The sequence below is a fragment of the Osmerus mordax genome, chromosome 20 (assembly GCF_038355195.1).
Source record: "Osmerus mordax isolate fOsmMor3 chromosome 20, fOsmMor3.pri, whole genome shotgun sequence".
Classification (NCBI taxonomy): domain Eukaryota; kingdom Metazoa; phylum Chordata; class Actinopteri; order Osmeriformes; family Osmeridae; genus Osmerus; species Osmerus mordax.
In genome coordinates this window covers 7,853,374-7,997,552 of record NC_090069.1, presented here as the reverse complement: position 1 = coordinate 7,997,552, position 144,179 = coordinate 7,853,374, and the positions used below count along the sequence as shown (strand labels likewise).

Sequence of the window (144,179 nt, the reverse complement as noted above, 5' to 3'; positions counted from 1 at the left end):
AAGGTCTAAAAGTGCTAAAACCTTCACCATAATTCAAGAGTAGTGTACTTTCACAAACCCAATCATTGATTCTAGCTTAAAATGTGTAAAAATAGGACTTACCGAACGTGGCTGCCTCCAACACATCAAGCGATTCCAGTTGAAAACAACAAGGGGTGACCAACTGTCCCGCTTTGCGCTGTATCGCACAGCATTTTCAATATGGGACGTGCAGGACAAGGGGTGAAAATGCTGTGCGACACAACGCAAGGCGCGACAGGTGGTCACCCTAGTGTCAAGGGGTAGGATGAGTCTGAGAATTTGGAGCACGCGTGCTGTGGAGCCATTCAATTGAATTCAATCATATATTGACATATCAAGGTGAAATTGCGTATGGTACTTCAGAATGATGTCAACTTGAAGGCACTAACGTTTGAAAAACCATCAGTCAAAATTATATTTGATTTATTAACACAAATATATTGTGGCAATGTGGACATTTACATAAATACACTTCTTTCAGCCATTTTGTATTGCATTACTTATTCAATTTCACCCTATAGAAAGACATGTATTCTACAAATCTGTAACAAATTTCAAGTCGATTGGATCTATGGTTCATGAGGAGAAGGGTTTTGAAGGTTGTACCAAATTTGGACAGTACAGCAAAATATATCATGGCGGACCTTATGGGTTCTTGAGGCTTTTTTGTTCCCCATGAGAAATAAGGCATGTGTACCAATTTTCAGGCATTTTGGAATAATGGAGCGCTGGAGAAATCACGTAGTCTTTGGGTGTGGCTTATAGCGCCACCTATGGGCGTACATGGGCCATTAACGGTCTGGGAGTAGTGAGTGACCTGTTGTATCATTGGGCCAAATCGGAAAAAATCGGGTCAAGGACTTTTAGAGCTATTGATCCATTTAGCGGAGAAGAAGAAAAATAATAATAATAACTAGAGAGGATACAATTTCTGGGGAAATTGTAGGGTGTGCTTGCTTGCGTCGGTTGCACAGGGGTCTGTATATTTTATATAAAAATGCATCGGGCCTACTTATTATTTATAAAGATTACATAGATTTAAAAGCATCTTTTTTTTTGCTGCTCATTTACAACTCAAAATATGAGTGAAGTGTAGAATGAAATATGATGTCTTCTCATTTCCCCTGCAAGAGGCAGCTGACAGGCTGAATCAAAACGAATACATTTGGCAGACCGGTGTACAAATGGACCTAATCTCTATGACTTAAACGTCCTTTTAAGTTGTCCCTTCTCGTGATATTTTCAGGCATTTAGACTACTCATATTGCATTCATTCATTAATAAAGAACCCCCTTTTAAGATTATTCTACGACTTTACCGGCAGAAGATAGAATCGCGATTCAAACAGTACCATCTGCTAACTGAAAATATGCCCCCAAAAACGTAAATAAGCTTGACATTTATTTAGTGGAAAATAGCTCATTCATAAAAAGCTCACTGGTAGCGATCATTGTCAGTAACAACTCAAAATGCGATATAGCCCTGTGTGGAGAAGCTGCCCCGGTAAATTCTACTACTACAGTACAGTACTAGACTACTGCTGTGTTCGTCTTGATAGCGATTGCGTTGGTTGAATTCGATTAAACGTTCCGTTGTACGGTTTAGGCTGAAATTAATTATTTTCATGAACAGATTGACAAAGTTTAGGCTGTGGCAATGAAGTTCAGGCTAGTAGTCAGATAGTTTCCCTACTGAAAGACTTTTGAGTAAGGGGAGTGCCGAACATGTTCTGTTGCCGTTTGACTTAAACAGCTGAGGAGTTGTTGTTAGCTACTCACACTAGTGTCTCGGGTACAGTAGGCTACAGCGTTGCAGTGAGCTACACTGGTTTGAAACCACAGGTAATGGTAATTTCACCAACAAATCGTTTACTAATGTCAGAATAAATCCTACAACGAAAATGTATATGTGAGGAATGTTTATTTTAACGATTGAAAACAGATACATCATAGACCACTGTAGTATGTGTTGCCCGGGCAACACAGGCTAATGTCATGATGCTAATATGTCAGTGAAATAGTAGACTACTGTTTCCGAAAGTAGATGTACTTCCTTAATAATATCAGCTTATATTGTACATTACACATCACAATTGTGTGTCATATCACAAAGTAAAATGAGTAAATATTTATCACCCTGGCCTCTTTGCTTGTGGCGTTTCTGCAGCTGCCTTGCAGTAAAGCTATAGTTAGCCTAGCTATCCCCCAAGTTAACAGATGCGAAACGAATGTTCTGCCAAAGGTAGTCACGCGTGTTTTCGTGACATTATTGCAGACCGGTGTAAAAATTGACCTAATCTCTATGATTTAAACGTCATTTTAAGTTTTTCTCTTCTCATGATATTTTCAGGCATTTAGCCTACTCATATTGCAATCATTCATGAATAAACAACCCCTTTGAAGATTATTCTACGACGTTACCCGGCAGTAGAAGATGGAATCGCAATTCAAACGGTACCATCTGCTAACTGAAAATATGCCCCCCAAAACGTAAATAAGCTTGACATTTATTTAGTGGAAAATTGCTCATTCATAAAAAGCTCACTGGTAGCGATCATTGTCAGTAACAACGCAAAATGCGATATAGCCCTGTGTTGAGAAGCTGCCCCAGTAAATTGTACTACTACGGTACAGTACTAGACTACTGCTGTGTTCGTCTTGGTAGCGATTGCGTTGGTTGAATTGGATTTAACGTTCCGTTGTACGGTTTAGGCTGAAATTAATTATTTTCATGAACAGATTGACAACGTTTAGGCTGTGGCAATGAAGTTCAGGTTAGTAGTTAGATAGACTTTTGATTTAAGTAAGGGGAGTGCCGAACATTTTCTGTCGCCGTTTGACTTCCTAAACAGCTGTGTACTGTAGCTAGATGTTTTTGTAGTGTGTCTCGCGTAAGCTACAGCGTTGCAGTGAGCTACACTGGTTTGAAACCACAGGTAATGGTAATTTCACCAACAAATCGTTTTCTAATGTCAGAATAAATCCTACAACGAAAATGTATATGTGAGGAATGTTTATTTTAACGATTGAAAACAGATAACGCTACATCATAGACCACTGTAGTATGTGTTGCCCGGGAAACACAGGCTAATGTCATGATGCTAATACTTCAGTGAAATAGTAGACTACTGTTTCCGAAAGTAGATGTACTTCCTTAATAATATCAGCTTATATTGTACATTACACATCACAATTGTGTGTCATATCACAAAGTAAAATGAGTAAATAGTTATCACCCTGGCCTCTTTTCTTGTGGCGTTTCTGCAGCTGCCTTGAAGTAAAGCTATAGTTAGCCTAGCTATCCCCCAAGTTAACAGATGTGAAACGAATGTTCTGGCAAAGGTAGTCACGCGTGTTTTCGTGACGTTAGTGACGCAGTGACGTTAGTAACGTCAGTGACTGTGGCTAGCAAATTAGCCACCGTTAGCTTCACTTTTCGCCACAAAAACTTAACTTACGCTTAAACCATGCAACGGAACATAAATTCCAATAGAAGCAACTCAATCGCTACCAAGACGAAACTTTTGACACCTACGTTGTCTATGTAGGCCAAGTATTTACTGAGTTTTAGGGGGGCAAAAAGAAGAAAAAAAAAAAAATAATAATAATAATATATATGTGAGAGAACAAAGGTTGTGCTCTCGCCGAAGGCTTGAGCACACCCAATAAGAAGAAGAATACTAACAAAAACAATAGGTTCCCTCCTACCGGAGGAACCCTAATAAGAATACTAACAAAAACAATAGGTTTCCTCCTACCGGAGGAACCCTAATAATAAGAGCCAGGGCTCTACAGTGCAACTATTTCACTCGCCTATGCCCCTAATATGTGATGCGTGCGCGAACCAGATTTTTTTTTTACGAGCAGTCAGTGTGTGAGTAAAGACTAGCCTCCCCCGCCCCGCTGCTGATCATTCAAAACATAATCACCGGGAGCATGGCTCTGTGGGCTGTTTAAGCGTCTTGTTAAACAATAACAGAGACAGAACAAAATAGGGATGAGATAAGGAAGGTTTGGGTTTGGTTAGCTGGTCATTTAGCTAGATCAGGTGCCTTTTGTTGAAACGTGTTAAACTTTTCATAAAGTCTTGAACAATGACGGCTTGTGAATGTCACTTTTTGTCAACCAACCAATCACAGTAATTTATATTATTTACTCATCCAGGTTTTGGATAGTACATCTGTAGTGGACAATTGTAGATTTAGGCAGAGCCAGGATCCATTGTGCAAATATGTACCTCCTTTTATCCAGCCTCCACCTGAGAGCAACACATTCCCCTTGTTCTATTTGACATCTGTTTTACTTAAGTTATAGTATGACTGGTTGGGCCCTATACTTTCCTCTGCCCGCCCTTGATGCGCCTGACTCGGAGTCCCGAGTTTTCACATACCACATAAATGCAGGGCTCCTCAGACAAAGAACCATCAGGAAGCAGCTCGAAACCTTCGTCCAGATCCCCAAAACACACACGCCGTCCGGGTCCGAAGAGACGGACAGGGAAACACGAACGACAGATAGGCTGACACAAGACATAGAACGGTAAGCGACCAGCAATGGCAGCAGCGCAGAACACAAGGTAATGGAGGATGCGTGTGCGTGCGACTTTATAGCGCCGCCTATCGAGCTAAGCCTATGGGCTAAGAACACGGCGATGGGTGATATGACGTGCGCTGCCAGAGTGCCATGCCTGAACTTGCTTCGCTCATGAAGCGCAGTATTCACATACCCCTAGGTTTCAAGTAAGCTCCCAAAAAACGTGGTTTTAAGGGGTGTATACCCCTTCGTCTTAGACCTACCCCTCGGACAAAAAGAGTATTGGGACACCACTTACTCTCACGGGAACGCGCAAAACTAAGGGCTAGGGATAAGGGGTAGGGATAAGACAGAGTATTGGGATTTGGTCTCTGTTTTTCAGGGTTAGGGTTAGTAGCTGAAGTTCGTCCATTTTGTTGCACAGTGAACGTACGTTGGAGAGGAAAAAAATTGGTATCAGTGTTCGGATCCCACGCCTGCGTAGCCAAACTAGCGCTCCCGCTCGCTTTCCCCTTCTAGGGCGTTTCACTGCTTGAGCAAAGCCTAGCGTGGCTTTGACTAAAATGTCCACTGATTCTGTCGCTGGGAGCAGAAAAGTGGGAAATAAATCCACAGGAGTTGTTTCCCTGATGTTTAGGAGTTCGTCTCTTGTTAGAAAACTCAAAAAATCGTAATTTGAGTTGAATGCCAGTTTCATTTTATTGTCAAAATAAGTCTTCTGCATAACAGTACCAAAATAAAAGTACTTGTCAACTTAGAATTTGTTACACATAGAATAAAACATATTCAGGGCAGACCAATCTTAAGCCACTTAAGATTTAACTGTCCTTACTTGATGTTAGACCTTCTTTTGGCAAGAGAAAGATGATATTCGAAATAGGCCTTAAGAATGTCTTGACTTTGTCTTGTGAAGTCATCCTAACCTCAATTTTGAAGACATTCCCATCACTGCTTGGAAAGGTGGAAGTGACCAGACCAATTGGCCAGTCATTGCGACGTGCTTGGCTTTGTTTTAGCAACACAATGTGCCAACTTGCAGATTTCGACATGAAGTGTCCCACTTGCCACCTTGGTTGAAGAGTGTGGAGATATTCATTCCTCCATCGGTCCAAAACTCATTTACCAGCCCTTGCACCCATGTCCACTGACTCTTGAAAAGATCCTTCCCATTAAAATTGCCAACTGGAACAGGCACACCTGGTTTCTGAGTTAAAAGCATGGCAGGAGTCAGCAGCATCGGTGAAGAACGATCAGAAAAAACATGAACTAAGGGCCTCGCATTAATTATAGCAGACACCTCTGCCATCAGAGTACAGAGCACTTCCTAAGTCAGTTGAGCTTGTTGCTTTGGTTGCCGTGGTTGTGCCTCAGCAAGGCGTTGATGCAATCGACAGTATACACGGACACTATAATACTCATGCATGTGAAGAATATAGCCCACTGCTTGCTCTGAGCTGCGCCACTTCTAGTTCTTCTAACCACATTCCAGGGGCCAAAAACGTCCAGACCCACGTATATAAATGGCGGGGAAGAGCTTAGACATTCCGGAGGGAGGTCAGCCATTGTTTGACATCAAGTTTCCCTCTCAACTTGCGGCAGGTGACACAGTGATGAAGAACTGAACCTATCAGCCTCTTGCCAGCAACAATTCACAGGCCAGCGGCCCTGACTGCTCCCTCTGTAAATTGTCTTGGTATTTTACTTTTGTGTGGTAATGTACCAGTACTTTTGTAACATTACTTTGTTTTGGGAGAATTACTGGATTTCTTACCTTCGGCTGATAGATGCAAGCATGTTTCAGACGTCCTTCAATCCACAAGAGACCGTCACACATTAAAGGATCAAGATCTAGGATTGCTTTGTTGGTCTCTAGTGCAGCATACTATTCCCAATATTGAGGAAAGGAAAACGGAACAGATTTGTTTTCTGTACTTGAAATCCATGGAGCCAGGTATGTCTGCACTTTCACATTACACATACTACCTCTAATGTGACCAAGGAACTCTCTCATCAGCCAAGTTTTTGAAGCTGCAAAGTTGTCCCGTAAACCAGTCTTATTAAATTCAGCTTACCTAAGTCACTTACTATTACGGGAGCAACAATAGAGGACCCAAGCGCACAACACAAAGACACAGGACTGGGAGGTAAGATCCAGATGGTTTATGTCATTAGTGTAATGGCAGGGTTGGCAGAGCATTAGCCAGGCAGATTGGGCCTGGCAGGTTAGGCCCAATCTGGTGGCAAGGCTGGTATTGGTACCGACTACTGACGACAGAATTTTATCACGGGCACTGTGTACTATCTATACAGTGTTTCCCCTAAGTTTACAGCTTTGGGGGGGGGGGGGGGGGGGGGGGGGCGGCGGTGGGCGGGGGGGGGGGGGGGGAGGCGGTGGTGACCATGTAGAGACATGGTCGCCCGACCATGTAGAGACAGAAATGACATGCCGTCGTGTAAATAAGATAAATAACATACGGCCATTTAGTTTGTTCAATAAAAGAGCAAGCTATAAACCTGTTGTATCGGAAAGGTAACCTTAACCCTTGTGTTATCTTCGGGTCATTTTGACCCATCAGTCATTGTGACCCACCGTCGTATTGCGACAACTTTACTGCATACAAAACCAAAGTGAAGCATTTTCTTTGGGCTGTCTCAGACCCCCCACATTGCAAAGGTTAAAAGAAAATAATTTTTATTTGTTTTTGTATTGGGTAAAATTGGGTAAACAAGGTTCGTTATGAACCTTTGGGTCATGTGACCCGAAGGCAGCACAAGGGCTAAATTACTTATTTTGTGATCTGGCGCTATATATATAAAAATATATATATTAACTTGACCTTCCAGGAGGGGCGGGGGGGGGTGCCGTTGGGGGGGGCGGGGCGGGGCGCCCCCCTAAAATAATGGTAGGGGAAACACTGCTATAGTTCAAGTAATTTGTGTGTGTTTCACTGGCATCTTAATCACAGTCTGCATCATGGGCACCGTGCACTAGTTAATTAGAATTTCAAATGAGACTCTTGACCTTTGGTAGTGGGATATTGACTGTGTAGAGCCTGTTTGTAACATCTATTCACCTTTTTGGTGTAAAAAAACCCCTTCCTTACACTCCTGAAAGGTCAAATAGTTGTACCTGATATTCATGTACACAGCAGAGTGCAATTGATTGATTCGAATCAAATCGTGAGGTACCAAAAGATTCCCACCCCTAGAAAAAATTATTTGATCCCCTGCTGATTTAGTATGTTTGCCCAAAAATAAAAAAAATCCCTCACTGTATGATATGACAAAGTCGAACACTCTTGACCCATGGAAGGTATCTTTTCACAACATAAACACTAAACAGTCAACTACTGTGTGTGTGTGTGTGTGTGTGTGTGTGTGTGTGTGTGTGTGTGTGTGTGTGTGTGTGTGTGTGTGTGCGTGCACATGACATTTTCATCAGTCACTGTGTCTATTTTAAACAGGAACAAAAAGAGTGTATTTGAATCAAAGGAAAGCCCAAATAGTTTTAGAAAGCGCTTCAATGTGATAGCTTTCGCCACTCCTCCATCTCCCTCTCGCTCAAGAGGCAAGAAGCTGATCAAAGATTAATAAGCAGGTCATGTGACTGATTGCCGCCCACTCTCCTGCTGAGAAACTGACACGGACAGAGTTATGCATACTAAAACCCTGAGAACAAAAAGAATACTAAAACACTCATTAATGTACTCTCCAATAGAATGTGCTAGCAAGGTCAGACAGAGAGGGGAAAAAATATATAAGACAAAAGACAGACTTCTCTTTTTTAGTGGAACATTTATATTTTAAAAACTGAATTAATCCTAAAGTTGTGTATCCCATAATCAATTAAGGCTTCTGGAAAGATTACTAATATGTTAGTTGCTGACTGATTTGTTAGTCTATTATTATTAAAATCCAATATTATTGGATTGTACATTTGGGTCAGATGGCTGAGCGGTTAGGGAATCGGGTTACCAATCAGAAGGTGGCAGTTCGATTCCCAGCAGTGCCAAATGATGTTGTGTCCCTAGGCAAGGCTGGATACGAGCGTCTGCTAAATGACTAAGGGCCCTATCTTGCGCCCAGCGCAATTGACTTTGTCAACGACGCAATTATCATTCCTAGTTTGCACTCGACGCAAAGCAGACTTTTCCCTCCACAGACGCACGTCGGTAAATTAGGGAATGACTTGATTGGGGGCTATGACAGATCGTCTATCTCGCTCTTACACACAGGACAAAAATGTTGGTTTGACAATCAACAATCAGGATTTTTTTTTTTTTATGTTTACATTTTCAGAATTGATCGGATATCGGTCATAGCCCCCAATCAAGCAGAAGATAAATTTGTGAAGATTGACAACACAAAGTTAATCATCGAAGATTAAATGTAGCTTAGTCCTACATGGAGTTGTGTATTTTACAAAGACTACGGCAACAAAAGCCAAACGTTGCCACGTTATGTTGGGAATGGGATGCTGTTGCGACGGTTGTTGGAGCAACAAGTTGCCTAATTAGCCTGTAGCCTATGCCAAGTTTATGTATCTCATGATGTATCTCGAGGATAAAAACACTTGCACGGTCGTAGCTCAGTTTCTTATGGGCGGGCCAGATTCTCTGGGCGGGCAAAGCAGAGAGAGGGGAGGTAACCTTCCTCCTTGTGACGTAACAAAGAGGAGATTTTCAAACAGAGCAATTGAGCTTTCATTTTCTGAAAGGCGGAGAAGAACACCCAGGGCTTGTTTTACACCAATCGAAAATTCTAGCCACTGGGGGACCGAAGGCAGGCTAGGGGAACTCATATTAATGTTAAATAACCTCCTAAAGTGAAGTGTTCATGTCATGTCACCTTTAAGCCATACCCTCGCAGTGTGTAGGAAAGTGAGGAAACAAGGAAAGTGAATTCATCCCAAATTGTATCAATTCATATTGAAATGAAAAAAGAGACAAATGTAAACAGAACCTTTTAGAAGCATGTATAGATATTATATGCCAATTTGGCAAAATACGTCTTTATATTACATGCTGTTCTACTCTAGACGAGAGGCATGTGTCTACGTCCATGCCTCTCTGTTACCTTCGTTGCCATTCATCTCAGTAATAATGCCAGTAATCTGTGTGTGTCTGTGCAAATTAGAATGGGTTTAGTTTCCCACAATCAACTCAAGAACCCAGCACTGCAAAGTTCATATTTTGCAGGTGTCCTTTTTATAATCCAACAGGGTGTAGTGCTGCCATTGACATTGTTTGGATAAGCATTCCCACAGATAATAATTGTAAAATAATTTGCTTCCAGTTGGCTTGCTCTCTTCGCTCTAGACTACAGTGGCCCTGAAGAGCGAATAGCGTCCTGCTGAGGTGAACATCGAGACCGCCGCATTGACTGCGAGTGATCAAGGCTGTTGTTTAATATTGAGTTTAGCTAAACCCTAGTCTCATCGGAAGAGCTTAAGGGACAGCAGTTAGATAACTAGTTTACACTGGTCAAAGAGTAGCTAGCCAGTGAGTCAGTTTCGGTTTCAGGGTACTCGAGCTGCCTTTTGTTTGATAGTAATTGGGGGCGTGGTATCTGCACATTAGCATATTTAGGCGGTTAGCACTTCAGAGGCAGCCTCGTCTGGCAGCCTCTGCGCACGAAGACTCGGTCGAACAAAGACAAGGGAGTCTACCTGTGGGAGTCCACCGAGGATGGTCGACGGGGCCGGATCACATCTTCTGATAAGCATCACCCTATTTGTATTCTATTCTACCTATAACATATTCATAGCTAGCATGTGTTTCTCCAGCATTCCTGTTCATTACACTACTCGTAGACGGAGATATATCACAAAGTATATACGGTCAACTTCTAACCTTCACTACCTACCCAGATCTTCTCCACCTGCCCTCTCTCTTTCTATAGGGCTCTGGAACTGCCAGTCTGCTGTGAACAAGGCAGACTTCATCCCAGCGTTTGCATCTCATGCTTCTCTTCATGCCCTTGCGCTGACAGAGACATGGATCCGCCCAGATAACACTGCAACTCCAGCTGCTCTCTCCGTCAACCACTCCTTTACTCACTCACCGCGCACAACCGGGCGGGGTGGTGGGACAGGGTTGCTTCTTTCCCCACATATTAAATACACATCCACACCACTCCCTGTTACTGCCAAATCATTTGAACACCATTATGTGATGCTAACTGATCCTATCAAAGCATGCTTAATTGTTCTTTATCGCCCACCAGGACCGCTAGCCGACTTTGTGGAGGAGCTGGACATGCTCCTCAGCGTCTTCCCGGATGATGGAACACCCCTGATAGTCCTTGGGGACTTCAACATCCACCTCCAAGGAACGCAGGCCGTCGACTTCTTGTCTCTCCTGACCTCCTTCGACCTGACGCTGCTGAGCACACCGGCGACCCACAAGGCAGGCAAACAGCTAGACCTCATCCTGACACGTAACTGTATCACTGACTTAACCTCTGTAACCCCACTGCATATTTCTGATCACTACTTTATCCAATTCTCTGTCTCTCTCCCTCCAACTCCTCCTACATCCCCTCCCCTTGTAACTTTCCGGCGCAACCTCCGCTCCCTATCCTCCTCCCATTTCTCCTCTATTGTAACATCCTCCCTCCCTCCCATTGACGAGTTCTCGTCCCACCCCACTAACACTGCCACCGACGACTTGTTAACCACTTTAACTGCATCACTTGACTCTCTCTGTCCCCTGTCAACCAGGCCTGCACGATCTTCTCCCTCCTGCCCGTGGCTTACGGATGTTATTCGTGAAGAACGGTCCACCCTTCGGGCAGCTGAGAGGAGATGGCGCAAGTCCAAAGGCGGTCTGGAACTTGATAAGTATCACTCCCTCCTTAAATCCTTCTCTTCTCACATAACTGGTGCTAAAACCCTCTACTTTCTGAACAAAATTAATTCCGCTTCAAACCCCCACAAACTTTTTTTCTACCTTCTCCACCCTTCTTAACACACCTCCCCCACCCCCTCCCTCCACCCTGACAGCAGACGACTTCTCCTCCTTCTTTGAGAAAAAAGTCGCCGACATTAGCAGTCGGTTCCCTAAACCCACCTTTCCTACCCTCTCACCCTCCATGACTGACCCAACTAAATGTCTAAACTCTTTCTCTCCCCTGTCTGAGGCAGAGATCTCTGACCTCATTCTCTCTCATCGCCCCACCTCCTGTCCCCTTGATCCTATCCCCTCCCCTCTCTTTCAAACCATCTCCCCCTCCATCATAACTTTTCTTCTCCATGTCCTAAACTCCTCTCTTACCTCCGGCACCTTTCCCTCTGCCTTCAAACAGGCCAGAGTTACCCCTCTATTAAAAAAAACCCTCCCTTAACCCTGCCGTCCTCCAGAACTACAGACCAGTATCACTTGTTACCCTTCTTTTCAAAAACAATTGAACGTGCTGTATCTAACCAACTGTCAAACTTTCTCTCTCAGAACAAACTGCTTGACCCCAACCAATCGGGCTTCAAGACTGGCCACTCCACAGAGAATGCCCTCCTTTCAGTCACAACTCCAGTCTGCCAGAGCGGCTTCCAGGTCATCCGTCATCATTCTGCTGGACCTTTCTGCAGCGTTTGATACGGTTAACCACCAGATCCTGCTCTCAAGACTTTCTGAGATGGGCATCACTGGCACTGCACTCCAGTGGATCTCATCCTACCTGTCGGGAAGATCCTACCAGGTCTCCTGGGGAGGCAAACTGTCAGGCCCTCGCCAGCTCTCCACTGGTGTCCCACAGGGCTCCGTCCTTGGACCCCTCCTCTTCTCTCTGTACACCACCTCACTTGGACCAATCATCACCTCCCATGGCTTCTCCTATCACTGCTACGCTGACGATACGCAGCTGTACTTGTCGTTCCCCCCAACTGATCCGGGGATCTCAGCTAGGATTGAGGCCTGCCTCACAGACATCTCCGCCTGGATGACCGAGCACCACCTCCCGCTAAACCTCGCCAAAACCGAACTTCTCATCATCCCGGCTAAACCCTCCATCTCCCACAATCTCTCAATCACCCTGGGATCTGCGACGGTGAGCCCTTCATCCTCTGCCAGGAACCTTGGGGTTACCATGGACGACAAGCTCTTCCTCACGGCCCACATTGCTGCAGTCTCCCGGTCGTGTAGATTCACCCTCTACAACATCCGGAAGATCAGGAGATACCTGTCTGAGCACTCAATCCAGCTGCTAGTCCAAGCACTTATCCTCTCCAAGTTGGACTACTGCAACTCGCTGCTCGCTGGTCTCCCAGCATGTGCAACCCGCCCTCTTCAGAGGATTCAGAACGCAGCGGCCCGCCTGGTCTACAATCTACCTAGACGCTCCCATGTTACCCCGCTCCTCATCTCTCTCCACTGGCTACCTATCACGGCCCGTATCAGATTCAAGACCCTGGTACTGACCTTCCGAGCAGTGAACGGGACTGCACCCGACTACATCAAGTCTCTCCTGAAGCCTTACACCCCCACCCGTCACCTACGGTTTTCTTCAGACAACCGCCTGGTGGTCCCACCGCTCAAGACCGCCCGGTCCCAACACAAGCTCTTCTCCTGTCCGGCCCCCCAGTGGTGGAATCAACTCCCCACCTCCATCAGAGACACTGACTGTCTCTCCACCTTCAAGAAAAGGCTCAAGACGCACTTGTTCCGGGAGTACAACGGTACTTAGGAATGGTTCGCTTGACCCGATGTTAGTTTCCTCAAGGATCACAATGACTCTTGCTTAGAGACCTGTTGCTCTTGTGGTTAGTGGTAACTGATTTAAATTTTTGTACTCGCTGTGATATACTGTTTTTATTATTATTGCTTGTTTTTTCTACAGGTACACTTGCACTTATAGCGGTTCATGTTGTTTAATTGTAACTTGTTTAACTACATGCTCTTATGGTTCTTCCCTTTGGCACTTACTTTGGTTGTTCACAATGTGTGCTTCATGTTTTGGCTACTCGCGATGTTTTTTGGCTATCTTGTTGTTATGATCAGTGACCTATGCACTTTGTAAAGCTCTCTCTTGGAAGTCGCTTTGGATAAAAGCGTCTGCTAAATGAATAAATGTAAATGTAATTCCCCTCTGCTGAGAATCTATATCTTTCATTAAGATACTCATGAGGGAATGCGAAAGGTTTTGTCGGTCTCTAAATGTTCTGGCTCTTCTGAGCGCACCTCTCACTATCCGCGCACCAAGCTCCACAGGATATTCTATAAACTGTGATGGCATTATCTTCAAGAATATGGAGGACCAAACCTGCCAAAATTAAAAATAAATGAATAAATAAATTTATCAATAAATGTACTTATACCTTAAAAATATAAAAATAAATGTATGAAAAAATATTAATTACGTATTTATTTATTTATTTACATGGCTATTTATTTCTGTATTTATTTATTTTTGCATTCATTTATTTCTTTCCTCATTTATTTCTGTATTTATTTATTTATGTGCTCATTTATTTCTGTATTTCCTTGTCCTTAAGCTAATGAGGTAAGCTGTCAATCAATGTATGTCATGGTGTCACCTTAACCCCATTGGTTGATCGGTATCAGAGTGCGAATATGGACTTTCCATGCCTGGGGTTGCTATGACTACCTTAGTAAACAAATGACTGCACACACGCAACAGATAGCCAGAGATTTGGGAGTTTTGGCCATAGATATATATAAACACTAGATGTCTCGTCCGCGTTGCCGGACAACGTTTTAAATGACCATAACTTGCTCAATTTTCAACCGATTTTGAAACGGTTTGGTTTGTTATCAACGTCGGAGATGTCGGTATGCCACTGCATACTTATTAATAATTATGTTATAAAAATATAAAAAATAGAATAGAAGTATGCAAGAATTTGGGGGAAATTCACAAGGAGTGGACTGAGGCTGGAGTCAGTGCATCAAAAGCCACCACGCACAGATGTATCCAGGACATGGGCTACAACTGTCGCATTCCTCGTGTCAAGCCACTCCTGAACCAGAGACAACGTCAGAAGCGTCTTACCCAGGCGAAGGAGAAAAGGGAAAGGACTTGCTCAGTGGTCCAAGATCCTCTTTTCAGATTAAAGTAAATATTAGTCATTTAGCAGACGCTCTTATCCAGAGCTAAATGTTGCATTTCACTTGGAAATAAAAGTCCCAGAGTCTGGAGGAAAAGTGGAGAGGCACAGAATCCAAGTTGCTTGAAGTCCAGTTTGAAGTTTCCAAGTGATGATTTGCAGAGCCATGTAATCTGCTGGTGTAGGTCCACTGTTTTATTACACTACATTTAGTCATTTAGCAGACGCTCTTATCCAGAGCGACTTACAGTAAGTACAGGGACATTCCCCCCAAGGCAAGTAGGGTGAAGTGCCTTGCCCAAGGACACAATGTCATTTGACACGGCCAGGAATCGAACTGGCAACCTTCAGATTACTAGCCCGATTCCCTAACCGCTCAGCCACCTGACTCCCTTTATCAAGTCCAAAGTCAATGCAGCCATCTACCAGGACATTTTAGAGCACTTCATGCTTCCTTCCATTGACAAGCTTTAGGGAGATGCTGATTTCATTTTCCAGCAGGACTTGGCACCTGCCCACAGTGCCAGAAGTACCAGAACCTGGTTTAATGACCATGGTATCACTGTGCTTGATTGGTCAGCAAACTCGCCTGACCTGAACCCATAGAGAATCTATGGGTATTGTCAAGAGGAAGATGAGAGACACCAGACCCAACAGTGCAGACGAGCTGAAGGCTGCTATCAAAGCAACCTGGGCTTCCATAACACATCAGCAGTGCCACAGGCTGATCGCCTCCATTCCATATTGATGCAGTAATTCATGCAAAAGGGACCCAAACCAAGTATTGAGTGCATATATGAACATACTTTCCTGTAGGCTGACATTTCTGTATAAAAAATCCTTTGTTTTATTGGTCTTGTGTAATATTCAAATTTTCTGAGATACTGAATTTTGGGATTTCATTAGATGAAAGTCAGAATCATCAAAATTAAAATGTACGCTTGAAGTATTTCACTGTGTGTGTAATGCATCTGTATAATATATGAGTTTCAACTTTTGAATTTACTAATCAAAATAAACTTTTCCACGATATTCAAATTTACTGAGGTACACCGGGTCTCATAGTTCAAGCAGTGCATTTGTAAGGGAGCGTGCTGCACATGTCATTATCAACAATCTCTGGAAAATCAACCTGAACATAGATGCAACAGGAGATGTACTCCAATTTAAGAATCTCTTTATACCCTTCATGTGTTCTCATTAAATGTAACTTGCAAACAAGTAGTTTGTTCTGCATCTTTATTTAATCTTGCCCTATACTATATAGTATGATTTTTGACAGCACACAAGGTGATTATGATCATGTAATGATAGAAACAGAAAACAGTTTAATAACATTTTATGCATGTGTACTGCACAATGATTAACCCTCAAGGACTTGGGTTTGCGAAAGGCTACAGTACTGCACAAAGTCAATATGACTTGATATATGTACACGTTATTTTAGTCTGCTATGAAAAGAGTGTAAAGGGTGACACAATAAAGGTAACGCTTTTGTCTACACTGCACTGTATTGGGCTTGCACTTAGCATCTTGGATTTCATAATGGTTGGGTGTGATGCAAGGGGATGTATTGCATGCTCCAAATAGGGAGTTGTGATGTAGACTACAGCTTCCCAGCTGATAGTGAGAGGAGAAAGAGGTGGTTTGCTAAAGTCAACAGGAGCAACCTCAATACAACAAACTAACACAATTAAAAGCATGTAGTAATGACAAAAATACTGTGGTTTAAATTTAAGACAGCCCTCTCCATCACATTTTCCCTCATCCAGCTCTCTCTCATCCAGTGGTCTCCCTTCCACCGCTTCTTCATCCAGTGTTGTCCCATCCAGCGCTCCTTCATCCAGTGGTCTGACATCCACCTCCAAGGCACTGGGCCTCTGTTCAGCTCACGTCAACCTCAGTAGCAATGCCAGACTGCAAGGGCCATAGACGCACACACACCACATAAACAGACAGTAAGCTGTAATGATCATCACATGATGGACTGAATGTTACAATGGACTCTAACTCATAGTTTGCTTAGTAAACATTCACTTTATGAATAGATTAACCATGTTGTACTCTGTTCTTTGATGGTTCCTTGATACTGTGTATAATCTCATCCAATTTCGTACTGTAACAACTCCCATATTATTGGTGCAAAGCGACCAGTTATGGACTAATAATTAAATACAGCTTTCCTCTCACACAAACATGTTTCATCGGAATGGTAAAGCTCTGAAATTTGCTGTAGTACAAAGCATACCTATGGAAAGAAGAAAGTCAAGCAAATACTAATACTTGCATATTTACTCGTTGAGCATACAGTTTAGAAATATGTACTGTGTTTTCTGTATATTTTGAATAGATGATACCTAATGAAAACCTGTAATTATAGTGATTTTAGATGCCGATATTTCTTTATAGATTATTGACAGGCTGTTTGATACAATGAATGGACGCAATCCTCCTGCCAAAGGATTCAAAGCTCCCTTGGGTGCTTTGAATTGGTTGGAGAGGTAAGCATTTTTGTCAACAGCCAGGGACTACTTGCTCACTTTGCTGACAGCTGGAACACCCCTTCACCGATCTAAGAGGTCTATTAAAATAGTGCTTGTTAAGTTCATGACATGAGTTCAACAACACTCTGTTCCCTTATGCACCGCGTTCCTATGATACTCCGTTAGCTTTAAACGTTAGCCACTGGAGCTGAAAACGACTGAGAAAAACTGCGTGTGTGGCTTTGTTTGTGAGAGTGTAAAGTGGGTTAACGTGTGACTGGTGTGTGTGCGTATTTGTTTGTATGAGAGAGTGCAAAGTGGGTTCTTAGTTCCTACCTGACTGACTGCATGTGTACTAAGCATCCCCTTGTTGGCCAAATACTGTAGTTAGTTTTGTCATTCACATAGCAATCACACAACTTAATTTGGCATCAACAACATGACTTTGAATACCTTATTCTAGACCAATACATACATTTAATGTATGTATTAAATGTCATCAGTTTTCGTCGACTAAAATGTAATCAGTTTTCGTCGACTACACGAAAATAGTCATGAATAAGTCTGACTAAAATAAGACTAAATTGCTCAGACTTTTAGTCAACTGAAACTTGAGTAGACTAAAAAGAGTATGAACGTGACTAAAACTAATAAAAACTAAAATGACAGCTTGACACAAAGACTAGACTACAAACTAAAATTAAAACAAGCAGCCAAAAACAACACTACATAGAAGTCCAGGGGCCTGTACTAGGAATCAAGATTTGGCGTTAGCGAGGTAACTTCAGATTCAACCCAGGGTTTTCTGTATCACGACGGTGGATCACTTGTTACCGGGGAAGATCGACATGGTAACACATGCTGAACGCCTAACCTGGTCGGGAGCAGGTTAAGTTGGAGATCAGAGATCAACCGGTATAAAAGCCCCGCCCACGAACTCATTCTTGTATGGAGGACCAAACCTGCCAAAATTAAAAATAAATGAATAAATAAATAAATGTATCAATAAATGTATTTATACCTTTAAAAAAATAAATATATAAAAATAAAAGTATGAACAAATATTAATTATTTATTTATTTACATGGCCATTTATTTATTTTTGTATTCATTTATTTCTTTCCTCATTTATTTCTGTATTTATTTATTTACTTATGTGTTCATTTATTTCTGTATTTCCTTGTCCTTAAGCTAATGAGGTAAGCTGTCAATCAATGTATGTCACGGTGTCACCATAACCCCATTGGTTGATCGGTATCAGAGTGCGAAGATAGACTTTCCATGCCTGGGGTTGCTATGACTACCTTAGTAAACAAATGACTGCACACACGCAACAGATAGCGAGAGATTAGAGAGTTTTGGCTAGCTAACCTTCCTGAAAAAGTGCTAGTCAAGATGTTTTACTTTTTCGCGTTGAGGCTCTGGATACCAATTTGTATCATTTGGCTGAATCCAGAGTCATAAAGAGAAAGAGTTGCGTCAATTGATTGCCTTCTATTATCACCGTTATTTTTACGTTCATGGTACTGTACTGTAGGTTGGTAGAACTAGAGCGAGCTAGCAGCATCGTTGTTGAGGAACAGTTGTACTGTACTGTATGATGGAGCTGTGCCAAGGTAAGAAGGTAAATTCTTGGCCCATTTTCTGGCATCTAGTACATTTAACATTTTAGTATCTTAAAGTGCCGAGATTTTTTGATGCTAGCTAGACATGTAGAAGCCAGAACGTAGCAAAAACAATGTGCTACGAAGTGAGTGATGACCTGTTTATGTAATGTTAAGTGTAGCTAGCTAATTTAGTGCACTATTTATATTTATTGAGAAACTAATGGTTACAAACACAGGGCTCAACATTAACATTTTTTGGCACTGGCCCCACCGGGCCAGTGGTTTTGAAACTTACTGGCCCCAAGACAATTTTTACTGCCCCCCCCCCCCCCCCCCCCCCTTCCAAAAGTTGTAATTTATCATTGTTACAACAAAACAAAAGACTTCTAAGTTGTGTTATTCTGTTAACATGTTTAACCATTTATTAAACACATCCTGGATATAAAAAGAACAAAAATGAAATCACATTTCTAGTGATAAAAAATACAAAGGTAATAGTCAGCAAAACAATTGACTTTTAACCTCAAACATGACGTCTCTTCCCCGCTGACAGCCATCTCTGCACAACTCTGTCAGGCTGAAACTGAAACCTCTGGTCTCTCAATACTAATATATAAAAGCTTCCATAGCATTTCATCAGTATGATACTAAATACCCAAGTCGACACCATTCTTCTGCTGCAGTTCAATAGCCTGGGGGAACGAGGTGAACGGCTGGCCCGTCTTAATTACGTGATATGCCGTTGTTATAAGTCGTGCAATAACACGATGGGCATCTACATTTAAATTCCTGACCAGCATGGTCAACGGCCTGGAAGATGGATTGTCAACCATCCGCTTAGCTGTCACGCAAACCAGGTGCTGTCTGCTAGCATGGCTGGTCAGGGATTGTTTTCGAAAATTGTCGGTGCCTGTGTAAAAAGATCCACTTTTGTCTGCTTTAGACGGGAACATAAGACAGACGACACAGTGCATCTTCGTTCCATAAATAAAAATGCTTCCGTTTGAGCTCGTAGCTCTACTTTGCTGCCATCGTCACTTTATTGTCTCGCGCCAGTTGTTAAAAATGTAAGCGAGGTGAAGTTAGTTTCATATTCGACATTCGACATTCGTCTCACATTCGGAAAACACTACTTTGCAGCGTCGAGTTAGGGACCGGGTGAAAATTACCCAGGCAATTTTGAAAAATGAATACTTTTATAATATTTTTATGGATATTTAAAACAAACTGTCACCAGATTATTCTAATAATGTCTGGCCTACTTCCACACCCTTTATTTTTTCAATTAAGTTTTGAATAAAATTCCAATTAATCGTTAATCTATGAAAATAGCATGAAATCCTTGCTAATCTCAATATCTTCTTCAAATTTGTGTCAAAAAATCTCAAATATACACCAGATTATTCTAATAATGTCTGGCCTACTTCCAAACCCTTTACTTTTTCAATAAAACTTTTAAAAAAATGATAGAAAATTGCTAATCTCTGAAAATAGCATGAAATCTTTGCTAATCTCAATATCTTTTTCACACTTGTTTAAAAGAATCTCAAATACACACCAGATTATTCTAATAATGTCTGGCCTACTTCCACAACCTTTACTTTTCCAATAAAGGTTTGAATAAAATTCCAATTAATCGCTAATCTCTGAAAATAGCATGATATCCTCGCTAATCTCAATATCTTTTTCAAACTTGTTTCAAAAAATCTCAAATACACACCAGATTATTCTAATAATGTCTGGCCTACTTCCACACCCTTTACTTTTTCAATTATGTTTTTAAAAGAATGATAGAAAATCGCTAATCTCTGAAAATAGCATGAAATCTTCACTAATCTCTAACTTTTCCAGACTTGTGTCTAACAATCTCAAATATACACCAGATTATTCTAATAATGTCTGGCCTACTTCCACACCCTTTACTTTTTAAATTATGTTTTTAAAAGAATGATAGAAAATCGCTAATCTCTGAAAATAGCATGAAATCTTCACTAATCTCAATAATTTTTTCAGACTTGTGTCTAAAAATCTCAAATATTCACCAGATTATTTTAATAATGTCTGGCCTACTTCCACACCCTTTACTTTTTCAATAAAACCTTTTTTTAAATGATAGAAAATCTCTAATCTGAAAATAGTATGAAATCCTTGCTAATCTCTCTTTTTCAAATTTGTGTCAAAAAATCTCAAATATACACCAGATTATTCTAATAATGCCTGGCCTACTTCCACACCCTTTACTTTTTCAATAATAAAATAATAAAATTCCAATTAATCGCTAATCTATGAAAATAGCATGAAATCCTCGCTAATTTTATAGAAGACGAGTAATCATTTCATACAAGAAGACAGGATCACATCCACCACAACGGTTCCATTGACAGTCTCAGCTGTCAAGTCTTAGGTAAAACACTTTATATGTAAGGAATATTTTTAATTCAGTCAATACTGAGACAGAGAGAGAGAGAGGTGTATGTGTAAGATTGCTCTGATGTGACCCCTCGACACACCCCATCACATGGAGTGTCTGAAAAATTGAAGATGTAACTTTTTTATTCTGTATAAAATGATACTGTGTTCAGCATTCCTTGTGTGCAAAGAGAGGCCTACCCCCAAATCTGAACTCTGGGTACACACACAAGACCCTTATCTTGGGGCTGAGGACTAAGGGGGGGTTTGTTTGTTTGTTTTAAAGAGATACTGTTTGACAAGGGCTAGATGGAGACGCAAACTCTGGTGACCATTTGCTTGACACCTATATGGTTGAGTTTTTACGACACCTGAACCAGAGATTCAACTAGGGTTGATGACGCCAACACACACGCGCGCGCCAGGTCTATGCAAGGGAGCCAATGAAAGAAGAGTGTGGAAGAAATTGTCAAGGGAGTCAAGTGGCTGAGCGGTTAGGGAATCGGGCTAGTAATCAGAATGTTGCTGGTTCGATTCCCGGCTGTGCCAAATGACGTTGTGTCCTTGGGCAAGGCACTTCACCCTACTTGCCTCGGGGGAATGTCCCTGTACTCACTGTAAGTCGCTCTGGATAAGAGCGTCTGCTAAATGACTAAATGTATGTCTCCACTGGAACTGCATGACTATCAGTTTAGTCTAGAAATGTGTAACTACAAAGCAACCAGACGATTGGAGTCTCTACATACTTTAGAAACAATAAAGACCAGGCTAAACATACAGTGATAATGGCAACATATCTCCCTCTGGCATGAAGGTCAGACTACAGTATTACAAATTGCATAGTCCCTTGCATAGCTTGTAGTGAGAAAGTATAACTAGTCTTTTGAAATTGGATGATGTTAATCCCATAGTAATGAACAGTTTTGCTATGTCTTAAACACAGTTTTTATTCAGTGAATAGTGTTTGGAATAATCCTTTGACGTCTGAATGAACAACAATTGCTACTCTCATTAATACTCTTCTACTTGACATTATATGACCCACAGAGTTCAACGCCGCAAGAAAAGAAACAGACGGGAAATGCCTTGCCTGCAACAGACGGAGAGTCTGAAAATGTCCTGCACTAAAAATAATGTCTTTGTTTTAATAAATGACTAATACCACAGTAATAAAGACTTGAGTTATGATGTTTAGCATGGATTTCATGCTATTTTCAGAGATTAGCGATTTTCTATCATTCTTTTAAAAACATAATTGAAAAAGTAAAGGGTGTGGAACTAGGCCAGACATTATTAGAATAATCTGGTGTGTATTTGAGATTTTTTGAAACAAGTTTGAAAAAGATATTGAGATTAGCAAGGATTTCATGCTATTTTCAGAGATTAGCGATTTTCTATCATTTAAAAAAAAGTTTTATTGAAAAAGTAAAAGGTGTGGAAGTAGGCCAGACATTAGAATAATCTGGTGTGTATTTGAGAACGAACTTCAGAACATTTCTACACTACACTCCCAGACGCACACACTCGCAAACGCTCACTCCCAGATGCACACACTCAAACTCTCACACTCACAGATGCACACACTCAAACACTCACTCACAAACTCTTACACTCAGACACACTCTTTCTCACTCCCTTTGTTCAGACACTTTGCATTGCAATGCAAAAATGTGTTAACGTGTTTGCATCAGTAATTTCCCAAAATTCAACCGGACAACATTAAGCCTACCTTTGTAATGTATGTGGATGTGGGAGGGGAAAATGTTGAGTCTCTCTGAGGTTTTTGTATGCCTTTGGACCATGTAGATGGAGTGTGAGTGTTACCGGCCTCAGGTCTAGGGGTGCCTGAGCCGATACATAGATCTGTGGTAGAAGAAAAGAGAATAGAAAAGATATGTCGTGTGAAGACAGTTAGCAAACTGTGCATACTTTGGTTTCCATTTTATTCTGCTGGTCACAAATACCATTACATACATTTAAACGATTCTTTATGCATAGTCCTATTATTCAATTGTACAACAATGTAGCAACTAGGCACACTTATGCATATACACACATTTCAAATTACAATTATCATTATTCAGAAATACTGCGTTATAACTAATAAGATATTGGAAAAGCCATCAAACACACAAAAGACACACGTAGCAAGTAGCCGTTGACTCTCGTGAAGTCGAAATCTAGCAAGGACGCTAGGCTAACCTGCCAAAACTACCACCCGCACTGTCCTTTCAACTTCCATATACAGATTATTAAATTTTACAACTTTTAAAATCATCCCATTTTTACATTGATCATACTTCCTCTATATGTACTGTGAATCCTACTATTAATTAACCAACATTTGTGAATTTCTGAACACTCGCGTTGAAACGGCCGGCGCACTGCTTCGAAGTTTGCAGTAAATCACCGATCCTAACTAAACAACAAAATACTCCTCCGTTAAATCTATTCACTATACACACATTGCTAACACCCCACACTATCATTTCACCAAAACATTCAATGAGTATTTAGCTGGTTGACCAACCTGTGGTAGAAGAAAAGAGAATAGAAAAGATATGTCGTGTGAAGACAGTTAGCAAACTGTGCATACTTTGGTTTCCATTTTATTCTGGCGCATATTTGCTGGTCACCAAAGCTTCTAGCTTCACACTTCACTCTACACTCTAGCGCCATCTAATGCACTGGTGGAGGCTGACAATTGCAGTTGACAATTTGTAAACGTATGTTTAAAAAAAATAAAGGGGTGCCAAGATTTCATTTATTAAACACTAAATATTCAACCCGCTACACTCTCCCCTACTTTTATGATATGTCTCCTGACATCTACGCTTACTAGTCAAGTCTGCTGTCAAATCGTCAGTGTCTAATAAGTCCACACTACTGGTCTGGAATAGTAACTGATTCCTGGGTGAATTTGACATGCCAGTACATTACTAGGCATTAAACAGGTTGGCGTTTGAATCACAGAATTAGCACCATACTTCCATGGCTGATAAGATGGGTCCCCAACGCTATTATAAGTGAACAGTTCTCTAGGTACTGTAGCTCGGGATGACCTCCTCACGGTCTCTTCCAGAATTTCATTTTGCTGTACCGCCTCTGGTTCACCTTCTGCTCTCTGTGCCATTTCAGGCCCACAGTCATGTACTTCTTGTTGGGCTTGAGGCTCCACCGCTGCCTCCACCTCAGGTCCTGGTTCCGGTGTCCGCTCTGGTTCGTCCTGTTCTTGCCTTTGAGGTTGGAACTCCCGTGCCAAAACTCTTAACTTGCTACTCTGTTTGGGTTGGGTATTGGGTATCGACGTACGTATGTGAATTCCTCCTCGTCTGAATTTTCAGTGTCCGTTTCATTTGTTTCGTGGTTGGTCTTTTGCTTTTCCTTTGTATTTCTTTTCACAGGTTTGATGGGATGATCTACGTTGAGAGGTAAGTCATTCACAGGTAAAAGAAGATTCCGGTGTAGGACACGGGTTTTGTCTCCCATTTCAGCTTGGATCTTGTACACAGGTCCATCGCCGACCCTGTCTATGACTCGGGGCACCTTTTGCTCCCAGTATGATCGCAGTTTGCCGGGGCCGCCTCTCTCTGAGAGGTTCCTAACAAGCACTCTGTCACCTGGCTTAATAGTAGCACCTTTGATACCTTTGTCATAGTACTTCTTCCCTTTTGCTGATGACTTTTGACTATTCTCGGCTGCAATTTTGTATGCTTCCTGCATCCTTGTGGCCCACTTTTGTGCAAATGTCTCTTGAGTTTGTTTCTCACTTTCTGGTTTAAAATCAAATAGAAGGTCTATGCTTCATGTCTTGTGCAGTTGTATGCGTGGACTATATGTGAAAGGTGTTCTTTCCACTCCGACTTCTTTTCCTCCTGCAGTGTCCGAAGCATCTGTAGCAGCGTTCGGTTCAGTCTCTCCACTGGGTTCCCCTGTGGATGGTAGGGAGTTGTACAAGAGTGGGAAATTCCAGCCAGTTGTTGAAGTCTCTGGAAAAGATGGTTTTCAAACTCACGTCCCTGGTCGTGATGTAGTTTCTCCGGGAATCCGTAACGAGGAATGAAATCTTGAAAGATTTTCTCAGCTGCTGCTTTACCCGATTTATTCTTTGTTGGGTATGCCTGTGCGAAACGTGTGAAGTGATCAACCAAAACAAGAATATATTCATAACCCCCTTTACTTGGTTCAAGATGGAGATAATCTACAGAGAGTAATTCAAAAGGTGCATTTGTGGTAATAGAACCCATAGAAGCTTTCTCTGGAATGCAAGGGCGTTTCTGTTTGATACATGAACACTTCCTGATCACATAATCTTCTATCTCACGCTGTATAAAGGGACAATAAAATCGCTCTCTCGCTAAATGTATCACCTTGTCTGCTCCTATGTGCCCCATATCATCATGTAGGTTACGTAGTACCATTGGTCTTAGTTTGTTTGCTAGTACCAGCTGCTTGCGGCGTCCTGTCTGTCTGTGCAGGATTCCATTATGCAGTACAAGCTTGTTTCATTCATGGATTAGCCTCCTGGTTTCGTGTCCCATTAGTTGTTGTTTTTTACAGTTTGGGTTCCATCCCTTTTCTTTTAAAGTTATCACTTCTTTAATTGCAGCATCATCTTGCTGTGCAGCTCTGATACCCTCAGGTGTCACAACTGATACATTTCCTGGTAATGCACTTTCATCTGCAGATTGAAGTTGTAGTGCAGCTACCCAGGGCACATCTTCATCTCTGACTGCTGTACTTCCTTGCCAGACAGCAGAGACAACATCCGGTGGCAACATTTCGGTGTACTCACTGATTCTCTCATTAAAGTTAAGAGGGTGACGAGACAATGTGTCCGCATCCACATTCATCTTCCCCGGCCTGTATTTTAAGTCAAAATGAAAGTCAGCTAACTCTCCCACCCAGCGATGACCTACTGCATTAAGTCTGGCAGTGCTTAGAACATACGTCAACGGGTTGTTATCCGTGTACACAGTAAATGTGGGATAGTAGAGATAGTCCCGGAATTGATCACATACTGCCCATTTGAGAGCGAGGAACTCAAGTTTGCCTGAGTGTAGATGATAATTTCTCTATGCTGGTGTCAGTGTTCTGGACCCATAGCCTATAACCCGTAATATACCTTCCTGTTGTTGATAGAGTACAGCCCCTAACCCTTCATTCGATGCATCCGTATGTAGTATAAATGGTAGGTCAAAGTCTGGGTATGCCGGGATAGGTGGATTAGTTAGCATGCTCACAAACATGGATACCACAGAGCTGTGTCCTTGTGTCCACTGTATTGGTGTTTTTGAAGGCAACTGTCCATGGGTTCTCTTTTATCCTTTCCCTTTTGCAGGTCTATCAGTGATCTGATCTGTGCTTTGAAGCAAAGTAAAAAGAGGTTTTGCTAGCCTGGAGAAATCTTGGATAAATGAACGGTAATAACTAAGAAAACCTAGCAATGCTCTGACCTCTCCTACTGTCTGTGGTTCTTTCTCTTTTAAACACAGTACCGCCTCTATGTCTTTGGGATCTATTTGAACCCCCTCGGCCGACACTAAACAACCTATATACCTTACTTGGTGCTTAAATATCTCACATTTCTTTGGACGTAGTTTGATTCCGTGCTCTCTCATTCGACACAGCACTCGCCTCAGGTCTTCTACGTGTTCATTGAAAGTCTTTGAGTAACATAGTACATCATCCAAGTAAGGGGAGCAACAGTCATCTCTCACTCCTTCCAGAACTCCCTCCATGCATCTTTGAAAGGCAGCTGGGGCGTTGGTGAGACCGAATGGGATTCGCACCCACTCGTACAGCCCCCAAGTAGTGCTGAAAGCAGTGGCCTGTCTTGAGTCTTCATGCACAAACCCTTGATGATAGGCACTGCCTTGATCAAGGATCGAAAACCAAGTGTATCCCCCTAAGTTATCCAACAGGTCTTGTATTCGTGGCAGTGGGTGCCTGTCAGGGACTGTTTTACTGTTAAGTCCTCTGAAATACACACACAGTCTTAGGCTGCTGTCTTTTTTTCGTACACACACTACCGGAGATGAGTAGTGGACTTTCTTATTGACACCCTGTGTCAACAAGTTCTGAACATATTCTTTAACCTCTTTGTATAGGGGTTTAGGAATTGAGTTATAGCATTTCTGTACAGGTGTATCATCCTTCAAATTGATTTTCAGTGACAGGCTTGGAATACATCATCTTCATGTGCAAGCACATCCGATTCTTCATAGAGCATATTTCGAACCGTTTCCTGTTCATCTTCCTGGAGATGTGATATGTCTACTGGTGGGTGCCAATTTCCCTTGACCCTGTTCTTTTGTTGCTCAGCTCTTGATTTGTTGGGTTTTTCGGTGTTTGTCTGGGCCGAACATAGTACTGAAGTATTAGACTGGGTTGCAGGCAGTTGACTCTCAGGATTGATCACAGGGTTCAACTGAGCTAGCTGTTCTAACTGACCTAACACAGTTCTCTGTGGGAGATAGATGTCATGTTGCGTAGGATTCTGGATAGGGATTCTGACTAGCTTAGAGAAACCACTCGGAACATCGACAATAGCCGGGAAAAGTTCTAACCCGTCTGGACATTTCCCCTCCATCTCTGGCTCAAATATCATTGTCCCTCCTTCTGGCCAAGATCTAATTCTGCATTTTATGTCACTTATCTGACCTGCTTGGATGGTAAAGCCTTTCTTCCCCACATTCACAATGCAGTTTGAAAGCATGTCTTTAGGGGTTATCACAATGACTGATGAAACCATTGCTTGTGTCGTACTCTCTGTGAGCTTCATTGCTTCGCTTAACAGTGCATTAAGATTTAGACCACCTGTCTTCTCACTATTCTCTTTGATAAACTCGACAATCACGTTGAAACCAACCTGCACAGCTCGAACTAACTAACATGGGTACACGTATTCCTATTCTCCCATGTACATTACTCAGTATTTCCAGGAGTACATCAATCCATCCGTCAAACGGTATACTAGTGCCATTGGCTGCAGTGACATGGAGATGGTTATCATTAGGTAGACTCTCTAGGGGTTGAATTTGGACATGTGGCAATTTACTTTCTACCCAAGACCTACTAACGACACTAACCTGGGCCCCAGTGTCTAGCAGCAAATCGACACCAACACCATTGATAGTACATGAGACCATGCATTTTCGACCAATCAACTGAGCGGCATGTTTCATTATTTTTGGTTTGGCATGTGAGATTGGTGTTTGGTTCGTTTCGACGTTGTCATTGCAAAGGTGGGACTGTTTCTGGACACTGATCACTGGCTGTCCCTCCCCGGTGATCTCACCCCGTTTCCCGAACTCTGTTTTTTTAACCCTTGTGCTGCCTTCGGGTCACATGACCCAAAGGTTCATAACGAACCATCGTTGTGTTTACACAATTTTACCCAATACAAAAACATATACAAATAATTTTATTTTAACCTTCGCAATGTGGGGGCCTTGAGACAGCCCAACGGTTAAAAGAAAATGATTCACTTTGTTTTTGTATGCTGTAAAGTTGTCGCAATACGACGGTGGGTCACAATGACTGATGGGTCAGAATGACCCGAAGATAACACAAGGGTTAAACAGCCAATTGCTCTGTGGCCTGCCTGGCCACAACGAAAACAGTGAGGGCAGTTTTCGTTTCCTTTCTGGACACATTCCTGACATTTACCTCTGGTGTCAGTTCTCCGAGATGAAGTGCTGGTGGGGGGTGGACAAGCTACTTTTGAAGTTTTGCTGTCAGTGGGTTTAACCATCTTCTGAAAGTTCTTGGTCAGCGCTGACACTTGTGCTGTAAGTTGCATTATAGCCGTACGATTGGCTTGGACTTCACTGTCAACATGGGTTGGTTGTAAGTGCTCACTATGTTCACTTGTTTTGCGTTACTCAGCTCCTGAAAGAGCTCTGTGCTACTTTTATCTTGCAGATGAGACCGAAGGAAGCGTTTTAACTCTGCGACTGTGAGGTCGACTTTGTTTGTTAACATTTCCTTAAAAGTACCTGGTTTGATTACCTTTAGTACCGTTCGAATAATCTCTGATTCTGTAAACCCCTCTTTGATACCCTCATCAATTTGTTTACAGACACTGTTGTATGTTATGTCAGAACTAGAATCTGAAATCTGACCTCCATGTACCTTAAACTCTCTTCGGGGCAGATCAGCTGCAACATCGGTAAACCTTACTACCTGCTCAGAAACACTTGAACGAATACTCTCTCTGTCTCTGGTAGCGGGGTCTCTTGTGAGGTTGGCCCGATGCCCGTTGTTGGCCAGTGGGTTGTCGGCTGGAGCAGTCTCATGGTGATCCGCAATGTGAGGCGGGGTGGTCGTTGCATCACCACCTGCTGATTGAGAATCATCCTTGCCAGTCAACAGTCTATCAATGATGTCATTTAAGTACAGCAGGCGTGACAGAGCCTCATCCTAAAGTCCCTTGAGTTGGTCACTTTTAACAAAGTCTGTAATGAAGTAGAATAGTTCAGGTTCACTTAGTACTGTTAGATCTTGGTCTTGTTGTCCTTCTCCATCATCTACGGCAATTGCCAGTTCGAGTAACTGGCTGGCACTCAATGACGGTAGTTTCTTATGGATGTCCCAGACCAGCAGCGCCCAACGTGGTTCTGAAGCTGCCATCTCTACTGGACACCTATGTTTAAAAAAAATAAATGGGTGCCAAGATTTCATTTATTAAACACTAAATATTCAACCCGCTACATGAGCGCAAACTCTCTGTAGCCTTTTGTGTACTCATGGCCCTGCTTTGCCATGAGGTCTATCTTAAGATCTGAAATGTTATGATTTAAAATGAATAAGTCCTCTTCAGATAAAGAGAGTAAGAATAACATGTACATTAATTTCAAAGTGCTCATTTTGTCTTACCGGAGTAGAATTCAAGCTTCTCTTTGAGCTCTTCATTAATGAGGTTCTTTTCCCTCAAATCCCCCACAAGACTCTTCACTATGGTCTTTGCCCTCTTTTCTCTGGCCATGGCATTCTTCTCTCGCTCCAGACTTTCCACTCTTGCCAAGGCTTCATCGAGTCTGGTCTTAAGAGCGGTAGGAGAAGCAGGCAAGACATAGCCATGATCCTAGTAGAAAGAGGGTTGAACATGGTTTGAGTGATGTTTCACTTCACAAACATCACTTTGACACCACTAGTTTATGGCCCACATTCTTTCTTATAGTCATCACCTGTCAAAGCCACTGCCAGCACTGTGTGTGTGCGTCAGGAATGCATGTTCAACGTGTCTTCAATTGTGTGTATGGGTTTATTTGTGTGTGTTTAATATGAGTGGCAGCAAACACGTGAGATTTTAATATGTCCAGGAACATTATGATATGATTTTTAAAGTAAAAATATTCACATCATTAGGTTGAGGTTGTGGGTGTGAGGTTGCTGTTTCTTGGGAATCCTGAGAGGCCACGGACAGGCTTTCTTCACCTCTTCTGGAGGTAGACGTAGGCTTGCCCTTTTCCAACTAAAATGAAAAAGCATAATACAATATATATAAAGGGATACGTATCTCACCCTGCCCGGTGATTGATAATAGAATATTTACATTTATGAATGGTAATAGCCTTATGATGATACGCCTACTCTTTGGAGGTGAACCGGGAAGCTGAAGACGGATGGAATAACATCTCGGAGTCGGACAATCTGACCCGTCCTATTTAAATCGCCCTGCTTAAAATGTTGATTGCAAAGCACTGATGAAACTCTTGCAGTGAATCCTTCTCTCCTCAAAGCCACTTCCCACTTCTTCCTCACATCTGTGTCCTTGGGAAACCTTCAAAATAAAAACGGAAGATTTTGGAGAATACAAGCAGTGTTGCCACAGTTACTTTGAAAAAGTAATCTGATTACTGATTACTCCTGTAAAAAGTAACTTTACAGTTACTTTACAGATCACTTGATTTTAAAAGTAACTAAGTTAAATTACAAGTTACTTTATTAGTTACATTCAGCAGCTGCCGACAACAGCCCCGCCGCCTCAACATAAAAATGACAACCGGTTTTGCCAACACTCACAGTGCATTTTTAACAGTAATGTACACAACAACAGTGTACAATGTATGACATTTAAGTTGAACTTAACTATTTCCTGAAAAAGTACAGGTTGGTTTTGCACCGAAGTCCAGCTTTTTTGTTTTGGTGGCGGGAGACCTCCTGCTTTCTTCTTCGTACCACCTTGGGATTTGCTCTGTAAATTTGACTGTGCAGTGCTGCGACTCCAAATGGTTCTTCAAATTTGAAGTCATGTTTTTGTAGCTTGATAGCACTTTGTCGCCACCAGTACAGAGTGTACAACTAACCTTGATATTTCCATCTTTAGCTGACAAATACTCAAAATAGTGATTGTATTTACAACTCGAAAATGCACATCTATCTCTCCTCCCCCATTGTTGTTTATGTCGCTGCGTGGTAGGTCTATACACGTGACGTGACCCTCATGCTGAAAACGAGACTTCATTTTCGCATAAGCTACATGACTTCACTCCCAGAGACTGAAGGATTCAAAATCTATGTGTCTATTCCAATATGTAATGATGGTATTCAATGACACAAATCTGTGTTCTAGAAAGAGTGGTCTGGAGTCGCAGAGGTCCGATAATATCAGCTTTAATGCAGCAGTTGGAAATCAACAAGTACAGAGCTCTGGGTTTGTCTAAGTTTCCCTACCCGCAACAGAGTTTTGGGCTGGTTCACGAAGTCCAACTGGCTATCTGTCCCTCCCCAGCATATATTTATACAGTGCAATTGAAACACAAGTATTAAAAAAGGGTTGAGCTTGTTCTCTCGTGCATCAGGGAGTTGTTCTTGCCTACGCGTCCCACCTACTCGGGTGCCGTCTCCACCCGGTTTCAAGGTTGTTTCTGAAAAGGAAGAGATAGAGACACAAATAACAGCCTGCTTCCCACACCCAGTGTGAGACCCAATGTTTAAGCCTGAGCACACTTCTAAGTTCATAACTTTAATAAGCACAATGCATAACTTTAGTAAGCACAATATATTCTTTAAGACGCAAGAAGAAATCAAATATATATATATATATATTACTATTAATGACAAAATAGTAACGCACAGTGACTTGGACAAGTAACTTTAATCTGATTACTGGTTTGGAAATTGTAACGCGTTAGATTACTCGTTACTGAAAAAAGTGGTCAGATTAGAGTAACGCGTTACCGGCATCACGGAATACAAGTAGCGACTGCTGTAATGGCATTTTTTGACAGTTACAATATCTATGTTTCTTTAAGTGGTAAAAAGTAAGTTCCTTTGTTATAGACAGTCGAATGTAAGAAACTGAGGCTCTGTGGTGTGGTTTACTCTGTAGAAGGGACACTCCGATTGTTTTAAAGTATTTATGGTGTTGTTTTATTATACCTAACTAAGAGCCAGAGGGTCTTAGTTGGGTCTGGGGGTTGGGGAGATGGTTATCAGTTGAGCGAGCTGACCTAACTTTTTGGCCAAGGAGATGGCCAAGTCAGACATCCTGTTTGTGTATCATTAACCATCTCCTCATTTAGAGAGGGAGCTGTGACATCAAAGAACTGTGGGACACTTGATGTGGAGTCAAACTGTCATTGAGTAGTGCTGGCCAATCACAGAGACTGCTATATTGATGGATTGACCATCAGAAGAACCATTTGTTCTAAGTTTATATAAGGCAGGGTTTTAAGGTTGTTCTTCACCACTCTCTCGAACGACCTGTAGGTTACATCTGCATGTCTTTCGCTATGACCGGTCCAGAGTACTCTGTTAATTCTTAAGTTGTACCAACTAAATAAATTGTATTGAAACCGCCAAATCTTGACTATTCAGATCTATACAGTGCCACTTGAATTCTTCCATTACACTGCCCAACACTGATGCAGTTGGTGCCACTTGTGTAAAATTTGCTGGTCAATGTTATACCAGTAATATTTGTTTTATTTATACAATAGCATTCTTGTGTCAGTTGTAATCTAAGTCAGTGTTATGGAAAGGGTTGCCACCTTCAATACTGAAAAATAAGGGACGCCTGACACAGTGGGGGGCACACCCCTCGGGGCCACGATATATATTTAATTTAATATATATTTAATTCTATTCTAATTCCACTTAGTACTGCTAGTTTATGTACCCTTAGTATAGTTAGTCCACATATTTAAATTTTAGGTATATGTTTATTGTATGCACCTTCATGCCAAAGCAAATTCCTTGTCTGTGCAAACTTTCATGGCAAATAAATCCCTTTCTGATTCTGATTCTGATTCTGATGACCACAGGCCCGATGATGTGCCAGTGGTGGTAAATCACAATTTAAAACATGTTTACATAAAAATATTAACATTGATACAGGGACATTATTAAAATATATCTGCTATTGAAATCAGTGTGAACAGATGCACTCAGTCTCTCTCTATCACAACTCAAGTGGTCATATCGTCATAACTGAATACACAGCTATGACGATAATAAACATAGGCCAACAAAGTTTGACAGTGAAACCACAAAAAATATGCTTTTGGAGGAACTTGTGGGAACCATATTTTATTAACATATTAAATTAACAGATCCATAACTTATTAACCTTTAAATTAAACAAATGCTTTGATACTCAAATTCTCTTGGAAAAAATAGATATGGTGCAGGAGACTTGCAAATGATCTTCCATGAACATCATGAACATGATAACATCAGTGGACCAGAAGTAGTAGTATGCAGTATTGGGGCATGTCAAGCCTACTTCCTTTTATAAGTGTACTTCTTATTACGTGGGGGGGTATCTGGAGCTGCCTCCGCCATTCTTTCAAATCGACTCTACGCCAAGAGACCCGCCTTCAGTGAGTATTACCCAATCAGGGGCAGAATAGGACGAGTCTTCAGAGAATACGGGTGGGATCATTTGCATGGGATGCTGCATTGAAGACAACTCGGAAAATACGGGATAAACCAATTCTGTATTTTAAGGGATGGGTGGCAACCCTAGTTATGGAATATGACTTATCAAGTCTCAGTTCATAGCCGGGTGTATACCGGCCAGTACAGTAAACATAGCCTAGCTAGCTAGCTGGCTACGATTTCAGTACAGTAATATCAAAGATTCTTGCTCCTAAGTTCTTAACTCTCTGGTACGGCCTACGGTAATGTTAAATATTACTTGTGAAAAGTAATCCCCCGAGCCCTATTTAAGATGGTTCGCCGATTTGAGCATGAATATGCTGCACAGTGGTCTGGCATCTTCAACTTATGCTGCTACGCAACTGGGAGTTTGCCCGTTCCAAGATGGCGGCCGCATTTCTCGTGCCCAGCAGCCAATGCGGCGGCTACTCTTTATTATGTCTATGGTTTCTATCTTCTGTGTCCAATCCAAAGATCCAATCAGGAGCTGTAATAACTGTAATCACCATGACAACTCACTCAACGTTGGCCGCAACCTCTGTGGGTCACGCAGGTTGTGTGTGTCATTCGCAACAACGCAGGCTAATCGATTTGCTTACGGTAGCCTACCTGTTTCTTCCCTAGCGAAAATCATGGTGTGCTCTAAAACCAACAAAAATGTATGCATTTGTGCTGCCGGTGGGGAGCACAAAAACAATGTGTAACAATTTATTAAAGATCCTGTAAAGTGGAATTGAAAACGAGTTTTAAGTTCACCACACCACAGAGTAATGTATTATTAACTACCCATCCAAATTCGAATGAAAAAAAAAACACAGACAAGTATGTTAAATTAGGCTTTGAAACCATTTCACCAAAATAGCATCATTCTACACAGAGTAGCCTAATATCAAGTTAGCGGTTTGCACTAACTCATAGCAGAGATACCTCTGGAAAAGTTATCTAGTATAATTATAACAAGCACACAGAACTGAGTGATGAACTGCTGGCGGCGGTGGATGGTCCAGGTGCGACCGGAGGAGGAACGGCCGGGAGGGCGATGCTCGGTACGGCTCAGCGCTGCAAGAGAAGCCGTGTGTCCACGAACCCCGTCTGTCTCTGGTCCATGTTAAAACTATCCGCTGTGAAATGGTCACTGCAGAGGCAGCTGTTGGAGTTTATCCGAAGCTTTCCATCAGCGTGGCTCTTCACAAAATCAATCCACCTATTTTTCCTTTCCTCATCAATAGGGAAATTAAATAGCGTTGCAGCGCAGCTGAAGTTTTTGCATCCAGGGAAGATGCAGTTGCGGGTGGAGGGAGACATCCTGAAGCTGGCTAGCTAGCTGATGTAGGCTACAATAACAGTACAGCAGGAGAAGCCATTCAGTGATCTGACGTAGATGGGTCGAAATGACGTAGATGGGTAACTTTTTGGCCCCACCCATTAAAACCTGATCTGAAAACGGAAGAGAAACTGGTATACGGTCTAACTCCACATTTCAGTGCAACAAAGTTTTAGCGCTTTGCACATGCTTTCAGGAACTCATTTCACACATATATAATGTACTGAGAAGCAAATCATGGAATTTGCTTTACAGGATCTTTAAGAAAGAAGAGATCAACGGGTCAATTATCTGTAGTGTCGACAGGGCTTCCTTACTGTAAAGAGGAAAACTGGGGGTGGATGCTTGCTCGGCGTCAGAGGCCACTGCAGTTTCTTCACATGATGCAAATAGATGAGGAACGGAAAGGGCACCACGTGTGTCCTTAAAGGTCTGGACCACATGATCCTCGGGAGAACGGGCTTCTGTGTATTGTCTAGATAAGGCATCAGCTCCAGCATTCTGACTACCTGGGCGGTAAACAATATGAAAATCAAACTGAGCAAGTTCAGACACCCAGCACTGCTCTACAGCCCTTAGCTTTGCTGTTTTAAGATGACTCAGGTGATTGTTGTTTGTAAAAACAGTGAACCTTTTTCCAGTTAGGTACTCCCTAAATGTATCAGTGACAGCCGACTTCAGCCCCAGTAGTTCCAGCTTCATTGCACTGTAATTGTCCATGTTCCGTTCTGACCGTCGAAGGCCCCTGCTGGCATATGCCACCGGTCTCCTGTGGCCATTGGACTCCTGGGACAAAACTGCCCCTAATCCTTGATGACTGGCATCAATCTCCACAAAAAAAGGCTGAGAGAAATTGGCGTGCCTCAATACCGGTGCAGTGGTCAGTCTCAACTTCAGGGCTTCAAAAGCCTCTTCACAGGCAGAATCCCAGCTCTGGCTGAACAAGTGTGCTGGGAAGTATTTATTTTGGTTCTTTGATGGACCCAATGCAGAGAGCACTTGCAGGGGGGCAGCCACACTTGCAAAATTCCTCACGAACCTCCGATAAAAACTTGAAAAGCCCAGAAAGGATTTCAGTTCTGATAGATTCTGAGGCCTACACCATTCTGCCACAGCACAGATTTTCTTGGGATCAGTGGACACACCTTCAGATGAGATGACATGGCCTAAATACGACACTTGAGATCTAAAAAATGAACACTTACTCAACTTGACTTTAAGATTAAAGTGTTCAAAGCGTGACAGAACCAGGTCAAGACGTTCAAGATGATGTTTAAATGTGGAAGAAAAAAACACTACATCATCCAAATAAAGCTACAGGGACTGAAACCTCTGATCGCCGAAAATCCTCTCCATCAGTCTTTGAAATATTCCTCATGAATTACAAAGACCAAAGGCCATTCCCATAAATTCATAGAGCCCAAACGGTGTACAGAAGGCAGTTTTTAGCCAATCCCTTTCCATCACTTCCACTTGGGTATATCCACTCACTAAGTAAAGGGTCGAAAACAACTGGGCTCCACTTAGGGAATCTAAGGACTCAATGCGTGGGAGCGGGAATGAATCCTTCCTTGTCTTGGCATTCAGCTGCCTATAATCCACACACATCCTCATTGAACCGTCCTTCTTCTTCACAATCACCAAAGGGGAGGAATAGGGGCTGCTACTTTCCCTGATTATACCGTTCCAAAAGCTGCTTAATATAGGGTGACTTTTTCCCGGACATGTCCTCTTTTCGAGACCTAAATAATGCGTCCGGCAGGGATTCTAAAATCGTCCGGGATTTTGCCTCGTCGGATATTTGTTCTCTGGGTCTTTCACAAACTAGTTATTACGCCCTTACAAGTTTTGCGAAGGGTATCTCCCTAACGTTCCACCTTCTTGCGCGAGCTCTGACTGTAGAGAGAACTGTCATTGGTCAACCTCCTTCTCAGTGTTGCCAGATGCACGATAATTATCCTCCAAATACGATCATTTTGACCCTTTGGTATGATACTTTGCCATTTCCAATCTGGCAACAATGTGAGCACCTTGCCGTCTTTATCATTATTGCTTGAATATATGAGGAGGACTGAAAAGTGTCTTAATTTTTTCTTATTTTAATATGTGGTCATATAAAGATTTGTTTTATTTGTTATCATTATTGCTTTAATATATGGACAAGACACATTAAAGACATTTAACAACCACTGAAAGCCACAGAAGCACTGGACTAAATGCCACAAAGAAATAGTAGGTGGGTACTCTGTTGAAGTTTAAAACTATTGGATCTGCCCAGAGCCATTCTGATCTGCCATAACCAATCGCTAGCGTTCGCCTTAGCCAATTCCTTCACCACTACTGTAACAGAGCTAGCTGCCGTAGCTGGAAAATCAAACTTTTCCCGAACCCCGTGGGGAGGAGGGCCACAACATCATGGCCACCAACAAAACTCAGCAAAACTTGTTCTTGCTCCGGCTTTAGTTTATAGATATTCGGCAGTGTTGCCACAATGGACCGAATGGCTTCGCTCGCATCTTTCTCCGCCGCCATTACGGAACTATGATGAAGAAAGTGTTTGTCCGTCTCTTCATAAACGGAGTGACTAAGTTCAGTTGAGTTCTGGATTTTAATACGTATTTATCAATCTGCAGATTGGGAGAGAAAACCAGTCTTCTGACCATAAATGACAACACAACACCAAGCTTAGGTCTCAACCAGGTCTCTCTCCGCTCCGAAAGCCGGAGGACCATCTTTTATAGGGCACAAGAATGTAAACATAGATTGTGACAGTCAGGCAGGAATGACGTTACAACAGTCTCAGAGAAAAAGATTCACTGCTCCCAACACATGACAACTCTCACACTAGAGAGTTCATAGTTGGAGCTCTCCTTGTAGTCATGACAAGGACCGTTTAGCCAGTACTTTCTCCTGACCCCGAACATCTATTAACCTGACACATAGACACAATATACTGTTATTAATAGCAAGCTTACATGATAAACGTACTAACTAGTATCCAATGACTAGTTCTATTGATTAGTGATTAATGTAAGCACACAGGAAATCCCAATTTCTTCCACAACTACAACACAAACTAGCGCAAAACATCAACGTCATCGTTCTCAGCCACTCCCTCTGTTCGCTGATTCGCCGGTAGAAAATCAACCGGAGACATCTGACTTACGTACCTCATGGCCAGACCTAGTACAGAAGCAAAATCAAAATTGAGCGGAAGTACGCAGGAGGGCAGAGCCAGGCTATCCTTGACCACCAGTACACCTCTCTTTGGTATAGTTCTCCACGTCTATTTCAAAATACCCCAGATAAGGTATAACAAGACCATTTGCTGCCTTTAAAGCCAGCCATGTACAGTCCTTAAGCTTCTCACTTTGCTTTCAATAGAAGTGTTGTTTAAAACAAGTCTCAGTAATGGTGGTAACCATGGAACCAGTATCTTAAGAGGCATTTTATCCTTACCCCTCCCATCATTACCTCAACAATGGGGCTTTGTCCCACTAAGCAGTCATAGGTATCCCCACTATTATGAGCCCCTGAGCCTGACTGTGTCCCCTCTGTGGTTTGGCTCCTCACCACAGGGGGGGAGAGTTTCCCTGCTGCTCTGAGACATGAGCAGCCCCATCACTTGTACCAGAAACTGTGGGAGGCAGGTTAAAACCACAGGAAAAATATGTACAGTGTCTTGCAATATGACCAACCATTTGGCACTTGAAACAAATCAGTCTACCTGAGGAGTCAAAGGCCAGCTGTTGTCTGGGTCTGCCACGCCTGGCCCCAACCCCCCTGCATACTGGATAATGTCTGGGACAAGTCATCTATCTGGGCCTGTTGCCGCTTAATGATGTCAAGGATTTCGGCTAACATTGGGTCTGATTTCGGAGTCACCGCCATAACTGCATTAGACTGAACTACTGGCTCTGCCTACAATTCGCAAGAATTCACTACCTTTCGGACCCGTTCCCCAGTCACATTACCGACCTCTCCCCGCTGGATGGCCTCATTCCTAATATCAAAAAAAGAAATATTGGGGTGATGACGTATTGTCTTACTGACCTCTTTATGTAGAGCAACATCAGAGACATTCTCTGCAAACTGGTCACGGAGGGCAGAATTGCTGCACCAGGTTTGTTCCACTGGGCAGTATTCAATCTCTTCTATGATGGCCAAGAGCGCATGTGAATATTCACGAATGGATTCCCCTTCTCTCTGTTTTCTATCAAAGAATTGCCTCTGCAACCTAGTAAGTGATTGGGGTCGCCCATATATCTCTTTGAGTATGTCAAGGATATGTTGGTGGTCCTTTCTATCCACCTGAGGGAGGTACCTAATTTCCTGTGTGGCCTCACCCCCCAATTGTTCATAAATACAAACAGACTTATCAGTGCCTTCATAAGGGCGGTAATTCAATTGATGTCATCCAACCACTCATAAAATACTGCACTAGACCCACCCGTAAATATTTTACATTTTCTTTATTTTGGCACAAAAATCACACAGTCTTTGGACACAGAAACAGAGGCACCACTCCCACGGCTGGAGGGGCGATCCCTTGCAACAGATTGGAGGGATGGGGCAGGCTGGGACTGCTATTGTTCCAACAAAGCATAATTTGTGTCTCTAACCCTTAGATGCGTGAGTTCTAAATATTTCCGATGCTCCCACCACAGTGAATTATTTTGCCGAAACGGAAGCTAGCCAGCTTCAGTTAGCTTCCATTACCTAGCAACCTAACATAATACTCGTAGCAATGCTACTACCTGCTAGGGTTACTTGTTAGCTTCCTCATTGTAAATTTTGCAGCCATACTATAGCGTTGGTCATATATTTTGGGGGAGCAAAGAATTGTTTTTACATTTTAGCAGTAGCTTCAGTTTGGTGCATTTTGAGAAAAACTTTGAGTACAATTTTATTGATCTTAGCTGCCTGCAAGTGCGACACTGGTGAGAGTGCCCCCGGACTCGAAATACCACAACCAGTATCATCAGATTCACTGGTGCTACTACTTTTTGGCTTCGGAAGACGAAACCTATGCATGGCTAGGGTCAGGGAGGTGAACAAAGCAAGCTAGCGAACCTGACATGAATGCTGTTGCAGCTGTGGGCGTTAGCCAGATGTGATTTGGAAACAAATTGTTCCTTACGTGCAACAGCCTACAATCCAACAACACTAACCGCAACTAACTCTCCCAAAAGGCAAAACAAAAAAATGTGACAAGAGGCTATCAACTGTCCAGAAACTTTGCAGCATTGTGTGCGTGGTTTCAAGCTTGCACGTGTGTCAGGGGCCTGGATGTGTCAGTGAGAATTTGGAGCATGTAAGAGGAGGAAGGCAGACAGTCATTGGAAGAGGCCCTAGCATGTAGCCAAGCATGCATATTTCAAATATTCACAATAAATCTACTTTTCATCTTACATTCAACTATTTCTGTGTACTAAACATTTAGAGTCTTCATACGACCTTGTGATTGAGTTGGAGTATCGGTTTATGACTAGAGGATGTGTAAAGCAATATTTTAGTGTTAGCGATAAATTTGATTTCCCTTTAATTAAATACTTTTTTGATATATGAAGTTGCCTTTGCACATGGTAACATTTTATAATGTCTCTTGTGTGTGGAAAAGAACAAGTCTCTAGGTCTATGTGGCATTGATTTAAAGGTGACATGACATGAAAACTTCACTTTAGGAGGTTATTTAACATTAATATGAGTTCCCCTAGCCTGCCTTTGGCCCCCCAGTGGCTAGAATTTTCGATCGGTGTAAACCAAGCCCTGGGTGTTCTTCTCCGCCTTTCAGAAAATGAAAGCTCAATTGCTGTTTGAAAATCTCCTCTTTGTTACGTCACAAGGAGGAAGGTTACCTCCCCTCTCTCTGCTTTGCCTGCCCAGAGAATCTGGCCCGCCCATAAGAAACTGAGCTACGACCGTGCAAGTGTTTTTATCCTCGAGAGACATCATGGCTTGCAAACGAACGAAGCATTACATTTGCTCAGTTTGGATGTACAAAGGAAAACAAAATCTTTTTACAGTTCCTTCATCCGAGCCTCTGAAGACCCAGTATCTTAATTTTATTTTCTCTGGAAATGCGCCTATACAAAACTGGCCTTGCTGAAATTAAATTCTGGATCAGTACTAACTCTCCTTCGTCCAGCTACTAACCTCGGACAAGTAAGTTAACTAACGCTATATCATTTTGTAGCTTTACTGTATATGGTTACCTAGCTTGCTACCCTTAGAATGTGGCTGTAACATTAGCTCTGCAGTTAACAGCTGAGTTACTGTCGCTCATGGAAAGGTAGATAGCATCAAGTATGTGTGTGAATACACATGCTGTAACGTGAATGTTGTACACTTCTTTGTTATTTGGATAACCGTTCTGCTGTTGGTGTTATTTCCCCTCATTGAAATGACTGAGTGTGTACCTCTGCAAACCAGGGTTATCAGATGAGAATGGGCAAATTCGAGGCATCTTACAGCAACGGGGCTACAGCCATTGCGATACATCCATTGTAAACATTAGCGCATGGTGCCGCCCCTCCGCTCCTCATTAGCATTTAAAGCTACAGACACCAAAACAGCACGTTCTGAGGAAAGCTCCTTGTGGGACTGCTAGTAGTAGTGGCTGTAATTCTGCACCAAGGCTGAATTTCGGGAAAGATACTTCTGATACAGTATAAGGGGACCACTAAGGCCTATATAAAAGCATCCAAAAACAGCATGTCATGTCTCCTTTAAGGACATATGGAATATGTGCAACAATTCACCATTATGTTAATAATTTGGCCATTTAGTAATATATCCCTTATTGCTTATCACTCTATAGAAAAGAATGTATCTTGAACACGTAGGACCATGATTCAAGTCCATCGGAGCTATGGTTCATGAGGAAACGATTTTTGTAGTTTTGGACACATTTTTACATTTACATTTAGTCATTTAGCAGACGCTCTTATCCAGAGCGACTTACAGTGGGACATTCTCCCCGAGGCAAGTAGGGTGAAGTGCCTTGCCCAAGGACACAACGTCATTTGGTTGGCATAGCCGGGAATCGAACTAGCAACCTTCTGATTACTAGCCCGCTTCCCTAACCACTCAGCCATCTGACTCCCATTTTTATTGTACAGAAAAATCCAAGATGGCGGCAGTTATAGGTTCATGAGGCAATAAGAAATAAGACACATGTACAAAGTTTCAGAATTTTGGGATGGCATGGTGAAATGGCATCACTTTGAAAATTGACAAATTGGTGCGTGGCCTGTTGTAGCGCCACCTATTGTCTCATGTGGGCCATGTTTGGTGTGGTAGTTACTAGTGCGCTGTAGTTTCAATGTGCCAAATTTATAGGGGCTGCCTACCAGAGGAATACTGATAAAACCTACAATTACAAAATGTTCCCCCTACTGGAGGAATCCTAATAATGAAGAATACTAACAATTACAATAGGGTTCTTCCTACCAGAGGAATCCTAAACGTGGCTGGGCTTAGTGACAAAAATCTGAGGTGAGAAAGTGAACTTTGCAAATATAGGGTGCAATCAATGCCCATGTCCTCAAAACCCTGTATTGACAGTCTATCACATTATCAACGCCTTCTGCATTGCTATGAAAAATATATTAGAAAATATGTTATTGTGACACCTTGTTCATATACACTTTATCACTGCAGTTACACCTTGTCTAATGCCCTTTAATTATTTACATTTGAACCCCAAAATGACTGCGAAATCCTAATGGCTTTCTCAGTCTGAGATTAAGTCAGATAAAGCACACATGCAACAGGCTTTAAACAATATTAATGTCCAGTGGTGGCACTGGTTCTTTCAATTTCTCTAACTGGTCAGAGGTTCTCAAGTGTTCTCAGTTTCACTTGGAATGTGATGCCAATACTGTTGCATATACAGTAGATTATGGTCTTGGATCTCAGTATTGGATCAAGATCATGCTCATTTGTAGGACATATTTAAAAAGTGTAGGAAATATAGTACGATCACAGATTAGGACTAATTAAACAGTATTTTCTCAAATTGAAATCCTACACACAATTCTAGTTTCCCTAAATAGCCCAGCTTGATCGTCTATAAAGAAGCTAAACAAGCTGTAAAATAATTGAAAGGCAAATTTCAAATTTGCATATAAAGTCTGGCGAGATGAGGGTCAACTGAGGCACTTGATTTCAAACACCCACATCCAGGGTCGGACTGGCTGTCGGGAGATTTCCCGAACGGTCGGTCAAACGGCCGTGGCATAATGCAAAAATATATATTATAATAATAATAATACACAGTCGTGGGCCGTCTGCGTTTCAAGGTCCCGGGCATGAGTTGAATGCCAACCACTTCTCTCACCACTCCCCTTGTGGCCTGCCATATATACTACATATCAGCTATTTGAACACCATCAAATAACTATTTTCTATTCTTTCAGCTATATCTGAACACTAAACTGGAACTCTTATAATAAACTGGATTTATTATAGAGCACATGCAGATATGGGCATACATAGCTTTGGTCATTTTGCAGCAAAACAATTTCATTTTCAGTGATTCTGGAGATGTGGGTGCACTTTAATGCATGCACACAGCACACAATATAAAGATGGCATCCCAAACTACAATATCCTGTGCCCTTAATGTAGAATAATTTTCATAAGATTTTCTATCAAAAGTAAGTTTTTCTTCAGCATGTACTACTAAAATGCATAAATGTAAACAAATTAAACATGTTATGCATCACGATAAAAGAATGAAAAACATCACTCAGCCTGCCTTTGTGAAGTGCATTTATTCAACAGAGAAAGTGTTCTCTATTAAGTCTACATGACAGTTGTTGACATCCCATAGAGTAGCAAGGGGACAGAATTTTGTTGAAACGGGAATACAGAAGTGACAGTAATAAGTAATGTCTGTTTCAGCAGCAGGGATCGGCTAACCAGGGGGCCAGCCCATCTGGCGCCCACCCATCACGTGGATGTGGATGTGGTAGACTGATTGGCCGCCATCAGGGCCATCGTTGACCACCAGCCTGTAGCCCTTGGGCAGGCCAACCTGCTCAGCACACTTCTTGGCCACGATCATCATGTGACCCAGTAACTGAGACACCACAGGTCAAGATAAAACAAATGAGTTTAAGCAGTCAATGTACAGTGCGTCCTTTTTGTGTCCAAATCCTAAATTGTTTAAGATAGATCATATCCTGCTTTGAATTCAATACTTAAAATCTAGATGTTGCAAGGCTAGATCAGAATATTTGAGTCATTGTGGGCATTGAGTGTTTACAATTTAAGAACAAGAACGCCATCTACTGGTCATGGTCTGATAGTCCACTGCAGCAGGCAATGCAGGTCTCGAGGAGCCATGCAGAGCAGCTTTTATTCCACCTCCTCAGCTCTAGCCCGGGAACCAAACTATCTGCGAGTTATTGGTTTATTTTCTATGGCAGATGAGTCTGGCTACGCTCCCATTCAAACAGATCAACCCACTTGGTTACGTACTACAGATACACACTCCAATACCACGATGATAGTGCAGTAAGATGAACAATGACATCAATGTCCAGTAGCCTTCCAACAGTAAACTAGTTACTTACGACTGCATCACAATCTTCTGCTTTAGACAGTTGGACGATTGGTTTTCTTGGGACAACTAAGAAATGAGTGGGTGCCTGCGGAGTCACATCGTGGAAGGCTATGCACTGAAAAAAGACATGTATTTTATTAGGCCTAAGGGTGAGGGTTAGAGCTAGCAATATTGTATTAACGACAGCAATTCATAACTAGCTAGCAAGCTAACACGGTAGCTACAAAGCCTGGCAATATGGTTTGCATGACACTTGTGTATGCACACCTGATCATCTTCATAGAAAATCTTTGCTGGAATCTCCTTGCGGATAATTTTCCCAAATATTGTATCTCCGCCAGGTTCAGCAGTCTGCGCTTTAGTTATCTCGTCAGCCATGGCGCAAACTAGAGTGCATCCCACGTTCCACTTTCAAGGACTCGGTTTCAGACACTCAATATGGTTAAAGTCCATTGGCTGCGGACTTTTACAGCACAACTATTGGTTTAAAAGAAGGCAGACCGTTTGGGATTGGCTCTGTCCTCACAGTCTGACAGGAAGTCCGGTACAACACATTCTGATGTTAACATGGGGACTCGGTTGAAGGTGAGTTGTAGGTTTTAGTTTTGTTGTTGATGTTGTTGTTGTTTGTTTTAAAATACATTATTGCTTTCCTATGTCCATGTGAAATATATAATATAAAACATGAGAATTAATCTCTGTTCCTGCTTAAATCAGTGTTGTGGTATCTGCCGTACTAGTACTGCATAGTGTTGACACTGACAGTTAGCTGTTTAAGGAATACTTGCTTCGCTAAGTGGTGGTAGCTATTCAAGATTGTGTCTATTCCATGGTTATTTATTTCCGTGCAGGTACTGAGAGCGTTCAAAGCTTTGCATCGGACAAGAATGGATGTTTTCAAAGAGGACGATAGAGCTTTGACAGGTAGCAATTAGTACAGGGTATAGGCTACTCTAGTTGTGCATAGGGAAATGGCTAGTTGGCATTTACGGTGCTAACGTTTGGTCAGGCTGCTTCTGCATGCATCCTATTGTAATTACAGTGTAATAATATTACACTGTAATTATATTCTATAACATATATATATATATATACAGTAGCAAATCTAACTATGCTACATATCCTAATTCAAAGTCTGTTGTTGTAGGCTAAGTAGCTTACGACATGTAGTAGGCTACTACATCATAGCTACCTCCTTGCATGAAAAGTATTACATTGAGCCTATGTGTTTAGGTATGATAATATCATAACCTTGTGTTGATTCAAGTTGTTTTGTCTTACAGCTGCAAGGTTCAAAATAAATGAGGAATACAGAAAAAACAAGGAGGAAACTTCAGAAGAAAACATAAATAAGGTAAAATAGCTAATAATGCCAAGTGATACTGATAGGTAAACACAGTAGCATATGCTGAGAGTTAAAGACAATATGTACACCAGAAGAAAAAAATCACCTTATTGCAGGTCATAAAGATTAAATATAGCTTGTGGGGTGCTCCATACTGTCATTTTTATCAGTCTGTGTATACATCGATCAGTGTGTCTTGCAATAGCTAATTAGTCTGCATTGGGCTGTTTGCCTCATACTTTCAGATGATTAAAATGAGCTCCGATGTGGAAAGTATTCTTCGTCTAAATGTCATTCAGGCTGAGCATTTATCACAAGAGACGATTCGTAAGTTTATTCCATGCCATTTCATTTTTGTCTTGCACTATAAGATATAAAAGGAAATATTTGCATTTCATTTTTAATCCAATTTACTTCATCTTGTAGAGCTTCGACCCCGAAAGAGCCTTCTTCTGGAGAATGTGCCATACTGTGATCAACCAAGGACAAAATCGTGACAATAATAAAATAATCATTCTAGTACAAAGATCATGCCTCTACAATGTTACTGTAATGTGTCCAGACCATTATTTCCTGTGTATGATAAGCAATTTGGACTGTCAAAAGACAAAAGGTTATCACTAACATGGAAATTATTTTCAATATATTTAGTCTTTACTGGACGATATGTGATGTGTTAGGTGTTGTTATTGTTGTCAGATATAGTCACATAACTGTGCAAGCTATTGATTTGACTATTAAACTCACAAGTGAAGGTGCATTATACAGTTGCTGCTCTCTTTTCATCTGCTACATGTTGGAATATTGTTATGGTCAATACTAAGGTAATACTTGAACTGTCCAAAGTTTATTTTTATACAATTCTAAAATTACTAGGCTTAAATGGGAGTTTAGAAAAATATCCATATTCAAAATATTTTCAATTGTCAATATTTCAGATACAAATTTGTGATGTTTCTGATTGTCTGGTAGGTGGCATTTAACTCTGTATAACCCGAGACAGCTATCAACTTGTCAGAAAACGTCCCTCTGTATGCCTTCACCTTGTCCATTAATTGTATATATATTGTAAAAAAATCCAATTGGGCCCCCTCTGGGACCTAACTGTCCCATCAAAAGCTTTACATAACTCTAATTAAAGGCTTGCAACTGTCTTGCTTCTTGTAGTTCAATACAAGTACTAGCACAGTATTTACTTCTGGTGATTTGTACATGCAAGTCTGCATGTGTACATCATCATTATCATCTCTGCTGGCCAGTGCCCTCACAAATGCCTCCCTGTCCCTGTCAGTCAAATCTGCTGGCCACAAACCTGGGTCAACATCCTTTTTATGACTTCTGTCTTCTTCCACCATGCATCTCTCATCTTCATCATCACTGTAACTTTCTTTCCCTTCTTCCTGTGCTTCCACACTTCTTTCTCCTTCTAGATCTACCTGAGAGGGTCCTGGCTCTGTAGGATGTACACAATGCATTTGATATATATACTGTGATATATACAGTATATATAAAAGTATGCCAAATACCAATAAATGACACTAACACTACAGAACATTGACCCAAATTACCTACAGTTCTGTATCACCACCACTTGATTACATACATTAGATCCAATACATTTGTTGGTGTGTGTGTGGGTGCAAGCTTCTCAAATAAATTGCCCTTCATGATGGGAATAATAAAGTCTGTATCTATAGATGTCATTTAACGGCCATAATTCAATCTAAATGAATGTATCAAACTGGATTATATTAATATTGTCTGTAATTTACATGCAGGCTGAGGTAAGCTACTCACTGTTTCCAACTGTCCAGTTATATATAAAAAATATATTATTATTATTTCATAATGATCATAATGTGAGAAAATAATTAGTTTGAATTTCTACACCACGAGGTGGTGCTGTTTAAGCATAAAGTCCTTAAGGCATAATTGAAAAGGGAGTGTTCTCTTGTCAAAACCTTTAGCTACTCAGCCCTTGCTTGGCATTAACATCGTTCTCTGTTCTCGTGTCTGTGCAAGGGTCCTGTGTTGGAATTTGACCAAATGTATTTCCAATTTTCAACATTGTGTTTCAGTTTTACGTAGACGTTACGTCCTTCAAAGCATATGATACATTTCACGTAGAAATCACAACCCGGGCGCGGAGGCTCTGCACAGGTGAACAACCATTTTCCGCATTGGTGAGGAGGACTGCATCGGGACTCCGGTTGCTGAAGATCTGGTCGATCGGTAAAAAAGATTTCTATGATGTCATTGCGTATGCCAGTCTAACATAGCGATATCGATATATCATGGAAAAAGAATTGTTTAGCTTTGTTCTGTTATTGAAGATGATATAGTGCCACCCTTCCCATCCATAGTTACATGCTATAGCCCAACAGCTTATCTTCTAAAGTGGTTGAATTAATTCAGTTTAAATCATGCCAGTTATAGCTTGCCCTTGAGTTGCATAATTATATTCAGTCATTTAATAGTATTAGTGCTGGTTTTTGTTGTTGTGTGTTTTAGGTCGCTTTCTTCTCATTTATAACAGCAAGGTTACTTTGAATATGTCGTCTTCATGAAGTAAATTCCGCCCATGTCAAATCTTTATTGGTAGGCTATATTGGATTAGATGTGCTTTATGCAAGATACACATTATTTTGGAATGGAAAAGCCTAGGTCATGCTGGTACCTATGTGTTCATCTGTCAGGCTACACTATGTCACTGATGTAGCATGCAGCAGGTTCACCCAATCTATGTGTAGCCTTTGTCAGTGGATTTTTCTTCTCTCCAGGTGGCGTTTATCCAAACAGGTTAATATTGCTTGATGCATTGGCAATCCAGTAGGCCTATTAAGTTCAAAAACTGGGTCTGCCACAATTGTGACACAATTAAGTCTGCCAAATAGAATTGTATTGTGTTGAAGTAGGCTTCATTGAACATTGGAAAGCTTGTACGTATTATTGATTGCAAATTATATATATTTTTGTATTACATTTTAGAATAAGGTCCTTTAGATCTGGCATTAGATCTGGTCTTTGTGCTGTTCATACAAAGGGGTTGTGGTTAACTAAGAGGTCTTAACCCCCTACAGCGATTAGGCCTATATTCTGTTTAGTCATCCATGTGTTCTCACATAGCCTGGGTAGCCCCTGTTCTGCGACTGGCTATTGGCAAGCACTCCATCTCTCCTCAAATTGCTGCAGTTCCTTTTCTTTGTCCTTACAGTGGCACTGCTGTGGGGCTGCTGTCCCTGTATCAGATTCTGCACAGTAATGCGGTTCTCTATGATGTTGTCGCCTTGATTTCTCTCAGCTCTGTCCCTAAACACAATCACACACAAAAATATACCCCCTCCCCTCTTTCCTTTCCAGGCATTGTGTTAGTCAAAGAACCCTCAAACCTTATTGTCTTCTCGGGTCCTCCTGAATACAGCGTTGCTAAAGATGGGTGGAGGAAGGTAGCTACAGTGTTAAGTGATTTATTATTTGTCTTTGAAAGTGATGGCTCCCACAGGGGCCATTGATCCCTGTAGGGTTTAGCCCTTTGCGTTATACATATCCTCACACCTGGTATGAGTTCCCTCACCCTAGACCTCTAGGTCTAGACCTCTTGCCCTTTGCCCTCTAGAGCAAATTATTAATGAAATGTGCTGATTAGGGCTGGTGGGTTCTGCATCACCCTTCCAAAAAATGTTCTAACATCTCTTGGAAATGTTTCCAAGAGGAGTGGAGGACCTTAAAGCAGCAAAATCGAGAATTTTTTGGGGATTTCTTCTTTTTTTTTTGGAATGAGAAGTTTGACAGACAGGTTCATTCTACACAAGCTATTAACTTTGAGAAATACTTTGGCTACCCATAGCATGTTTCTTTCATGACAAAGGCTGATCATTGTAGACTTGCAGCTTCATTCACTATTTGTCCAATGGAATGAAAGAATTGGACTTTAATGAATTACTTTCCTTGTAGTATCTTACCTTTTGATTGAACAACTAATAGCGCAGTCCACATATCACAATGTGGATTTCTGTGTAGAATGCATTCATTACGTAGCTGGGGAGTTTGATGTTGGCAGGCAATAGGCATCTGAAAATAACATCGAAAGTCACTGCATTTTCCCAGATGCTTTACATAGTAAATAAATTGAATAGAAAGTGTCTCTATGTTTATCATAGTGTCATTTTATGGGGAAACACTTGCTGTCACAATAATTCTCTTACGCTTAACCCAGAGGGCGGTGAAGGATTCCAAACCCTGCCCGTCTATAATGGAAAAAAAAGCACAAAGTCATCCAAATGTTGTTGATAAACCTACTGAGCCTACACAGGACAATATGGAAGCCCATAGGGGACTATATTCAAACAATAATGCAATTTCAGAAATAAATGATCATTTTCAGTAAATGTAAGTGTTATTTGAGACAATATTCAAATGATAATGCAAATTGCATTTTCTCATGTCATATGGGCGTTCTATGACAATAATAAAATAAAAATGGAATAACGGTTTGACATTTCATGCAGCAATACAGACTTTGACATCATGCAATGACCGCGAAAGTCAAGTTTGGGTAGGTTGTCTCTGGTCTACAGAGAAAATGTGACGTTTTAACTGAAGACCTGCCTTGATGAGAGGTCTGACGGATTGCATTTTCGTGATAGAATTTTGTCCCTAAAATAACGTGGTGTCTTGAAAAAGGAAATGCAATTGACTGGGGGCGCTGTTTAGCTTAATACATTACAATTGTGTCTGCTGAACAGCACATTTGAGTCTTTTAAAAACGAGATTCTCATTCAAAGCCATTTTCATTTCCATTTTAGATAGAAAGTGCATTTGTATTTTTATTAAGACTCAAATGAGTGAGAGTGAGATCTGCCGCCAAAGAGATTGAGCGGCTGTGAAGCATAGAAGCAACCAAATAAACTGAAATTGTGGATGAGCCAGACATGTAATGCGCTGGTACATTTTGAAAAAGTGGGGGTAAAACAAAAAAATATTTCGTTATAGAAGATTTTTCTGTATTTGTAAAGCATTTTGTGTTCATAACAAATGCTCAACATGAGTATGTTGAATACATTCAAATGTCTTAAAGGAGAAGCTTTCATAACCGAATTATGTATCTGTAAATATGGTTTATTTTTTATTTTATTTATTTATTACATTTCATAGACTTTTAGGAGATGGTAGGAAGCAATCAAAGGTTTGGGGGAACATATTACAGAGTGGATAAATCCTGAAGGAAACCCTGCACAATTTCTGTTAGCCTATCTGGACGAAGCCAAGTGTTTTTTTTCCCACACCAGCATGGCTTTAAACTTTAATCAGCAGGCCCACTGAGTGTTACATCATCAGCAAAGTGATCTGCTTCTGATCCTTCCTATCCCACATGCCAGTCAAAGGTTGGGACTGGGGATACCTGTGCAGACTTGCTTGCCCTTTTGCTGAAGGTCAGGATGCAATTAGTGGATTTATGACCGCTTTGGAAATGTTGTTGGATGAGTTCTACTGGATTTCAGTGGCTATTGCCGTGGCAGTCTTATTGGCATTGTAATGAAATGTTTTGCAATGTGATGGACAAGTTGAAGCCGGAGGTATTGGTCATAATGAGGATGGGAGACAGATCTGAAATCCGTCCATTAGTTTAAAAAAATTCAAGTCTACATAAATTCTAACATGTTTGAAGAGTGAGGACAAACTCTTTATTTATTTTGTGCCAGATTTTTAAAGTTAGATTGTGGCCATTCTAAAGACTGTCTGGAGGAATTAATGATAGATAATAGGATAATATAAGGAGATTAAAGACTTAGACTTAGAAACCTCTTGTCAAACTGAAGTGTTCCTACAAACCCCTTGTCAAACAGAGGTGTTCCTAGAGAATGCCAACATTTAAAGTATATCCTCTTAGGTTGTTTAGGATTTGTAGAAACCATTGTCATAACATAGTCTGAGCTGATCTTGACAAATTTGCTTGGGATAGTATACTCTAACCTGTCGGCCTACTCCAAACACCAGGCCATAAGGCCAGTATCAAATCCTCAGACAAATCCAGGCAGACCTCATCCTAACCCCTCAAACAGGCCTTGCTGGGAATGAGTGGACTAATTGGATTGAGGGCCTCCAAAGGTTTCCCTGGACAAATCAAAGCAAAAGGGCCCAAGGTGACAAGCAATTTTCCTCTGTTGTAGGATCAAAGGAGTCATGACTCCAGGATGCCCTTTGGATATTGCTTATATAGATGTGAATACATAGATTTTCTATATTTTGGCAAAGCTTCTAAGCCAAGGACCTCCTTTCTTTGGAATGTATCCACTCCTTTAGAGTTCATACAACAGAAAATAATGTTTGTCATCCCTCGCTCCTCATTTGCATAAAGTCGAGAAAATCTCAACTTGAATCGCGTCGCATCGCTTCCCACAATGCACCACGCAAGCAATTCGCCTGACTCCATTGTAATGTGGTAATGGTATATATCACGATATATTCATTTTCGAAACATTTATAGTCTTCTTTTCAATAGAAGGCAATCCGTACCGCTGCGTCTACTCTACCACTCTCGGACGGATTTTGATAGGTAACGGCACGTATTTAGAAGACAATTTCTGTTATCCTAAGACAGCCAAATATGTTGTCTTAACGCAAACGCTAAATTACAGGTTTTGGCACATATGGCTTTCCATTGTGGAACAGCACATAACCTACCACCAAAATCACACATTTACCCATGCCATTTGTTGGGGCATTAATTTGAGTTCAAAATACAGTTTTTAATTTATTTATGTAACATAAACATTACATTGGACTCATATTGTTATTCTGTGCAGTCAGACATACATTTTTTTTTTTGTTACACGTCTGGTTTGTTTACTATGCAATTCAGTGGGGGAGTGAGCCTCCTCATGGCTCAAACCTAGCCAACTTTGCAATGGTTAGCTAGCAAGCTACTTCTTTTTGTTATATGTTTTGGAAACTGCAAAGGCAGCTTGACTACAAGATGGATTCGATAGACCGCAGATAGTGTGGCTAGTCTGGTTTGTTATATGTTTTGGAAACTGCAAAGGCAGCTCGGGTCCAAGACGGATTCGAGAGACCGCAGATAGTGCGGCTAGTCTGGTTTGTATGTTTTGGAAACTGCAAAGGCAGCTCGGGTCGTCAGATCGTTTCGGCAGCTCGTTTTTTCGCGAGACGCTTGCGAAATCAGCTGCAGGATGATGAAATACACCATATTAGTTGATATATTTGAATAAAAAAAACATGTTATTAAGATTTTACTCCATTAATTGTAGACTATGGTGAACATTTGAAAGTAAACTTTATAATTACACAATGTTGGTAACAAACGGCCTTTACATGTGGTTACCCTGATGAAAACGAATGAAAATAAACGTATTTATCTTTTGAGCTAGCATGCCCGTAGTTGTTTTGTTTGTTTGAGAGAAACGAATTGCACACAACACACACGCGTGCAGATATAGCCTACCGAGAGAGAACCCCCAAATCGATTTCTAAAATAAGCGAGAAATTCAAGGAGATGGACGACATCAAATTAATTCTCGAAGTTGAAAAGCACAGGGAGTTTTACGTAGCACCAATTTTACGTACAGAACAACATAGAGAAGGATCAATGTTGGGATGCTGTTGGGGCGGCTGTTGGAATAACACGTTTCCTAAATATAGCCTAGCCTGTGCCATGTTTATGTATCATGTCAGTGAAAAAGGAAAGCTCAGAGTAGCTGAAAGGCTTGGTGACCAGTTCGGAGAAATGCGCGTCTGGTGTGAACAGCTTTTGCTCAGTTGTAGCCGATCGCGGCGCATCCAGGCGCTTTGCAGCCAGTGTGTCCCAGGCGTTAGATGGACTCGAGACACCGCAAAGACTACGGCTTATATGTGCTTTTGATTCCCGCAAAGACTGCGGCTTGTATTTTGTTTTGTTCCATTTTTATTTTTATGTTATTTATTGGGTGTGCTTTGCCTTCGGCAAGGGCACAACCTTTGTTCTCTCACATATATATTATTATTATTGTGAGAATGCTGTTAAGCATTCTCACTATTGTTTTCCTGCTGTTCAGCATTCTCACTATTGTTTTTCAACTTCTTAGTTCTTCCGCCGTTTTTTGGCCTTTAACTAGTCCTGCATACTTTCACCGATTCCTACAATTTCTGTATCAAAACGTTCAGCTCCTTCAGGAGATGTTGGCTATGACTTTTGGTATTTCTCACTTTTACACTTTTTAAGACATTAAGGTTTTTGTGCAAATTATTCTCCCATTAAAAGTAATGGTAAATCCTTTCAAATCATTAACAAGCTTCCTCCTCTTTCAAACGTAACTACTTCAGCATACTTTCAGCTAGAGACACCATTCAACCTTTAAAATGTTCACAAGACATTCAGCTATTCCCAAATGATTCAGCTTTTTCAAATATTCAGCCAATTTTGAATTATGACAGTTTGAAATACATTAAAATGTTTGCTCCTTCTTGAGTTTTATGAATGAGCAGCAAGCAGAGTGGCACACTCTGCTGGCAGCTCTTTTTCTGAAATTCAACTAAATTGTCAAACAAATTCCTCTAACGTTCATATAGTTTAACTTACAGAAACAAGTTATACCTTAAAATGTAGGAAACATTGTCCTCTTTAAGCCAATGTAACTACGAAAGAGCTCACATTTACAGATTTTCAGCTATGAGCCTTGAAGCGAGAGCAGCCTTTCAAATTCTCTCACTAACTTCAATGGAGAGGTGGGTAAAATTCGTCATACAAAGCGAAAGGAACAAGATTTTGAAACTGCCGGTAGAGTCGTATTTCTGACCGCACAGACATATAAAGGACATCTCTGGTTTCGGCAGAGTCTTGGGTCTCGGAAAATATCCTTATTTTTGGGATTGGACGTATAGTTTTGCGTCTAGGTTAACTTGTTTGAGGTGTGGATTCTAGCTACATTAGTTATTCTCCCTGCCCAGCTCGTTAGCGATCACAGCTGCTCCATCGCCGTGGCAACCAAACAAACACACCAGGAAAGCAGAAGGAACACGTTTTTGAAACTGCAGGTAGAGTCATATTTCTGACTGCACAGACAAATAAAGAATATCTCTGGTTTCGGCAGAGTATTGGGTCTCGGAAAATATCCTTATATTTTGGATTGGACGTACAGTTTTGCGTCTAGGTTATCTTGTTTGAGGTGTGGATTCTAGATACATTTCTGTTATTCTCTCGTATAATCGAGCTAGCGCGATGGCTCTCCATAACTAAAAACGGTTCGACTTTTTTTCCACAATCGACCAAATTGGCCAAACAAGGTATGTACATTGAGCTTAAAGTGTACATAATCTAGCTAGATCGTTTTTATTTTAGCAAGTTTCACAGAAATCTGCAAAAATCGAGGCTCAAGACTGTCATAGCTGACCGTCACGAGCACCAGTGCGTTCTTTCTTTTTAAGAATGTACCAAACAGTTGATTTGGCCACACCTAATGTTTTTGCTATCTCTCTGATAGGTTTGTTTTGATTTTTCAGCCTAACGATGGCTTGCTTCACTGATGGTGACAGCTCTTTGGACTTCATATTGAGAGTTGACAGCAACAGATTCCAAACACAAATACCATACTTGAAATTAACTCTAGACCTTTTATCTGCTCCTTGTCAATGAAATAACGAACTCCCTTTATGAGGGAATAACATACACCTGGCCATGGAACAGCTGAGCAGCCAATTGTCCAATTACTTTTGGTCCCTTAAAAAGGGGGGGGCCACATATCAAATGTGTTGTAATTCCTACACCGTTCACCTGCTTTGGATGTAAATACCCTGAAATTAAAGCTGAAAGTCTGCACTTAAAGCACATCTTGATTGTTTCATTTCAAATCCATTGTGGTGGTATACAGAGCCAAAATGATAAATTGTGTCAATGTCCAAATATTTATGGACCTAACTGTATATCGCATTTTGCGTTGTTACTGACAATGATCGCTACCAGTGAGCTTTTAATGAATGAGCGATTTTCCACTAAATAAATGTCAAGCTTATTTACGTTTTTGGGGGCATAGTTAGCAGATGGTACTGTTTGAATCGCGATTCCATCTTCTACAGCCGGTAACGTCGTAGAATAAACTTCAAAGGGGGTTCTTTATTAATGAATGAATGCAATATGAGTAGGCTAAATGCCTGAAAATATCACGACAAGGGAAAACTTAAAAGGACGTTTAAGTCATAGAGATTAGATCCATTTTTACACCGGTCTGCCAAATTTCTTCGTTTTGATTTAGCTATGAGAAGACATCATATGTCATTCTACACTTCACTCGTATTTTGAGTTGTAAATGAGCAGCAAAAAAAAGATGCTTTTAAATCTATGTAATCTTTATAAATAAGTAGGCCCTATGCATTTTTATATAAAATATACAGAAATATCAGTTGTAAAAATGTCATTATAAAACGGACCCCTGTGCAACCGACGCAAGCAAGCAAACCCTACAATTTCCCCAGAAATTGTACCCTCTCTAGTTTTTATTACTTTTATCACTTGTATTATTGTTTTTATTATTATTGTTTCTTATATACTAATGTAATAATTGGACCAATACGCTGTTCTTATTGGTCCAGAAGACGTTCTCAAAAGTTTATATACCTCCTGAAAGTTCGCAGAGGTAAATAAACGTTTTTACGGACCTAGCAACAAGCGGTTTGCCTTGGAGATGTAGCAATTGACAACGTGGCGTCTGCTCCGCAACAAAGTAGCCTAAAAAACCCTAAAACAACCAAATATGGTTTTTGCACAGGTCCGCAAAAGCCCCGCAATCGCTTCCCGTTTTAACCCTTGTGTTATCTTCAGGTCATTCTGACCCATCAGTCATTGTGACCCACCGTCATATTGCGACAACTTTACCGCATACAAAAACAAAGTGAAGCATTTTCTTTTAACCGTCGGGCTGTCTCAGACCCCCCACATTGCGAAGGTTAAAACAAAATGCTATTTATTTTGTATTGGGTAAACACAACGATGGTTCGTTGTGAACCTTTGGTTCATGTGACCCGAAGGCAGCACAAGGGTTAAAGAAGTATCTGAAGCAGACAGAAGACAAATTGATGTTGTTGATATGTTGCCTTGGAGATGTAGTGACGTCACCAGTGCAAGTGCAGCTGATTGCTCTGACAACATGGCGTCTGCTCCAGATTTGACGTGTTTGATTTGGGATCTTCCCACGTATTCTTGTAGTATATAAGAAACCAAATGTTTACTCCTCGACAGGTCAGCAAACGCTTTGTCGCCTCGATTTGTTAAAACGATTTGTTTGTAAACCTCGACCTACGGTCTCGGTTAACAAATGTTTTAACAAATCTCGGTTTAAAAAGGCGTTTGCAGACCTGTCGAGGAATAAACATTTGCAGTTTATTGTTTTTATTGATGTGCTATATAAATAAAGTCTTATTCTTATTCTTCTGACTAAAGCACCAGCTACAGTTTACACTTACCTACAGTTTGGCATTTAACTGTTATATCAACAGATAGCCCGCTCTGTTTCAAAAGTTGTGAATTATATAAAAATATGAATAAATTGCGATGATGTGAATTACATTGAACAAAATTAGAAACGCAACGCCCCCATTTTCCATGAGCTGAACTCAAAGATCTAAGACTTTTTCTATGTACACAAGGTCAGGGTGTTAATTTCTGCACAAACTGTCAGAAACCGTCTCAGGGAAGCTCATCTGCATGCTCGTCATCCTCATCGTCCTCATTGGGTCATCCTCATCAGGTCGGGGTCTCAACCTGACTGCGGGTCAGGTCGAGGGTTAGCTCGATGGTTAGGGTTAGCTAACCCTGACCCTAACCCTAACTGACTGGTTTTCGGACCCCCCAATTCAGTAAAACTGCACATTTTAGAGTGGCCTTTTATTGTGGCCAGTCTAAGGCACACCTGTGCAATAATCATGCTGTCTAATCAGCATCTTGAAAGAAACCTGCAGCAATTTAATTTAGTCAGAATCAAGAAAAAATCTATCTACTACTGGACCCTCGTACAGTACAAATCCAATATATTGTATTAACAATGCATTTCCAACATAGCCTGTGTGGCTATGTTTACAGTGGCTGTAAAGCAGAACTGAAAACTCATTTTCAGTTCATCACACCACAGAAGAATGTGTTGTTAACTACCCATCCAAATTCGAATGAAAAAAAACACTGACAAGTATGTCAAATTAGGCTTTGAAATCAGTCTTCTCTGCTTGATACTGGGGGAGCATGCCGCTCCCTCGAATTTATTGAATTTAGCAACAACAGCAACAACTAGCTAAATCAATTGCAGATATCAGAACAGACCTACCTGCAGTCTTTGAGTGTTTTATGTGTTAATTACTTTGTCTTTGCATCTTACCAGCTGAGTAACAGAATGCAGGTTATAAACCGTCTGTGATCTGACGTAGATAGGTGGCTGTGACAGATATAGCTACTATACAAAATACTAGCTACACAAAACCTGAGCTAAAAACGGGTGAGAAACTGTTCAACGGTCTAACTCCACATTTCAGTGCGACAAAGTTTTTGCGCTTTGCACATGCTTTCAGCAACTCATTGCACACGTATATAATGTCCTGAGAAGCAAATCATGGACTTTGCTTTACAGCACCTTTAAACCTCTAACTTTTGATCGTGACTCCTTTGTTTATACATGTTGAAGCCTGGTGTGGCTGAGCCCCTGGCCACAACCTTATTGGCTAGCTTGAATGTCAAACTGCTTATAGTGAAACATCTTATTGTTGATCTTGAAGGCGTTCCAACAAACCACGAGTGTGTAGTTAGATTGGAAGCAGTTTATTGATGACAGACATATCTTCCTCAGTTACTCCCTCTACTTAAACCCACGAGCCACTGACACAGAAATCATCCCCTGCCTCTAGTTGCCATGGCAGTGCATTCTTCACTTAATGAAGGTCAGCCTTTGAGGACAAACAGGCTGAATCTGCAGATAACCCAAACAGCTTTTTAAATTAAAACGCCCCAAGTGACATTGCCGTGTTTTGAGTGAGACTAATCGCAAAATCCAAGCCCCTCAAATCTTCTTTCTGGCCTGGGATGGAATGCTGTTTCTCATTTGTCAACGTGAGTTTAAAACTGCTGGGAAGGAGTGGGTTTTACTTCAAAGATTTGGTCCGGCTATATTGTTCGAAACTAGCCTGAACCTAAAATGAGAGCTTGGTTAATCTCCATTCTCAATCTAAGGCCACAAGGTGCTGTGGTTATAAAATTCACTGTTGCAAAGGTCAGAACATTTAAACTTGGGAGCATTTACTGGCCAGGCATTTTTATATTGAGACAGAACTTTCAGTTCTTGCAGGCAATTTTAATGAAATCTGATTGCATGTTCTCCCCCTCACAGATTCAATTACAAACTGCTGCGCCGTGGTACATGCAATCAATTCTTACTGTGGGAAATTGACACACAAACAGTGGCAAAGGTGGTTGGTGAGGAAAAATAATCACCCATTGCTGTAAATTTGTCAGGTTTGTTTCCCATGTAGAGGACAAAGGTTGTTCTGAAATGGAGGTTTACTTGCTCAGCTTGCATGCCATTCGTTACTGAAGATGACACCAGCGTAACTTAGTTTCCAGGGTGCAGTGCATGTATGGGAGCGTTCTCTCTCTCTCTCTCTCTCTCTCTCTCTCTCTCTCTCTCTCTCTCTCTCTCTCTCTCTCTCTCTCTCTCTCTCTCTCTCTCTCTCTCTCTCTCTCTCTCTCTCTCTCTCTCGACAGTTCGGGTTGAGCATTATTGCCAAAGCCGTCCATATTTAACGGACATTTTAACATATATATCATAACAATTAACAAGGAGTCTTAACAATAATAATATGGCAAAACAAAAGTAGCATAGTAAGTTGGGGACTGTAGAAAAGTAACAGACAAGTGCATGTTAAGATGACAGAAGAAGAAAGGTTCTCTCTCTCTCAGTGAGATAATCACTGTAGTAGGACTTATTTTATGTTTACCTCAGTCTATGTTCTAAGAAACATAGTATATTCTGGGATGAGTTGTTTGTGTGTGTGAAGGAGAGATGGAGCTGGGCTGATACTGGGATGTCTTGTGATTCAGCTGAAATGAAAGACTAACTTGTTCTTGAGCATAACATCATCGTCACTGATGACTCGGGGGAGATGAGCTTACTCTCAGGGCCCTTTTATAGAGGTTCTTTAAGTTTGAGATGTAATTTTAATAAGGTACTGTATAATTGCCAAATTATGTTTATAGTTGCACATTGATATTTCCCTTGTTCTCAGCTATTTTGTCAGTTGGATATGTAGTTTATGACTCCAAATGCTGACTGGCAAAGGTTAAATTATGAGGTATTCCTTTAAAGCCTATTGTCAGAACATCCCTCAAGGGTTTGTCATCAACCAACTAAATTAATGTAGATGCTGTACTTGTTTTAGGCTTAACTGGTGCCAAAGTATGAACTTCGGTCCAACATCTATCACATGGGCTAGGTAGTAATTAGTCCACTCTCCGCTCATGGCACACCCCAATGGAGAAGACAGCATCCTGTACACTACAGTGTAGAGCAACTAATGCTTGATGTGTTCCATTACAGGGCTGCCAACTCTCACGCATTGGCCGTGAGACGCGCATTTCAACCAGTTCATACGCTCTCACGTCACACATTGTATTTCTCACGCTGAGAAGGCAACGCCAAGACATGACTTTTACCTACTTGAATTTTACTTAATTTTGAATTAGGCAACAGCCTGTTTTACTACTCATGAGAACGTGAGTGGTTCAGAAGTACCAATTGTGTTTTACTCAAACCCAAGCAGATGTGCTTGCATCAGAATGAAGGAATGGACTACCTACATTTTGCAGAGATAAAATCAAATGGCCAGCAGTTACTCAGTCCTTGCAGTTACATAAGTGACGTATCACAACTTTTTGTCGTCTTTACCAAAGATTATTTTAGATTACCAGAGCACCATATGGTCAACCTAAGCCCTGGACTGTCTGTCTTGGTTGGACATTTGAAAAATGCTGTGTCTGCAAAATGTGCAGGGAGATGCTACTGTTCTGAAAGGGTAGTGATGAAGATTTAGAATCGACAGTAGGAATGGAACTGACCGATCAAGTTGACAGATCTTGGCTGTATACTACATCCAGTCATTTGAGCCTATTTCTCTTTATTATTGCTTTCTTTGAACACTGCAGACTTATTGTTGATGTAGGCTACATCCTAAATTTGAATTAGATACTACAGTAATGGCTTTTTTAAAGTAATCTCAGAGTTGATGCTGTCCCTATGCATTTTTGTGACCATTTTTGATCCAAACAAGATTATCAGCAGGAATGTGGCTTGTGGCCACTATTTCTAATTAACAAAGATGTGACCCCTCCCTCATACTCCCAATCCCTTTATACATACTTTAATTTCATCTCAAGATAAAGTTGTCATATTTTTTGCTGATCTGCTATTCTGCATAACACTGAGTTCAATCCTGAGACTTATTGGCACAGATGCAGTATGGGGAGCACAGATGCAGTATGGGGGGCACAGATGCAGTATGGGGAGTTCAGCGTATCTCACGCAAACTCTTAATTTGTGTTCTTAAAGATCCTGTAAAGTAAATTCCATGTTTTGCTTCTAAGTACATTATATACGTGTGAAATGAGTTCCTGAAAGCATGTGCAAAGCGCTAAGACTTTGTCACACTGAAATGTGGAGTTAAACCGAAGAACAGTTTCTCTTCCGTTTTCAGATCAGGTTTTAATGGCCGGAGCCAAAAAATGCCCTATCTACGTCATTTCGCCCTATCTAAGCCAGATCACTGAATGGCTCCTCCTGCTGTACTGTTATTGTAGCCTACATCAGCTAGCTAGCTAGCTTCAGGATGTCTCCCACCACCAACAACTGCATCTTCCCTGGATGCAAGAAATCCAGCTGCGCTGCAACGCCATTTAAGTTCCCTATTGATAATGAAAGGAAAAATAGGTGGATAGATTTTGTGAAGAGCCACGCTCATGGAAAGCTTCGGATAAACTCCAACAGCCGCCTCTGCACTGACCATTTCACGGCAGTTTTAACATGGACCAGAGACAGACGGGGTTCACCAACACACGGTTTATCTTGCAGGGCGGAGCCGTACCGAGCATCGCCCCTCCGGCCGTTCATCCTCCGGTCGCACCTGGACCATCCACCGCCGCCAGCAGTTCATCACTCAGTTCTGTGTGCTTGTTATAATTATACTAGATAACTTTTCCAGAGGTATCTCTGCTATGAGTTAGTGCAAACCGCTAAATTGATTTTAGGCTACTCGGTGTAGAATGATGGTATTTTGGTGATATGGTAGCTAATGTGTTAGAAGTAGCTTAGTTGGAGAGCTCACTGTCTGCTGTCTCTGGTGTCCATTTTTACTGTTACAGCTCAGGGGAACATTTAATTTATATGCATCTGTATGTTTCACTCATTGAACAAATAAATTCTAATTCTATACGGTTTTGTTCGGCTTGACATAGCGTCCATTATCTGGGTCGGAGGATTTCAAAGCCTAATTTAACATACTTGTCGGTGTTATTTTTTCATTCGAATTTGGATGGGTAGTTAATAACACATTATTCTGTGGTGTGGAGAACTTAAAACTCGTTTCCAGGTCCACTTTACAGGATCTTTAAATCCCTTGTTATTCACTAATGGGATCAGTGAAGTGTTAGGTTGTTGATGGATGACATAAGAGGATTCTCCCATAGCCTAGCAGAGGAATGGACTACGGGAAAAGCTGTACCGCAACAGTATGGAGTTGTTCCAAAAACACTTGGTTCAAACACTGTTTGGTTGATTGTTTTATTGATTATTTGTTGTCTTTCCATCCATCCATCATTTTCCGCTTGTCCGGGGGTCGGGTCGCGGGGGTAGCAACCTAAGCAGGGAGGCCCAGACTTTCCTCTCCCCGGCCACTTTCACCAGCTCTTCCTGGGGGACCCCGAGGCGTCCCACGGCCAGCCGAGAGACATAGTCCCTCCAGCGTGTCCTGGGTCTTCCCCGGGGCCTCTTCCCAGTGGTTTGTTGTCTTTACTGGAGCAAAAGTCCAGAACATGCCAGATAAGTTTTAATTTGTGGAATCCCCAGCAATACCATGTCTTTATATAGAGTACAATTCAGAACATTTAATGAAATAGTTGAAATTATATTTGAAGTACTTTAATATTGACTGTATTTCTTTTAGGCTACATTGTGTGTTTGACTACAAAAGTATAGGCTCAATGTGCCATTGTTGTATCTGAAAGGGTCAAAAGTGCACCTGCTCGTCAATGGGCCCTTGTAGTGAGTAATGAGAACTACAGTCTGATCCGCATTCCCAGGGCACTATGAAATTCTTTTTTTAATTGTTAGATGGATTTCTTTGTTTAATATTTCTTGGATTTAGTAACTTTTTTTCAAATGTGCTATACAGTCTGAGTGATAAGGTAAAAAATGGTACAATTAGGGATGCTCCGATCTGATCGGCGCCGATCCATATCGGCAGATATTCCCATTATCGGTTTTGATCGGCGTTCTCAAAACGGCCGATCAAACATGGCCGATCAGATGACATAACATCTGGAGAACTACTATCAGAGACGTTTCAATAAAACGTTAGATAGGCATTTCAGGCCGCCAATGGTAAGAAATGATTCTTTAACCTTTAGATGCTTGAGTTCTAAATATTTCCGACGCTTCCACCAGAGTTTGTTTTCCAAAACGGAAGCTAGCTAGCTTTAGTTAGCTTCCATTACCTAGCAACCTAGCATAACACTCGTAGCAATGCTACGACCTGCTAGTGTTACTTGTTAGCCTCTAATTGAAAATTGTGAAGCCATACTATAGCGTTTGTCATAGTTTTTGCCTATCGGAAAATAGTCGGTTGGAATTTTCAGAATCGCACATGTGCGACGTTACTCTGTGAGACGCATTCGAACGAAAACAGTCACGGACAGCCACTGCTTTTTGGAAGGCCAATAAAGACCTCTTTCCTGCTCTCGCACAAGCAGCACGAGTCTTCCTCTCCGCACCTTGTACAAGTGTAGATAGCGAGCAACTTTTCAGCACAGCAGGACATATTTTAGATGAGAAGAGGAACAGGTTGACTCCTAAAAATGCTGATATGCTTATATTTATCAAGGCAAATCTTCCAGTGATGCTGCTTAATCAGAAGTAAGGTTTGAATACTCTAGTATGCCCCCTCCGAGTGAGTGAGTGCGTGCGTGAAGTGAGAGAGTGAGTAAAGGATGTGAGAGTGAGTGAGACACTATACAGATAGATATACATGTTTAGTTTTTTTGTTTAATTGCTGACTTCCTGTGCACCTTCAATCTTTATTCTGTATGTTATCTCCTCCTAAATGCAGACTAATCGACTTGAAACTGACTGACTTGAAACATATTGGATATTTGGCTATAGCCTGTTTATGTTGCAGTTAAGTTTGTATTATTATTTTTCCACAGGAAAGTTACTGTATAAGCTCCAAGTTCTCTTGAGAGCCTCTAGAGAGTGGAATGTTGCACATGTGATTCTATTGTTGTGATTTTTATTTAAAGATTAATATTTTTATTATTATTTAAATATTTATTATTATTTACACATTTTAGAATAAGCGAGAGAGCTTCAACACCGGAATGTTGCACGTTCCCTGCAATAAAACGGATGGTTGTCAATTCAGGGGGTCAGATGGCTGAGCGGTTAGGGAGTCGACACTGATCGGTGATCGGTATTATTGGATCGGCAGATACTGATTTCAGTGATCGGCACCAAAAAACCTGATCGGAGCATCTCTAGATACAATAGTTTAAGATTAAAAATTAAACAATAGTTATATAGGACTGACACTTTGTCTAACTTGGTAAATCAATTTGATTGATAAACAATATCTAATACTGATTCACTCATCTTGACTGTAACCCATGGTTGGGTCATGTGTCCCTCTAACCTTCCTTTCTAAAACTTTACACTGTGTCTGAAACCCAAGTATGGGACAACCAACCATCTAATGCCTTTGCAACAAGGTTTAGCCTAGTGCAAAGGAATTGAGAGGAAGCTTCTCAAAAGTACAACACAGTTAACCTTTTTGTAGTTTCGTAACCATTCTGGCAAAATAAGATGGAAAGAATCAACAATGCAAAATTGAGTTTTAATGCTCTTACATGGTTATTTGAAGAGGATTATCTCTTTTTTTTTTTATTCAGAGCGACATTTAACCAACTTGAAGCAGGATTGAGTGTTTTCCTTCAGTGTACAAACTTACGTAAGGTGGGCATGTTGGACTGGGGTATTGCTTATGTGGTATGACAGAACCAAGTCTTATATAAACCCCATTTATTTGTGGTGAGGAAATCTTGATCTCTTATCGTTAGGGAATTAGAAGCTTTTTGGTTTGCAGTGTGTTTATGTGCTCATAGGTTGGTCAGAAGGGTGTGAATAGCTTAGAAATCTTCAATCCCTCATGATAGCACACTGACCTCTAAGGGTAGCATTTGATTTGTGTCAATAAACTCTCACTTACCCTGCCTTTTCACGAGGCTAGAAAGAAATGCTGAATGAGTTTTTGGGGGACATGGCGATCTTTAGAGTGGGAGGAAGGGGAAGTTAGGGAATGAGTGAATACCACCCGCCCGTTGATCCGTCACTGAATGGACAAGAGGCCTCCTGGGGTGAGAAGTCTACAAAGACAGACCCCCTCCACCACCACCACACACACACACACACACACACACACACACACACACACACACACACACACACACACACACACACACAGTTGTTGGCACTCTCAGCCACTGTCACAGTACACTGATGCATGTATGTGTCCACTTCCCACTCATACTGAATAAGAACAATATCAATGGAAACTGGGTCTCCATCTGTCCAGTGAACTTCACCCAGGCATGCTCTTTCCATATGTCCTCAGATTGGATGGTTTGAGGTTGAAAAGTGAATTAATGTCTCTGGTCAGACTTGTACAAGCATACCTCGAAGGCTGTTTATACTGCTACCATTCAAAGCAAACCTTTTCGTTATTGCTTTCAAATGTACTTCATGGCCACCAGTCCCTTGTCCAACAGCATTCAGATGCTACTGCTTTGACCCTCGGGCTACAAACATACTTCTCTCTTGTCTTCCTTTTTTCTTTCCTTTGTATCTCAGGATAAGTGATGATGCTCTGCATGGAATAGGAGCTGAAGTAGAAGAGGGTTTTGTGTTTGTGTGCCTGTGGGTTGTTCCTTTAGAGCAACACACAATGCAGAAGTCATTGTCTTCCTTCCTGGTTTCTTTAGGGGTTCATAACTAATGGAGAGGTGTGTATGTGGTGTGTGTATTGTGCATGTATAATTTGTGTGTAGATGCTTGTGCACCCTGTCTCATCCATCGTTTCCAAGGAAAATGGAATTGTGCTATAGCTCAGTCAGACACTGAAAGGGAGAAAGTAAGGAACGCCTCCTGCCCTCTAACCCTTTAAGAGCTTGTGTGTGAGTTTTTCCATTAAGATCCAAACGATGAACCTTTGTGCCTTTTCCTCTGTTTTTGTTTCCCGGAGGGTACAATGAGGGCATTCTCCAGGATGTCTTTATTTTCTTGAGGATTGGAATGACAATTCACCACTAAATTGTGTCAGGATTTTACCTCTCTTTCTCCCTCAGCATTTCAAGTAAAGCATTTAGTTGCACATCAAAACATTCCCATACTAACAGGTGTAGCTTGAATTCTGGGAGATGTTTTTCATTATGATGCTGAAGGGGGAATGCAATACCATAGATATGTGTTGGTTTACAAACATTTTTATGTTTACATGGCGTATGGAAGGTCTGTGTGAAGTATTGTTACAATTAAATTGGTCAGCCTAGTACACAGATCCACTTAACATCAGCTTTATAGAGATTAGGCAAGTAGCCCTATTTGCGTCATCACACTTTAGTCAGCTTCGGTTGTTTGACATCCAAACAATAATTGAGTCAAGTTCAGTCCGTTTGCAGTTTAACTGTACCATTATTGACAGTTTTAGGGTCAATGACACCCCAGCAAGCAAAACCTTCAACCATTTTAATACTTTGACCAAGTTGGACTGGATCTTTTTGGCTGTCAGGCCGTTTCATGGACACCATGCCCAACTGTCTAATTTGAGCTTGAATTGATTCAGAATAGACAGCTGCAGTACAAAGTGTCCAGTCAGAGTAGCCGCATGCAATAGATAAATCAAAGGCAACGGAAATCCGCAGCTAAATTTAGGACATGAAGATGGTCCACTAACAGCACTTCAGTTTTACTGCTCGCAACAAGAGTCTCGTACATACTGTATTTTACCCCTCTGTGCGTGTGCACACATCTGTGTGAGTGTCTGTGATTTAGTTTTATCTTCATCTGGTTTAAGCTCACGTCATGAATTATCCCCACAGTGAATTTTTTCCAGATATTGGCATTCATCATAGTCCCTAACACTAAATATGAATTATTCTTTGTCTATCCACACATGCAGTTTCTCAAATGACATTTGAAGTTCTGTGAATTTTTTGTTTTTGCTGTCGTTTGAGTGCATTGCTACAGGTCATGATTGAGTGATTTTCAGTCCACATGCTTCTACACGTACCAGCACTCTTTCTAATTTTGTAGACTGTGTTTGAGAGTGTGTTTGTTATATCTGTAAATGCCTGTTTCTGGATGTAATACTTTTTCTTCAGTTTTGAGACTCAATTGAGACTTTTCCGCACCGTCCATTCTAAAAGCTAAACTCTGACGATGGCAGTCTCTTGCCATAGCATCATAAGGCAGGGTTGGGATTAGTATTAGAAGGGGTGGGTCACAGAACACACCTCCACTTTAACAAGCTGAACTGGACATGTAGGCCTACTTAATGTGCTTTCATTGCGGATAAATAATGGAACTGTTCCCAGCCCTTCAAATTGACTTTCTATGAAAAAGTACTGAACATGATGTGTAGTGGGAAAATATCATATATTTTCGTTTATGGGGTGCAGTCTGGAAGTGAAGCATGTGACAGCAACCAGTCATCAGGACCTTTTTGGCCTGACTTGTTATTCATTCAAGGTGGCTCTCTTGACCCTGTGTCTGTGTATGTGTGTGATAGAAACACACAATGGAAGAGGTGTTTGCTTTAGCACATCATAAAGAATTGCCACAGGTTGGTTCAAATTACAGACCTCCTTTGTTTTCCCCAAGGGGTGTGTCAGATCTAATTACCAGAGGGGAAGAAAGAAACCAGCATTGAGAAGAAGTAAGCAGGGTACACCCTTACATGCACTTACACATTTAGCAATAGCTCTATGAATGAGAAGGAATGAAGTTCCATTTGTTGCTGACTTTATCCTTGCAACGGCACAAAACTCAATTTAAAACCAACTTCTTCCAACACTGCGTAGACATTACATTACATTCACCCAAAAGGTTGAAGATCTTATCCGAGACTTCAGAGACGAGGGATACTCTCTCTCGCTCTGGATAAGAGCGTCTGCTAAATGATAATGTACTCTCTGATGATCAATGAATGAATGATGCCTTTTCCACAAGCAGATATTTCCTCACACAGGGGCTTCTGTTGTTAATTGGTTTAGGAGAACCAGCCGAACATGCACTCCGGCAGAAGAACCAGAGGGATGTGTCATTAATCACCCTCCCCCAGGGTTCGAGCTAGAAAGCGTGAGCTTTAATCCTTATGAGACTCCTCAATCCCTGCTGTTCCAAACATGTGTTTTGTCTAAACACTAAGGTAATAGTGGAGACATTTTTTCATAGAACATCTGGCTATTTGTAGTGAAGACTCAATTTGTGAAAAGAGACGCAATAAGGAAAAGCGGCTAACCCTAAAGTCCTAGCTGTTTTAATGTTCCGGTTTTGAACACCAGCTAATTTTGTTAGTTTAGTGAGTGTTCTTATGTATACTGTAGGGGCACTGTGATTGTGTTTTAAGAGGTATCTTTGAACAAAGGTTGACGGTTGCAGTGGATGCCTGATGATAATGTTAAGTAAGTCAGTAAACATTTGATTTTGTGAAGTATTTGGTTGGAAAAGTTGGCTGTGTTAGCTGGTCCATTGTCAGCACCAGATGGCTAAATGGTTCTTACATTTTCCCTGAATAGACTATAGTACAGCATACAGGAGAATCTGAACAAATTGTAATTGCAGGGAAGTGGACCATATTGCTATTATGATCCCAATTAATAATTTTATTGTATAGCTGACCCTATTCAATGAAAATCTAGGTGGTACAGCTCAGTGTTCAACTTTGCAATATCTCAAGTCTATCCTCAACAATGGGTGCACACTCCAGTGTTTCCTCTAGGATTTTTTTCATGGGGGGTGGTAGACCTACATTTAGCCTCCCATTCATTTTCAATGGAAGTCACGTGATAGGCCCCGCAAGTCAGTCTAGCAAGAGAAGCGAACCTCATTCTACGTGTTTATTAGGGCATTTGAGGACGAGAAACCTCTGTATTTCAGTATTTCAGTTTCGCTAATGCTCAAATCCGGACCAAACAGTGCAATTGAATTAAATATTTGCCTTTATTGACAGACTGCAGTAGCCTACACTATTGTTGAAGAAAGTGTTTTAGTCCGCCTCTTCACTAACTGAAAGAAGTTTATTTGAGTTCTGGTAGTATTATTAGAATTTAATGCAGCCCAAGACATAAAATGACAAATTTTAGTGCACTGATTTTTGCAAGTTCTAATGAGAAAACAATAACATTTGCATCCATGCAGTTCATCAGTGATAAAGTAAGCAAACAGTGCTTGATCGGCCATGAGTAATTAGACTGTTATTTATTTACAGGGGCAGTGCACATTCATGAACATGACTGTGCCAGAATTTGCCATTATGGCACAAATAAAATTTAAAAAGAGACCACGTTATTGATTGACTCCAAGAACACTAAATCATTTAAATACATTATATAAGTATGAAGCTTTATCAAAACCTTTAGCATATCATACAATTCTTGTGCTTTTCTTCCATTTACCAATTTTAAGGACTTTAGGTATCATTTTCATTTAGGAAAAAAGGAAAATTGGGGGATGATTTCAAGACTCTATTTTTATGGATAAAAAAACTGTGCCATACATAGTATAAAATTGCAACATATATCATCTTTTTTGTTTTGCAGTATCATACCAAAGGTAACATTGTCTCTGGAGATAAAAGCTGGGAATCGTGAGACATTTTGTTTTATCCATTTGTAGATGTCGAGCCAAAATGTTTGTACAACCCTGCATGAGAATTTTCACCGCAAAATAGAGGTGCGCTTTCACAGGCAGTTTTTGTACATACCGCGGAATACATAATTAGGCGCACTTAATGCATCCCCTCCCATCTCTTTATGGGAAACTCCCACTTTCCCCTTGACCCTCCCGTGAATGCATATGCATGACACGGAAAAGCGCAATTTGCCATTTTCAGTTCCCGCGACAGGCAGTCTGCGCTTTTACCTCAGTGCGGCATGTTTGTACATACCTCGCCATGCTTTTACGAGCAAATTGCGAAACAAATACGCCTGAAGTGGGTGCAAAAACGTTAGTACATGAGGCCCATAGTTCTCAGTTTATTTACTGAACTTTTATCAAATTTGCGTAGGATGTCTTTTTTGTTTTGTCTTCCAGGGAATAATTTTTCAGTGAAACACTTCCTTATAAAACAATTATTAAATTTCTTGTCTGATATTGACAATCCTTCGATTGCTGGTGAGGCTAGATGCCGCTGTAGGGGAGACCGGGGATGAAAGTAACACAGGGTTAGTTGTAACACTGTCAGTTTGACCAATTAGGAAAGAACTACGGTGATGTCATCAATATTGTAGACTCCCACTTCCTTTTCAAGCAGGAAATGAGAAGTGTCAGTTCTTTGTTAGCAACACAACATTTTACAACCAAAAAACTGATTTTCAGGTAAGAAAGTATTTTTTTTAATCAAGATTGTTTTTTGCCTAGCATTTATTGTATTGTAGATGCAATTTTGCAATTGATATCACCTAAAGGAGCCGTTTCTCGTTTGATGCTTAGCATTCATGATAACTTCAAACCCACATACCTTAAACAGTTAGCTATGTAATGGCTGGTCATTGTGGGGATGGTTGTAACAGTTAATAAAAAATGTTACAACCATCCCCTTATGATGACTCAATATGTTTTTTGTACTTTTCACCTTTTTTCTAGCATGCCTAGGCAGTGGAAGCACAAAACAAATGGGTGTCCCTGCAGAAATTCTGAGAAAGGCTGCAATTGAAGTCAGGAAGGGAGATTCTGTGAGATCAGTGGCCAAGGCCCATTCAATCAGTCACGTTACACTATACAGATATGTTAAAGCTGCACAGAAGCTCAGAGAGAAGGGTTCAAGTGAGAGGCCCCATGTAGGCCACCTTAGTAGTCAGAAGCTCTTCAGTGAGGGACAGGAGGAATTCTTGACAGAGTATTTGACAGAAGCAGCTGGTCTGTTCTATGGGTTAACTCCTCAAGAGGTAACAGATGGGTAGATAGAGATAGGTATAATAAAAAATAATAATAATTTCACTCCACAATTATTATCCCCATTATAAAGAGGTAGAGATTATTTACAGCTTTTCAGCAACAATTGTTGTGGCTTGTTTATTACTTATTGCCCCAAGGGGTCATACATCATTCATGGGGATAACAAGTTTACTGATCACTTGCTTTTAGGTCAGGAAGTTTGCATAACAGTTGGCAGAGGACAATAACTGTAAATATCCCCATTCATGGAAGGAGAAAGCCATGGCAGGAACTGACTGGTTTTCCGGCTTCATGAAACGCCTTCCAAATCTGTCCATCAGAGCTGCACAGCCAACGAGTTTGTCACGGGCCACAAGTTTCAACCGTCCAAATGTGGAGAGATTCTTCAAAAAGCTTGGAGATGTGATAGAGAAGTACAGCTTTACTGGAAATGATATTTGGAATGTGGATGAGACGGGTATAACTGTCCAGACTCCTGACCGTGTAATCTCACGGCGCAGTGTCAAGCAAGTTGGTGCAATGACCTCAGGAGAAAGGGGTGTCCTGGTATCTGTAGCTTGTGCTGTGAATGCACTGGGAAATGTCATTCCTCCAGCCTTTGTCTTCCCACGTAAAAGATATAAAGACTACTTCTTAAACAATGGACCACCAGGCAGTGTTGGGTGTGGTAATGGCTCCGGATGGATGCAGGAGGAGGATTTCTTAATCTTCCTGAATCACTTTGTAAAGCACACAAAAGTCAGTACTGAGAAGAAGGTGTTACTGTTGTTGGACAACCACAGTTCCCATCTTTCAGTGAAGGCAATCACTTACTGCAACGAAAATGGGATAGTTCTCCTTTCTTTGCCACCCCACTGTTCTCACAAGCTACGGCCTCTTGATCGTAGCGTCTATGGTCCATTCAACAAGCTGATAAACACAGCCAGTGATGCATGGATGAGAATGAATCCTACAAAACCAATGACCATCTATGACATCCCAAGCCTGGTCAGGATTGCATTCCCCAATGCTGCTACGCCAAACAATGTACAAGCTGGTTTTAGATGTACAGGCATCTGGCCTTTCAGTCCAGACATTTTCCAGGAGTGTGGCTATGTACCATCACAGGTCACAGACCTCCCGGAACCATCTGCCTCTCTGGCCTCCAGCTCAGCCGAGCCAGCTCAAGCCTCCAGCTCAGCCGAGCCAGCCCAAGCCTCCAGGTCAGCCGAGCCAGCCTAAGCCTCCAGCTCAGCCGAGCCAGCCCAAGCCTCCAGGTTAGCCGAGCCAGCCCAAGCCTCCAGCTCAGCCGAGCCAGCCCAAACCTCCAGCTCAGCCGAGCCAGCCCAAGCCTCCAGCTTAGCCGAGCCGGCCCAAACCTCCAGCTCAGCCGAGCCGGCCCAAACCTCCAGCTCAGCCGAGCCAGCCCAAGCCTCCATCTTAGCTGAGCCAGTCCAAGCCTCTTTTCCAGTTGACCAGGCAGATCAAGCTTTTTCTCAGTCTCAGCCTCTGGACCTCTCAACTCAAGCTGCTCGAAAAGGTTTCAGTCCATCTGCTCTCCGTCCATTTCCCAAAGCAGGTCCAAGGAAGACTGCCAGTGGGAATAGAAAGAGGAGGCACTCAGAAATATTGACAGATACACCTGTGAAACAGGCACTTGAAGAGGAAGCAAGGAAGAAGACCCTTAAAAAAGAATAACCCTGCCATCTGGAAAGGTGCAAAAGAAGAAAGCAAAGCAAAGAAGCAAAAGGCCCAAGCCCAATGTTCAAGAGGATTCTGAAACCTCAGATGATGAGAATTTCTGCATTGTGTGCATGGAACCCTTTGCAAACTCGAGGCCAAAAGAAATGTGGGTTAAGTGTGTGTGCTGTCAGTTCTGGGCCCACACAGCCTGCACTCCAGGGGCAGCCGTCTACATTTGCCACCATTGACAGTGATTAAACCTGTGACAAATGCACATTCAGGAATACAGTCCACACACATTTACATTTAGTCATTTAGCAGACGCTCTTATCCAGAGCGACTTACAGTAAGTACAGGGACATTCCCCCCGAGGCAAGTAGGGTGAAGTGACTTTTCCAAGGACACAACGTCATTTGGCACGGCCGGGAATCAAACCAACAACCTTCTAATTAATAGCCCGACTCTTAACTGCTCAGCCATCTGACCCCCGTGGTCACGAGTGATAATTTTTGTTGTCATATATAGTCACGAACTGAATGAGGTTACCGGAGCACACTCCGGGGGCCAGTCCAAAGCAGCTCGGGGGCAGGATTCGGCCGCCTATTGAAGAGCCCTGCCCTACAGTCTTGAAATTGGTTTGCTGTAACACCAGTTACAGGAGGGTACATGGTCACAGGAGAATCATGTCAATTGTAGGAACAATAGCCGATAAAAAATACTAATTGTTGTATTTCTATTTGTAGGCAATGAAAAAGACGAAATACAATTTCAATGATTTGTCTTTATTTGGGAGTCAGGTGGCTGAGCGGTTAGGGAATTGGGTTAGTAATCTGAAGGTTGCCAGTTCTATTCCCGGCTGTGTCAAATGACGTTGTGTCCACGGGCAAGGCACTTCACCCTACTTGCCTCGGGGGGAATGTCCCTGTACTTACTGTAAGTCGCTTTGGATAAGAGTGTCTGCTAAATGTAAATGTAAATTTCAGTGCCATTTAGTTGGTGTGCACGTGAGGGTGAAGTGCCTTGCTCAGGGCACAACGTCATTTTGCACGTGCGGGAATCGAACCGGCAACTTTCTGATTGGTAGCCCGATTCCCTAACGGCTCAGCCATCTGAAAATGTGGGACATTCGGGACGTAATTCCTTATAATTTACATTGTAAATTCCGAACTGTCCCCTCCCTGCGTAATGTAGCCTATTTTTCTGCTAGAAAGCATGCAGTGGATGAACGGCGAGGTGCTCTTGAAAGAATAGTGGGTGTTTAGAGCAGTCCTATCAGGTGGTTGCACTGTCCCAAGCCGGAGATGAAACGTTAGTTGCTTTGTTTTCGGGCTGTTCCTTAGATGGTTTGTTGCCAAGTGAATGTCCATTAAATAATCCATTAAAAAAAAGTGATATAGCTTCACTGAAACAAAACATCTGCGCTGGATGCAGCCTATCCAAGCACCAGCTGCCACTTCCACCGTCCCCTTCTCCCCGATGTCGGTCTGTAGGGGAATGGTAGGGGAAACACTGCACTCAGTTCTTGACTGACACAAGTGATGAAGGTAAATTCCCAGACACTGTTCCAGTGTTTCCTCTAGGATTTTAGCAGTGGGGGCAGGTCTGTCCGAACCCCCCCCCCACCAGCCCCCCCACCCGCCGAAACAAATTTCTAACCCTAACCCATTATTTCGGAGCAGGTGAATGTAATAGTCTAATAGCTAATGTAATATTGCACATATTTTCACATTAATTTTGCACATAGATACTTTCCGCTTTAAAACGGTACTAAAATAGAATGTCTTAAACAGGCTCTGGTACTAATTTAAGGCTAATAGAGATGCCCAGCGTCAAATGTGCAGTTTGTGGCTGCCATAACAGCTGGAGAAAACGGAATCAGACCCTATATTATCATTGTTTTGACCATGGAAAGAAGAGGTCCGGATCTGCGTCCCTGGCTAAAGGCGCTGAATTTAAAAGACCCACTGAAGTTTCCTTTTGTCTGCTCGTATCACTTGCAACATAAAGTGTGTAATAAGAGATAAACTAGCTATATTTTAGTATGTTTTAGTATTCTCAATTTACGATATTAGTAGATACAAGATTATAACCAAATGTATGGGCATGGCTGTGAGCAAAACAACTGCTGCAGTGCATCTAAATGTAATGTAAAGCTTTTGAAACAACGCAGCAATCAAATTATTTAATAGATGCGTCTTTCTAATTGCCATTAGGAGGGAAGATTACTAGTGCACACCCTATATCATGTAAGTTTTAACACGTTGCATAAAGCTTGTACCAAAGACCCTCAATTAAAAAGTTTACTATTTATTATTACAGCACAATTTGTGTAATTTGTCACTCATACATTTGCAGTTTATGGCTAATAGCAGAGACCTGATGTAAAAACTAGAGCCTTAAGTAGATAAACAAGAAGCTAACGTTCTACTGCTAACAATGTTAGCTGGTCGGTTTTGCAGGGGAATCTCAAATACATGTACTGTAAAATTAATCACACGACTGAATTCTAGAGGACCTAAACATTTAAAAACAGTAGGGCCTATAGCAAATGCATATGCCCTGCAGTGAAATCGTTAGAACATCTTATGTTTGTGGCTAATGTAACGCCTGCTTATCACAGCAGAGCGCAGGCCAGCGATCTGACCGGCAAACGAATTATATAAACATTTAAAAGTCATTTTCAAGCCATCCAGTGAAAGGGTGTATTGTTGACTTGTTGTAGCACATGAACATAGCACATCTGGCACAAATACACCTAATTATTTAATATTTAGCAGTGGGACTTCTCGGCAGTTCTCCATTGAATTGAATGATATCCCCGGCAAAGCGGAGGTGCCAATACAACGGAAGTGCAAAAAGTTTAAAAAAGTGGGCGGGCGGAATTAGGTGAATAAAGTTAGGCTACTTAAAGACACCTACACTCATAAAGTATGTTCTAAATGGCATAAATGCTGCCAATTAATAATTGACGTTACAACCAGCGCTTGACATTAACATTTTTGCTCACCAGCCACTGTGGCTAGTGGTTTTCCATAGTTACTAGCCACTCAGTAATTTCATTAGCCACAATTTTGTTGTTGGGAAATTTAAGTTTTATTTGATTAAAGTTGACTACGGTTTGCTACAATTGACTTGAATAAATAGTTTTACAATCCTTTCACATGTAAATGACCATTGTCAACACCCAAATAAAGATTATAACATGTATATGTACAAAATATATGAACTAAACTGAAAAAACCCACAAGCAAAACTTTGTCAACTTAAATATTTATAAACAACATCATTATTTTTGTCTAATCAATTCCGATTCCCAAATGTCCTACAAACACATTTGTATCCTATACTTGTGTATGTGTGAAAGCGAGAATGAATGTTGAAATGCGTGTGTCTCACGGTCAATGCGTGAGGCTTGAGAACCCTGCAATGAGTTTATTATTTTAGATGTGTTTTGAGAAGACTAGCCTACAACAGGGGCCCGTTCTCCGTACTTCGCTAACTCAGTTAGCTGGATTTGATTGTTGACGATTTGTCATTATCTTGGATTGTTCGGTTCTTCCAAGCTCATCCTGGACTTGCTGTCATAGCAACAGGTCCGTAAACTTAAACCTGCTCGGGAGCAGGTTTATTTTATGTAAAAATGATTAGATTGAGGCTTTACAAGCAGAGGTGATACAGGAAGTCTGTCACAGACATGTCTTGTTCGTTTTTACTACAGGAACCTGTTGCAGAAGGTGCAAGAATAATTAGCAGAATTTAACATGAAACCGAATTAATTGCTCATTGCGTGATAGATAGGCTCCTTAAGCACAGCGCGATATGCTAGCCCAGGGGTGGCCAACCCTGGTCCTCGAGAGCCGCAGTCCTGCATGTTTTAGAGGTTTCCCTGCTCCAACACACCTGATTCAAATGAATGGTTGTTATCACCATTCATTTGAATCAGGTGTGTTGGAGCAGGGAAACCTCTAAAACATGCAGGACTGCGGCTCTCGAGGACCAGGGTTGGCCACAGGTGTGCTAGCCTATACTTTTTGAGAGGATAGCCTATCGTTTTTTTGTGAGGGTGTCATTTACATAATACATTTGTTGAAACCACATCATATGACATTAAAGATGATAAATGAAACTAGAGAGGGTACAATTTCTGGGGAAATTGTAGGGTTTGCTTGCTTGCGTCGGTTGCACAGGGGTCCGTTTTTTAATGACATTTTTACCACTGATATTTCTGTATATTTTATATAAAAATGCATAGGGCCTACTTATTATTTATAAAGATTACATAGATTTAAAAGCATCTTTTTTTTGCTGCTCATTTAAAACTCAAAATACGAGTGAAGTGTAGAATGAAATATGTATTCTCATTTCCCCTGCAAGAGGCAGCCTCATAGCTGAATCAAAACGAATAAATTTGGCAGACCGGTGTAAAAATTGACCTAATCTCTATGACTTAAACGTCCTTTTAAGTTTTCCCTTCTCGTGATATTTTCAGGCATTTAGCCTACTGCATTCCTTCATTAATAAAGAACCCCCTTTGAATATTATTCTACGACGTTACCGGCAGTAGAAGATGGAATCGCGATTCAAACAGTAGCCTACCATCTGCTAACTGAAAATATGCCCCCAAAAACGTAAATAAGATTGACATTTATTTAGTGGAAAATCGCTCATTCATAAAAAGCTCACTGGTAGCGATCATTGTCAGTAACAACGCAAAATGCGATAGCCCTGTGTGGAGAAGCTGCCTCGGTAAATTGTACTACTACAGTACAGTACTAGACTACTGCTGTGTTCGTCTTGGCGATTGCGTTGGTTGAATTCGATTTAACGTTCCGTTGTACGGTTTAGGCTGAAATTAATTATTATCATGAACAGATTGACAAAGTTTAGGCTGTGGCAATGAAGTTCAGGTTAGTAGTCAGATAGTTTCACCTATTGAAAGACTTTTGATTTAAGTAAGGGGAATGCCGAACATGTTCTGTCGCCGTTTGACTTCCTAAACAGCTGTGTAGATGTTTTTGTAGTGTGCCTCGCCTAGGCTACAGCGTTGCAGTGAGCAACACTGGTTTGAAACCACAGGTAATGATAATTTCACCAACAAATCGTTTACTTGTAATGTAATGTCATAAATCCTACAACGAAAATGTATTTGTGAGGAATTTTCATTTTAACGATTGAAAACAGATGCATCATAGACCACTGTATGTGTTGCCCGGGCAACAGAGGCTAATGTCATGATGTTAATGCTTCAGTGAAATAGTAGACTACCGTTTCCGAAAGTAGATGTGGGCCTACTTCCTTAATAATATCAGCTAATATTGTACATTACATTTCACAATTGTGTTTCACATCACAAAGTAAAATGAGTAAATAGTTATCACCCTGGCCTCTTTGCTTGTGGCGTTTCTGCAGCTGCCTTTGCAGTAAAGCTATAGTTAGCCTAGCTATCCCCCAAGTTAACATATGCGAAACGAATGTTCTGCTACAGGTAGTCACGCGTGTTTTCGTGACGTTAGTGACGTAGGGACGTTAGTAACGTCAGTGACTGTGGCTAGCCATTAGCCACCGTTAGCTTCACTTTTCACCACAAAAACGCAATTTCTACTTAAACCATGCAACGGAACGTAAATAAAAATACAACCAACGCAATTGCTACCAATACGAAACTTTTGACACCTTGGTTGTCTATGTAGTCCAAATATTGACTGATCCTTAGGGGGGTGAAAATAAACAATAATAAATAATAAATATATATGTGAGAGAACAAAGGTTGTGCCCTTGCCGAAGGCAAAGCACACCCAATAAAGAGAAACAGGAAAACAATAGTGAGAATGCTTAACAGCATTCTCACAATAATATATATGTGAGAGAACAAAGGTTGTGCCCTTGCCGAAGGCAAAGCACACCCAAATATGAAAATAAATAAAAACATAGGCCTAGCTTACTGTAATAAGCGATAAAACGCCTGGTCACTCCTCTACATTTAATTTGGTCTGCTACTTTTTGCCATCCCTCTTTCTTGGATTTTGCAGACTTTGAGGTGTTCCCTGGTTTTCTGATAAAATCTTCAAATTCGGAGTAACCTTCGAGCAAGCTGTTGCTCTGTTGGCTCTGTTGCGGAAAAAACAGGGCGCTCATTTTGGCCACGGTGAGCAGCCATAGACTTATGTGAGCAGCCAATAGCAGCGTTGCTGATCAAGGTTTCTACTATCGATACATACCCCCTTTTAGACCAACGCATTACTCAATCCAGCTATACTAATTATAAACTCCTCAAGGATCACAATGACTCTTGCTTAGAGACTTGTTGCTCTTGTGGTTAGTGGTAGCTGTTTTAAATTTTTGTTCTCGCTGTGATATATTGTTTTTATTGCTGTTGCTTGCTTTTTTCCACAGGTACACTTGCACTTATAGCGGTTCATGTTGTTTAATTGTAACTTGTTTAACTACATGCTCTTATGGTTCTTCCCTTTGGCACTTACTTTGGTTGTTCACAATGTGTGCTTCATGTTTTGGCTACTCCCGATGTTTTTTTTGGCTATCTTGTTGTTATGATCAGTGACCTATGCACTTTGTAAAGCTCTCTCTTGGAAGTCGCTTTGGATAAAAGCGTCTGCTAAATGAATAAATGTAATGTAATGTAATAAACAACATGGGTGTTCGAAGAACCGAATTAGCAAGATCATGATTAGCAAGATGAAGTCGTCTTGGATGTGTCATTTGATCTCGGATGTAATAAGCCACGTACGGAGAACGGGCTTGCTTTGATCTTGATAGGCTAAGCATTCTATGGCAAATAATAACAATAAACCCACTATTTATTAATTAAAACTACTTCAGCATAATAATGCACCTAAAATACAAACGTGAGCAAGGGCAGCAATCGCTATCGAATCAACAGACATGTGCAATTTAACTAGCAGGGGAAGAATACAAACAACGAAAATCACCAGTTAACTTAATTTAAATTTGCAAGAACTATAGACTAATACAATAACAGGCTTAAATGAACTGACAACATAAGTTATACGACTTACAGTTCTCAAGGACGCACACACGCAATCTCAACTGCGGTATGAAGCGCGTGTCCGTGCTATTCTCCGACATGCACTCTAACATTCACTGCTGGTAGACGGCCTAAAATTTTGTACAGCCCGATTTCTGATACTGCGGCGGCAGAAATTTTGCCGTGGCGGCCTTGCTGGACAAACACATGTTCATTTTTGAACAAATTTGCCAGCAATTTCGCTTTCCCTTTCAGCCAAGACCCCTTTTCAGTTAACAAAGATTGTGACGTTTATTGTGGGTGGAGTTTAGGCAAAGTTTATGGGAATCCTTTTAAGCAAAACTTACCCATATTGCGTGTGTGGGTCCACAATGTAGGTTACAAATCCAACAGTGTTCCCAAAAGCCATGACGTCTCTCTTTTTCTCTCCATGGCAGGTGTGATTGACAGGGCCACAATCCAGGTGCTCTTCATCCTCTGAGGCCACCCACTCCTCCAAGGCAAGGGCTGCAGAACACCCCCCTCTTTTATTGCTCCCCCCACCCCCATCCCCAACCCCCCCCCCCCCCCAAACCAACGGACCCTGCCCCCCAGGACAGGACACTGCCCCCCCATTGTTTCAGGACCTCCTGCCACCCAAGGAACATTTATTTCCAGCCCCTCCTGTCAGCAGGACTCACACAGGAACCCTTAAGAACACTAATACTGCTCGTCATGAGTGAATTCTGGTTGTGCTTCAATTGCTGTATTGCAGAGCAGCCCCAGCCGGTAAGAGTGCCCACCACAAAGATACACAGCACGTTGTTTATACTGTAGTACTCCAGGCTAAAATCTGTCTAAACCTACGCATATGTATTGTTTCATGGAATGTACAGAAGAGCTCAGTAGTAGCGTATTTGGCTGGAAATCCAGAGGGAGTAGTTCAAATCCCCCATACTATGTCAGTTGCTTTGGAGAAAAAAAAATGCAAAATTAATATATTATAGTTATTTCAATATAATGTTTGAAAATGTGTTACTGCCTCAATTGGGGTAAATCTTTGTTGTAGCCTAATTTGTTTATGATTGGAATTTTAGGACCATTTTAATGTGCGTGTGCGCATCTGTAGAGCTTGCACCTTGTATATTCTTGGCTCACATTGGGAAAGCTGTTTATGTGGGTAAAAGACAAGCCCTCTCTCAGCTATACTCATCTAACTGTGTAAAGTAGTGAGAGCACTCATGTTACAGGCTGCTTATCTCTCTGTTAATGCCATGAATGTGTGTGTGTGTGTCTGGGTGTTTTTATTATGGGATTTTTTTTGTTTTTTGTTTTGGTTATCAACAGTAAAATATTTCACAGCGAGTACAAGAATTTAAATCCGTTACAACTAACCAAGAGAGCAGCAAGTCTCTCAATAAGAGTCATTGTGATCCTGGAGGAAACTAACATCAGGTCCAGCCAAGCATTCCTAAGTGCCGTTGTACTTCCGAAACAACTGCGTCTTGAGCCTTTTCTTGAAGGTGGGGAGACAGTCAGTGTCCCTGATGGAGGTGGGGAGTTGATTCCACCATTGGAGGGCCAGACAGGAGAAGAGCTTGTGTTGGGACCGGGCACTCTTGAGCGGTGGGACCACCAGACGGTTGTCAGAAGAGGACCGTAGGTGGCGGGTGGGGGTGTAAGGCTGGAGGAGAGACTTGATGTAGTCAGGTGCAGTGCAGCTATGAGAGGACAAGTGCTTGGACTAGCAGCTGGGTGGAATGCTCAGACAGGTATCTCCTGATCTTCCGGATGTTGTAGAGGGTGAATCTACATGACCGGGAGACCGCAGCAATGTGAGCTGTGAGGGAGAGCTTGTCATCTGCCAGGAACCCCGAGGTTCCTGGCAGACGATGAAGGGGTCACCGTCGCCGATCCCAGGGTGATTGAGAGATCGTGGGAGATGGAGGGTTTGGCCGAGATGATGAGGAGTTCTGTTTTGGCGAGGTTCAGCTGGAGGTTGTGCTTGGTCATCCAGGCGGAGATGTCTGTGAGGCAGGCCTCGATCCTAGCTGAGATCCCCGGATCAGTTGGGGGGGAACGACAGGTACAGCTGCGTGTCGTCAGCATAGCAGTGGTAGGAGAAGCCATGGGAGGTGATGATTGGTCCAAGCGAGGTGGTGTACAGGAAGAAGAGGAGGGGTCCAAGGACAGAGCCCTGTGGGACACCAGTGGAGAGCTGGCAGGGGCCTGACACTTTGCCTCCCCAGGAGACCTGGTAGGATCTTCCCGACAGGTAGGATGAGATCCACTGAAGTGCAGTGGATCTCAGAAAGTCTGGCGAGCAGGATTTGATGGTTAACCATATCAAATGCTGCAGAAAGGTCCAGCAGAATGATGACGGATGACCTCGAAGCCGCTCTGGCAGACTGGAGAGCAGTGGTGACTGACAGGAGGGCAGTTTCTGTGGAGTGGCCAGTCTTGAAGCCTGATTGGTTGGGGTCAAGCAGGTTGTTCTGAGAGAGAAAATTTGACAGTTGGTTAGATACAGTGCGTTCAATTCTTTTAGAAAAGAAGGGTAGCAGTGATACTGGTCTGTGGTTCTGGAGGACGGCAGGGTTAAGGGAAGGTTTTTTGAGTAGAGGGCTAACTCTGGCCTGTTTGAAGGCAGAGGGGACAGTGCCGGAAGTAAGAGAAGAGTAAAGGACATGAAGAAAAGTTATGATGGAGGGACAGATGGTTTGAAAGAGAGGGGAGGGGAAGGGATCAAGGGGACAGGAGGTGGGGTGATGAGAATGAGGTCAGAGATATCTGCCTCAGACAGGGGAGAGAAAGAGTTTAGACATTTAGTTGTGTCAGTTATAGAGGGTGAGTGGGTAGGAAAGGTGGGTTCAGGGAACTGACTGCTAATGTCAGCAACTTTTTTCTCAAAGAAGAAGGAGAAGTCGTCTGCCGTCAGGGTGGAGGGGTGGGTGGGGGAGGGGGGTTAAGAAGGGTGGAGAAGGTGGAGAAAAGTTTCTGAGGGTTTGAGTTAGGTTATGAGTTATTTTGTTCAGGAAGTACTGGGTTCTAGCATCAGTTACGCAGGCAAAGAAAGGATTTGAGGAGGGTGATACTTATCGAGGTCCAGACCTTCTTTGGAGTTGCGCCATCTCCTCTCAGCTGCCCGAAAGATGGACCGTTCTTCACGGATAAAATCCGTGAGCCACGGGCAGGAGGGAGAGGATTGTGCAGGTCTGGTTGACAGGGCACAGAGAGAGTCGAGTGATGCATTGAGTATGGATATGAGGATGGGTGTTGGTGGCAGTGTCAGTGGGGTGGTGTAATGGCAGAATTCTAGTGGCACTGTGTAAATTTGAATAGTCAAGAGATGACGGTTTCAATAAATTTATTTTGCTTGTACAAATCAAGAATTAACAAAGTACTTTGTGATCAGTCATAACGAAGGAGGTGCTAGCCACAGGTCGTTCGCAAGGGTGAAGAAGAACAACCCTAAAACCCTGCCTTATATAAACTTTAGATCAAATGGTTCTTCTGATGGTCAATCCATCAATGTAGCAAACTCTGTGATTGGTCAGCACTGCTCAGTGACAGTTTGACTCCATACCACAGTGTCCCACAGTTCTTTGATGTGGCATCTCTCCCCAAACCAGTAGATACTAAAGCCACAGAAGTTGACCAGTCAAATGGTCAACTGTCCTTTGTGTGGGCATCTTCAAACAAGTATTTAATTAACACCACCCATGCAACAGGAAGGGCCAGAGCAGCTTGATCAGTTCCCAGCTGTCTCTTCCTCCCCAGGTGACAAGAACTCTCCCAGGTCACCCAGACTTCCCGTCCCTAGACTTCACGTCTCCTAGTTAGGTGTTATAAAACTACAGGTGGCATCTCTGCCAAATGAGTTGAATCAACTTTCACTGTATCAAGCTTCTTAACCAACTTTTAGACTTCCCTTAAAACACATTCCTCATATATAAAACACACACATTATAACTGTATTCCAAATTTCCACCACAGGTGGGATGTGAACTTGTCAATGGGAGGGAGGGAGGATGTTACAATGGAGGATAAATGGGAAGGAGATTGTGATGTATTTAAATCATGAGTTTGCACTTTTTGACTATTGACTTGAGTAAAGAGCGTGATTGAAGCAAGTGGCTGACATTTGGAGCCTAAGCCGTTAATTATCGCAGAAAGATTTCGGTTTAACCGCTGCAATCAAAAGGCTTATGAGACTGTGACTAGCTATGCAGCCGAGCTAGAGCAGTGTGCTGTGCATTGTGAGTTTGGGGCATCGTTGGATGAGGCGCTGCGGGATCGCTTAGTCAGTGGAATTCGCAATGAAGCTTGCCAGCGACGGTTGCTGTCGGAGGCGAACCTGACTTTTGCACAAGCTTTTGACCTTGCTTTGAACATGGAGACTGCTGAGAAGGACACACACCAGCTCCGGAAGCAAGATTCGCACGCGGAACCTGTGCACAAAGTGGAAGCGCGGTCATCCAACTCAACGGAGAGGAAGTGTTACCGTTGCAATGGTAAAAATCACAGTTCAGAAACATGCCACTTCAAGGATTCAGCTTGTCACGCCTGCGGTAAAACAGGGCACATTCAAAGGGCTTGTAAAGGAGGAGTGAACAAAAGACGTCAGGAAAATTATGGAAAGAACACGAAATATGTGGAGGCAGAAGAGACTGAATTTCCAATGTGGACATTAAAGAGCAACAGATGCTGCAAACAAGCATTCAAAACAAGCTTTACAGTGGGTGGTAAAGAAATTGACATGGATATCGATACTGGGGCTGCCGCGAGTATAATTTCAGAAAAAATATTTCAAGTGACATTCTAAAAAGTACCACTAGTGGCCACTAGCATCAAGCTAAAGACGTACACAGGGGAAGTAATGCCTGTGCTAGGGCAGTTTAAGGGCTGGTTTCTATCTGTCGGAGTGTGATAGTGTTGTTTTCACGAACCATTTTCACAATGTCAGTCTCCTGTTCGGCTGTGAAAGTGCATGTTCTTCCTCCACGGTGTGGTTCTCTTTCAGTCCTGCAAAATACAAATACAATGAGCACACTGTATTCTATTGATATTCAGTATTTCAGTACACAAGGCAAATATAATTCATACCTGTTCTCCATTCTAAAGGTTCTAATGATGGCAGCAACTGTGAAGCGGCTGAGATTTGGTTGGACCCTCTGGCCAGCCTCCCTCATGCTCAAACCATGGTTGAGCACATGGTCAACCATGGTGGCCCGAATCTCATTAGAGATCATTGTTCTCTTTCTTCTTTCTTCTTCTTCTTCTTCTTCTCCTCTTCCTCCTCCTCCTCCTCCTCCTTCTTCTCCTCTTCCTCCTTCTTGTCGTCCTCCTCTTCCTCCTCCTCTTCCTTGTCATCCTCTTCCTCCTCCTCTTCCTTGTCCTCTTCCTTGTCCTCCTCTTCCTCCTCTCACTCTTACCCCTCTCCTTCTCTGGTTGTTGATATGTTCTCCATTGTTAACCAAACAAAACAGAAGCTCAAGGCCCTTTTTATGCTGCAGTCCTGATTGCAAGTTGCTCACCAGACCTGAGTGTTTATAGATTTGAATATTTGTGTGTCGTAGGTTGATGCTTTGAGACTTTACTTGAGAAGTGTGTGCAACAACTGAACATTGTGTGTAGTGTTTTGACAACAAGGTGATGTGTAATTGAAATCAGTGTGTAAACAAGGAAAGTCAGAGTCTAATGCAGATAAGGGAGTGTGAAGTAGTGCCAAATTGGGTCGAGCAATTGGTACATGAAGTTAAGGTTGTGAAAATTGTGCCAAATTTTTTCTTTTTGTGTGGTAACAATTGTGAAAAACTGTAATTGTGTTTTTGGAAAACAGGTTCAATATTGGATTGATGGTCAAATGGACTGTAATAGTCTTACATGGTTCTAGCATAATATCTCTGTTTAAAAGAAAAAGAGATCACACAGGGTTAAAAGAATGAAAAAGAGTGTATTGGGTTACTGGTCATTGACATCTGTTTCACAGGTATGCATTAGTTATGGGAGTTATGTTTAGTGAAACTGAAGAGTACCTTCATTTAAAAAGGGGGTGATGTGATGTATTTAAATCATGAGTTTGCACTTTTGGATACTCTGCCGTAGTCTTCTCAGCTTAACTAGATGCATGGTGGGATACCGGTATCGTGATTGACTTGAGTAAAGAGCGTGTTTGAAGCAAGTGGCTGACAGTCTACTGTGTGATTATATAGGGAAATACACCACAGGGATAGGGAGCGGAGGTTTCGGCGGAAAGTTACGAGGGAGGGGAGGTAGAAAGAGTTGGAGGGAGAGAGACAGAGAATTGGATGGAGTGATCAGAGATGTGTAGTCGGGTTACAGAGGTTAAGTCAGTGATACAGTTGCATGTCAGGATGAGGTCGAGCTGTTTTCCTGCCTTGTAGGTCGCCGTTGTGTTCAGTAGCTTCAGGTCGAAGGAAGTCAGAAGAGACTTGAAGTCGATGGCTGGCGTTCCTTCGAGGTGGATGTTGAAGTCCCCAAGGAGTATCAGCGGTGTTCCATCATCCGGGAGGACGCTGAGGAGCATGTCCAGCTCCTCCACAAAGTCGGCTAGAGGCCCTGGTGGGTGATAGAGGACAACTAAAAATGCTTTGATAGGATCAGTTAGCATCACATAATGGTGTTCAAATGATTTGGCAGTAACAGAGAGTGGGGTGGATGTGTATTTAATATGTGGGGAAAGAAGTAAACCTGTCCCACCACCTCGCCCGGTTGAGCGGGGTGAGTGAGAGAACGAGTGGTTGACGGAGAGAGCAGCTGGAGTTGCAGTGTTCTCTGGGCGGATCCATGTCTCTGTCAGCGCAAGGGCATGAAGAGAAGCATGGGATGCAAACGCCGGGATGAAGTCTGCCTTATACACAGAAGACTGGCAGTTCCAGAGCTCTATAGAAAGAGAGTGGGCAGGTGGAGAAGATCTGTATAGGTAGGTAAGGTTAGAAGTGGACCGTATATACTTTGTGATATATTTACGTCTACGAGTGGTGTAATGAGCGGGAATGTTGAAGAAACACATGCTAGCTATGAATATGTTATAGGTGTAATAGAATAAAAATAGGGTGATACTTATCAGAAGAGGTGATCCGCATAGTCGGCCATCCTCGGTGGACTCCCACAGGTAGACTCCCTGTCTTTCTTCGACCGAGTCTTCGTGCGCAGAGGCTGCCAGACGAGGCTGCCACTGGAGTGCTAGCCGCCTTAAATATGCTAAGGCACAGCTGACGATGGCCCTAATTATAATGTCAACAGAGCTGGGTCTGCGGGGGTGGGTACCCTGAAACTCAATCGCTAGCTAGTTACCATAAACCAATCTAGCTCTTGTGCCCTAGAGCCCTGCCCGTGAGACTAAGTCTAGCTAACACAAATAATAAAACAAAGTCAGATTAACCCACTAGTAAGATGACAGTCACGATGTTCACTCAGCAGAAACACAGATGCACTCTGTAGCTAGTCTAGTAGCTGGCTACCACTAGCTGGTGGCTGGTAGACTCGGTGCTTTGGACAACTAGCTAACACTTTTGGAAACAGCTAGCAGACATAATGTGCCGGGGTAACAGCTAACGAACTTGGCCTTCTACCAGCCATTCTTAGACTGGTAGCCTAATACAGTACCTCCCGGAAACGATCTGGAACGGGAGACTAACAAGCTAGCTAACAAAAAGCTAAAAAATATCGGACAAAAAACTAACTGGGAAACACAGCGACTGTCTGACTCACTGCTTGTGTTGTATGCCTTGTTATGATCGCACGCGTGGCTGTATTGTACATGCCTTATTATGAACGAATGCGTGGTGTGACGTTGTGGTGTGGTGTGACATTTCTGACTGGCACTTTTCTCCACAACAATTTAAATGATGTCTAATCCGTCAAAAATAACGTTCGCACGAATACAAGCAATGCTATCGGAACCAAGACGTACATTTTGACACCGACATTGTCTATGTAGTGCACTTTTTTTAAGGGTGGGAAAATAATAAATAAAGAAATAAATATATGTGAGAGAGAATATAGGTTGACATTTGGTGGAAAGTTGGATCATATAAAATGCCAACACATTTATTTTATCATGTGTTTCAAACCATGCAGTTTTGACAGAAAGCTTGATTAGATCAATCTGACAGTAGAATTATTGAACTGAATCAATTGCACTACCAACTAAATGTTTTTCAGGAACCAATTATTTTGGCAATTTCAACAATAAATGTATCTTGGGTTAAACCTCAGGTCCATCCTGTGCAAGATTAATGCTTAATTATTGTCTGTGTTCTGTAATTGTTCTCTCTGTAAATGTAATTTTAGGTTTAAGCCATTTCAGTGCTCTTTCAGGCCTTTGCCTAGCGAAATAGTTTTCTCTGTCTTAACCCATGTCTAGTATGACTTTCCTAAATGTGGAGGATTTCTTATTTCTTATCCTTTCTTAACATCCTATGGACAGACCCAGGAACGGAAACGACTACAAGTAGGAACACAGCACATGAGACAACCATAACAGCAGCAGGACACACACTTCAGGTGTGCATCTGCGTACCTTCTTACAAAGCAGCCAGTCAAATCAGTCGAATGAAGCACAGCGACGTGACGCAAACCAAAGTTCGCAGAGCATCAGCACCCCTGTAACGGAGGAGGATAACACAAGCACAGAAATGCCGGTGGATGAACTCACCCAACCACAGAGACCTCTAAAAGAGGAAAAGATTAAAGGGCACAGACCGAGTGTGGAGTGGCCCAAAGCTGTTGAAAAGAGAGAGTGGGAAACAATCAACAACGACCTGACAAATCTTGGAACAACAGGTAGGAACAGCAGAGAAAAAGCTTGAATGGGAGACATTATCTACCACTATGGAGAAGAGCGCTTTGGAGTAAACAAAAGGAGAAGTGGCAAGACACCACCCGCGCCAGCCAAATCTAGGAGGCAGCAAGAGATCGAGATACTTGTCAGAGAGAGAAGGCAGCTGAGAAAGTAGTGGAAGAAGGCCTCTGATGCAGAGAGAGAAGGTCTCTTGCTACTCCAAGCAGACATCAAATGTCGGCTGGCAACCTTGCGAAGAGCGGAAAACGTAAGGAAACTTCGTAGAAAGAAGGAACACTCAAGAACACGGTTCTATAAAAAACCCTTACGGTACGTGTCCACTACAGAATTTTTTTACGCTCTGCACAGCTCGCCTTCCCACAGTACACCACACTCGGGGGCGTGTTAGACAAGTTAATACAGAGTTGTAGTTCTCTAAGGTCACTGTTAAAGTCATGGCCAAGCGTGCAGACTTGGGTTCATGTACTCACAATATCGATCAAAATACCACTTTTACACAACATTTGTGTAAAAATACAGAATTTTTACCAGTGCAAGATTACAATAGAATACATGTTACGCCACCGGTCACTCGACCAGTCATTTGTAGGCTGCGCAAGCAAGCTAGCAGTGGCACAGAACAGTCACGTAATGTGACGAGACTGAATTTAAAAGTATAAAAACACACTAGGGACACTGACAACGTCGGCAACCCTGCACCATGCATTATTAGTTTAATGTAATCTTAAAATTCAGATTACGTAACTTTTGTTCTGAACAGAACTGGGTGTTCAGACACATACGGTAAGTTTCTCCTCCATTTTGAAATTGTAAAACCTATAAATGTTTACCATGACCAACAGTTGCTACGTTACAAGAAACCAATCTGATTGGCCAACGCTGGCGTTTTTACGCTCCTCATTTACATAAAGTTGAGAAAATCCAACTTGCAACGCTCCGCTCCGCTCGCCTTCCCACAATGCCCTACGCGAGCCTCAACGCCTGGTTTCATTGAAAATGAATTGGAAGCCGACGCCCCGCACCGCCTGCTCCGCTGTAGTGGAACGTACCGTTAGAGTTTGTCAAAGACCTCTTCGCAAAGGAAAAGTGCGGAATCCTAAAATCTCCAAAGCCAGAACTGGAAGAACATCTGGAAAAGGTCCACCAGGACACGAAAAGGCATGAGCAGATAATCATCCCACATGACATCCCACCTATTCAACCACCAGAATTCAATCTGGACACTGACCCTCCAAAATGGAAGGAAGTAGAGAACGTTATCCGACGAGCAAGAGCTGCCTCGGCTCCTGGGCCTAATGGAGTACCATACAAGCTCTACAAGAACGCCCAGGATGTTCTGCGCTTTCTTTGGAGGCTCATGAGGATAGTGTGGCAGAAGGAAATAATACCAAAGGCATGGCGAAGGGCTGGTGGCGTGCTAATCCCGAAAGAAAAGGATGCGACAGACATCAGTCAATTCAGACCAATCTCCCTTCTCAATGTCGAATCGAAGATCTTTTTCAGTATAATACCACAGAGGCTGTCCACTTTCCTGGAAAGGAACAAGTACATTGATACATCTGTACAGAAAGCAGGCATTCCTGGTTTCTCTGGTTGCCTGGAACATACTAGTATGATATGGCACCAGATCCAAACAGCTAAGAAGGACAAGAGAGATCTCTATGTCATCTTCTTCGACCTGGCCAATGCCTTTGGCTCAGTTCCTCATGAACTCCTCTGGGAATCCTTCAACTTTTTCCACGTACCAGAACCCATCACTACACTGGTAAAGGCCTATTTCCAAGACCTGCAATTGTGTTTCACAACACCGGACTTCACAACAACATGGCAGCGCTTGGAAGTAGGCATAATGGCAGGCTGTACAATTTCACCTCTGGCCTTCACTATGGCCATGGAAGTCATCATCAGGGCATCCAGATGGGTGGTCGGCGGTGAGAGAACTAAGGAAGGGCTCCGTCTCCCACCTATCCGAGCATACATGGATGAAATGACTACACTGACCACCACTGCAGCATGCACCAGGCAGCTACTTGCAAAACTGCAGGATAACATCAAGTAGGCCCGGATGAAGATCAAGCCAAGCAAATCTCGAAGCATCTCCATAGTCAAGGGACAGCTTAAAGATGTGAGGTTCTGCATTGGAGATGACCCGATACCAACGGTGTCTGAGCAACCCGGTGTCAAGAGCCTGGGTAGATGGTACAACGAAAGCCTCCGGGATAAAGATCAAGTGCAGCAAGTAAGGCAGGACATCGCCGACGGTCTTGAGAACATCAACAAGACCCTACTGCCTGGGAAGCTCAAGCTTTGGTGCCTACAGTTTGGACTTCTCCCCCAGGTAATGTGGCCACTCACCGTCTATGAGGTCCCAATAACAACAGTGGAGAAGATGGAGCTAACCATTACCTCATACGTGAAGAAATGGCTGGGTGTCCCACGATGTCTGAGTAACATCGGCTTATATTGCAAAGGGGTCCTTGAACTACCTCTTACAAGTCTAACGGAGGAGTACAAGTGCTCTAAAGTAAGTCTTCAGATGACATTGAAGGACTACAAAGACCAGACCAATAGCAAGGCTGCACCTCCCCTACAAACTGGACGGAATTGGACATCATCCAAGGCTGTGCAGCAAGCAACATCAGCCCTGAGACACCAAGACATTGTGGGGAATATATCCAGCATGGAAGAGGAGGCTTTGGCCTGGCAGCAAGCAAACCAACGTTCCATAAGGCAACAACATCTGAACGCAGGAAGCTGTCGAGGAGGTGCGTAGACAGGAAGCGACTGCAAGAAGTGCAAAGGCTGTCTCTCTTGCTAAACAAGGGCAATGGACGTGGTGGGAAGGCCTTGAGAGAAGATCAACTGGAGTGAGCTTTTGCAAATGGAGGCAAGCAACATCAGCTTCATCATAAGAGCTGTTTTTGTGCTTCCATCACCAAAAAACCTACATCAATGGTAAGGCGAGGACCCGACCTGCCCCCTCTGCCCAGCTCCAGCAACTCTCAGGCATATAATGACAGGTTGCAAGACCAGCCTCTCACAAGTCTGCTACACCTGGAGGCAGAATCAGGTCCTCAAGAGCCTGGCTGCAGCAATTGAGACCAAGAGGAGGAGTGCAACCAATTCATTACCTTCAAAAACAAGCAATGCCGTTAAAACAACAACATTCATCCGGGAGGGCCAGAAAAGGCCCAAGCATCCTCCTACGAAGCCAGAAACTGGACAACTAGCCATGGCCCGAGACTTGAAGATGCTTGTCGATATTGGCCAGCAACTCATTTTTCCACCTGAGATTGCTTCTACCAACCTTAGGCCAGGCATGGTACTCTGGTCGCCTTCACGAAAGGCTGTGTACATCATAAAGCTCACATTCCCATGGGAAAACTCTGTTGAAGAGGTCTACGAGCGTGAGAAACTGCGTTACAGAGTTGGCAGCAGACGCAACTCAGCGTGGCTGGAATGCAAAAGTCTGGCCAGTTGAAGTGGGATGCAGAGGATTCGTGACGTCTTCCACCATCAGGTTGCTGAAAGAACTTGGAATCCATGGACAGGCTCTGCGTCAGACCGTCAGAGCAGTTTCTCAAGCAGCTGAAAGAGGCAGCCAGTGGATCTGGATCAAACGGAAGGACCCTTGCTGGGCTATAACTTCATGACCCCCCACCCCCACCTGAGAACCCAATTCAGACCCCTCCAACTTGAGGAGGGCATATGAGGTAGGCTCAGGGAAGAGGACGCCCCTGCCTTGCATAGTCCCGCGGGAAATCTTAATTGGGAATGGGACACAGGCTAAGGCTTGATCACCCTTTAGCTGGCCACCTTTGATGAGTGTGTTTAGTGATTAAAGGCAAAACACCCATTGATTCGAAGGCACACTACTGAGGATGTGTCCCAAAATGAACATCTTAACCCAGTCTAAGAAATAAACCTCCCATGCCACTCTGTCAACATCACGGCAAATCTCATGTGAGTGCCTACCATCTATTGGCACAATGGACAGTTTTAACATCTCGTCCCATGTTTTATGATTCTACAGTATTAGTCTTGAATTATTGCACCCATGTAGAATACTAGCCTGGCTCTGCCCTCTTACGTACTTCCGCTCAATTTTGATTTAGCTTCTGTACTGCGTCTGGGCTTGAGGTACGTAAGTCAGATGTCTCCGGTTAACTTTCTACCTTTCCAATCAGCGAACAGAGGGAGTGGCTGAGAACGATGACGTTGATGTTGTGCGCTAGTTTGTGTTGTAGTTCCGTAATGGCGCGGAGAAATATGCGAGCGAAGCCATTCGGTCCGTTGTGGCTACACTGCCGAATATCCAGAAGTTAAAGCCGGAGCAAGAACAATCTTTGATCCCCACGGGGTTCGTTTGATTTTCCAGCTAGCTGCGCCAGCGTTGGCTAAAGGCCGAATTATACTTCTCCGACTCCGTTACAGACAGACGGACGGACGGAGTCGGACGGATTGGTTGAATTTATAGTTCTCCGAAGGCTGTGGGTGCTGAAAACAATTCACCGCCAGAAGAGTAGGTGGCGCAACGTTTTTTTGTAAGTCGTCGTCGAGTGTTTATTTACCTAGGTTATCGAGAAGTCGGAGCAAATGTACAAATTAGCCGTTTCATCAATAAAATACGCACATTTTCAGCAACTACACTGCCCATTTCTCGTCACATTTTAATTCAGATGCTGATTTACATGTACTGTTTAGCTGAAATATGAATTGTAAAAACTTACAGCAATGGCGGTCAAAGGATTCTGTTCATCCTGTTTATCACGGCAACCCCGCCCCCGTCCCTGACGCAAGCGGTTCTTAATACGGACCAATCACAGCCAAGGCGTATCTGTAAAATGACGGACGGACAGACGGATAGTCAGGAAAATCAGGAGGTGCACGTAGAGCTCTGAGGGGCTCGGAGAGGGCACGGAGAGGGAATTCCTCGTCGGAGAGGGCGTTCCCTGTGTCCGTCTCCGTAAAAACGGAGAAGTATAATTCGTCCTTGAGGCGAACGCTAATCTGATTATGGCAGATCCAGAGTGGCTCTGGGCAGATCCAATAGTTTTAAACTTCAACAGAGTACCCGCCTTCAAGGAAGTTAATGCTTGTCAATGGAGCGAGCCCACACTCTCTGTACAAATTAAATGTACGAGAGTCTGGTTAGGACCAGGCTAGTGGAATATAACCCCAAAGGAAAAAATCAATACAATACAATATACTGCAACGCATAATACTGTGCAACCAGCGCTTGACATTAAAATTTTTGCTCACCAGCCACAGTGGCTAGTGGTTTTCCAAAGTTACTAGCCACTCAGTAATTTCATTAGCCACAATTTTGTTGTTGGGAAATTAAGTTTTAATTGATTAAAGTTGACTATGGTTTTCTACAATTTACTTGAATAACTAGTTTTACAATCCTTTCACATGTAAATGACCATTGTCAACACCCAAATCAAGATTACATAAAATGTAGTAGGCCTACAAAATATATGAACAAACTGAAAAAAACCCACAAGCAAAACATTGTCAACTTCAATATTTATAAATAACATCATTCATCAATTCCGATTCCCAAATGTCCAACAAACAAATGTTTATCTTATATTGTATGTTTGTGTATGTGTGAAAGTGACAATGAATGTTGAAATGCGTGTCTCACGGTCAATGCGTGAGGCTTGAAAACCCTGCAATGAGTTTATTATTTTAGATGTGTTTTGATAAGACTAGCCTACAACAGGGTTGCAAACTTTTCAAAAAACCTTGGAGTGACATTTTGTGGGGCTGTCACAGTTTTACAGTGAACCCGGCTGCACCCATGCAGGGTTTAGATCTCAGCACACGGCAACACAGAAGACTAGTAGAGGCCGACGTCCAGAAATATATTTATTTAGTAAAAACAAGTATCTCCAGCCCCCCTCAGCCTGATTAGCAACCGGTGCGTCAAAACCTTTCCTCTCCCGTTCCACCCCGTGAATAGGGCCAACCAAAATGTTGCTGCGCAACCCAACCCAGCCCCGAAACGAGATTTCACGGGTGTTCCGTGTTCGCACGTCGTGCACTTGTGTGTTGCTTCACTCTTTGTATTTGCGCCTCGTTCATTACTCGTTACAACGTTAGCAGAACTACTTGGTTGTTTCCTTCTCAGCGTGAGAAATACAATGTGTGGCGTGAGAGCGTGTGAATTGGTTGAAATGCGTGAGAGTTGGCAGCCCTGCTACATAAAAAAAAAAAATATATAGATATATATAGAAGTCCACCCGCCAAAGTGGCTAGTAAGACTGACTGCTTTACCCGCCACACCCGCATTTGGCGGGTGGGCGGGTGCTAATGTCATGCCCTGTGTGCAACCCAATTTTACACTACCTCAGACACATAAACTTGGTTTGGATCCATAGTTACTTGCTTGTTTGTAGAGATCACGGCCACAGCCGTGCGCCCCTGGTTTCAGTTTTTTGCCCTGCCCTAGTGTTTCCGTCTCATTGTCTTCACCTGTGTCTCGTTCAGTTCTCGTTAATTTCATTGTGTCCACCTGTGTCTTGTTTGTTTCTGTGTATTTAGGTTCCTGTTTTGTGTCCAGTCTTGGTCTTGGCGTTACCCTTTGTCCCTGCGTGTACACTGGCTGTTTCCCGGTTTTTGAGTATTAAACCATTTTGTTCCACAACGCCTGCCGACTCTCTTGCACTTGGGTCCTACCCCACCTCAAGTTGTGACAAAAGTATGATTTTGTTGGCAGGATACTTAGGCTCTCAGTCTCTTACAAATGTCTCCCTCATATGGAGTTCATGTACACATTAGCCATGTGGTAGTAGGAATCACAACAGTACTGCCTTTGACCCAAAAAGTACCCCTGAACCAGTACTTAGGCTCTGGGTGTAATTTGCAAGCAAAGGAGCTTACACAGCCACACTTCCACCAAAGTCCATTAGAACAGGAAGCCAGGATGCATTCAACACTTGGACGCAGGCAAGGAGGTATGTTGTTTTCGCGGCATATTAAGGGAACGTTGATTACAATCTTAGCACGTGTTAGAATTCAAATCCAGAAAAAGCATTGTGGGTTATGTCACCATGACATGTCAATTTTGTGACAGGACAGTTATGTGTGAAGGAACTGAGAAAATGGCGGGCTTCACAGTAGGCTACCTCTGTTATTGGAAAACAGTTGTCATGGCAACCGGGGTGTGTAGTGTCAGTAATGGCAATGCAATTGCAATTAATCGCACATTTTTATCTATTCTAAATGTCCCTTGATTTGATTATTTTTTCTCATCAACATGGCAAAGTGGGTCGGATTGCTTGGTGCAAATGTTTTTTTTAAAATTGAAAACAACATTGCAATCGCCTGCTTTGACGAGGGGCGGAGAATTCGCATCAGCTGTGTGCTTGGCCATCAAGTGGTATTTCAGACTGGACGTGCTGCGATGATAGCTCAGTTCACAACGACAAAACACACAGATCACTTTGGTCTTGTAAATGGAACCATTTGGCAACTTTTTAAAATTCAGAATGTTATTGGCATCCATTTCGGCATCTCGCGCTCGCCATCCACTCAAAACGTAACGTTAGCTAGTGATGGGGGAAACAAAGCTTTCCAAAGCAACAAGCTATTTGACACAATTGTGTCGAAAAAGTATTTTTGACACAATTGTATTTTCGACACAATTGCTTTTTCGAAGCGTTCGATACATCTTCTCCATAGGGACATCTGCTGGTTGAATTATGGTATGGCGACTGTATCGAGCGATGGAAGGAATCAAGTGACGTCAGTCTCACAATCGTCATTGACAACTTGATAAATAAAGGTTATGTGACAAATGTGTAGATTTGTTGGTGTCAAAAATATCTTAGCATATATCTTGTTGTATTATAAACAATGTAACGTCTTTGCTATTTTACATTCATAATATTTTTGTTCCGGTTCTTATAGAAATATTCTCAAGTATAGTTATGTTCCCTATGGCCTCGTGGAAAGAGCTCTGCCATATAGACTGATCTTGCGAGTTCGATGTGGTGTTGTAGTTGTTCTCATAGATATATATAAACACTAGATGTCTCGTCCGCGTTGCCGGACAACGGAGTCGAACGTCCGCACATGGCGGCCATCTTGCTACAGTCAACTTGCTCACCCATAACATTGTGTTGATGCTACATGTACTTTGTAAATGACCATAACTTGCTCAATGTTCAACCGATTTTGAAACGGTTTGGTTTGTTATCAACGTCAGAGATGTCATTATGCCACTGCATACTTATGAATAATTATGTTTTTTTTTATTTATAGAATAGAAGTATGCAGTCCTGCGTAAGGCCTCAAGCTGTATCGTTGCAGCGGTTTAGCATTATATTACAGTAAATTAAATAGTCTGGTTCAGTAGATAAGTGAAGTGAACAGTATATGGTAGGTATATGGTGCTACCATATACCTAGCTATAATTGGCTTCATTTTGCTCCTAGATTCAGACCAAGCCCTGGTAAATTGTAGAGCTAACTAACTACTAGACTTCTGATGGCATTTTACAAAATTATTAATTGATTAAACAGTTTCTTGATTCAAGAACGTAATGCAAATATTGTTTTTCATTATGGTGGATTATTACCTTGATCCGTCTTGCTGTATAATGAGGATTGATCATTTTATATGCGAGTGACACTGAATATTCAGTACAATATGTGCTAAAATTCACGCTGTTAAAATGGGTTAGCGTTAATGCCGTTAATAATGCGTTTAACTGACAGCACTAATTTATAGTAAAGCTGAAGGTAAAATATTTTTGACCAAATGTTCATTGGACAGTGATACTTTGCATGTAAAACATAAACAGTTTAGAAATACTCAGAATCTAAAAAGGATATGTACTCCGTAGACTGACAATGTTGTGTCCATCTCGTTCCCTCTCACAGAAACGACGGAGGCGCATTGACAGGAGTATGATAGGCGAGCCAACCAACTTCGTCCACACTGCTCACGTGGGATCGGGAGACCTCTTCAGTGGCATGAACTCTGTGAGTCTGAGAGAAAATGGTAAAAGTGAACAGAATGAAGGCACAAGTTGAATTGTTTTCCAAGTGTGAATGTAATGATGGTTGAGTCAGTTGGTAATGATGACCTTGTTGGTTTGTGAAAATGGATGTGGAAGCTTGGTGTAGTGGTCATTCCCACTGCTTACTGATCACACGCATTTCATGAAGCAGAGGGGTGAACTCAATCTGCAACCTCCTACTCTACTCATTTTGGACCCTAATTCAGTAAAATCTTGTTTAAAAATATATTGCCTACGGTAGGAATGTAACATTGTTGCTTACTGCCTAATTTTAGACTATTCTCTGCGCATTATTGATTACGACATGCAGATGTGCTGTGGACAATGTTATGAGGGCCTTGTCCATTGTATTGCATGGTATGCAACACACTGCATCCCCCTGCCAGGTTTTCTATTGACCTTTAATACTGATGACCTTTTCTAGCAGATCTGAGAACGGACAATACTTATTCCACGATACTTGGAAAAAGCACCTAAGCCTTAGAGATGGATATCAATTACTTATACAGACTCTTTGACCATTACCAAATTATTTATCCCTTCCACCAATTAGGAAATAATGTTGATCTTGAAAGAGTATGTGTTAATATAATATTGTGATATGGGGATATCATGAGCAGATGAATGTAGATTTAAACATCCTGTTACAGTTACCCTCCCACCCCTATGTCCTTATTCTATGCACTTTTGTAAAACCCTCTCTTGGAAGTTGCTTTGGATAAAAGCGTCTGCTAAATGCATAAATGTAAATGTAATGTAAATGTATTCATGTGAAAAAACGTCTCTTTTTTTACTTAAGAATATATTAAAATCAGAGGTGGGTAGTAAAGTATATCTACTGAAGTAACTTTTTTAATATATTGTACTTGTAAGAGTAGTTTTCATGCAACATTAGTATTAACATTCCGCTCGTTCATTTTATTTTTACAAAAAAAATTATTCAACCAATATAACTAAAATGAACACTAAAAGTCTGGAAACGGCAGTGTTTCCTCTAGGATTTTATTTGGCAGTGGGGGCAGGTCGAAACAAAGTGCTAACCCTAAGCCTATATTTCGGAGCAGATTAATGTAATAATAGCTAATGTAATATTGCACATATTTTTGTCCTATTTCCCCTAAAGAAATAAAGTTAGGCTACTTAATGACACCTTACAGTCATAAAGTATGTTCTAAATGGCATAAATGCTGCCAATTAATAATTGACGTAACTTATTGTAAATGGTCAGTAGCCTAGCCTATCGATTAAGGGGCCACTCGGAAGCATGTACGCTGTCTGCTTCATTTGATCTTGATAGGCTAAGCATTCTGTAGCTAATAATAACAATATACCCACTATTTATTAATTAAAGCTACTTCAGCATAATAATGCACCTAAAATACAAACGTGAGCAAGGGCAGCAATCGCTATCGAATCGACATGTGCAATTTCGCTAGCAGGGGAAGAATAGCCTACACACAACGAAAATCACCAGTTAACTTAATTTAAATTAGCAAGAACTATAGACTAATACAATAACAGCCTTAAATTAACTGACAACATAAGTTATACGATTTAGCTGTACAGTTCTCAAGGACGCACACACGCAATCTCAACTGCGCTGTGAAGCGCATGTCCGTGCAATCCTTCGATACACTTTCTAACAATCACTGCTGATAGACCTCCTAAAATTTTGTACAGCCCTATTTCTGATACCGTGGCGGCAGAAATGTAGCCGTGGCGGGCCGCCACGGAAAAATATACATAGCGGAAACACTGAAACGATTACAAATCCTAGCTTTAAGAAAACCTGGTGTAGGTGTGTAGTTGTAGGTTTGTTTTGGCTGTGGATAACTAGCTTTGGTTAGCCATGTTACAGGACCCTAGTCTTGGAAGGGAGTCTTTTATATTCAGTTTTTGTCTTCAGCGACCAAATTGAAATGTATCCCAGGGCTAGGTATTATAATTAATTGCCTGTTTATTCAGTAAACGTTAGCCCCCCCCCCCCCCCCCTCCATAATTCACAAAATCCCCACAAAGTGTCATGAGGTTGTTCACCAAACACTTTCCCAGGCTGCCATTGATCTTGCTCAACTAAAAATGTGCTCCGTGTTTGTGGACATTCCCACAAAACGATTTAGATGTAAATTGATCAATCTTTTTTTTTTAAGCGCTTCAGATATCTTTCAATTGAGTTAGATCCATACACATGTCATGTACAAGTAGTAGGCCTTAACAAATAATTCACTTGTTTAGAAAGCAAATGTTGTACATATTTTTATACAGTAGTAATATGAAGTGTGAAGTGAAAAACTGTCCCGGGGCGCCAAATGTGCTAGGACCGCCACTGCGTCACACCCTATATACCAGTGGTGATTTCTTTAAAGATCCTGTAAAGTAAATTCCATGTTTTGCTTCTAAGTACATTATATACATGTGAAATGAGTTCCTGAAAGCATGTACAAAGCGCTAAAACTTTGTCGCACTGAAATGTGGAGTTAGACCGAAGAACAGTTTCTCTTCCGTTTTCAGATCAGGTTTTCATGGGCGGAGCCAAAAAATGCCCTATCTACGTCATTTCGCCCCATCTACGTCAGATCACTGAATGGCTCCTCCTGCTGTACTGTTATTGTAGCTTACATCAGCTAGCTAGCTAGCTTCAGGATGTCTCCCACCACCCGCAACTGCATCTTCCCTGGATGCAAGAACTCCAGCTGCGCTGCAACGCCATTTAAGTTCCCTGTTGATAATGAAAGGAAAAATAGGTGGATAGATTTTGTGAAGAGCCACGCTCATGGAAAGCTTCGGATAAACTCCAGCAGCCGCCTCTGCTCCACTGACCATTTCACGGCGGACAGTTTTAACATGGACCAGAGACAGACGGGGTTCACCAACACACGGCTTCTCTTACAGCGCGGAGCCGTACCGAGCATCGCCCCCCGGCCGTTCATCCTCTGGTCGCACCTAGACCATCCACCACCGCCAGCAATTCATCACTCAGTTCTGTGTGCTTGTTATAATTATATTAGATAACTTTTCCAGAGGTATCTCTGCTATAATTATACTCGGTGTAGAATGATGGTATTTTGGTGAAATGGTAGCTAATGTGCTAGAAGTAGTTGGAGAGCTCACTGTCTGCTGTCTCTGCTGTAAATGTTTACTCCTGTGTTAAAGCTCAGGGGAATATTTCATTTATATGCATCTGTATGTTTCACTCATTGAACAAATACATTCTAATTCTATACTGTTTTGTTCGACTTGACGTAGCGTCCATTATCTGGGTTGTAGGTAGCTTACTTGAGAGAGGGGGCCGAGCTTCAGCTCCTTCAGGCGACACGCCCCCCCAGTCTCGAACAGAGAAGACTGCTGATTTTCTTAAGATTTCAAAGCCTAATTTAACATACTTGTCTGTGTTTTTTTTTCATTCGAATTTGGATGGGTAGTTAATAACACATTATTCTGTGGTGTGGTGAACTTGAAACTTGTTTTTAATTCCACCTTACAGGATCTTTAAGACTGCAAGGGAAGCTCAGCTTCCCCTAAAATATCAAAAGATTAATGGTCAAATATTTACTATTGTGTTAACATTTTAAATGCGTTAGAACACGTTCATATCGAAGACGAGTTCGTTCAGAATCAGCTACATATATTAGCAGGTCGACTGACTGATTTCCTTCGCATACATTCCCGTAGCGTCACAGTGCATTTCCCTGTTGAAGCCCAGCTTCCATGGACTTCAATCCACCTTATTCCTAGCTCCCATGATCCATTTCCTGAATTATGGGCGCGACTTCCGGAGCTGGCGATTGTCATGGTAACGCTCATAAACAGTCATTGCGGTAAGCTAATTCTGATGCCAAATAAAACATGTGGGAACAGCCTGTTACATCTGCAACGGGACAATTTGATCATACCTCTGCCTTCTATTATCGAGGGATGGGAGGACGACCTGAAAAAGTGGCCTCAAATAACGTACACTAGCATATTTAGCTACTTTATTAACTCTGTTGCTACGGACGGTGAAGCGATGAATAACCTGAAAAGCTCTGAGTCTTATCAGTAGCTACCTCCACAGCAATAAAGTTGGTCGCGTTTTAATAAAGGAGGTGGGACACAACCGTGTCTACCTTAAAGCAGACATGGAGCCTAGTCAGAGCCCCACATCACAGGTCCTGGGTTTTAGTTTCATCGTCAGGTGAAATACAAACGGCTGGGTGCTCATGTGTTGCTGGACCAGGGCACTACTAACCCACAACAATTCCTAAATTAACCCTTGCATCCCACCTTTACTGACAGTACTGCAACTAAATCTGTGGAGGTCTTTCGTAGCCCAAACAAAGTAGGATGCAGATTTCCTCCGTCGGCTTTTTGTCCCCAAAATGAAATGAGTTCAGTCAAGACAATCACGTATTAGATTTGAGCATTTATTGTTACATGACATGGACACGTAGATTTAACTTTGGCGGAGTGGATGATCTAAGGGAAGCGCTCCCTGCCTCCTCGATGCAACACATCCATACTTGACATATGAGGCAGGGAGCAATAGAGATATAATCCCCCGGAGGGACCAGACAGACAGCACGGGGGAGAAAGGGGATGGTGGAGGGTGGCAGCAGCACTGATCATACAACAACCGGGGTGAGTGTGTGCGTATCCGCGCGTCTTTTAAAGACGCCTTATCGGACGTGGCCCAATGAATATGCGCTGCTAACATGGGTGTGGTAGTGGGCGGAGGAAAGGAAGGTGGAGTTAAGGCCGAAATATTCTTCTGCGTCTCCGTTTACGGATGGGCGGGCGCACGGATACGGACGGATAGACTTCGTTTATGGTTCTCCGTAGGCTGTGGGTGCTGAAAACAATTCACCGCCAGAAGAGTAGGTGGCGCAACGGTTTTTTGTAAGTCGTCGTGGAGTGTTTATTTACCTAGGTTCAGGGTTCTAAATTAACACCCGCCAACCCGCCAAATCCGGGTTAAAATTCATTTTGGCGGGTGTTAATAAAAATTCACTAGCCAGTTTGGCCGGTGATACATGAGGCTCTGTTCTCGGCATGGTTCTTGGTCATTTATCCCCCTGGAAGTACTTCCTAAGTTTCCCATGAACACTGCCGTAATGCTACGTGATAACGTTTTATACGCCCATTGGCTGCGCGCAGTTGAAGTGAAACCGGCGCGAGAAACCGTGTAAACGAACGGAGCTTCCACCAGAAAACACAAGGAAGTAAAACGAAGCATAGCGGATCATAGGAGCTAGCTAGAGTAGTAAAGTAAAAAGTTAACTTAATGCGGCGGTGGTTAGGATAAACTTCTGGGGGCGAGAAGAGGAACGAGGATATTGATAGCACTAGAGAAACGAAGAAAATAAAATGTAATGCCAAATGGCTGACGGGTCGGGAATGGCTTGTGTTTGACAATGAAAATGTTTTGTAAGGATTGCCGCATGTAGTCTACGCATAAGAAAAATGGTGTTGCTTACTGACACAGTCTAGTGTAATGTAAATACACTGTTCTTAATAAAGAGTATATTAGGTCAGTTTAATTAATGCCTGCTTAGGACAAAACGTTACTGTAAATGCATGGGCAGGAGTCAATCTCATGACGCGAATGGACATTTTAGCCATTTACAATAAATCGTGTCCTTACTTAGTCACGTGTTGGTGATTTCACATACCCTTGCATCATACTTCTGTGCTTCATTTTACTTCATTTTCTGTGTTTTTCATGCCAACAATGTTAATAAAATGATCAAATGCATTCAGTGAAACTCATAATTGTTCTTATTTTCACCTGAAAGAATTTGGCTAGTGGAAATTCTGATTGGCTGGTAACTTTAGAAAGTTACCAGCCAAATTGGCTGGTGATCAGAAAAGTTAATTTAGAACCCTGCCTAGGTTATCAAGAAGTCGGAGCGAATTTACAAATTAGCCGTTTCATCAGTAAAATACGCACATTTTCAGCAACTACACTGCCCATTTCTCGTCACATTTTAATTTAGATGCTGATTTACATGTACTGTTTAGCTGAAATATGAATTGTGAAAACTTACAGCAATGGCGGTCAAAGGATTCTGTTCGTCCTGTTCATCACGGCAACCGCGCCCCCGCCCCTGACGCAAGGCACCAAAAGACGCCTTACGTCCCCGATGACTGACGCGCGCTACCCGATTGCCCTGCCTGAACTAGCTGCGCTTATTAGCTAGTATTAGCAGTGTTTTGGGTGGTCTCTTCAATGCTAGGTTTTTCAGCTATATTCTTTTGTATTACTAATCTGTTGGCAGGCGATGGAAACTGTAAAGTTTGTCACAAGAACAATCCCTTTTTGTTGTAAGTGTGTATTCAACACACTGTCGTTGAAGCCACAGATTCAAGTCTGGTCAGGGCTCGACAATAACGATGGCCCGATGGCCCGGGGCCTGTAAAAAGTAACGTCGGGACAGTTAAACTAGCAACTCACTGGCCCGATCGGGCCACTACAAATTATTCATTGAAAAAAAATGTGCATTGTAAAAGTTAACATCCTTCATATGTTTTGCTAAATGCATAAATAACTTCAGCTTGTGGGGCGCACAGTTGGCAAATCAAGAGTTGAGTAGTGAGTGACGAGTGGTTGTCAAATTGTAATTCTCTAATCTCGATAAATTTTTTACAACTGAATACAATAAAGTGACGATGGCAGCAAAGTAGAGCTACGAGCTCAAACGGAAGCATATTTATTTATGGAACGAAGATGCACTGTGTCGTCTGTCGTATGTACCCGTCTAAAGCAGACAAAAGTGGATCTTTTTACACAGGCACCGACAATTTTCGAAAACAATCCCTGACCAGCCATGCTAGCAGACAGCACCTGGTTTGCGTGACAGCTAAGCGGATGGTTGACAATCCATCTTCCAGGCCGTTGACCATGCTGGTCAGGAATTTAAATGTAGATGCCCATCGTGTTTTTGCACGACTTATAACAACGGCATATCACGTAATTAAGACGGGCCAGCCGTTCACCTCGTTCCCCCAGGCTATTGAACTGCAGCAGAAGAATGGTGTCGACTTGGGTATTTAGTATCATACTGATGAAATGCTATGGAAGCTTTTATATATTAGCATTGAGAGACCAGAGGTTTCAGTTTCAGCCTGAGTTGTGCAGAGATGGCTGTCAGCGGGGAAGAGAGCACGTCATGTTTGAGGTTAAAAGTCAATTGTTTTGCTGACTATTACCTTTTTATTTTTTATCACTAGACATGTGATTTCATTTTTGTTCTTTTTATATCCAGGATGTGTTTAATAAATGGTTAAACATGTTAACAGAATAACACAACTTAAAGAAGTCTTTTGTTTTGTTGTAACAATGATAAATTACAACTTTTGGAAGGGGGGGGGGGGGGGCAGTTAAAAATTGTCTTGGGGCCAGTCAGTTTCAAACCCACTGGCCCGGTGGGGCCAGTGCCAAAATTTTTTAATGTTGAGCCCTGCTGGTTGTCAGCTAGTACAGCCGCGAACAGCGCAACAGGTAGCCTACCAGAGCTCCGCAATGACATTTTATAACAATAATAATAACAATATAAATGACAACATATGTTTAAAAACAAACCAGTTTTAGTTAAATTACAGTTGAAATTACTTTAGAAAGAATCACTGTTGACAGCTGGCTCTTTTTCTATGGCTCTGGGACTAACGTATAGCAAACCGCAACTTCCGCTATCTCACCGGAAGTTTCACCTATAATCATTTCTACAGTAGACCCCCTGAGGATAAAGTGGATAGAGCTCCGGGATTTGACGTCACGCAATCTCAGCATTCACCGGTCATCTTCATTTTGGCAGGAAAGTGGAGCCAAGTGGAGTGCCAGAGTGTACATACATATATACTTACATACATATTATACATAGTTTAATTTGCTTTAATTTGGCCTATTTCAATAAACGTTGATTCAACATGGTGGATAGCTGCTGTGCGCCGGGATGCCTGAACCATCGGGAAAAAGATAAAGGGAGAGCATTTTATAGGATTCCTAAGATTACATTACATTTACATTTAGTCATTTAGCAGACGCTCTTATCCAGAGCAACTTACAGTAAGTACAGGGACATTCCCCTTGAGGCAAGTAGGGTGAAGTGCCTTGCCCAAGGACACAACGTCATTTGGCACGGCCGGGAATCGAACTGGCAACCTTCAGATTACTAGCACGATTCCCTAACCGCTCACCCACCTGAGTCCCATAAGATCCAGAGAGAAGAACCCCATAATTCCTGACAACCACCCATGGCTTCAACTGAGGATCATTCAGTCTCTTGGAATGACTTAATAAATATGTAATGGCATTTTTGTGATGAAAAGTGCACTGATATAATGTACGTTAGTAGCTAACCGTTGACAAACATTACAGACTAGCTAACGCTAGCTAGCTATACAAGTTATAAATCTGACTGCATTAACGTTACACAGCAATTTGTAGCCGGTAGACTTCAAAGCTGAATATTCATCACTAATCCATCTGATTGCGTCCATTTATATCCCTCCAGGCTTTTGTAGCTAGGCTTTCAAAGACAGTAGGATGAATGAAAGTTGATCGAGAGTTGTAAATATCTGGATACAGAAGGTCAGGGAAGCCTTCCGTTTCCCTCGTAAAAATAACTCATTTAACAACATTTTATGGATGACTTATGTTTAATCGATCAAGTTTTGCTTTATAGCTGCCTATGTGTTTTGAATTAAAGTGTGCAGTGAACTCGGACAGGTTGAAATACGTGCTGGCGCCGTTCATTTTTGCCACTACTTTCCTGCCAAAAGGGCGACGTAAACAGTAAAGTCACGTGACGTCCAGAGCTCTATGGGGCTGCTCTGAACAGTTTTTTTCAGTGCTTCGAAACTATACTGTCATTGGTTAAATGCTGCGCTTATGTCCCGCCCACAGATGCTCAGCTTCTCTGGGGGTGAATGGAGGAGTGGGCTGGCCTGGACGCTGGGCTTCTGCGTGATGATTGGAGGGTCTGTCGAAAGACTGCATCTACTTTTGATTGACAGCCATTTTGTACTATAAAAAGTCGCCGAAGCTATTAGAGCTCAGTCCCATCGCGGATTTTGCAAGTGTAGTCGAAAGAAAAACTGCTGCAACCTATTTCTTGGTATTTGCTTGGCGAAATTGCTAGCCAATTTTCATCATACATTTCATACAATTATATAGTGATGGGCAAATCGAGGCTTTTCGAAACACCGAGACAATTGAAAAATTGGAGTCGGAGCCTTTGAAACGCTCGAAACCTTTAACAACAGCGACATCAGCTGGCAGCTACGAGTATGGCATACCCAACAGTCTTACAGCTAATTCCACATCGTAATCTTAATGGTTCTTGTAGTTGAACGGAATTATTGCCGTCCTGCAATGCAGATGGCGTGGTGTCGACTACGGGAGCGATGGCTTTCTTCTAAACAATACAATTGGGCCAAAACATGATTTTCGAACTGTTCGAGACGATAAACTCAGTTTAAAGTTGTTACATATTCATATATATATTGATACATCTTGAAGTGTTTCCAAAATAAAAGTCAAAAATATATCTTCTCAGTGTTAGTGTAGTACATGGATTTCAGGTGGATGTGTGTCATGAAGTAGTGCTTGTGCAATAAGACTTGTGAGGTAGAAGGTACATTTACAGTTTTTTTTTTCAGAAACAGGATCTTATCAACATTGCCTGGGCTCAGGCGATTAAGTTTGTTATCAACCACCTGGCCAGCCTTCGAGAAAATGCGCTCACATGGCACCGAGGTTGCAGGGATGGCCAGATGGACCATTGCCAGTTTATAAAGGTGAGGGAAGACCACTGCATTTCTGGCCCAGTAAACCAAGGGGTCTTCCACTCTGTCCAGGTAGGCATCTGCCAGGTACCGTTGTACCTCAATTGTAGCACTAGCGGTAGTGCTCTGCAATCTCCATGTGTCACTCACTTGGTTGTCAAGGAGTAACCACAGGTTATTTTCTTTGACACTCCCCTGGTGTCCCTGTCAAGGAAATAAATCATTAGTATAAATAATTTCTAAGGAATGTTAAAGATACAAATACATATCCAAGAGTAGCACCTCTGATGTTGTTGGTCTATCTTGTGTCTGATGGCTGGTGCCAGGCGTGGGAGCTGGTGAAGGTGGCGTGGGAGCTGGTGCTGTTGTTTTCATCAGTTTTGCACACTCTGCCGTGACATATCTTAGTGCATCCTTGACTTTATCTGGGTTGCCAAATCCCAGAGTTTTGAATCGTGGATCCAAAAATAGTTGTAGCCTGTAGGCAATGAACAGTCTCTGGACATTGCCTGGCCCTCAAGCATCGCACCAGCTTGTCCCCCAAATCTGCTGCTGTGGGGTCGCGCGTATCAGTCAGCTTCAATGTAATGCTGTGCTGAATCATCCTCACCATCGGAATAACCTGGAATATAAGAGAGATATTTACATGTTCATTGTTTTCACATGTGTTGTATTGTAAGTTCTGTTGGACTGATAGATACTAAACTGACCTTGGAGGCTGACACATTTCTCTCAGCTGACAATTCCACAGTTGCATGGTTGAAGGGGGCAAGGATGGAGAGTGACTGGCAGATGGTGTCATTTTCTGCACTTGACATTGCTGTCACTTCTGTCCTCAGACTAGAGAGAGCAGCTCCTACTGGCTCCCTCTGGTCGTGCAGACGCTGGAACATGGAGAAGGTGCTGTTCCATCGTGTCTCCACTTCCTGAATCAGCTTCAGTTGTGGCCTGCCCATCTGTCTTTAGACATCTGCCAACCTGTCCTTGGCTGTACAACTACTTCTAAATAATGTCACAATCCTCCTTGCTTATGAGTGGATCGCTGCCAGATCAGCAGTATCATCAAGGGCCTTCTTTACCACTAAGTTCAGTGTATGGGCAAAACATGAAACATGACTGATTTTCATCAGTGAGGCACAGAGAAGCATATTTGCTGCATTGTCGGTAACAAGACACATGACTCTGCCTTGCAGACCCCAGTCTGCTATGAGCATATCCTTTGCATCCTTAATATGCTCTGCTGTGTGTGTTCCAGTGAACTTAGTGACACCCAGCAGTCTTGAACATAATTTATCTTTGGTGAAGTGGCATGTAACGCCCAGGTATGAATCCATGTTATTGGAGGTCCACATGCAGATGTCAGGCTGACACAAACTGCTGCATCCCTTAACTCAGCCTTCACCTTCTCCTTGGTTGTGTGGTATTTCTCACACACCATGATCTTTAATGCTTTTCTTGTTGGAAGAGTGTAGGCTGGATCCAGCTTCCCCACAAATGCTCTGAAGCCCTCATCCTCCACCACAGAAAACGGCTGCAAGTCCTTCACCACCATCTCCACCAGAGCATCATCAAGTGCTTGTTTCCTTGCTGTCAAGACAACATATCGTTTGAACATGTATTACCATTTAACAGATTAATTGTAATGTAACTTTCATACATATACTGTATAAGTTATTTAGTCTACAACTGCTGACCATTACATGATAGTATTGTGTAAGCAATCATACCGTGTGGTACGACTGCAGGCCTCCCAGCAGCACATGCAGCAGCATCCTCTGCAGGATGGTTTGGCCAGCCCTGGGTGCTTAGCACGCAGATGCCTTAACATTGAAGATGTATTGTTACAATATGAGAAATTCATAGGGCATTGCAAACACTGCACCTTGTTAGGGGAGACCAGATCAAAGTGCTCCCACAAAAGGGACCTTTGTCTATGGTTGGCCCTATTCTCCATTTCTCAAGCTAGCACTAGGCCTACTACAAACTATCTAAACTATTTATCTGAACTATCTATCAAACTATCTATCAACTAATACTGAATATAAACAAACTATGGAAACACACAATGAACTAACTAAGGCAGCAATAAACTATAAATAACTACACTGAAGCTAATACTGATAATATCTATACATATTTCTTTTTTTTCTTTTTTATACACACAACAGCACACAAACAGACAAATGAACAAACAGGATTTCGCTAATGGCACACAAGTAACTAACTTGCTCTAACTGTCTCTAACTGTCTCTAACTCTCTCAATCTCTCTCAAACTCTCTCAAACTCTCAACCAAGGTCTCACGCATTCAAAACCTTTGGCTTTGCCGCCTCATTTTATACCCTGACACGTCAGAGTCTTTTGGCAAGTGCGACACAGGTTTCGTTCAAGATCACGTCACAAAACGTTTCGAAACACTGACACGTGACCGGAAGTGTTTTTAAAACCCGTCTCGAAACACTCGCTGTTTATCAATCCGAGTAACGCTAAGAACGTATTTGCGTTCTTTTGAAGAACGTTCTCGCAAGCATCCTTGCGAGAACGGTCTTGCAGGACCCCGAGGACGGAGAACGATTTTAGATGTGTGTGTTCTTGCAATGACTTTTGGGAAATCAGATGCATTCTCGCTGACCAAGTCACCAACCGATGCAAATCCTCGATAAAAGGGGCGGATTAAGAACACTTCCGGGTATTTTTGGGGTTCTTGGTAATTTGTGTTCTTTGGATTGGAACCGTACTTGGGCAATGAAAGATGACGTCAAACGAGTTCGCAAGAACGGAGAAAAACGTGGATTGATAAAAAGCCGTTGTTCCGATGAAGTGAGTCTTGAATGTGTCGGGACAGTGTCGACACCGTAGTACCGAGCGGATCATCACTACAATTATACACCACATTCCTTATTTCAGTTTAACCTAATTCCCACATTTCGTCCTTTGAGATTAATATTGTTTCGTTAGATCGTTCATTAATTCATTCATACAGTAGGCTAGGCTAGTGTCGTAGAGGTGAACTATCCAGGGAACTAGCCAAACTAGAGAGGGTACAATTTCTGGGGAAATTGTAGGGTGTGCTTGCTTGCGTCGGTTGCACAGGGGTCCGTTTTATAATGACATTTTTACAACTGATATTTCTGTATATTTTATATAAAAATGCATAGGGCCTACTTATTATTTATAAAGATTACATAAATTTAAAAGCATCTTTTTTTTGCTGCTCATTTACAACTCAAAATACGATTGAAGTGTAGAATGAAATATGATGTCTTCTCATTTCCCCTGCAAGAGGCAGCCTCATAGCTGAATCAAAACTAAGAAATTTGGCAGACCGGTGTAAAAATTTACCTAATCTCTATAAACGTCCTTTTAAGTTTTCCCTTCTCGTAATATTTTCAGGCATTTAGCCTACTCATATTGCATTCATTCATTAATAAAGAACCCCCTTTGAAGATTATTCTACGACGTTACCGGCAGTAGAAGATGGAATCGCGATTCAAACAGTACCATCTGCTAACTAAAAATATTCCCCCAAAAACGTAAATAAACTTGACATTTATGTAGTGGAAAATCACTCATTCATAAAAAGCTCACTGGTAGCGTTCATTGTCAGTAACAACGCAAAATGCGATATAGCCCTGTGTGTAGAAGCTGCCCCGTAAATTCTACTACTACAGTACAGTACTAGACTACTGCTGTGTTCGTCTTGGTAGCGATTGCGTTGGTTGAATTCGATTCAACGTTCCGTTGTACGGTTTAGGCTGAAATTAATTATTTTCATGAACAGATTGACAAAGTTTAGGCTGTGGCAATGAAGTTCAGGTTAGTAGTCAGATAGTTTCACCTATTGAAAGACTTTTGATTTAAGTAAGGGGAGTGCCGAACATGTTCTGTCGCCGTTTGACTTCCTAAACAGCTGTGTAGATGTTTTTGTAGTGTGCCTCGTTTAGGATACAGCGTTGCAGTGAGCAACACTGATTTAAAACCACAGGTAATGATAATTTCACCAACAAATCGTTTACTTGTAATGTAATGTCATAATAAATCCACAACGAAAATGTATTTGTGAGGAATGTTTATTTTAACGATTGAAAACAGATGCATCATAGACCACTGTAGTACGTGTTGCCCGGGCAACAGAGGCTAATGTCATGATGCTAATGCTTCAGTGAAATAGTAGACTAACGCTACCGTTTCCGAAAGTAGATGTGGGCCTACTTCCTTAATAATATCAGCTAATATTGTACACATTTCACAATTGTGTGTCATATCACAAAGTAAAATGAGTAAATAGTTATCACCCTGGCCTCTTTGCTTGTGGCGTTTCTGCAGCTGCCTTGCAGTAAAGCTATAGTTAGCCTAGCTATCCCCCAAGTTAACAGATGCGAAACGAATGTTCTGCACGCGTGTTTTCGTGACGTTAGTGACGTAGTGACGTTAGTAACGTCAGTGACTGTGGCTAGCAAATTAGCCACCGTTAGCTTCACTTTTCGCCACAAAAACTTAACTTGAGCCTAAACCATGCAACGGAACGTAAATCCCAATAGAAGCAACTCAATCGCTACCAAGACGAAACTTTTGACTTCTAGGTTGTCTATGTAGGCCAAATATTGACTGAGTTTTAGGGGGGCAAAAAATAATAATATATATATGAGAGAACAAAGGTTGTGCCCTTGCCGAAGGCAAAGCACACCCGATAATAATATATATGTGAGAGAACAAAGGTTGTGCCCTTGCCGAAGGCAAAGCACACCCAATAAATAGCATTTTTTTATGATGTAGGCCGAAAATGAGCTTCCCCTATTTGAAAGACCAGCAGCTGCCACTGCTATATACATACCCTTTTCTCCTACACTGTCAAAGCAGTGATGTAGATGACATAAAGACTGTGCTAATTACCTTTGAGTTGTTATGAGTTTCTATGCAGGGCTCCACACTAACCTTTTTCCTCTAGATACAGGTAACGACCCGTGGGCCGGATCCGGCCTGCCAGGTGGTCCAGCTCAGCCCGTCGGATGTCTTTGCTAAGTTTGAAAATTACAGAAAGACATGAGTTGCATTTCTATAAAAGTAACTGCTATTCCGAATCCGAATGTCTCTTAAAAATATGGAGGTTTCATTTACAAAGTTTTGTAAATGTTTTTATCGATCCAGTAATTGCTTCAAAACCAGCGTAGATGCGATGTCTGCTACGGAGGCAGAAACGCTCATTGCCACCATAGAGTTATATTACTAGAGGCAGCTACTTTTGTCTTCCAAGATGGCATCCCCATTCATTTCTATGAAAAGTGCTCAGTGGCGCAGTGAGGCAAGCGAGAGCACGAAACCGGACCGCGCCATCTTTCCAGTTCCGGCTCTTCCGGTCTAGCGTTAAACAGTGGCTCGCTTTTTTCCTAGCTCCGAGACTCGTGCACGCTTGCAACTAGCTGTACACGTCATACTTTGCGACAACCAGTCGCGAGCTTGTGAGCTGGAGCCAAGCCCCCACCCCTCGCCCCTTGGCTTGAAACAACAGCCCCGGTGGATGTAGGTGGTATTGCATTTCTTGTTAGACTTCTGGCTCTTCCGTTCGTTTTTATTCTATTAACTCCAGTCAACATTTACAAAACTATCTCCCCCAATAATTTTTGTTCGATTCTCGAACCTGGCTCATACTACTAGCTTTTTCATAGGATCATTTTTCCTGAAGTTTGAAACCAATCCGAAATGGGTAAACTAGCACCCCATGTATTTGCTTACGTCAATAAAAGTTGCCTGCAAATGTGCTAGCGGATACTAACGGCACGAGCACAAAAGTTCACATTGGCCGATAGCCGATTTACCTGGAGCTGAAAGAAATGGCTTGAGTTGCCTGCCCTGTTGTAGCAAATTTAGCAAATGGTTGTCACACATACATGAAATGTTGTTAATGTAGTTTATTCCCGTTATTTTAAAACAGATTTGATTTTTTGTAAAAACGTTCATGACATGATGGCAAATATTATATTATGTTAAGCGTGAGCATAGATTGTTGACATGTCTATCTGGAGAAAAGATGAAGATTAATACTTTAACTGATAACCACAATAGGAAATGATATATATTTAAATAATATTAGTCTTGCCTTCAGAAGCTTTTGTTAAACACACTCATTATTCTTTTTTTGATCGTGTCATCAAGCCAGACTGCTTTTGTGGGACAATGAAGGTCCTCAGTGACTCTGTTTCACCCCCACTTATATCTGATGGAAACGTCTTGTATATAGTTCTGTTAATATGCCCCTTTCAAAGGCACATGTTCAATAAAGTAGACTATATTTTAGACACACTTCTCAATTTATTACATTATTACCAAGTCTTGTTAGATCACGTTATATCCATTAATAGGCGTTTGGTTTTGTAGGTTGAACATATAAAACACAGGCCACATTTCTACACTGATGTTAAATTGAAGGCAGTGTGAATTTCGTGGCATTTTGTTTGAATATAAAGTTGACAGTAAGCTATGGTAAGTCTGCATTATGGAAGATTTCTGTTACAAAAATAACTATTAAGCTTTCTTTGCCTGGCGAGAACAACGACGGAGCTGTTCATGTTAGCAGTTTATTTAATCCGATACAATGCGTTGGAAATCATACTCAAATCACAAAGAAAAAAAGCAACATATGTGATGAGTTTCATCTAGAATAGCCCTATAGCCTATTTAGCCCTATAGCCTATTTCTAAAAACCAAGTGAAAGGAATACTATACAGTGACAGCATACATTTCTGTAAAGTTTGCATCATGTCTCTGATTCTTATCGGACCTGTACCCCATTCTGCCACTGCAATGCCTTAGCTCACACGCTCGCAACCATATAAATCTATGCTCGCGACCGGTTGTCGCAAAGTTTGACGTGTACAGCTAGTTGCAAGCGTGCACGAGGTCTCGGAACTAGGGAAAAAAAGAGCCACTGTTTAAAGCTAGACCGGAAAAGTCGGAAGTGGAAAGATGGCGCGGTCCAGTTTCGTGCTCTCGCTTGCCTCACTGCGCTACTGAGCACTTTTCATAGAAATGAATGGGGACGCCATATTGGAAGACAAAAGTTGCTTCCTCTAGTAATATTAACTCTATGGCTGGAGCTAAGGCATTGCAAAAAACTGTCAGAATGTGGTACAAGTCCGATCAAGAAGCACATGTGAACTTTACGAAAATCAATACTATTGGTACTGTAGTATTATACGTGCAGGGCCAATACGTTGTTCTTTTTGCTTCGTGTTTTTAGTTTGACTGCTTAAGTATTGTGTCGGATTAAAGAAACTGTAAACTTGAATATATGGCTCCGTCCGTCGCCTATGTTACTATGATAATGATGATGTGTTGCTCACTATTACTAGCTTATTGTTAATGCCATCGTTGTGGTGTTAACTGACAAAGTTCTAACAATATAACGACCATAACAATATTGTGGTTATCAGACATGATTTATTAATCTTCGTCTTTGCTCCATAACATGTCAACAATCTATGATGACGCCGTAACATGCCACGACATTATAACTAATCATATTAGGCTATAGCCTAATTGGGTGTGCTTTGCCTTCGGCAAGGGCACAACCTTTGTTCTGTCACATACAGTTAGGTCCATAAGTATTTGGACATTGACACAACTTTCATCATTTTGGCTCTGTATACCACCACAATGGATTTGAAATGGAACAATCAAGATGTGCTTTAAGTGCAGACTTTCAGCTTTAATTTCAGGGTATTTACATCCAAATCAGGTGAACGGTGTAGGAAATAGGAATCTGTTCATGAAAATAATTAATTTCAGCCTAAACCGTACAACGGAACGTTAAATCCAATTCAACCAACGCAATCGCTACCAAGACGAACACAGCAGTAGTCTACTACCGTACTGTAGTAGTACAATTTACCAGGGCAGCTTTACACAGGGCTATATCGCATTTTTGCTTTGTTATTGACAATGATTGCTACCAGTGAGCTTTTTATAAATGAGCGATTTTCCATTAAATAAATGTCAAGCTTATTTACGTTTTGGGGGGCATATTTTCATTTAGCAGATGGTACTGTTTGAATCGCGATTCCATCTTCTACTGCCGGTAACGTCGTAGAATAATCTTCAAAGGGGGTTCTTTATTAATGAATGAATGCAATGAGTAGGCTAAATGCCTGAAAATATCATTTTTATAGTTTTTATATTTTTCTAAAATATACAGAAATATCAGTTGTAAAAATGACATTCAAAAACGGACACCTGTGCAACCAACGCAAGCAAGCACACCCTACAATTTCCCCAGAAATTGTACCCTCTCTAGTTATGTTTGTCATGCCATGAGCATAATATGCGTTCATTACAAAATGGATAAATCTGCTTTAAAATAACGGAAATCGATTCTACAAACAACCGTCGTGTATGTGTGCAACCATTTGTAAAACTTGCTACAATAAAGGCAGGCAACTGTACAAGTCCTTTCTCCTTGTTCTCATTCAGCTCAGGTAAATCAGCGATTTGCTGATGTTCCCTTTTGTGCTCGTCCCCTGTTCGTATCTGCGAGCACGTTTCCAGGCAACTTTTCTTGACGTAAGCAAATAAATGGGGTGCTATAGTTTACCCATTTCGGATTGGTTTCAAACTTAGCAAAAATCTGGAAAAATTATTCTATGAAAAAGCTAGTAGTATGAGCCAGGTTCGGGAATCCAACAAAAATTATTGGGGGAGATAGTTTTGTAAATGTTGACTGGAGTTAATAGAATAAAAACGACCGGAAGAAATGCAATAAATAAAGTAAATGCAATACCACCTACATCCACCTGGGCCGTTGCTTCAAGCCGAGGGGCGAGGGGTGGGGTCTGATTAGGTGTGTTCGACATGGGCTGACTTCATGCAGCGCTGCAGCCGGCTGCAGGTGGCTGACTTGAAACAGTGAATTCTGGTTAGACTTTTTGTCCGACTTGGGACGGCGCCGAGGCTAGGTCACTGTGACGTAGCCATCAAAGTACCGTGAGATCGATTCGAGAACTGCCGGCTGTGTAGCCGAGCGCATTTTATCAAGAGCAACTGCACGGGTTCTAATGATGACACAGCTATTTCATGATTGGCCAGACTCACACACTACAACTTTGACGCGTGTTTTGTAATTATTCTGACACCTTCAGTTTCGCCAACACTCAAATCCTGACCAAACAGTTAAATTGAATAAAAATGTGTTGAAGAAAGGGTTTTAGTCTGCCTCTTCACTAACGGAAAGACTACGTTTAATTATACATAAAGTAAGCAAACAGCGCTTGATCGGCCATGACTGACGTCAATGCAGAACAACCTGCTTGACCCCAACCAATCGGGCTTCAAGACTGGCCACTCCACAGAAACTGCCCTCCTGTCAGTCACCACTGCCCTCCAGTCTGCCAGAGCGGCTTCGAGGTCATCCGTCATCATTCTGCTGGACCTTTCTGCAGCGTTTGATACGGTTACCATCAAATCCTGCTGGCCAGACTTTCTGCGATGGGCATCACTGGCCACCTACGGTCCTCTTCTGACAACCGTCTGGTGGTCCCACCGCTCAAGAGTGCCCGGTCCCAACACAAGCTCTTCTCCTGTCTGGCCCTCCAATGGTGGAATCAACTCCCCACCTCCATCAGGGACACTGACTGTCTCCCCACCTTCAAGAAAAGGCTCAAGACGCAGTTGTTTCGGAAGTTACTAGTAGTTAGCTACTCTCGCCGGTCGTTTCTATGCAGCCGCAGTTCATGTCGAACGCATCTATTGCCACAGGCAGCAGCGTTCGCTGCTCGCTTTGTGACGCGTTTGACGTCAGAAACGTCAGCAGAGGAGAGCCCAGGCAGAACAGTGGGCTGATGTCTGAGTTTTTGGTCTTTATGTTTGTAGTTTCTAGAAAGACCTTAAAATAGGGGTTATCATCAAAAAACCTTCACCAATGATTTAAACATTGAGAAATATTGTCGTTATGTATGTGTTATTATGCTATGATTTTACTGGTCTGGTCCATCAAAGTGGGCAGTATTTGACCCCTTAACTAAAATGAAGTGACACCCCTGCTGTAGAAGCACCAAACCAAATGTAGGAGCACCACACTAACAACATTCGAGACATGGATATCTGTTTTCCATCTTCCTGTTAATCTCTGTGAAGTAACTCAGTACTTGAGTAGTATTTTCACTAGATTCTCACTTTCTTACTGAAGTAATTACTGAATGACTACTTTTACTTCTACTTGAGTCATTATTATGTTAAAGTAACAATACTTTTACTTGAGTACAGTTTTGGGCTACTCTACCCACCTCTGATAAAAAATATATGAGCATTAGAAAATTAGGAATTTTTTATGTTTCTAATTGTGTTTCTATTTTAAATATATCAGAATTAATTTGTTTTCCAATTCCAAACTGGAAATTTCGGAAATGTGTGCCGTTATCTTCAGACTAACCCATAACGTATTGTCTTTCCTGATCAGGTGAACTCCATTCAGAACCAAATGCAGTCAAAGGGCGGCTATGAAGGGGACGCAATGCCTGTGAATGTTCAGCTACAGTTGGTGGACACAAAAGCAGGATAATAAAGAAGAGCTGCATGTAAGGGGCACTTGATAATATTAAATTGGAACATTAACATTTAGTAAATGATGTATATTTAGTCTTAATGTATAGGCTAGTGTAAATATAAAATGTTCCAATTTTGTTACTTCTGTAGGTTTCTCCACACTGGTGTTCTCATTGCCCCCCTCCCCCCATGCCTGCCTTCAGTGACAGCTGGAATAGAGGTGACAATGTTCATTGGCCAACCCTCCCCCCTCCCCTCGCTGTTGGGACAAAAGCATCAACACTTGAATCGGTTTTCACACAGAACGGTCTGTTGTTGTCGTCCCCTTTCCTTACCTTCCCCTCCTCCCAACCCATCCCACAGATGCTGAAAGATGACGGACAGCAGTGCTTCAGTTATAGTGTACCTCACCTTCCAACTGCAACCTGACCGCTAGCATGCTCCTCATCATTGCAAAAGTGCAACATGTTTGAATGCCTACTCTTACCTGTGAATTATCGTGTCTCTTTCTTTGCATTGTCGATGCTTTCATTTGGAAGGTCTGGAACCTACAAGTACAATTGTTGATTTTTATTCAATTGTATTTATTTGTAATGTCTTGCTAGGCTGTCAAAACAGTGGCCGCCCACATGTGAAAAGTGGCTTGCTACTGCCATTTGGTGCCAAAATGTCTGTAGCTAACATGGAATGATGGTAAATTGTTCTGACAAAAGGTCTGGTACTGGTAGAAATGTTGTTTACAGTCTATGCTCATTCCTTTTCCTTTTTTCCACAGTAACTGTTGTCTTTGGACAAAGTAACAAATTGTGAAATTTACATTTGACTTGGCTTGACTTGTTTTAAATGTAAAATATTTGAATAAACTTGGGCTGTAAGTATTTGCAGTGCAGTAAAATCTTAAGAAACAGATTGTGTTTGTAATGTAGAGCAAGAAAATTGGTTTGACAATTAGTTAATCAATTGTACGACCGGATCATCATTCTTTGACGCAAACCCAAACTCTTCACTCATTCACTTGAAATGATCTCTGACTATGAACTTGGCACATCTTCGGAATGAAAGAAAAAACCCTTTGGAATCTTTCTGTCATCTTTTGTCTATGGAATCACTTGAGACCATAGTAGAGCCCAGGACAGCCACAATTTGTGAGAAAACAAATGCCAGTATGATTCTCATCAGCACACAGTGTGACATGCTCCTTTTTCTCAGGTTCAAAGGTATATTTAAAGATGTACATTTGAGTTTTTCTTTTTTTTTTTTTATAAAAGCAGATGTGTTTTGAAGAAAGTTATGTCAGGAATCTACAGTTAGATTACAGACTTGCTTGAGATAGAACTTTAAAAAGCTGTAAAAACAAATACAGTATATATAATATATATAGGCCCACACATATTTTGCTGTCCTTGGTGCTGTGAGACATGCTGTACAATGCCAGTGAGAAAATAAAATATTACAATTGAGTCTTTCAAAGTATATTCCTTATTATTAATCATGTAAAATCATGTTTTCAATTGACTAATCTTGATGCTGTTCTTTTGCCACAGATACTAATTTTAAAAGTATTTTTTCCTACAATTACATTTACATTTAGTCATTTAGCAGACGCTCTTATCCAGAGCGACTTACAGTAAGTACAGGGACATTCCCCCGAGGCAAGTAGGGTGAAGTGCCTTGCCCAAGGACACAATGTCAGTTGGCATGACCGGGAATCGAACTGGCAACCTTCGGATTACTAGCCCGACTCCCTCACCGCTCAGCCAACTGACTCCCCCCAATTACTATAAGTATAGTAACAATTACCAATGTTTCAGGAAATAAGTTACTGACCGCCAAATGTGATCGTATGCCATGGTAATCATTTTCCCATGTTTTTGTTCTTTTTCTTATCCCTTAAGTGCTTGTGTATATTGTATTAATTGAGTGTCACAATCTGTGCTGTTCTAATTTAATGTTTGTTTGTTTTTGTTACATTTTCTACTATAGTTTCTATCAAAATGAGTGGAATTTGACAAAAATATGTACACATCACATTTTATGATGATAGATAATGTATATTTATTTATCATTGTTAATTATTCATGTTTTGAAAAGACGAGTATTTATCTGTGATTAAGGATGTCGTACATTTGTTAACTAAAAAGCACAAAGTGAAGAAAAATTAAATAGATATATGTTTGCATTAGGACATCTAAATGTTGACCAGTATATATATATATATATATATATATATATATATATATATATAAAATATTCTGCCCCACAATATATATATATATATATACACTACCGTTCAAAAGTTTAGGGTCACCCAGACAATTTCGTGTTTTCCATTCGTGTTCATTTTTATTTGAAATATTAATTTTGTTCTTCAAACTTTGCTTTCGTCAAATAATGCTCCATTTGCAGCAATGACAACATTGCATACCTTTGGAATTCTAATTCTAATCCTTCTAATCATCCATTAGTCTTCTAAAGCAATTAGCAAACACAATGTACCATTCGAACACATACAGTAATAGTTGCTGGAAATGGGCCTCGATATTTCATTAAAAACCAGACGTTTCCACCTAGAATAGTCATTTACCACATTACATTTACATTTAGTCATTTAGCAGACGCTCTTATCCAGAGCGACTTACAGTAAGTACAGGGACATTCCCCCCGAGGCAGGGACATTCCCCCGGAGGCAGGTAGGGTGAAGGGTGAAGGGTGAAGTGCCTTGCCCAAGGACACAGCGTCATTTGGTTGGCATAGCCGGGAATCGAACTAGCAACCTTCTGATTACTAGCCCGATTCCCTCACCACTCAGCCTTCTGACTCCCCCGTTAACAATGTATAGTGTATATCTGATTAATTTAACGTTATCTTCATTGAAAAAAACAGTGCTTTTCTTTGAAAAATAAGGACATTTTTAAGTGACCCCAAACTTTTGAACGGTAGTGTATATATATATAAACATTTTCAACATTATGGAATGAGCTCCACTCCAAGTCTATTTTTGTTACTGTATCTCATCTTATAAAAAACAAAAAATTGCAGGCTTGTAGATTACCAAATGTCTTCAGTTTAAATTAAATATGTTTTCCATGTTATCACTGACTGTGTCTGTGAGAAGTCAATTGATGAAACTGAGAATAGACTTATTAATAGAAAATACTTATCAGTTTCTTCCCGCAAAATTGTATGTTAAATCATTTTAGATGAACCAAACATTTAGACAATTATAAAAAGTTCTATCAAGTTTGTCATATTTATGAAGGCCAAGTCAGTCTGAAGTGGCTTTTCACCTTTGTTGTGGTGTGTCCAGCTATAAGAAAACAAATTCAAAGTGTGTGTAAAACCTTTTAATTTCTATTCAGATTTTTCTGTCTCACATACTGTAAATGTTCAGGCATTGCACACGAAATAACCGTACTCTAAAGGAGAAGTATCTTTATTCTCTGACTCTACTGCAGACATTATTGAATAACTGGCAGTTGGTGTCTTGTTTCCAGGATGTAAGGCAAATACATTATGGTTTTGATGTTCATGACCACAGTTGAAAGGGAGTCTATGTATATTAGCTGTGCCTCTAATAGCAGAAGCTAATTGCTACCCTCACTGCACTGCTCTTGAGAAGAAATAAGAAAAACATTGTAATATGGATAGAACTTTACCTCCGTTCCATTTATATGAATGTGATTTTGGGAGGAGGATATAGGTTTGTAGTTAATACCAGGGGCATGTTGCATAAAAATAGACCTAGTCTTAGACTTAAATATAACTTTAAGTAAGACTTGCCATAGACACTTCAATTGACTTATTTTAATGCTTTGAATAGAATTGTGAGGTCAGTGTAATATGATCATGTATAATTCATTGGTTTTATTGCAAAAGACACTGCATACTCCAAATCCCATCATTCCTTCTATCTGGACCCCTTCTAGCCACCAGTCCATGATACCTTGCAGGGTGAAAAACTATGAAAACTCCCAGATTAAGGTTAAATAATGACCACATGGTACACTGTACCAGCAAAGCAAATTTGAAAAAGTGTCAAGCAACTAAATAAAATGAAATCACTCAGTATGGAAGATGGCCATTTCAATGACGAAAATATTGTCCAAACAACCAAAACGATTCCCCTACGTTTAAAGGAAGAGGGGGAAACTGAACAGTTTATTAATATTAACCAAATATGCTGGAATTGCAGTTATTTGAGTCTATTGGTTAAATCAGAGCAAGACTAGTCAAAGTTAATTGAAATAGATATTTAATAACCGCAAATGAATTTAACAAATTACAAGGCAAACATGTTACAAGGTGAAGGCTTTAAATCTTACCTACTCTACCATGATTATTGTAAATCAGAGAGAGAAAAAGAGCTGAGGAAGGACAAGGAGTAGGAGAAGCAAGAGCTGAGGAGAAGCCCTCAGGAAATAAAGAATCTACAGAACAGTGCTTCATAAGTCCCTCTATACCCAACTCTTATCTGTAGAACAACCAATCAGACCACATTTTGAACCTTACTTATCAACATATGACTAGCAATGCAACAGTAACACTGTTACACGATGAGGTGTGAGACCCATCAAGTAGAGACTCCATCCAGCAACTCCAGATTTTAGCATATGAGGTGGGGGCAGTGTGACCATCAAACCCCACGGAGGGCATTGTAATGCATATCAAAGAAGAAGATCTATTGACCTATCAGACCTATCTCAGACAGACTTGTGCTACCATATCATTGGACCTTGGAAAGAGTGACATTCCTTCCACTGTCAAAGTGGGCTCCCTGGTGTTGCTAGGCAACATGCTAGCCAATGATGCATGTGTTTACATCAGTAATGTATTTCTTGAATGACTGGAAACACCCTTTTGAGTATCCTCCCTTAAATAGAAAGGGAGCATCATTGATAGAAAAATAAACACAATATTTGCATATGAGGATGACACAGGCATATTACATTTAGTCATTTAGCAGACGCTCTTATCCAGAGCGACTTACAGTAATTACAGGGACATTCCCCCGAGGCAAGTAGGGTGAAGTGCCTTGCCCAAGGACACAACGTCATTTGGCACGGCCGGGAATCGAACCAGCGACCTTCTGATTACTAGCCCGATTCTTTAACCGCTCAGCCACCTGACTCCCTATATTGAAAGTGGGTTGGTTATGGAAGTTGTCGTGGGTGTTTTGGGTAGGCTTGGCTGTGTGACTTGGATGAGACAAGCCTCATTACATCTTACGGGGAGACAAACAGAGGATGCTGGGGGAGTGATGACTCTCCCTTAACGCACAACCTTATAGAACAACACAAATTCTTTCGTATACCTTTAATTCGATTAAATAGCATGGGGTTTCACCCATGCTATAGCCGTGAAAGACAAATCTTTCATATACAAAATTCTATAAATATTCATTAGTTTATTGTCTTATTAACTATTTATTTTTGTTTTTTTAGAAAGCCCTTAGCAATGACCTCACTTTTGGGTTTTGTCATTGTTGCGCTGACAAGGGAGTCACTGCTTTATTGGTCAGAACAACCACCATGGAGTTACATTTACATTTAGCAGACGCTCTTATCCAGAGCGACTTACAGTAAGTACAGGGACATTCTCCCCAAGGCAAGTATGGTGAAGTGCCTTGCCTAAGGACGCAACTTCATTTGGCACAGCCGGGATTCGAACCAACAACCTTCGGATTAATAGCCCGACTCCCTAACCGCTCAGCCATCTGACCCCCATCTGGGCCCTGTTCCATAAAGCAACTTTACCGAATAAGCCAGGTTTATGTCAGTTAGTCTGACTCATTTCCAGTTCATTCGGTTCCATAAAGCCAGCCTTAACATAGTTCAAATTCAGTTACTATGGCAACTTATGCTGCAAAACTAACCTGGTCCGGGGCAGGCTAACTGTCAGGCTTAGCGCGTGTTGTGGCTTAACTAGACGTTCTTTTACAGTTTTTCTCAATTGCTAAAACACTAAAACCCATTGGCTGAACAAAGTTCTCAGTTGCCTGAACTCATGTAGCTAATTGTGCAGTCTGTCACAAGTCAATACCTTAAACCATTTCACATGGTAAAACACAATTTGCAGATCTCACTTAGACTTTTCAGCAAAACTCTAAACATATTCTCATTCTCAAAACACATTCTGCACTCTAATGCACATGTCATCCATACTGGTAAACACAAGTGGTAACAATCAAATACAAATAGAGAAAACATGTCATTGACAAAACACAACCACTCAAAATTGATTTCACAAACAGGTTGTTGAAGGTGGGAAAATATTGCTTGTGATGTCGATGAAGTGCTCTGGCCTGACCCTTGTCCCTTTTAGTATTGTATACTGTAGTACAGTGCATTGTAGGCTGTGTACTATACAATGAACACATTGTATGGCCCTGAACATTGTGTTTTCCATTTGTTACTGCTCAATAGATTTTGACTGGTTGCAGGTGCATATCAACAAAAAACAAGAGTGAGTTGTGAGTAGTGAGATGCAGGGTACAGTGCTGTATAGGGTTTACAAGGAGGAGAAAGAACAAAAAAAAATGGCAAAGAGCAAAACAGAGTAGTAATTTCTGATCAATTTTGAGCTACTATGATAGAACATGTTTTCGTTCATCAAAAGACAATGACGGATAAATATTAAATTTGTTTTGAGATAATAAAATTACTTCTCCCTGAGAACTATATGTTTTGAACAATGTGTTTTCTATTTTTTGGTGTATTGTTTACTGACTGCTTGATAGTGTATATCATTTTGATCACTTTGTTTATTTTTTAGCAGTGTTTGATTTTGAGCACAGGTAAATCTGTTTTGAGGCGAAAGTTTCATTTAGCAAGAGGATTCAGACTTTTTGTAACTAGTGCTTGAAGATGAAGTTTTGTGTTTACAGTTTTGAGAAAAAGGGTGACTGTTTCAAGAAATGTGTTTTAGCAATCGTGAAAAACACTAACCCAACGGGAAAACGATGATTCACCACAGACTTTCTGGTGTGATGCCATATTTTACTTTTTTACCAGTATCAAATGTACATTTATAGAAAATTAACAAATGTAAATATAATTCAAACAATTCTAAATATATGCATTAGACAATGATGAACAATGATTTCAGAATGATACAAACCTACATAGGAAACTTATGGCTATATGGTAGTTTGTGATATCAAATGTTTAGGCTGATGCTACATGTATCTCAATCTAAATTATTCCAGTATAATTATCATAGCTATATAATAGATAACAGTAGCCTACAATTGCAAAACAAACCAAAATCCATACATATATCCTCCATTTTCCTGACACAAACCCATGTTAAAATGTTAGGCTACTGGATAATGTATTGGTTAATAGTATTTTTTTTAAACAATGTCAAAAAAGTCAATGTAGATATGTTTTGAGGATGTATGGTTTTTTTTATCAATGAAGTAAAGGTCTATAAAAAAGGACTTTGACCTACGTAGCCAATCGTTCATGTCAATCATGGTGTGTATTTTGATCCGAATCAGTATCAGAATTTGCTTTATTCGCCATGTAAGTTCACACAAACAAGAAATTTACTGTGGCAGGAAGGTGCATAATGGGAAGTTGGGTTGTACGCCAATCACAACGTTATGAACGTACGAAATGTTTCTTAAGTCACAGCCAAACCTCAAAGAGAGAGCTCAAACCTATATAAGATGGCATTGGGTCAAGAACTAACCACTATGCCCTCTTCTCTTCCTTCAGATTGAAAGCTTCAGTTTGAAATTGAAACTTGGAAGAACTCCTGTCTAGGTTTCTCACCTGACTTCAGGAGGCATTCTCATCTGTTCCCTCTCAAATGACTTAAAGAAAGAAAGAAAGTGAGAAAGTGGGGCAGTCCCACTGTCAAATCGTCAAGTGTGCGAGGGCTCTCTAGCAGACATTTTGAGCCCTTTATGCACCCTTTTCGTCAGCAAAGTCAGCATTTTGGCAGACTTTGCCTAAGTGAATTGCCCACAATTCACAGCGTTATGACATGAAACACCAGGGTTACCAGTGGAAATCCTGGCCTTACTTGGATACTTGGGCCCCAAGTATCCACTTGGCAACCAAGGCTGCTTAAAGACTGTAGTATCTAAGACTTTACAAGATTGGTCAAGTTCCACAAAAATATTGTATTTTTATATTGGACACTACGAGAGGCTGGGTGCTAAAGGGCAGATAAGTCCCCCTCTAGTAGCTGAAGTTATGAGGGACTACAAATCCCAATGGTGGCTATGATTTAAGCAACATTCAGGGGCACAAGCAAGATTCACATGTAAAAAAATCATTAGGATATGCATGAAACACAAACACCTGTTTGAATTTTTTTTATATCTGTCTTTGCACATTTTTATAGAGAAGTTGAACTGTCCTCTGAGAACCCAAAGTTCTCTACTATGTCTGTAACATAATTGTCAGTACAGTGCTGTTGGAGGGCTGAAATATTGCCATTGTATGCTAATTGTCAGTGAACAATCTTACTATTCATGTCTACAACTTATAGGAACTAATGCCATACCATAATACAATGGCAAGAACATAGTTCCAGTGTCCTGTGTTTTGACATGTAGTATAGATCATTTATGACTTAGTTTGGTTCAGGGAATTAACATTAACTGACTGAGAAATTGTATCTTTCTTCAAATCCAGGGAGCCAAAACAAACCCATTATCTATATAGATATAAAGAAATAAATAGAAATATAAAAGACTTTCACAATTGGAGAGCTGCAGAAATGACCAAATACAGTAGTTAATGTGTTGTTTATGATAATAGAAAGCACAGTGTTGTACATGATTGGAGCTACAACTCCTTTGTCCATATTATTTAATTACAGTTTTTTCCAGTTGCTAACAAGCATTGTTCAATACTGAAACCACATTTTCAAAACTCTTCACACAGTCTGCATTACCAGCATGAATGTTGGCCAAACAGTTAATATCACCTACAAAACTCACTCAGACCAACATAACTCTGGCAACAATTCTCATTCAGAAAACACACATTTCATTCACAACACACTGACCTAAAAAACACTAACAACAGGAAGCATTACATAATTGATGAACTTTTCTTTTTTAAAGTTTCAATGATTTTCCACGTAAATCAGTTATTCATATAGAATACTGTAACACAATTTCACTTTATTGAAAGCATTTGTAACACGAATTAATCAGAAATCAATCAAAATTTCATTTTTTTATATGAATATATTACTTGAAAATTATAACCAAAAGGTGAAAAAACAGGGAAAAAATTCAAGGGCTGTAATGATAGAAAAAAAAGAAATAAAATACATTCTTCTTTTACTGCAACAACATGTGTAGTTATTCATTATAATAAATTACAGTGATGGTTCTAGTCTGCTCTCTCTCTTGCATTTGGCCACAAGTTCTCATCAACATCACATCTGATGTCGTCTCTGGCAATGCATCTTGGAAAGTACCTCCTGGAATGTCTAATCCATCCCTGGCAGTCTTCAGGAGAAATGTCTCCACACCCCGCATTCATTGCCTCCAGTAAAGTCATCTGGTCATGTGGATGGTGGTCATAAACCTTCCACCTCCATGCAGAAAATAACTCCTCTATGGGGTTTAAGAAAGGGGAGTATGGAGGCAGGTATAATACTGACATCCTGGGATGTGCCGCAAACCACTCTGACTGCAGCAGAGTGGTGGAATGCCACATTATCCCACACAACAATGAAGGAAGGGGCGTTTGATGCCCTTTGGCTTCTCTCCTCTGCTGGCACAAGTCGAATATGTAGGTCATTTAGAAACAAAATGAGCCTCTGTATTGTAGGGGCCAATGAGTGGTTTGTGTAACAGAAAACCTTCATTGGACATTGCTGCACACATCGTGATGTTAGCTCCCCTTTGGCCTGGAACCTCCACAGTCGCTCTCTGTCCAATTACATTTCTTCCCCTGCGTTGTGTTTTTGCCAGGTTGAATCCAGCTTCATCCACAAAGATAAAAGTATGTGGAGTTCGTCTGGCTTCCATCTCCATTACCTTCTAAATTGCAAACAGTTTCACAGTAATTGACATTATGTATCAATGTGTATGTACCCTGTTTGGTTACTGAACAGACATCTTACCTGGACATATTGATACCGGAGTTCTTTCACACTTTCACTGTTTCTCTCAAAGGGTACGGTGTACAGTTGCTTCATCCTTATTTTATGTTTCTCTAGGACTGTTGTGCTAACCATATTCACATTTTCAAAAGTGCCATTGTCTGCCAGCACTCTCTCCCGAATTTCCCGCAGTTTTATTGCATTGTTGGCAATTACCATATCCACAATGGCAATTTCTTGCGCATCAGAAAATATTCTGCCTCTCCCTCCTCTCCTGGTCAACCTTTGGATCCTACAGTAAATCACAACTTTTACTGTATTGTAATGGGCTTCAAAATGTCAATATGTGTAAAAATGTACACATTATATTGTATTTTACTGTAATGTGTAATTCAGTTCTCATTAAGGGATGCTCATCTCACCTGTTGTGTTGTCAGAAAATGCGTACTATTGATGCAACTGTTGAACGTGGAAGATTTGGTTGCACCCTTAGACCAGCTTCTCTCAAAGAGAGACCATGATTTACATTTACATTTAGTCATTTAGCAGACGCTCTTATCCAGATTTACTACATGGTCAATAATTGTTGCTCTTATCTCATCGGAGATCACCTTCCTCTCCTTTGTCCTCCACGCACTCTCCCTCTCTGAACCGCTCTTCTTTGATCCATATTGGCCAACAAATTCTGTTCCAAACTATCCCCTTTTATACTAAATCATGGTAATGAGACTAAGGCAGAACACCTGGGTGGAATTTCAGCTAAAATTGAAATTAGCTTGTAATGATTATTTGTTTAATTTTTGGCTATAAAATTGAGAATATTTTTAAATAATTACTGCATAAATGCTTGGAATTTGCCAGCATTCTGTTTTGAATGTGTTTTTAATCATTATGAATGCAGTGTGTTAGCATTAGAAAAAACTGCTAAAAATGCATAGTATTTTGCAAGTTGTGGAGTACGAATGGGAAAAGAGTTCCAGAATTTTGAAAAGTGTAGTCACTGAATGCATTTTGTCTGAAAGCAATGAAAAATTGTTCACAGTTTGGTCTGCATTGACTTCTGTTTCGCTGACTGTGTGAAGAGTTTTGAAAATGTGGTTTCAGTATTGAACAATGCTTGTTAGCAACTGGAAAAAAACTGGAAATGCAATTGTACTGCCATCTATAGGCTAAAGGTTTTACACATGTTGGAGCCCTCATTTAAAGAAGTCAACTATGTTACAAATGAACTGTGAGGTCAGGTTGCTCATTTCTATACCACATCCCAGAAAACATACTCATTCAAATACAGCAAAGTACATATATACTTTAATATAATAAAGCTGAACTAATTACCAAGTGGCTGTTATATCAAACATGACAAATGAAACAATCAGATGAATCAATCCACAAATGTAAATCAAGTTGTTTCGAAGGATCCTTATTGAAACAAATTGCAAGCATATTGTATCATAAAAACTTTGCCCTTTGACCAGCCTTCTTTCTGTAACTCATCAAATGGTAAATCCTAAAACTTACTGATGTCAACCAAAAACTCTAGTGTCTAAAGCTCTTAAGGCCCTGTAAAGTTATTAAATAATTTCTGAAAATGATTATAAATATTCTTTTTTTACAAAGAAAGATCTATTGACATTCTTTCAGGAGTCAAAAGCAGATGGCCAGGACATGGGGGAGGACTTGGACTTGGCCCCCGGGCGCCACTGAATTGACTGCCCACTGCTCCTGCCTGGCTGCCCTGGAAGGAAGGACAGCAGGATGGGACACGTGTGTGTCCAACGTTTGCTAGATGACATGATTCTTCTTTTATTTTTTCAGATCCATCCAAAACCATTATTATTATTCCAGCCTGAAAAACCTAATTCAAAATCAACATTTAACAATCAACTTCAAGAGGCATGGAGAAGGTGATTGTTTAAGATGTAGCCTACTGTATCCAGGGCTGGACAGGGACAAAAAAATTGCCCTGGCATTTTTGCTCAGACCGGCCTACCACAATCGGTCGGACACCACCCACCAGAGCCATAGAAAAAAGAGAGTTGCGACACGCTTTGATCTCGCCGACACGTGATCACGTGGTTCATGTAGCTCGCTGTAGTTCCAAAAAAAACCCACTGCCACTGAAGCTGGCCAACGGAAGTCGCTTTCTCAACCAAATGATGAATGAAACGGTTAAAGAAATCCGATATTCTGGCCATCTTCAGCAGACTCGTATCTACAAAAGGCAGTCCTCCCTGACGTGTTTGGTGTAGAATGGAGTGAAATACAACATTGTGAACACTCACTGACAGTGAAACACAGGAAAAAAGCTAGAGCTTTTTTTGTCACGTGGTTCCGGTAGCTCGCTGTAGTTAAACAAAAACCCCAGTGCTGTTAACCTGTTTGAATGGTTTTCGGCAGGACAGACAGCAGAACCATCTCGATTCACGGGCATTTTCGGTATATTAACACAATGTCAATTGGTTACTGGTGTGTGGTATCATGTGTGTCTGATACTTTATTAACATGTATGTATTACATGAACTTATAATACAGCGCAATATTGTGAAGCAGAGCTAGAAATGGCTATGCTACCATACTGTACTGTACCAAACAGTAGCCTAATGAGGACTATATTGTTCCACTTAACGTTTAACCATCGACTGTTGAAGTAAATTGGACTTGTTAAAGGTTTTTTTATTCATCAGCCCACTTACAATTTACCACATTAACAACACATATTTGTAGTAGTTGATGCAAGTTTAATCTAACCATTATCACCAGCAACTGCTCAATTTAAGACAAGAAAGGAGTTTGATAAATCGAACAGAATAAACAAGGCAACCAACTGTATTCAATAAAACATTTTATTGTACAATATGTCCAGTGTTCTTCCATTCCTTCTGTTTGTAGTGATCCGGTGATCTTCTGGCTATGATACTTGTACATGTACAGCTAGCTAGAGTAAAAGTGTTGCTTACGTAGACCTACAGTCTAGCTCCAACTGCATTTAGAATCTAACAAGCTTACGATAAACTTTAACTAAAGCTGGCTATACAAAATACTACTAATAACAATTGATATGTGGTGGTCGAAATATGAAATAATGCAGGATTTTCGTGAATTTACCAGCTAACTTGCTTCGGACCCCTTAATCTGCAATTCATTGTTGCTAGCTCTACTAACTAGGCTAATAAGAGCTCTATAGAAGACTTACTTTGTATGCCAACGAACACCAATAACTAGAACTAATTTGACAGACTATAAGCCAACTGACTTCTGGTTATGATACACGTGCTCTCTAGCTAGCTTCAGTAAAAGTGTTGCTTACTAAACCTACAGTCTAGCTCTAACTGCGTTTCGAATCAAACAAGCTATAATCTTACGATAAACTTTATCTAAAGCTAGCTATATGAAATAATAATAATAATTGATATGTGGTGGTAAAAATATGAAAAAATGAAGGACTTTGATCAATTTACCAGCTAACTTGCTTCGGAGACACTGAAAATGAATGGGGTTGAACGGTGGAAAATGCAACGTTTGGAACTACAGGTCGCATGTGACCTGTAGTTCCAAACCTCGATAACATGGGAGTCTATGGAAGTGTAGCAACTCTCTTTTTCTATGGCTCTGCCACCCACCAGTACACCAAAACAGTTAACAGATGTGATTGGGCCAGCCCAGTGTCCGTATGGAATTAACCAATGGGCCGCTGTCCCTGCTTTATGGGCCGGTCGTTGGCCAATTTTAAGTTTATAAAAAATACATATATAAAGATTTATATTAAATATCATATCGGCCACAAGTGCGCCGTCCAGATTACCAGTCCAGGCCTGACTGTACCTAATTTGGCTCACCAGTGGAAGGGCGTCATACGCTGTTCAGCGCCAAAGCATACCGCAAGGCTAAATTGAAGAAGAAGTAGGAAACTGACGTTTTATCACGTGGTGTAAAATGGCGTCAGGGCAACAGTGGGTGCTAGTGGAAATGGTGCAGGCATTCTACGAGGTAAATTTGTTTCCATGATTAGCTGTGTTTAATTTGCGACTTAATCAATTGTAGTGTGTGTCGGACAAAAGTTCAGTTGTTTAGAAACGCCAGCTAGCCAGATTTGATTGTTTTACTGGAGACAAGATTGACAGATGGCTGTGGCCAATACCTGTCGAGGTACGGATGTGCTTTTACTTTTGAGTCCAATGATGGTGAGAAGATTTCACTTCGAGATTTTCTCCTAAGAAACAGGAAGTTAACTGAAATGAATTTTAATCTATTTAACACCACTCTATTTACAGCATTCATTCAAAGTTGAAATACTTTTGGATTACACGCAATTCAGCACGTTTTTAGTTGTTGCTAAATGACATTGTGCTGTAGTATCACTGTTAAATTGTAGAGTATCTTGTTAGCTTCAGCTCAGTCTTGTTGGCTAGACTGGAAATTCCAAAGAAACGCCCTATTGGGCTTTTTGATTGCGTCAACATAGCATAGCCACTAGACCAGGGGTCCCCAAACTTTTTTCTGCAAGAGCCACAACTTTTCCTTTCTTTAATGTGGTGCCAGGTCGGTCTGGAGATTTTATTATGATTTTAAATGTATTTATTATGCTAGATTCGTTTATTTTTGTCATGCACCGTACATCCGTAGCTACATATCAAGGGATATATAGCCTGTTAAAAGAGCATTATTACTATCGTAATGACCTTTTTTCATATTCATTAAATCAAAACATTTACTTAATTATGCAGTGTGAACATTTTTTTTTAAATATTTTTTTTATAAATAAAAATGTCTGGCCGATCCAAATTCATAGTTTGGGGACCCCTGCACTAGACAGACGAACTCTTAAAGATGTCCAAGTCTCAATCATGCATTTTGGGTGTTCCTTCCCTAGTCCCTACACTGTTCAGTGTGTTGTTCCCTCCCCTGTTCCTTTATCATCCTATTAGTACATGTTGATGGAACCTCTGGATAAGAGCATCTGCTAAATGACTAAATGTGAACCACAAAAATAAATCAAAGGTTTCATGTTTCTCTTCACAGGCACCTGCTTACCATCTGATCTTGGAAGGGATCCTTATCTTATGGATCATCAGACTCCTGTTTTCCAAAACCTACAAACTTCAGGAACGTTCTGATCTTAATGAGAAGGTAACAGAAAGCAGTACAAAAAATCTTGGAAAGTCAGATCTCCATCAAAAATAATTTAGATTGCTTGACGGCTTGCTTAGCACAATTTAACAATGCAATACTCTCAGAAATACCAAAAGCTCAGTCTGGTTTTATTTTGCTCAAGTAATTTGACCTGGAGACGTTTATAGTCTGTTTTTAATGTGGTGTTTGTCCACCACAGGAAAAAGAGGAATTGATTGAAGAATGGCAACCAGAACCTCTTGTTCCTCCTGTTTCCAAAGACCACCCTTCACTAAATTATGATATTGTAACAGGGTTAGTAAATTATATTAGTATTTTGTATAAAAGTTTTTATAAAAGTAGTATTTTGTGTAAAAGTAGGGTATTTGCTACAAGCTCTGGATAAGAGCGTTTGCTAAATGACTAAATGTAAGTACCACTCAGTGGGCTACAAATGTGGGCTACTGATTACCACTTTTAGCAACAGTAGCCAATGCCAAGTTTTTGTGATCTACACCTGAGCTAATGAGTCAAATTTTGGTTTTAACTGTGTTGTTTTTAGCTAATGGAAATACATTATTTTTTTCAGCCCACCAAGCCACAGAATCATTGTTAATGGAAAAGAGTGCATTAACTTTGCCTCATTTAACTTCTTGGGTTTTCTCGACAATGAGCGGGTGATGGTTGGTAGTTAAATTATATTGTCTTTAAGTTATTAGTATGACACAGGCCATTTGTAGTTAACTTATCCAATTTTACCATCTTTCCTTGCAGCAAAAGGCCCTTGCATCTCTCAAGAAGTATGGTGTTGGTACTTGTGGCCCAAGAGGATTCTATGGAACCTTTGGTACGTCAACAAACCAAAACACCACCAAAAAACAGAATGTTTATTTTCATTGGATATACCCCAGTCAATAGTCATGAATGTAAACTGAAATTATACTATTATCTCAGTCCCTGGCAGTGCTCAACCTTAAGTTGTCCTCTTATCCGGGATAAACACTTTTTTTGTTAGACAAATGGAAAGTTAAAATACTATGCATAGTTTGTTTTAAAAAAATGTGCAAAGCTTTGTTAAACTGGGTTTTGTGTCAATACAGATGTACATTTGGAACTGGAGGATCGCTTGGCCAAGTTCATGCGAACAGAAGAGGCCATTATCTATTCCTATGGCTTTGCAACAATTGCAAGTGCAATACCTGCATATTCCAAGAGAGGGGATATAGTGTTTGTGTAAGTGCCTTTTTTAGACTAATTTTGGAATTCTTGAACAGATTTCTGATGAGCATGTGTGATTATCCAGGGATGAAGCGGCATGCTTCTCTATACAGAAGGGCCTTCAAGCCTCCCGCAGTTTCATCAAATACTTCAAGCACAATGACATGGATGACCTTGAGCGACTCCTCAAAGAGCAGGAGATTGAGGATCAGAAGGTTAGAAAGCAGCAGCCATTTTGTAATGCCATCTTTGACAGATATCGACATTTTGAAAGCTTGAAAGCAGAAATAAAACATAACTTGAATTTTCTTCCAGAACCTTCGGAAAGCTAAAGTAACCAGGAGATTTATCGTAGTTGAGGGGCTGTACATAAACACAGCAGATGTGTGTCCTCTCCCAGAACTGGTGAGATACAACTAGTCTGTATGCTGTGTGATTGGATGTTGTAAAAACTTAAATAATTGTACTTATTGGCCTATGTTATGGCACTGGTTGATGATGTACAGGAAATCTGATGCAAAGATTGCTCATAATGGCTTTTAATGCTAATTTGTTCATGTGCACCAGGTGAAGCTGAAATACAAGTACAAAGTACGCATCTTCTTGGAGGAGAGCGTGTCATTTGGTGTACTTGGCGAGCATGGACGTGGGGTTACCGAACACTTTGGGGTCAATGTGAGTGTGAAGTTTATTTGAATATATATTACAATTATTTACAATTGTGTTCATTTGAATTCCATTCTGCTGAAATATCAACTAAGGGTTCTAGTTTGTCTGCTTTTAGATTGACGATATAGACCTTATCAGTGCAAACATGGAAAACGCTGTGGCCTCCATAGGTGGCTTCTGCTGTGGAAGGTCGTTTGTCATAGACCATCAGGTACAGTCTATTGGATTTGACACGTATTTACTTTGTCACAAACATAGTAAGAGTAATTGACCATTGTTCAATTGCTTATTGGCTACTCCTTTCGGATAAAATAGACATTCATTCCCTGACGACAGTCCTATCAGACATTCAATATGGTACATTTTATGATTAAAGGTAATACACATATCCAAGTCAGGAGTTGGACTTCAGTAGCACTGAATAAATAGTGAATACTTATTGTTTTTGTTATCGAAGTGTTTGTTTTTTACGGAAGCTAAGTGTTTGTGTCTGTCTGTTATAGCGTCTGTCAGGTCAGGGATACTGTTTCTCTGCCTCCCTACCCCCGATGCTTGCTGCTGCTGCCATTGAAGCCCTCAACATCATGGAGGAGGACCCGGGTATACACTCACGCGCACACACACAGTCTAAATAAGTACAACATCCCTGTCTCCCCCGAAAAGGTTTGCATTCATTATTTCCCCCCCCCCCTCCCCTCGTACTTATATCCAGATTTTTCATAGTAAGCCTGGCATTATCTGTTCAAGAGAACAGAGAACTTATTGACAAGTGTGTTTTTGTAGTTACAATAAATGGCTCCAGGCTTTGCTTCAGTGAATTTGCAGGGCTTTAGGGAAAGTGTGCACACACCTGACAACCTGGACAGCTTCTCTTTGCTGACTACTCCCAGAAACGTAACTTCAAAAAAGGCCCCCAAAGGATAACTTTGTTTGTGTGGTTGTGTGTATGCAATATGCTGTTTACTCTATTGGTGCAAGAATATGTGCAGAAGTGCTTGATATGTCTGATACAATATTGAAAAAAGACAATACATATCACACATGTCTTACACTGAGAGTATGGAGTAGGTTTGAGTGCACTTGCCACCATTGAGCATCCCCCAATCTCTCTTGGAAGGTAAAATAATTACCGTCCACCAGTTGGAATTTTCACTATCTGAGAGTGGAAAATGCTGGAGATGCTGAAGTTCCCTTTCTTCTTTCTTTCAGGTATTTTTTCTGTACTGAGGGAAAAGTGCAAACATGTCCACTCTGCATTGCAGGGGTAAGATAAATCTGCCATTATTTGTTTTCATTCATTTTGTGTGTTTTATTCTGTGACTACAATCACACAGACTTGTAATAAACATGTTAACAGTTTACATATCTATGCAGTATATTTACAATAATGTATTTTCCGTTCAAGTATTGACATTCATAAAGGTTGGTTTGGTTAGAAGAGAAATGTCAGTGTGTGCACATTTTTTTATTTAAGCAATCACATTGAAATACAGAATAATTTCTGAATCCACTGTAGTTCCTATTTGATGGAAACATTTATGTAAATTGAAGGATTATGGAATACTTATGGAAGGTTTAGAAAATAAATTTTTGTTGCTCAACAAATGTAAACCAAAGTCAGGAATCTCAGATTAATTGATCATTAACAACAATTACTTTGTTGTTAACGATCTCATCAGCCCAATAAGATAAATCTCAACAGTACTCTATTCTGTATTGTGTGATTATGTTTATTTTTTCAGTTCTTAAATTCATAGATTATTTCAAACGTGAATCAGAATCAGCTTTATTCCCCAAGCAAGTTTGCACAAACAAGGAATTTACTATGGCAGGAAGGTGCATACGGTAAACATATAAGAGTTTTAAATATAAAATGTACAACAGTATCTAAAATAATTCTAACCAGTACTATACAAAGACTGTGCTTCTGTGTTTTACATACACATTGTCTTTCTGGTTATGTTAACATTCTGCCGTGTCTGTTTATCGTGCTGTCTTGCTTCATCCTAATTGTACATCTCACAAATCTCTTATGTTCAATTCCACCCTGCTTAAATTGGCTGTTTACATTTTACTGAGACTCTGTAGAGGCAATGCATGAAAATGTTGTGGATAACTGTACCACAGTGATGTAAGGAGTATTTAAAATCTGAAATGTAAAGCATTTGGAAGTCAGCAGGGGATTTCTTGGAATTGCAACAAACAGATCAGGATCCTGTAAGAACTTCTTCATGAAAACAATATTTTAAACATAGGTTCAGTTCAAATAAATCAATAAGTGTTGGGATTCACAGTATGTTCCATGGTTTGGGTTATAAGTTGTTTGATATAATACTGAACTGAATCATGTTTCCCCATACAATGTCACTGTAACTGGGGCAAAGATTAGGACGATTCTAAGGGCCCTGGTCAGACAGGGGGCCCAGCAGAACACCATACTTTCCTGTATGATTTGGGGCTTGGGTTCCAGAGTTCAAATTAGTCAGGGGGCCCAGAAACCCTAGCGTAAAACCCTGTCTCCAATCTTCACCTAAAACCTCATTGCTCGTTCAGTTTCATTTTCTGCGTTGCAGAACACCTGGTCTGAAGGTGGTTGGGAAGTCTTTCGCCCCTGCACTTCACCTGCAGCTGGAGAGAAGCTCTGGATCCAGAGAGACTGATGTGAAAACTCTCCGCAACATTGTAGATTATGTAAGGAACTTTTCTTTCCAACTAAAAAGTTTGCTGTTTGGTTTTAGGTGAAGTGAGTGTTTTCACTGTCCCTCATCAATGGAATTATTTATCCTTAAGTTATAATTTTCGTACAGTGGAAATGGGAATTAACCTTACTTGTGAGGTGGTTTGTTATGAATCCAGCTCTCGCAAAGTTAAATGGGAATGGCATAGAGCTGGAATTCAATTTTATCTCCTTGAGTTTGTGTGTAGGCCTAACTTTTTTATTTTTTATTTGCCAGTGTTTGGACAGACAGGTGGCGCTCACCCTGGCTCGGTACCTAGAGAAAGAAGAGCGATTCCTCCCTCAACCTACGTAAGTGCCAAACAGCATCATGTAGTGGTATTAGTTTGTTAGTTACATTTACATTTAGTCATTTAGCAGACACTCTTATCCAGAGCGACTTACAGTAAGTACAGGGACATTCCCCCGAGGCAAGTAGGGTGAAGTGCCTTGCCCAAGGACACAACGTCATTTGCATGGTGGGGAATCGAACCGGCAACCTTCTGATTACTAGCCCGATTCCCTAACCGCTCAGCCACCTGACAGCCACGTTACGCTTAACCTGAGTACTCTCGTTCATTTTAAATTCTCTGTTTGCAAGAATTCCCTTCAGTTAAGGAAGCGGTGAATGCATGTTGTCACCTGCCTATGATTTCTGTGAATGTATAAGCTGTAAGTTAAGAACGTTTCTTAACAAATTGCACTGGCTGGACATCTTCTCTAAAAGTAACAGTAATACATTGTAAGACAAACTAGAACACTTGAAATCAATCCAGCAGCTATGCAATGCCACCACCGCATGTTTTGACAACATAATGTCTCCACAGCATTCGTGTGGTGGTAACTATCGAGCAGACAGAAGATGAGATTGAGAAAGCTGCATCCTGTATCAGGGAAGCAGCTCTGGCATTACTCAAATGATTCCCTGTTTCGACTGCAACGGAACCTGGATTTCTCAACCGTCTAACACTCACAGGGTCCACCTGTTGGCCTGCCAGAGTATAAGGGGAGAGGGATCGTCCATACAAGGTTTTCTCATCCAAAAACTAAAGGCTCGGAAGACATGAACAGTGGATGACCATGTGACATGAGGAGCTATGTCAATACCTAATACTTTATCTTTCCTTCTTGCAGCTACTTATTGTTGATTTGATCTTTGCCTTAACTTTTGTTCTTGTGTTTTTTTTGTACTGTATCCCAGATATGTTTAATTTTCTTATTAGATCTGTGAATGTACAAAATGGACCTTATTTTGAGTTTGGGAATATTTTACTTTGAATTATGGTTAGGTCTTAAACAACTCATACAAATATAAATTCTATTTTAGAATTCTGTATCCAAATGACTACATTACATATGTTGTTTTCAAAAAGCTTGTGTTAATGTGAACAAGATTTCCTATTTTGACCAAAGGCAGACCTTGAATATTCCTGCTCCATGATATATTTTTCTTACCGTCTTTTGGCTACTACTGAATATTCTTTTTCAAGGGGTCACTAATTTAAAGTTTATTTAGTTTAAATTCATGCATCTCATACCACTTGAACTGATATTACATTTTACTTTATTTTACATAAGTTAGCCTAGGCCATTTTTTATTACTTTGTTAAATGTTGTTCATGAATAATCGATTTTAAATCGATTTGTTTGCAATTTAACTGCCATTGTTGAATCACAGGATTGTTACTCAAGTCTTTGTTTTCAAGTCTTGTGCAAAATGTGGTGATTACATACATGTTATGCTTGCAGATTTTTCTGCTTTAATCAACTTGCACTATTGTAGACTAATGGACATCAATCTCTATTTCACCCTAAAGCCAGCTTTATAGCCATTATTACTGTGTATAGGCTATCACAATTTTAAGCCTATTGTACGTTGCATACAAAATGCAGTTTGTGCCTTTTGTGTTGCTGCTAACCTAATGAATGAATATTAGTCAAATAAATTGGGCAAAGTGGGTGGTTAGCCATTTAGTGACTGTTTTTGTGCTGGGGTTGTACACTATCTAGGTACATATTACATGTCATTTTGTCGCTGTAGTTTCCCTAGTAACCTTTGTGTTCTAAATAGTAACCTACTTAATACAGCTCTGGAAAAGAATGACCACTGCACCTTTTTCTTGCCTTAATTTTTTTTTGGGAGAAGGTCAATTTTGAGTGAAGAACAGAAGTGTAAAATAGAAGAAAAAAAAAAAAGTTGTGTCACCAACGTTTAAAAGATTCCACCCCTAGATGGCGTGTCTTTCCCAAGAAAGCAGTCCCTCTTTTGGAGAGCGATTCAAGATAGTCTACGTCATGTGTTGAGCACGTTCACTTTTCAGCAAGGATACCTTGGTTGCATAGGAAAAGATCGACTCTCGACGCTCTCAATTTGCCGCAAGGGATGCAAGTTACACTTTTTTGGTCTCCCAAATGCAACAAAGAGGGTTTTTATAGCATACCTTCCATTTAAAAATTTGAACTCCCTGATGATTTAGGAATGTGTTTTTTCTTCTCGGATCTTTGGTGATTTCAACAACAGAATTTGTCCCTCCACTAGAACAATCTCCAAAGCAGAATTGTAAATCGGATGCGACCCTGAGGTCAAGTTTCATATAACTGACGAGTCCACCCAGGAGCAATGGCAAGGATAATGGCTGATGTGCTTATCAACTCGGTTAAAACTTTACTTCTGGCTGTCGTCGTAGCTCAAAGTTGGAGATGCACAGGTACGTGTCCATGTGATGGGAACTTGAGTGATAAAATAAATTGTGAAAAGAATTGAGGTCATAAGGATATTTAACTGGAATGACTAATTGTTCAATTCTTCTGAAGAAAGACGTTTCCCCCACGATCTGCACATCTTCAAGGGTGCAAGAGAGTCTTAGTTCACCTTTATGTCATGCACAAATGTGATTTCTTGAACTGATTATTTTTTTACTTGGGTGCGTTCGTCTATATTAAGGCGTTTTGTAAAATCAATCCACAATACCCTGTTTTGGGTGTTTATAAATGTAACAGACTGCTTGGTTGCACCTAAAAAGCTAGTTGTAATAAAACAATGGGGAAAAAAGTCTTAACTATTGAGTAAAATCCAAATAATTGACAGAAATGTATTAGGGTATAGCAAAGTCGAATAACGTTGGTTATGTTAATATTCGAGACTTGGCAGACTTCCCAATTAATTTACTCTCAGTAGGAGTGAGATGTTGAGATCTCCTGTACTTTTCTTTGGTCTCCAAGTTGTGCAATTGGGTGTCAAGTCAGGGGGGATGGGCCCCTGATTAGCGCACTATCACTCTATATAGTTATGTCGTTTGCTCTAGGAAAAGCTTCGGACTTCATTTGTAGCTATGGTGGACTACCATGGTAAGTACTGGCTAAACTAATGTTAATGGTAAAAGCAGTCATTTGATTGAAGAAAAAGGTTATGGATGTGACTTTGAAAGTTGCTTTCAATTTCTGTAGAATTGTAATTATAAATGGGGCTAGTTAATTTTACTATTCCCTTAAATGTACAATTTCCATAAACTAGTCCTATTCCGATAGTTGGTAGAACTGTCTTACTAGGGCTTTGGTTATAAATAGAATTGCAAATTGATGTAGATGGGGCTAGGACAGGTTTCCCATGGCCTTGGGAGGTGCAAGCAGGGGGTATCCACAGAAGGATCACCTCCTTTTGCTCCTCACCCACCTCCCATCAAAAGGTGTTGGGGGACATCAAACCAGGCCATTGACATGGTAATTGATTCACTTGCTAATAGTGGCTTGTGAACCTACGGGCCATTGTCTTAGAGCCCAACAAAGGAACATTCCTTGAAGAGGAATTGTTTTTTTTTTTAAATGTGACTGGAGTAAGTCATTGAGTCCCTGAGCTGAGGACTATTCCAATTAACTGGAATGATTATGTGTATATTGTCTAAATTCTGTCTTTTATCTAGTCTTTCTTGTTAATGCAGTATTTACATGAAATTAAAGGGTTGGCTGCCTTGTGTGCAAGGCATGGCACAAGCAAGGCAACATCCAGATGAACGTTTGACTTTGTAGCTCCACTATTGACTAGATCTTTTTTTCCTATCCAAAATTAAAAGCAATTCCCTGAGTTTCCCCATTGGTGCTTAGCTTGTTACTCTCTGAAACTTGATATAGGATGGAAAAATGATGGACGTGTAGTCATGTTGTGTGTAGAATGAACTGTTGCAAAGAGGTGCCCTTTAATGACTCAATTTGATTGAGAATAATAAACATCTGTCATAGTAGGGTGGATCCCATCTGTGGTTTGTAATGGTTGGTCAACAACAGCAACATATGGTCACTAGCACACCAGGATACATGGCACACTCATTGAGGACAGATCATAAATTGTTGCAGAGCAGGGGACGTAAGCAAAGGGCAGGTTTATCTCTTTTAGAAACTTTTACTGATCCCCACAATCAACCTCACCACAGAGCTGTGAAGTGAAGCGAGAGGTAGGCATTGGACATGGTTGAAGAGTTAGCCAGAGTTCACTCTGTTAATCTTGTGTTAACCAAGGCTATGTGGGAAATCTTCAAAGAAGGCCGGTGCCCGGGGTCCAGGCCCAAAGATTTTTCTCCTTTCACAGGAGCAAAGTGGGAGTTGATCCCCTTAGCTTTTCTAAATATTTAATCCCTCCACATAACCTACATTAGGGGACTAAGAAAGGTTATTAGTGATACTTGTGTTCGTTGATATGCATTCAAATGGCCAGTGTTTAGATATTAAGTTGTGTTGCTTTGCTGACAAATGTACTGTAGGGGTTCAAGAATCAAGTGTTTCCATATCACAGTGACCTCCTGAAAGGCAGTTATAAATTGTGTCTTTGTTCTTTCTTGGAAGTTGGCCTACTTGTTAGCTGGTTATGAGTATAAGGAGAGAACTGAAACTGATATGAGAGTGATGCTTATCATGTATTTTACAGCTATGTAAGAGTTGGGGAGAGGGAAGGAATAGGCTCTAGACTAGAGCTTGTTTCTCATGCTATATTGAATACTACCATATATTACAATGACTTGATTGTTTGACTTAGAAAACCCATGGAGATGTGCATTAATAATTACATTCAGTACCCACAGCCAATCTGAATCAAGGGCACACAGTGAGCAAACTGTCAAAAAAGTCAATCCTTAGAGTCTGGCCAAGAATCCAAACATGGAAATATTGAGAAAGGTCAAATAGACGAGCTTTCTTTCAAACCAGACCAGGCTATATACATTGGCCCGAGGGACCCGGAAAAAGCCATGCTAGTCTACAGAGGCGTACACAAGACATACCTGAGGTTGTGGGAGAAGAGAGCCTGTGGTGATCTGGAGGCTTGGCTGAATGAGATCTCAGCATCACGTCATTAGATAATCTGACACATATGGAGTGCTGAGAGAGAATGAAGGATAGGAGGTGGAGGATATTTTCTTAAATGAGAATGAGAATTTGCTGCAGGAGCAGGTACTTGATTAAAATACTCTTTTTAAAATGGACATTTGAAAGCTTGGTTTCCTTCAACCGATATGTACATACGTATCAGTGACCTGTGTTATTACCTCAAAATTTGACACACTGGCATTGAATGCAGTCACCCCCCAGCACTAAGTAACAAAGAAGCCAAAGGCTCTACATAAATCAAAAGCACCTTTGAGTTCCAGTCCTAGGGAGGCACATTTTAAATGTGACGTTATCCCGTTATATAAATATTGCATTTGTTGAATACAAAAGGATCTAAAGGAACATTTGATCTCACTTCTAAGTCCAATTCTTAGGGTCAGTTTCTCCATCTTATCTGACCTCTTATATGTTATGTTATGCTAGGTTGCTTGCGTTGTCTTGTCCCAAGAAGAGTTGGTGCGATAGACTAATGCGGGAGCATCTGGGTTATGTTGTGCTATAGACTAATGCGTTCTCCAGAG

At 41.3% G+C, this 144,179-nt stretch overlaps 4 protein-coding genes across 8 annotated transcripts; 3 read left to right on the top strand and 1 right to left on the bottom strand.

Annotated features, from left to right (window-relative positions):
• Positions 1-44,082: 44,082 nt before the first annotated feature.
• Positions 44,083-45,316, bottom strand: hint1 (histidine triad nucleotide binding protein 1). Its single transcript, XM_067258305.1, has 3 exons — positions 45,163-45,316; positions 44,906-45,010; positions 44,083-44,409 (listed from the first exon to the last, which is right to left on the bottom strand). The coding sequence occupies exons 1-3, from the start codon at positions 45,271-45,273 to the stop codon at positions 44,245-44,247; spliced, it is 381 nt and encodes a 126-aa protein (XP_067114406.1). The 5' UTR covers positions 45,274-45,316; the 3' UTR covers positions 44,083-44,244.
• Positions 45,317-45,433: 117 nt separating this feature from the next.
• On the top strand, positions 45,434-47,392 carry lyrm7 (LYR motif containing 7). The gene is made up of 5 exons (XM_067258416.1): positions 45,434-45,480; positions 45,747-45,819; positions 46,179-46,249; positions 46,486-46,567; positions 46,667-47,392. Exons 1-5 carry the CDS (start codon positions 45,463-45,465, stop codon positions 46,735-46,737), a joined length of 315 nt encoding a protein of 104 aa, XP_067114517.1. The 5' UTR covers positions 45,434-45,462; the 3' UTR covers positions 46,738-47,392.
• Positions 47,393-48,415: 1,023 nt separating this feature from the next.
• cdc42se2 (CDC42 small effector 2) lies at positions 48,416-120,035 on the top strand. 4 transcript variants are annotated; one of them, XM_067258762.1, is made up of 5 exons: positions 48,416-48,472; positions 98,066-98,167; positions 107,842-107,979; positions 118,414-118,531; positions 118,650-120,035. In XM_067258762.1, exons 2-4 carry the CDS (start codon positions 98,093-98,095, stop codon positions 118,513-118,515), a joined length of 315 nt encoding a protein of 104 aa, XP_067114863.1. In that variant the 5' UTR covers positions 48,416-48,472; positions 98,066-98,092; the 3' UTR covers positions 118,516-118,531; positions 118,650-120,035. The 4 variants fall into 4 exon arrangements, with proteins under 4 accessions (XP_067114863.1, XP_067114861.1, XP_067114864.1 ...); XM_067258760.1 differs by lacking the exon at positions 48,416-48,472 and adding an exon at positions 81,023-81,133; XM_067258763.1 differs by lacking the exons at positions 48,416-48,472; positions 107,842-107,979 and adding an exon at positions 81,023-81,133.
• A 12,468-nt stretch (positions 120,036-132,503) lies between these two features.
• sptlc1 (serine palmitoyltransferase, long chain base subunit 1) lies at positions 132,504-140,365 on the top strand. 2 transcript variants are annotated; one of them, XM_067258541.1, is made up of 15 exons: positions 132,504-132,557; positions 133,590-133,697; positions 133,900-133,994; positions 134,269-134,362; positions 134,454-134,526; positions 134,780-134,912; positions 134,983-135,112; positions 135,213-135,302; positions 135,465-135,572; positions 135,682-135,777; positions 136,070-136,166; positions 136,776-136,830; positions 138,140-138,257; positions 138,521-138,594; positions 139,110-140,365. In XM_067258541.1, the coding sequence occupies exons 1-15, from the start codon at positions 132,504-132,506 to the stop codon at positions 139,201-139,203; spliced, it is 1,419 nt and encodes a 472-aa protein (XP_067114642.1). In that variant the 3' UTR covers positions 139,204-140,365. The 2 variants fall into 2 exon arrangements, 1 of the variants encoding a protein (XP_067114642.1); XR_010879067.1 differs by lacking the exon at positions 139,110-140,365 and having other exon boundaries at positions 138,120-138,257; positions 138,521-138,552.
• Positions 140,366-144,179: the final 3,814 nt, after the last annotated feature.

What these genes read in the sequence shown, in the direction of transcription:
- cdc42se2 (XM_067258760.1), top strand. Translation starts at nt 81,080, where the DNA reads ATGAGTGAATTCTGGTTGTGCTTCAATTGCTGTATTGCAGAGCAGCCC. An exon ending in TTGCAGAGCAGCCCCAGCCG is followed by an intron (nt 81,134 to 98,065) that starts GTAAGAGTGCCC and finishes TCCCTCTCACAG; the next exon opens with AAACGACGGAGGCGCATTGA. An exon ending in TCTTCAGTGGCATGAACTCT is followed by an intron (nt 98,168 to 107,841) that starts GTGAGTCTGAGA and finishes TTTTTTTTTCAG; the next exon opens with AAACAGGATCTTATCAACAT.
- sptlc1 (XM_067258541.1), top strand. Translation starts at nt 132,504, where the DNA reads ATGGCGTCAGGGCAACAGTGGGTGCTAGTGGAAATGGTGCAGGCATTC. An exon ending in GTTCTGATCTTAATGAGAAG is followed by an intron (nt 133,698 to 133,899) that starts GTAACAGAAAGC and finishes TGTCCACCACAG; the next exon opens with GAAAAAGAGGAATTGATTGA. An exon ending in CGTTTGTCATAGACCATCAG is followed by an intron (nt 135,778 to 136,069) that starts GTACAGTCTATT and finishes TGTCTGTTATAG; the next exon opens with CGTCTGTCAGGTCAGGGATA.
- hint1 (XM_067258305.1), bottom strand. Translation starts at nt 45,273, where the DNA reads ATGGCTGACGAGATAACTAAAGCGCAGACTGCTGAACCTGGCGGAGAT. An exon ending in TTTTCTATGAAGATGATCAG is followed by an intron (nt 45,011 to 45,162) that starts GTGTGCATACAC and finishes GTCTTTTTTCAG; the next exon opens with TGCATAGCCTTCCACGATGT. An exon ending in CAGAAGATTGTGATGCAGTC is followed by an intron (nt 44,410 to 44,905) that starts GTAAGTAACTAG and finishes GTGGTGTCTCAG; the next exon opens with TTACTGGGTCACATGATGAT.
- lyrm7 (XM_067258416.1), top strand. An exon ending in CAGAAGAAAACATAAATAAG is followed by an intron (nt 46,250 to 46,485) that starts GTAAAATAGCTA and finishes TCATACTTTCAG; the next exon opens with ATGATTAAAATGAGCTCCGA. An exon ending in TTTATCACAAGAGACGATTC is followed by an intron (nt 46,568 to 46,666) that starts GTAAGTTTATTC and finishes TTCATCTTGTAG; the next exon opens with AGCTTCGACCCCGAAAGAGC.